The sequence below is a fragment of the Malaclemys terrapin genome, chromosome 5, assembly GCF_027887155.1.
Source record: "Malaclemys terrapin pileata isolate rMalTer1 chromosome 5, rMalTer1.hap1, whole genome shotgun sequence".
NCBI lineage: Eukaryota > Metazoa > Chordata > Testudines > Emydidae > Malaclemys > Malaclemys terrapin.
The window spans coordinates 66,821,405-66,965,583 of record NC_071509.1 but is presented as its reverse complement, the minus strand read 5'-3'; positions in this window follow the sequence as shown (position 1 = coordinate 66,965,583).

Here is a 144,179-nt window from a genome sequence, read left to right as displayed (position 1 = left end):
ACTGGAGTGCTTAAAGTTGCGCATGTGCTTAAGTGTTTCTTTTTCTATCAGGCCCTTTGCCCAATCCTGCAGTCCTTGGAGACGTAGGGCCCAATCCAAAGCCCACTGAAGTAATTCACAATCTTTCCCTTAATTTTGGATCAGGCACTCAGAACTCCTATAAAAGCCACTGAGTTTTGGATGTATAGATAATATAATTTTCCATTTCAGTATATGGGGAAAAAAATCAAACATGCCTAAGTCACTTCAAAGTCTCATTTATTTTTGGTGGGACTTAGACTTCCAAGTCACTTAAATGGTTTTGATTATTTTTTCTTATATGCTGAAGCTGAAACAAATATTTATTTAACATATAATGCCCACCACAAGAGGTATAAAGCATTAAGTTTACTTTCTGACTGTCCACAATACTGTAGTAGTATCCACAAGAGTTAGGAATATATCAGGGATTATCATGACAGCTGGTCAAGAAACAGTTTTCCTGTCCTATACATTTTTTTTTGTAATATTGAAAAAATGTTCTGCCCCACATCAAAATGAGAAGCTGAAATCTTGAAAATGATCACAAACAGAAAGTCCCTTCCTCCTTCTCCCAAGATAGTGTTTGTAATGTTAATATTTGCAATGTTAATTACCTAGACAAGAATTTCTCATAATTTGCACATGGATAAAACTTGTTTCTCCCTTCCAACCTAGCTAAAAAGAACTCTAAGTTACCAAGTAAGGTTGTCACCTGAATTCTAATGGAATGTGATCCATTGCACACTGTGAGTGGATCAACTGTTGGGTGGGGAAGATGCAAGTTAAGCAAACCAGAAATGTGGCTTATAGATTGAAGAGACAAAATATTACCTCAAGAAATCCAAGTCACATGGTTTCATCCCGCAGGATAAGTTATACAGTATTTTCCACGTAAATCACATATACCATGGATAGTCTGTCTTTCACCCCAAATTAGAAGCTAAACATTTGCTTACCTTGTGAGTCAGATCTACATCTTTCAATATGTGTAAAATATCTCTTGTTCTATTGTAAGTACTAAATAATATGAAATGATTATGTACAGTCAAAGAATGTATGGAGAATGTCCTCCAAATTTAGAAGATTATAAAGGACTTTGTTGGTTTTCATTGTAAATAATTGCTGCACTCTAGAAGTAATAGGAATTGTGTGGCACAGGGAAAGCTATATAAACCAGTGCGTAAATTTGAAATATTAAGAAAAATTGCTTAAAAGGGGAGATCAAAATTAATAGTGGGGGCTAATAATGAAATGCAATCCTTGAAATTTATCAAACTTAAAAAGCCTCCGATAAAAAAAGAATCAAAGGAATTTCTATCCAACACCATCTACTGGATTCTAGTGGAAGCAGTAGAGAAACAAAGTGCTGAAATTTGAGCACCTACATGGCATGTGTCCAGTAGGAAACAGGGGGTGTCCCCCTCCACTGAGTCCTGAAATGAGAGTATATAAACTGAAGTCATCACGTGCTCAAAACCATTGACTGAACCCAACAAGAAGCTGCAGAAACCTAGGTGTGACCCATGCCCAGACCAGCCAAATGGAAAGGACTCGTCCCCATCCCAGGATTATCAGGATAAGAAGTGGTGAGAACTAATTTCAGAGATTGTATTTCTCCTTCCCTTCTGTAATATAAATAATTAAAGTTTATCTTGCTGAGTCTACACTCTCTAGAGAGACCTCAAGTAACCATATTTTAGATTTTAACTCCTTTATAAATCCAAGCAAATTGGCTAAGAGATTGAAAACAAAAAGTGTAAGCAATTGTTTTAAATCTAAACTTGTCCCTTTTGGATCAATCTAGTCATACAGAAGTAACCACACTTCAAAGTGCCTTAAAGGCAAGTGCACTCTTGAAAGTGTGATAAATGTTAGGTACTAAAGAATTGAGAGCTGATGATCATAAGTAAAAGTAATAAGAAATCTTGGCAATTTGCATTGTTCTTTGATATAATTGAGTCTCAACTCCAAACTGTGAGAATTGCTTGCAAGATAGTATTGTGTGTATAGTACACACTATTGGTTGTGTCTACATTTGAGTGGTAAACTGTTGATGGTATGTTAATGTTGTTCTGGGTGAAATAATAAATTGTTGGTCTGTTAAGAATAAGTAAGTGTCCTGACTTGAGAATACCTGACTTGAGAAATATTGTTCAAGTTAAACATTGACCTGAATAGAGCCCAGCTTTAAAACTAGTAAGCTAATGCTCCCTGGAATCAGTAAAAAGGCTATCCTATTAGATTCTATTGTATATTGGAAAACCTAGCTTGTTAGATTTAAGCTTTAAAATTTAAATGGCACCCTGACAAATTCCTAAATGGACCACCCTTTCACATTTAAACCTTGAGTGCTAGAGACAAACCAGGTCTACACTATAGTTTTGCCAGAATAGCTATTAGTTATCAGTATGAAAAAAAAATTAAACCTCTAACTGACATAGCTATTTTGTATGCGGTTGTACCTCAGTGCTTGGCTGTAGACGATGGATCGTGTGGTGTGTCCGGGGTGGAAGCTGGAGGCATGAAGGTAGGCGTAGCGGTCGGTGGGTTTTCGGTATAGGGTGGTGTTAATGTGGCCATTGCTTATTTGTACTGTGGTGTTTAGGAAGTGGACCTCCCATGTAGATTGGTCCAGGCTGAGGTTGATGGTGGGGTGGAAGCTGTTGAAATCATGGTGGAATTCTTCCAGGGTCTCCTTCCCATGGGTCCAGATGATGAAGATGTCATCAATGTAGCGTAGGTAGAGAAGGGGCGTGAGTGGACGAGAGCTGAGGAAGCGTTGTTCCAGGTCAGCCATAAAAATGTTGGCATATTGTGGGGCCATGCGGGTGCCCATGGCGGTGCCACTGGTCTAGCGGTATATATTGTCACCAAATTTGAAATAATTGTGCGTGATGATAAACTCCTCTGCACCAACCCCTCAGAGACCAACACCTACAAGATCTTCACCAAGCATTCTCAAAACTACGATACCCACACAAGGAAATAAAGAAACAAATCAACAGAGCCAGAAGTGTACCCAGAAGCCTTCTGCTACAAGACAGGCCCAAAAAAGAAACCAACAGAACTCCACTGGCCATCATCTACAGTCCTCAGCTTAAACCTCTCCAACACATCATCAGTGATCTACAACCCATCCTGGACAATGATCCCTCACTTTCACAGACCTTGGGAGGCAGGCCAGTCCTCGTCCACAGACAACCCGCCAACCTTAAGCATATTTTCACTAGCAACCACGCACCGTGCCATAACAACTCTAACTCAGGAACCAACCCATGCAACAAACCTCGATGCCAACTCTGCCCACATATCTACACCAGCAACACCATCACAGGACCTAACCAGATCAGCTACAACATCACCGGCTCATTCACCTGCACGTCCACCAATGTTATATATGCCATCATGTGCCAGCAATGCCCCTCTGCTATGTACATTGGCCAAACTGGACAGTCACTACGCAAGAGGATAAATGGACACAAGTCAGATATCAGGAATGGCAATATACAAAAACCTGTAGGAGAACACCTCAACCTCCCTGGCCACACAATAGCAGATGTAAAGGTAGCCATCTTAGAGCAAAAAAACTTCAGGACCAGACTCCAAAGAGAAAGTGCTGGGCTCCAGTTCATTTGCAAATTTGACACCATTAGATCAGGATTAAACAAAGTCTGTGAATGGCTATCCAACTACAGAAGCAGTTTCTCCTCCCTTGGTGTTCAGACCTCAACTGCTGGCAGAGCACCTCACCCTCCCTGATTGAACTAACCTCGTTATCTCCATACTGATTTATACCTGCCTCTGGAAATTTCCATTACTTGCGTCTGATGAAGTGGGCATTCACCCACGAAAGCTTATGCTCCAATACTTCTGTTAGTCTTAAAGGTGCCACAGGACCCTCTGTTGCTTTTTACAGATTCAGACTAACATGGCTACCCTTCTGATACTAGGTACATTTTGTTTTTCTTAATCACACATGGCAGGACTAAATTGAGAATTTCTATATAATTATTTTATATTTATAGAACAGAGCGCTACCTACCTGAAAAAAAAAAAAAAACACCAAACTGAGGACAAGATCTTTGACCCAAGAATCTTACAATTTAATTCAGGACATGACCACATGGTTCATGTATGTTCTGTTCAAATGAAAAGGGCTGCAAATAGTGAAAAGAGGTCCACATTGAATGGCTTATTGATGGAAGAGTGGTTTGAATGTGAGGCTGTACTCTACCAAAAAAACAAACAGATTCAAGTAATGGAAGAAGGCATGAAGCTGGGAGCAGAAGAAAGATGACTTTGAAGCTTCTTATTGCAATGGATATTTTTAAAGCAATGCCTCTGATTGTTGGTATGGACTCATGCCTTGGTTCACAAAGGGACTTAGATGTTGCAATGTTCACCATTGTAACGAGTAACTTAAGCACTTAAAAAAGCACAGGGATAACACTGTGGTTCACAAAGCTTGAGTTAGACACCTACGCTCTCTATACAATGACTGAGAACAGATAGGCACCTTAGAATGTGATCCACAGAAGCCACCATGCTAAGCAGGGAGATGCCAAAACTAGTGTGGCAAAGCGCCTCCTTCACCTCACCGATATTAGTGTTCCCCTTCTTGTAAACTATCCTAATTTTCCCCATCTTTACTTACTACTTTCTGTATGTGCACTTCAACATTCTGTTAAAGCATTCGTCAAGGTCATCAGTCTGAGGTTGGCAGACCAAAGTTTGCAGGGCCTGTATTCGGAGCATCACACACAGGTCCTTCATTAATTATGACACAAATCAGGGGAGGCGTCCTTGATCTGTCATTCTCCTTGGGTATTCCTACCCTAGAGAAGATTTGGATTAACTCCTTTGCTATCACCTTGCACATCATGTTTCTCAAGGGTATGGCCTCTGGGTACTGGATTGCATAGTTCACAACCACAACTACACATTGAACTCATGCTGACTTCTCAAGTGAGCCTATCAAGTCTATTGCTATCCTCTTGACCAGGACTTCAATAATCAATAGGGGTACTAGGGGGCCCTTAAGTGAGGTCATGGGCCATGAACTTGACATTCTGGGCAGGAGCCGGAGCAGCACTGGTGCTCCATACACACACCTGGCCAAAAAAACACAAAACTTTGTAGGATTCTATTTAGGGTTTTATCCACCCCTAAGTGTCCCCTGAACAAATGGCTGTGGGCTAGGTCTAATACTGTTCTTTGATGTCTTCAAGGAATACTATAATACATTACAGTTGGTATTTTATAGAAATGGATTGATTATCTTCAAAGAAAAGTCTCAAAATATTCATTTGCAAAGTAGGGCTTATCTATCTGGGAACACTGAGAAAAATAATCTGAATGAACTAAAGGTGTGAATTTACAGTGATTTATTTAGATTGAAGAAAACCCTTGTGTGGACATGCTTGTAGAGACCTAAAGTAGCCTTAATTCAGTTTAGTTTAGTTTACTGTAGCCACATTTAACCTGAATGAGAGTGTGCACATAGGGTTTTAATGTAGTTTAATTAACACTTTAAATTCACACTTTTACTTAATTTGGATTAATGTTCCTGAATGTCCCGCTGTAGACAAGCCATTAGTAACATAGGATTTAGGTGGGGACACAACCAATGATTGCCTCCAACACTATCATAACCCATGTGCTTTCCAGTGCTGTAATTTGCACCAGCCACAAAGCTGTTTACTGTGTCATTACAACATGAAATTCTTATATAACCCTATTAAACAACTATACCGAATCAGTGAAAATTATCTCAAGTATAGCTTCTTCAGCTATTGATAAAATTACAGGCCTTTGAATACTATTTAATACCAAATTGGCCTTCTTTAAACAACCACCAATAAATAAATAAATAAAAAGAGTTTTAATAGTTGGAATCATTGCTAATCCATTTTTGTTGGAAGTCTTTATAACATCTTTTTGTTTCACAAAATGTCAGATGCATTGTATCTTGTAAAATGGTTTTAGCTAAAATTGGTGATGAAAGTTTGTTTAAGCGTCTAGTTTACAGTTTTGAGTTTAAGCTTCTACTTTATGGATTTGAGTCCAATAAGAGGGAAAATAAAAATAGCTTACTTATAATAATGGTTAGCACATCTTATCAAATAATAAAAAGCTAATTGGCTAAGTTCAATTCACTCTGATTCATGGGATCATATTCTTTATTCAGAAATGTTCTGACAGTTGCTGGTTATTGATGGAATTGTTTGTGAATCCCAAATGTTTCATACATTTTATCATGAATAATTATTCATTCAAATTTTTTTAACACTTCAGTTCAACTCAGTACTTCAGTACAACCCAGAGCTATACAGATAGTGCCAGGGATAAAAAAGAGACAGCTCCCCACAATTGTCTGTAATAGATTCATAGATTTCAAGGATAGAAGGGACCATTGTGATAAGCTAGTCTGACTTCCTGTATAACACAGGGGCATAGAACTTCCCCAAAATAATTTCTAGAGCAGATCATTTAGAAAAAAAAAATACAATCTAGATTTAAAAATGGTCAGTGATGGAGAATGCACCACAACAAAAGTAAGTAAGATTCACCTGGATAGTATTTACCACTTCATTTGGTGTTTGATTCCCTGCCTCCTTTAGGCATTAGAGCCCATTTTTGATCCAGTTGCACATGGTGATGTAGTGTGATGTTCTGGGGCAGTTGGCCATTAGGAGCCAAAGGGGCTAAGCCCCATTAAAAACATCACAAATACACTTATGATGTTTGACTGACATCCTCCTCAAACACTTGCAGGCTACAGTATTCCTAACTGCACCACATGACTTCTGACACTACAGAACATAGAATACATAAGGAAGAAGCATGCAGCGGAAAATATTGGTTTAATTGAGATTAATCCTGTCATAACTATAAAGGGAAGGGTAATAGCTGTCCTGTGTACAGTACTATAAAAATCCCTCCTGGCCAGAGACTCCAAAATCCTTTTCCCTGTAAAGGGTTAAGAAGCTCAGGTAACCTGGCTGGCATCTGACCTAAAGGACCAATAAGGGGACAAGATACTTTCAAATCTTGGGGGGGGGGGAAGACTGTTGTTTGTGTTCTTTGTTTGGGAGTGTGTTCCTTCTCGGGGACTGAGAGGGACCAGACATCAATCCAGGTTCTCCACATCTTTCTAAACAAGTCTCTCCTATTTCAAACTTGTAAGTAAATAGCCAGGCAAGGCGTGTTAGTTTTCCTTTGTTTTTCTCAACTTGTAAATGTACCTTTTACTAGAGTGTTTATCTTTGTTTGCTGTACTTTGAACCTGAGACTAGAGGGGAGTCCTCTGAGCTCTTTAAGTTTGATTACCCTGTAAGGTTAATTTCCATACTGATTTTACAGAGATGATTTTTACCTTTTTTCTTTAATTAAAAGCCTTCTTTTTAAGAACCTGATTGATTTTTTCCTTGTTTTAAGATCCAAGGGTTTTGGATCTTGATTTACCAGGAGTTGGTGGGAGGAAGGAGGGGGGATGGTTAATTTCTCCCTGTTGTAGATCCCAGGGGGGTTGGAACTGATTCACCAGGAGTTGGTGGAAGGAAGGAGGGGAATGGTTAATTTCTCCTTGTTTTAAGATCCAAGGGGTTTTGGATTTGTTTTCACCAGGGATTTGGTGAAGGTTTTTCAAGGCTTCCCAGGAAGGGAATCCATTGAAATGGTGGCAGCCGAACCAGAGCTAAGCTGGTAGTTAAGCTTAGAAGTTTTCATGCAGGCCCCTACATTTGTACCCTAAAGTTCAAAGTGGGGATCCAGCCTTGACATGGTGGATAGCGGTGGGATCATTTTAAACCCAAAAGCCAGTGAGATTTTTTTTTCCTTCTAGCTGCTTGGAAAGCCGAGCTGGAAGTAGATAGATGCATATCTTATCTCTCCTTGCCTGAAGGCAGAGGTGTTAAGTTTTTTTAACAGGTCCTTTGTTAAGAGAAGGGTTCAATTAGCAAACTTGACTGGTAAAAGGACTTTACAAGCTGAATTGTTTTTTTTTTCTTTTTACATCCTCGGGATGAGCTAGTTAGAAAGTCTCTGTTAACTTAGCAGCAGCCAGAGCTGAGAGCTTCCCAGTTTCAGCCAACTGAAAAGGGGGTGACCCAGCCCAAGAAAACAGGAAAATGACTACCAAAGAAGTAGCTAAAAATATGGAACTGGCCAAACTAGAAGCAGAAGAAAATGAAAGAAAACATCAGAGACTGCTTCAATTAACAAAACTCGAGATGGAGCTGAAAGAAAAAGAGATGGAGGAGAGAGAAAAAGAAAGGAAGCATGAACTGGAAGTAGCAAAGGCTAAGCAGGATGCACCAGCCAATGCTAACAACCCCCCTCCAGGTACCACTTCCCATCCCAGAAAATTCCCCACCTACAAGGCAGGCGATGATACTGAGGCCTTCTTAGAAAATTTTGAAAGGGCCTGCCTTGGATACAGCATCGCTGCAGACCAGTACATGGTAGAGCTGAGGCCGCAGCTCAGTGGACCCTTAGCAGAGGTGGCGGCTGAAATGCCTAAGGAACACATGAACAGTTATGAACTTTTTAAAAACAAGGCCAGACTCAGAATGGGGCTAACACCCGAGCATGCCCGTCGGCGGTTCAGAGCCCTAAAGTGGAAACCCGATGTGTCATTTACCCGTCATGCCTACCACATTGACAAAAATTGTGATGCCTGGGTATCAGGAGCAAATGTTCAATCTCTGGAAGATCTACTTTCCCTAGTAAAAATGGAGCAGTTTTTAGAGGGTGTTCCTGAGGAAATAGAAAGGTACATCCTAGATAGGAAGCCCAAAACTGTAACTGAGGCGGGGGAGATTGGAGCCCAATGGGTGGCAGAAAAGAAAAAAACTAGTAGCAGTTGGAGCGAATATCAGAAGGGGCAAGCTGAAACAAAACCTTACCACCGGGGACAACCCAAGGCCCCACCCACATCCCAAGGGAAACCCCAGATGCCTTCTCACCCCACCACACCAGTCTCCACCAACCAACATCGTCCCGGTGATACCTTAGCAGGGCGATGTTTTAAATGTAATGAACTGGGACATATAAAGGCTCACTGCCCCAAGAACCCCAACCGATTACAGTTCATTACACCCCAATCACACCAAAGATCCCCAAACCCAGATGCCTCTCTCATACCCTCGGAGCGAAGGGAAACCTTGAGAGTGGGCGGAAAGAAGGTTACCGCTTGGAGGGACACTGGGGCTCAAGTGTCAACTATCCACCAATCCCTAGTGGACCCCAAACTCATCAACCCGGAGGCTACAGTGACAATTCAACCCTTCGTGTCACAGTCTGTAACCTTGCCTACAGCCACGTTGCATGTCCAGTACAAGGGCTGGTCAGGAATGTGGACTTTTGCAGTCTATGACAATTATCCCATTCCCATGCTGCTGGGGGAAGATTTGGCCAACCATGTGAAGGTAGCCAAGAGGGTGGGAATAGTCACCCGCAGCCAGGCTAAGCAAGCTTTCACCCCTATCCCTGTTCCTGAGCCGTCCACCAGGGCCCCGTCTGTGTTACCGGAGATCCAGACAAAGGTGGTGGAACTGGATCCCCTGCCAACGACTGCAACAGCCGTAGTGGATCCAATCCCAGAGACCCAGCCAAAGCCAGTCCCAGAACCGGAACTGGCAACGCAACCAGCACCAGAACCATTGCCAGCCCTGAGTCCAGCGCTTGCAAACCCGTCTACAACTCCAACGCCAGAGGTCACCAGCGAGCCTGAACTGGCAGAAGCAGCAGATAACCCTACCCAAGAGGCTCAGCCAGAGCCTGAAATACCACATAGTGCACCAGCGGACAGCGGTTCACAGTCAATGGAAACAGCCCCAGCACCTGCATCGCTTCCAGAGGGACCAAGCCCCAGTCCACAGTCCAAGGAGGAACTGATGTCTCCAGCATTAAGGGAACAGTTCCAGGCCGAGCAGGAAGCAGATGACAGCCTTCAGAAAGCTTGGGCGGCGGCGCGGAGCACCCCACCGCCTCTCAGCTCTTCAAACCGATCCCGGTTTGTTGTAGAACAAGGACTTTTATACAAGGAGACTCTTTCTGGTGGGCACCAGGAAGACTGGCATCCTCAAAGACAGTTGGTAGTTCCCACTAAGTATCGGGTAAAGCTCTTGAGCTTAGCCCATGATCATCCCAGTGGCCATTCTGGGGTGAACAGAACCAAAGACCGGTTGGGGAAGTCCTTCCACTGGGAGGGAATGGGCAAGGACGTTGCTAAATATGTCCGGTCTTGTGAGGTGTGCCAACGAGTGGGAAAGCACCAAGACCAGGTTAAAGCCCCTCTCCAGCCACTACCCATAATTGAGGTCCCATTTCAGTGCGTAGCTGTGGATATTCTGGGTCCTTTCCCAAAGAAGACACCCAGAGGAAAGCAGTACGTACTGACTTTCATGGATTTTGCTACCCGATGGCCGGAAGCAGTACCCTTAAGCAACACCAGGGCTAAAAGTGTGTGCCAGGCATTAACAGACATTTTTGCCAGGGTAGGTTGGCCCTCCGACATCCTTACAGATTCGGGAACTAACTTCCTGGCAGGAACCATGGAAAACCTGTGGGAAGCTCATGGGGTGAATCACTTGGTTGCCACCCCTTACCACCATGAAACCAATGGCCTGGTAGAGAGGTTTAATGGAACTTTGGGGGCCATGATACGTAAATTTGTAAATGAACACTCCAATGATTGGGACCTCGTGTTGCAGCAGTTGCTTTTTGCCTACAGGGCTGTACCACATCCCAGTTTAGGGTTTTCACCATTTGAACTTGTGTATGGCCGTGAGGTTAAGGGGCCATTACAGTTGGTGAAGCAGCAATGGGAGGGGTTTACGCCTTCTCCAGGAACAAACATTCTAGACTTTGTAAGCAACCTACAAAACACCCTCCGACATTCTTTGGCCCTTGCTAAAGAAAACCTAAAGGATGCTCAGGAAGAGCAAAAGGCCTGGTATGATAAACATTCCAGAGAACGGTCCTTCAAAGTAGGAGACCAAGTCATGGTCTTAAAGGCGCTCCAGGCCCATAAAATGGAAGCGTCGTGGGAAGGACCATTCACGGTCCAGGAGCGCCTAGGAGCTGTTAACTATCTCATAGCCTCCCCCACCTCCAACATAAAGCCTAAGGTATACCATGTTAATTCTCTTAAGCCCTTTTATTCCAGAGAATTAAACGTTTGCCAGTTTACAGCCCAGGAAACAGATGACGCGGAGTGGCCTGAAGGTGTCTACTACGAAGGAAAAAAGGATGGTGGCGTGGAAGAGGTGAACCTCTCCACGACCCTTGGACGTCTGCAGCAACAGCAGATCAAGGAGCTGTGCACAAGCTTTGCACCAATTTTCTCAGCCACTCCAGGATGGACCGAACGGGCATACCACTCCATTGACACAGGTAATGCTCACCCTATTAGAACCCCACCCTACCGGGAGTCACCTCATGCCAAAACTGCTATACAAAGGGAGATCCAGGACATGCTACAGATGGGTATAATCCGCCCCTCTAAGAGTGCATGGGCATCTCCAGTGGTTCTAGTTCCCAAACCAGATGGGGAAATACGCTTTTGCGTGGACTACCGTAAGCTAAATGCTGTAACTCGTCCTGACAACTATCCAATGCCACGCACAGATGAGCTATTGGAGAAACTGGGACATGCCCAATTCATCTCTACTTTAGACTTAACCAAGGGGTACTGGCAAGTACCACTAGATGAACCCGCTAAGGAAAGGTCAGCCTTCGTCACCCAGGCAGGGGTGTATGAATTCAATGTACTCCCTTTCGGGTTGCGAAATGCACCCGCCACCTTCCAAAGACTTGTAGATGGTCTCCTAGCGGGATTGGGAGAATCTGCAGTTGCCTACCTCGATGATGTGGCCATTTTTTCTGATTCATGGGCAGAGCACCTGGAAAAAGTTTTCGAGCGCATCCAGCAGGCAGGACTAACTGTTAAGGCTAAAAAGTGTCAAATAGGCCAAAACAGAGTGACTTACCTGGGGCACCAGGTGGGTCAAGGAACTATAAATCCCCTACAGGCCAAAGTGGATGCTATACAAAAGTGGCCTGTTCCCAAGTCTAAGAAACAGGTCCAATCCTTCTTAGGCTTGGCTGGATATTATAGGCGATTTGTACTCCACTACAGCCAAATCGCCACCCCGCTGACAGACCTAACCAGAAAGAAACAGCCAAATGCAGTTCAGTGGACTGATGAGTGTCAAAAGGCCTTTAACCAGCTTAAGGCAACACTCATGTCTGACCCTGTGCTAAGGGCCCCAGACTTTGACAAACCGTTCCTAGTAACCACAGATGCGTCCGAGCGAGGCGTGGGAGCAGTTTTAATGCAGGAAGGACCGGATCAAGAATTCCATCCTGTCGTATTTCTCAGTAAGAAACTGTCTGAGAGGGAAAGCCATTGGTCAATCAGCGAAAAGGAATGCTATGCCATTGTGTACGCGCTGGAAAAGCTACGCTCATATGTTTGGGGACGGCGTTTCCAACTACAAACAGACCATGCTGCGCTACAGTGGCTTCATACCGCCAAAGGAAATAACAAAAAACTTCTTTTGTGGAGTTTAGCTCTCCAAGATTTTGATTTTGAAATACAACACATTTCGGGAGCTTCTAACAAAGTGTCTGATGCACTCTCCCGGGAAAGTTTCCCAGAGTTAACTGGTTAACAATTGTTCTTGGAATGAAACATATTGTTAGTTTTTATATAATCAGTAGTATGTCTAAAGGTACATATGTCTTATTAACTCTGTTTCTCCTAGAACTCCAGGAAGAAATCACAGCCAGTGTGGAACCGAACATCCAACACTATCTGTGATTTGGGGGGCGTGTCATAACTATAAAGGGAAGGGTAATAGCTGTCCTGTGTACAGTACTATAAAAATCCCTCCTGGCCAGAGACTCCAAAATCCTTTTCCCTGTAAAGGGTTAAGAAGCTCAGGTAACCTGGCTGGCATCTGACCTAAAGGACCAATAAGGGGACAAGATACTTTCAAATCTTGGGGGGGGAAGGTTTTTCTTTGTGTTCTTTGTTTTGGGAGTGTTTGTTCTCGGGACTGAGAGGGACCAGACATCAATCCAGGTTCTCCACATCTTTCTAAACAAGTCTCTCCTATTTCAAACTTGTAAGTAAATAGCCAGGCAAGGCGTGTTAGTTTTCCTTTGTTTTTCTCAACTTGTAAATGTACCTTTTACTAGAGTGTTTATCTTTGTTTGCTGTACTTTGAACCTGAGACTAGAGGGGAGTCCTCTGAGCTCTTTAAGTTTGATTACCCTGTAAGGTTAATTTCCATACTGATTTTACAGAGATGATTTTTACCTTTTTTCTTTAATTAAAAGCCTTCTTTTTAAGAACCTGATTGATTTTTTCCTTGTTTTAAGATCCAAGGGTTTTGGATCTTGATTTACCAGGAGTTGGTGGGAGGAAGGAGGGGGGATGGTTAATTTCTCCCTGTTGTAGATCCCAGGGGGGTTGGAACTGATTCACCAGGAGTTGGTGGGAGGAAGGAGGGGAATGGTTAATTTCTCCTTGTTTTAAGATCCAAGGGGTTTTGGATTTGTTTTCACCAGGGATTTGGTGAAGGTTTTTCAAGGCTTCCCAGGAAGGGAATCCATTGAAATGGTGGCAGCCGAACCAGAGCTAAGCTGGTAGTTAAGCTTAGAAGTTTTCATGCAGGCCCCTACATTTGTACCCTAAAGTTCAAAGTGGGGATCCAGCCTTGACAAACCCTACATAGGTAGATTACAGGGTTGTAGCCACATGCTTCCCATGGCCTCCAGCAGTAGGAAGAAACACAGAGCAGGGAATAGAGGCTTCTGTGCAGCCATTTCAGATCACATGTACATTCTGTTTGCCGTCTCTGGTGTGCCTGCTGTTGCGACACAGTATCTGTCCATCTCAGTCTCTCCTTTGTCACAATGGCTACACAATTACTCCATTGTGGATTTAGATATAACGTGCCATTTCTACCTCTAGTTTATGGTGAGTGACAATCCAGACATGCTTTATTAACTGTTTACCTTTGCTATTTCTCCTGCTTAAAATATTCTAATTCTGCATTCAGGGAGGAGAAACAGTGCCTTAGGTGACAAAGCACATCATACAAATAATGAATAGTGATGGTGAATAACAAAGAGACATAGGCCTTTATTTTCACTTAAATTTAGGCCCCCCCTTTAGACCACTCTGGCAATGTAAAAAAGCCTTAAAATAAATATAATTTGTGCCCATTTTGAGGCTCCTTTATATTGCCAGAGTGATGTAACGGGACCTTACTGTAAGTGAGAATCTAGGCCCAAATGAATAGTTTACCAACAAATAATCTGAAAAATTATTCATTCACACTATTGCTCCTTCCTCAGATAGTAGCCAATAGCCACTGTCACACCAGCCTATTTAGAGCTGGGACTGTCTCTGTGTGTTATACCAATAGAATAAAAACCAGCAGGATCTTATTAAGAGGGATAAGGCAAAGATGCCACATTTATTGTAAATATATTGATTAAGCAAAAAGATAAAAGTAAACAACGTTGTTTGACTACTTATTCCTATCACTACTTATTCCTTATATACACGCACACACATATATATATATATATATAGAGAGAGAGAGAGAGAGAGATTCATTCACACAATCATTCATTCAAGTTCTGTATAGGTGTTATAGTTACCAGCCTAGAAGTTGCTCATGCCAAGTTACTGGCCAGGTATCTTGGTCATGAGGATGGAGCCGAGTCTGTGTCAGGTGCACCTGATGCTCCTGGAGGCTGGCAGCAGAACCAGAGACTCAAAGTCATCAGTCTTTAGAGTCCCTTCTTATAGGAATTAATTCCTATGTTAGTCTATGGGAGCTGTTTCATCCTGCTGTTGCTGACTCAATCAGCAGATGGCACATTCCTGTCCAAAGTGGCACATTCCTGGTGGCTCCACACTGTCCAAAGTTTGTGTTTCTCATCCTTCCAGGTGATGGGGTGGGTCCCAGTTTACCCTCCGGGGGTTTCTGGTCATCCACTTGACACATTCTTCGGCCGATGGATACTCCTTTTCTAGGCTGGCACCTCCCTAACCATCCATGTATATCAAGCATTCATCAGCATACATTCCATCCCTTAACCATATTTTAATTTACTGTCTCCACCACTTTCAGAGTGTGTGCTAATTCATTTGAGACTCCCGGCCCTTTAATCACAGAGGGTGGGGGTCTGTCCTAGGAGCAGTTGAATGAAGTGAAAGACACTTAACAGCTTATAGTGTTTGTTTACATTGTATAACAAAGTCAGTTAACTTGTTTGTAAGTTTTACATAGTAGTCACAGGATAGATATAATCAATGGTTTCTACAGACAGTAGCTTACAAGTTTTAACAGAAGACCCAAGAGATTTTTGTACTTGGTGAAACTGTTGGATTTTAAAGTATGGGGGCCAAATTATGAGGGGGTCACTGTCACTTGGGGGAATCACTGTTAGTACCTTCTTTAATATCCCTACATAATCCCCCTTTTGACACTACGATATTTATATAATCGTTAGTGTCACTTTCTTTTTAACCTGTTTGAGAGAAGGTACTGTGAGGCAACATGTGTTTGTGATTCCAATTTAGCATACATTCTGTTTATCTGAAAACACATGCCATACATACCAATTATACAAATACAATTTAATATCAAGACTACTATCAAGGGGTGTAGCATTACTGATAGGATGCCAGTGGTAGTCGGGGACCATCCAGAGAATATATCATACCAGTGGTAGGTTGTAATTTGTTTTTCTGCAGTGGCAATTCGTAATATGTCCCCATTGGCATGTATAATATGAATAGTCCGATTTCCTACTTGGTCATTTGTCTGTTCTAAAAATTTGGTCACTTCTTTGCTTTTAATGAGGCTATCAGTAAGGTCTTGCCATCTAATTCCAAGGTCAATTGAGAAGTCGGCCAGCTCAGCAGGTAGTGTTAGCTGGGACCTTTTTGGCCGCGGTAAATAGTAAGTGTGATTTCTAGTGAAAACAGTACTGACATTGCATTTACACTCATCTACTGGGGGGTTGCTAACACTTCCATCTTCCCAAAATACTTCCTCCCACGAGTGGATACATACACATTATCCATTGTACAATACTTTGGTGTCATTGTCCAATTCATCCCACATACATGATCCCAATGAAACATCTTTACTACAAGGCTCTGGGGCAACCGGTAAGGTGAGGCATACCCACTTTTGAGGAGTCCATTTGGTACAACCTCTAGTGTCCAATAGTTTTCCTCCCTCCCCAGCCCACTGGCTCGAGGTCCGAGGCAGCCAGAATGATCCCATGTGTAATATGGGGAGTGGGCTAACCTTCCATACCTTTGCCTCCAGAGACTGTTGATGTGCTATTTTTACAATTATTTCCCCAATTAACAAGTCTGGTTTCACAGTGCTGGAAACATACTGCATCCAGTCATATTGGTAGGTATCAAACAGAGATCATTTCCTTTGTTTTAACAAATGCATTAAAACCTTAATATTACCCAAAGTTACCCAAAACATTTTGTGTTCCAAAGTAGATAGGGCAAGTATCTGCATTTCAGTGCATCCCATAGCTATAGCCGTTTGCATACAGATCAGTGCTGCTCCTACAACACTCCGCCCCTTGATCTATGATCATTACAGTACAGTAGTTGTCATTGTAGGGCACAGGTGATCTGTTGTAAACAAACCAAACAATTATAAGCAGGTGAGTATAACTAAAATCATTACAATTGACCAAACACCAGATATAATATAAACAGAAATGTAAACAATTAATTATAATAATTGGGAATACAATAAAACCTAAAACCATTACAATAATTAGGTACATTGACAAATAAAATGAGGTCCAAGTTTGATGCTGCAGTAGTCATCAAACAATAAAAGTTACTGAGGTTAGGACCTTTTTAATGCAGAATCCCCTATTTCTAACAGTTGTTCTTAAGAGGTTTCTGGGGACCTGAAAGATGGGGCCCTGCAATCATGGGCTAAGGTTTTACAGGTTATGGGGGCCCAAGAACTACCCTTCAGGGCTTGGGGAAGTAGAATACAGAGTGCATAGAGGAAAGTGTGGAATTAACAGTACAAGCAAATGTAACTAACAATACAAGTGTATCAATAACAAAAATTAACAACAAAATGACTATTAGAGAACCTAACAAAAAATAAACCTGATGCATTGGGGACCAAAGTCTTTTGGACACAAGTGATAAGTTGGATGGATATGGGGGAAGTAGAAGAAAAGACATTTGTCTTGTCTAGTGTAGTATCCCCTTTTTCTCTGGACCCAATGCTAGCACAGGACACCACTAGAGACAGACACAGAACATGCAACACTGAACACAGAATTTGTCGTGACACTAGAACCATGGTCTTTTATAACTCTTCAGCTGGTACCAGCTCTCCTGATGTTCTGGTTCAGAGCCTGAAAGATAGAAGCTTGGAAACAAATTAGCACAGTGCTTTCACCCTGGCAGAACCTGCTTGGTCTCTGCCACAGTGTGTTTGATACTTGGGGCTGCACAAATGCTAATTAAGTGGTGCATTTCTTGTGAGTTAAAATTTTTTTTTTTCATTTTAAAATCCCCAGCCACTTTGCCATGGCCTGGAGGTCTGAGGCAGAAGCAGGCACTGTTATTACTGTTGCAAGGGCATTCTGGCCCTGGAAGGAGGAATTTACCCAAATATCTCCCTTCCCAATTTCCAGAGGGGTCCCCAAAATCTGCCCCTTCTGGGGTCTTAAATGTTCCTTCTTCTGATGTTACTGCTGCTGTAAGATTTGAGAGTGCTGTTTTAACTCTCTGTACCCAACCTTAAGGACATCTAACTGGATTTGGGTACTAATGGACATACATTTTATTTCTCTGCTTTTGCAGCAGAGGCTTGTAAATCTTGGTGCAGTTTTTAATTTTTGCCTTTAGCCAATTGAAGGAATACCTTGTTACAGGTCTTCCATAGAAGCCAAACTGCAGCTGCTTCCTTTTGTTTTTACAGAGTTTTCATATACCCTTGTTAAAGTGACAGTCTGATTACACAGAGCCATCTTAAGGCTCAGTGTTTCTAGCAGTGCTTCTTTTTGTTTTGTGCACCTCACCCCTGCTGTTGCTTCAGAGGGGCACTGTTAATTTCTTATTCTTTTACTACAGCTCTCATTTGCTATTTTGTTACACACACAAAAACAACTAAACAAACAAACAAGAAGAATCCAGAATCTTTTCCTATTCTCCTGATTTTGACTGCCCTGCTGCAGTCACAACTTTGTTTTTTATTAAAAACATTTTAAATTTTGTAAAGCACCGAGTTACCCCTTAAGGGTTAAATGCCAAATCCCAAAAGCCAGCCAGCACTGATTAGCTGTGTCTGGCAAAAAGGTCTGTCAGTTTTGCAAGTTTGAATCAAATAGTTAAATGGATTTTTAGTGGCATTATTTAAAACAAAACAAAAGTAATTTATCTTAAACTTACAAAACAGGAGTTTTACAAACCAGATGTGTTGGTTTAGGTTCTTAGAACTTTACATATTTCCACAGACAAATAGATACATACACATTTTCTTTCCCTTAACATCTTTTCTACATTGTTGTTTTTACATAGCTGTACATAGATTATATTCCCTTCATACATTTGGGTCAGTTAAGTTCCAATAGAATCCCCTCATGTTTTTAACAAATTTGACTAAATTGTTCATAGTCAAATTATTTCAAATACCTGGATTATTTACAGACATTCCTTTGGAAAAGGGCCCATTTTTCCTTCAGAATGGCTGCAAAGGAACCAAGAATTCCTTTTCTCTTTAACATGGTACTTTTTAGCATTTTCACAAAGTTTAACTGCTTAATTCTGTTCAGCCTCTGTAGAGTTAACTTTTCAGGGTCTTTCCTTAAATTACTGTTTATCTCCCAAAATGACACCTTTATCAATTAGATTTTACCATTTTAAGTATTGTTCCAGGGATACATGCTTGCACTTATTGCTTTCTTACTCCTGCCACTATGCCCTTAAGGCTTCCAACCAATTTCTTGCCTGCTTGTCTGGGCCTGATCCTGCTTTTTCCAAAGAACCTTTCCTTTCCATGGGCACAAGCTTTGTTCCACTACCAATTTAGCAAGGAGGGTGGGCTTCTCAACCAGCCCCCACCCTTCCTGGTCCATTTCCTTAAACATTTCTTTCAATATTGTGAAATGACCACAATATCACTCACAAGAAAAACAAAACAAAGCAAAAACAAACAAACAAACAAACATAAACCACACTACACTGCCCAAACTCCTATATTCTTCAGAGTTTGGTTTAACAGAACAAGATTCGTATCTTATGATTTTAACCCACTTTGGGCCAGAGGGAGAGACGCTAAGCTTCCCTCTGTATTGCTCGGGCTTTTACCACCGAGGGTTCATCCACCAAATATAAAAATCCTTCCCAGGATCAGAGCGAGAAACAGTAAGTTTTCCTCTGTACAGGCTGTTAGGCGGAGGTAGCTGTGATTACAAGCCTCCCACAGCAGCCAGATCCCTGCAGCGTCTCTTTTTGCTGCATTTGGGGGTTTACATATGAGGATATAGTGGGCCAATCTATCCTCCAGGTCTGAAATAGAGCAAGAATCTGCAAGGGCTTGTTCAGTCCAAGGACTGTGCCCATATCTCTGAAGGATTTGTTTAAAGGATGTTATTTCTTTTACAAAAGGTGAGGTTGGAGCTCCTTCAAACTCCATTCCTGTTCTCCCTTGTCTTTTCTTAAACATTTTTAACACGTGTATAGTTTCCTTTGTCACCCCTGAACCCTTGCAGCGAGTGACACAGCCTAAATTATCTTATCCTGCTACCCCTGATCTCGTTCAGCGAGCAGCTTTACCTTGCCCTATAGGCTCTTGTTACCCCTGATTTCTCAGTGAACACTTTGGATAAGATTAATTGTAGCTTAAAGTTTCTATGAGCTCTTTTATGAAGCCTCTACCCACCGGAGGTCAGTAGGCTTTGGTTAACCAAAAATAGAACCGCTCTCTATAGAGCCGGCTGTGTGCACACCAATGTTCACAATAACTGAGGCATTTTACCAATATTCCCCCTTTCGCAATTCTCCACCAAAATGTTATACCAATAGAATAAAAACCAGCAGGATCTTATTAAGAGGGATAAGGCAAAGATGCCACATTTATTGTAAATATATTGATTAAGCAAAAAGATAAAAGTAAACAACGTTGTTTGACTACTTATTCCTATCACTACTTATTCCTTATATACACGCACACACATATATATATATATATAGAGAGAGAGAGAGAGAGAGATTCATTCACACAATCATTCATTCAAGTTCTGTATAGGTGTTATAGTTACCAGCCTAGAAGTTGCTCATGCCAAGTTACTGGCCAGGTATCTTGGTCATGAGGATGGAGCCGAGTCTGTGTCAGGTGCACCTGATGCTCCTGGAGGCTGGCAGCAGAACCAGAGACTCAAAGTCATCAGTCTTTAGAGTCCCTTCTTATAGGAATTAATTCCTATGTTAGTCTATGGGAGCTGTTTCATCCTGCTGTTGCTGACTCAATCAGCAGATGGCACATTCCTGTCCAAAGTGGCACATTCCTGGTGGCTCCACACTGTCCAAAGTTTGTGTTTCTCATCCTTCCAGGTGATGGGGTGGGTCCCAGTTTACCCTCCGGGGGTTTCTGGTCATCCACTTGACACATTCTTCGGCCGATGGATACTCCTTTTCTAGGCTGGCACCTCCCTAACCATCCATGTATATCAAGCATTCATCAGCATACATTCCATCCCTTAACCATATTTTAATTTACTGTCTCCACCACTTTCAGAGTGTGTGCTAATTCATTTGAGACTCCCGGCCCTTTAATCACAGAGGGTGGGGGTCTGTCCTAGGAGCAGTTGAATGAAGTGAAAGACACTTAACAGCTTATAGTGTTTGTTTACATTGTATAACAAAGTCAGTTAACTTGTTTGTAAGTTTTACATAGTAGTCACAGGATAGATATAATCAATGGTTTCTACAGACAGTAGCTTACAAGTTTTAACAGAAGACCCAAGAGATTTTTGTACTTGGTGAAACTGTTGGATTTTAAAGTATGGGGGCCAAATTATGAGGGGGTCACTGTCACTTGGGGGAATCACTGTTAGTACCTTCTTTAATATCCCTACATGTGTAGTGTGTAGGGTTACACAAACACCTTGAGCACTTGCTCTACCTTCCCTCTGTCCCAGGCCCTTTTCCAGTGGTGTGAAGGACCCCAGTAAATCTGGTAAATTTCATGTAAAGAGGATTAAGCACATGAGTGTGATTAGCTTTAGCACAACCTTGTAGGGGAGTAAAGACTGGGTAATAATTTCCCCATCCCTGCACAGCCTTACTAGGGCTACCCAGATTTCAGCAACAGGTTCTGGAGAAGTTCAGGGACTGCACAGTAGACATTGTCCCCAGGATAGGAGGGGAGTAGGCAGAACTCATATGCTGCTGGGTACATGATGAGGAATCCTGAAGAGGCCTGCAGCAAATTACTCCTTTCCCTGAGTGCAACCAGGGCATCTGTGATGTGTAGGGGACTGGAAGGAAGGAGACTTGATAACAAGGGTTGGTGATGGAAACAGGAGATGCTGTTTTCCTATGAGTCTACTACAAATGGAAAAGGAAATGACAATTCTAATATTCCTTAACACAGAATAACAAAGCCTGAAACTGTTTAAATATTTAAAATGAGAGCACTCAAAACACTATCAGATCATCACTGCTATTCTATCTCAGTGCTCATGTTAGCAGATAGTTCTTGGGGGTAATAAGGTGATAGAAATGTTTCTGAACAAACACTTACCACTATAGAGGTAGAAACTACATTTTGGAAATTGAATCTTTTCATTAATAACCCAGATCAGATTTTCTTCATCAAATCAATGGATTCTATTAAAGTATTTTAGTGGGCCATGCATTTTTATTTAAAAAAACTTGCCATCAGAATTTATGTCTCTAACAATTAAATGCCAGATAATGAACTCCTTATACACCAAGTTCCATTGACTTTAGTGAGTAAGGTGTTCAGTCTGGCACTACACCATCCAAGTATGGAACACATTCTCTGGATCCCTCTAGGAATCAGACCTGCCAATGATGTAGGGCATTGATAGTGGGCCATAGCTGAGACTCAATTGCACATGCTTATGCCATCAGTGAATTTGGCCCTGAACTGTGAACAGTTACAAAAGGATATCACAAAACTGGGTGAGTGGGCAACAAAATGGCATATGAAATTCAATGTTGATAAATGCAAAGTAACGCACATTGGGAAAAAAAATTCCCAACTATATATATAAAATGATGGGGTCTAAATTAGCTGTTACGGCTCAAGAAAGAGATCTTGGAGTCATTGTGGATAGTTCTCTGAAAACATCCAATCTATGTGCACTGGCAGTCAAGAAAAGTAAACAGAATGTTGGGAATCAATAAGAAAGGGATAGATAAAAAATAAAAGATAATAGATATAACTCCATGGTGCTTGAATACTGCATGCAGATGTTGTCGCCCCATCTCAAAAAAGATACATTGGAATTGGAAAAGATTCAGAAAATGGCAACAAAAATTATTAGGGGTATGAAACGGCGTCCATATGAGGGGAGATTAATAAGCCTGGGACTTTTCAGACTTTTCCATATGAGGAGAGATTAATAAGACTGGAAAAGAGACAACTAAGTGGGGATATGATAGAGATCTATAAAATCATGACTGGAGTGGAGAAAGTAAATAAGGAAGTGTTATTTCCTCCTTGTCATAACACAAGAACTATGGGTCACCAAATGAAATTGATAGGCAGCAGGTTTAAAACAAACAAAAGGAAGTATTTTTTTCACACTATGCACAGTCCACCTGTGGAACTCTTTGCCAGAGGATGTTGTGAAGGCCAAGACTATAACAGGGTTCCAAAAAGAACTAGATAAATTCATGGAGGATAGCTCCATCAATGGCTATTAGCCCAGATGGGCAGGGATGGTGTCCCTAGCCTCTGTTTGCCAGAAGCTGGGAATGAGTGACAGGGAATGGATCACTTGATGATTACTTGTTCTGTTCATTCTCTCTGGGGCACCTGGCATTGGCCACTGTCGGAAGACAGGGTACTGGGCTAGACGGATCTTTGGTCTGACCCAGTATGGCCGTTCTTATGTTCTTAATTGATAGGAAAGGTACTAGGATATTATAACAAATTAGTATGTCCTTGTGATTCCAGTAGCAATGACCCTATATCCTCACTCATCCCACAGGAGAAGTATCTAGCATAAAATCTAGCATAAAAATGGCAAGTAATAATATTTTGGGATGTTTCTGAATAGATTTTAAATTTAACTAAACTGTTCCAGATGAAGTAGCTCAATAGCTAATCCAGACTCTCGCACCTTTTTGTCCCCTGATTAATTTAGTTTTTATTTATTATAGGTTTGTTTTGCTCCCTCCCCATCTTTCACTTGTTTGACTTCTGTGTTTTTCACTACATTTTAATAGTCTTTTTGTTGTGTTTAGAAGAGTGGTGAAGAAGAGCATTGAAATTCTAGCTTAAAAAACAAGAGAGACCTACCACAGAGACAAGGACAAAATATTTTAATAGACAAGGGATTGTTTGAGTTTACAGTTTTGTTTGAAATCTCTCTACTTTCCCTTTAGCTCTTGATATTCAGCAATAGTATTTTCTAAAGGACATGAACATTCAAACACATACATACGCAAAACCCCAATGTGCACACACCTTAGCACCCCTCCCCCCTGTGATTTGCAGGTCTTTTTTGTTTTTATTCTTTGTACTCTCTTTTCTTTTTGAGTGTAAATTAACATAATTTTTATTTTTGCTTTTTTCCCCGAAAAGCTTCGTTATACCTTTCCGGGGGGGTTGTCTGCTCCTTTTATCATTCAAGCAAAGGGACATAAAATTAAAGAAAGAAAGAAAGAAAGTTGAAAAATAAGACCTAGGAGGAAAATAAAATGTTAATATGAGAAACGGGCATGTTCAATCTAAAGAAAAGAAGGCTCAAAGGAAGCATGATGACTGTCTACAAATATGTAAAGGGACAAGGGAAATTATTCTCATTAGTCAACCAGGACAGAAGAAGGAATAACATATTTAAACTGCTGCAAGGAAAACGTAGGTTAAATATTATGGAAAACTTTATAACGATGAGAAGTGCTAGGCAATTAAGCAAGCTGCAAAGGGGTTTTCTGGAATCATTATCACTAGAGATATTCAAGGTGAACTGGAAACTCAGCTGTGAGGGATGATTTGGGACAAAACAAATGAAAAGAAGAAACATGACGTGGGGATAGATTGAATGACCTACTAGAGGTCCCTTCAGACTAACAGGATTCAATGATTTTAGGGATGAAAGACAAGGGCTCAGGGACCATAAAACACTAAGTCATGAAGAATAGTTCATATAAGATGGCAACAGAGCGAAACTCTGAAAGAGAGGGGTTATAAAAAAGTAATAATACTTGAGACGAAAAGAAAGGGAATGTTTCAGACTTGAATAATTAAACAAGTAAGAAAAAAGGAATTGATGGTGCTCTATGTTACCACATTTAGGCCCTGATCCTGCAGACATGTATGCACAAGTAACTTTACATGAACAAGTCCTTTTGATCTCCATCAGACTACTCGTGTATGTAAAGATACGTGTGTGTATACGTGTTTAAAGGCCTCAATCTTACATATATACTTAACAAAACAAGAAATATAATTATTCACCTTTAGCCCTAGTGTATGCCAAAAATTGGGATTTCTGGTTCATGAGAAATTTTGGCATTTTGAAATTTGATTGAAAATGGAACAATTTTCCCCCCAAAATTTCTCTCAAACCAGAAATCCTGAAAAAATGACGTTTTGCAACACTGACCCATGGTGTTTCTGAAAAAAATATGCTCCTTGGACTGGCAGCTGTGGAGTGAAACAAGAATGTCAATTTCAAACAGCTGGAGCGTCCAGGGTGCTGGGCTTGCCATGCAGACTTCCCCTAGGACAGAGACCCCAGGGCTTCCAGGCTCCCAGACCAGCTTGCTCCGCAGAGCCCTGCCTGTGATTCAGCAAAAGTTAATTGTACCCAACTCCTTTTTGTGACAAGTTTTGGGTTCAATGGACTGGCCGTTTCTAAAGAAATGTTTGTTTTGTTGGAAAATTTCTTACCTGCTTTACTCAGCCCTTTATTTTCTATTGTAATTGTCTAAACAGATGACAAACGATGAATGGGGCTTTATACACTGATGTGTGAAGAAAAAAAAAACCTTCATGGCCTGGATTTCAGAAAGATGTTTTCCTTAGGCCTCATTTTTCCATTGCCTTGCATCTTATGTAGTCATTTACACCCGTGAAAACTGAGTACAATTTGAGAGTGAAATTGTGAACCAACAGAATGTTTCACTGTGCACAAGTATAACTCACTACATGAGGTTCAGTCCTATGGAGAAGCAGGCCCATTGTCTTTACAATGTGCTGTTGGGTTTTTCTTTTTATCACCCACAACAAATCAAGTGATGTAGGATCAGGATCACTTCTCAAATAGAAACTATGAAGACTATATCATAAAATGCCGTTGTGAAGAATCCCTTGTGGGTGAATCTGCTAGAATACTGAACATGAGAATCAGGAAACATATATATTTAGATTGTCAGGCTCAATGGGTAGTGATCAACGGCTCGATGTCTAGCTGGCAGCCAGTATCAAGCGGAGTACCCCAGGGGTAGATCCTGGGGCTGGTTTTGTTCAACATCTTTATTAATGATCTGGATGATGGGATAGATTGCACCCTCAGCAAGTTCGCAGACACTAAGCTGGGGGGAGAGGTAGATATGCTGGATGGTAGGGATAGGGTCCAGAGTGACCTAGACAAATTGGAGGATTGGGCCAAAAGAAATCTGATGGGGTTCAACAAGGACAAGTGCAGAGTCCTGCTCTTAGGAAGGAAGAATCCCATCCACCACTACAGGCTCGGGACCGACTGGCTAAGCAGCAGTTCTGCAGAAAGAGACCTGGAGATTACAGTAGATGAGAAGCTGGATATGAGTCAGCAGTGTGCCCTTGTTGCCAAGAAGGCAAACGGCATATTGAGCTGCACTAGTAGGAGCATTGCCAGCAGACTGAGGGAAGTGCTTATTCCCCTCTATTTGACTCTGGTGAGGCCACATCTGGAGTATTGCGTCCAGTTTTGGGCCCCCCACTACAGAAGGGATGTGGACAAATTGGAGAAAGTCCAACGCAGGGCAATGAAAATGATCAGGTGGCTGGGGCACATGACTTATGAGGAGAGGCTGAGAGAACTGGGCTTATTTAGTCTGCAAAAGAGAAGAGTGAGGGGGGATTTGATAGCAGCCTTCAGTTACCTGAAGGGGGGTTCCAAAGAGAATGGAGCTTGGCTGTTCTCAGTGTTGGCAGATGACAGAACAAGAAGCAATGGTCTCAAGTTTCAGTGCGGGAGGTCTAGGTTGGATACTATTTCACTAGGAGGGTGGTGAAGCACTGGAATGGATTACCTAGGGAGGCGGTAGAATCTCTATCCTTAGAGGTTTTTAAGGCCCGGCTTGACAAAGCCTTGGCTGGGATGATTTACCATAGTTAGTGTTGGGCCTGCTTTGAGCAGAGGATTGGACTAGATGACCTTCTGAGGTATCTTCCAACACTAATCTTCTATGATTCTATGATTCTAAAGTTTTACCAGAGGAGGAAATTTATATCCACTTAGCCAGATATATGGGGCAGAATTCCTATCAAATATTAGCTCTGTGGGAATGGAATAAAAGCAGAAAATCTGACAAGGTGGTAAAAGAAATCTGTTAATATGAATTTTAATAGATTCTATTAATATGGATCCTTTTCTAATACCTGAGGAAACTGATGTTGTCTTCTGCTACCTTCTAAATGAGTATTGTACTTGATTTAGCTCAACGATGAGTAATATCAGATATTGCTAGCTAAGCTGAAGAGTGGATAGGACGGGAACTCTGATTTGTTTGGATTTATTATATGAGTTATCCATATTGTCACTAATTTGTTCTGTATTTCTTTTGGTATTTTTGAGACCTGAGACACAATTGTTTGTCAGAGTTCATTATTTGACAATGAGGGGTAAGTGACAGTTTAACTGTATTAGAATTATACGCATCATTTGAAATTGATCAAGGGATAGGAATCCTGAACTTGGGAGCTGGGGCACTGATGGCCTTTTTGCTGTAGCTGTCCATATGAAAAAAGCATATCTCTTTGCCTCCATAGGAGGAGGACAGGGGATGTTAGGATGGAGCAGATGACTCCTTCTTGTGTGCTTGCCACACTCCACAGGCTTGTGTAATGGTGGCTAGGGAGCATGACTTCTTCTCCAGCCTTTTTTAGCTTCTTGCCCCATGGAAGGAGCAAAAGCAAACAGTCTCTTTGCACTCCAGAGCCCTTGTGCAGCCAGGCAATGCCCACTCACAATCTGGCCCTGAACAATGTGAGTGATGGACAGAAGTCTCAGTCATAGGCAATATGGCACTACCTACTACTACCGTTATTCTGAAATGTAACACTATTTATGGGACTAGTTGTCCAAAATGAAAATGAAAGACTCTCTAATAAGAGTTTTGTATTCTAGGACGGGTAATGTTGGGAGATGCTTCCTCAAATTGAGTGGTACCTTGCCTCTCATATAGTCATATTAACTTTGATGGAGCTGCTCAAAAAGCAAGGTGCTATTCATTGGCAGGAAGAGTTCCCTTTCTTATTTGTAACAGTTACAACTATTTATGGCTTCACATATCCTTTAATATTGATAAAAATGATTACTATAGATATTGACTAGATTATACATATGAGTGCAACCCTAGGGCCTGAGTTAATCGTAAATGGTGAAATTAACCCAGTGAGATGTGCCATACAATGCCACTCTACTTAACCCCAATGTTACAGCTGAATTTGGATGGGGGGCATGGGTGGTGTCACCAGGAAGGGGGGCTTCTTAGAACTCTTGCATCATAGAGGGAGACTACATGCTCACTGTGATTTGGCTGAGCAGAGCGGAAAGGCCACTGATTCTGTGTTTATATGGAACCAATGGATTGGAATCTTTGAATACCTGGGACTAGGAAAGCAACTATAGAGAATTTCACTCAAGCACCAGAGAGTGACTGTGGGTTAGAGAGTGAATTCCATAACCAGCCCAGTTTAGTAGAAAGAGATTATTTTCTTCAGAGTAAGATTGCAGAGTTACACCAAGGTATGAGCAGCCGCAATGCAAAACATATTCAGCTGTGCCCACTGTGTTGCACCATGTGAGGTGCTAGGACTTTTGGGAGCGCATTCCATGGTTCTTGATGCTGCAGTAAGTAAGTGTAAGTAGCACTTGGGCTTTAGCCTATAGTCCCTAATGGGCCAGCTAGCTTAGGTGTAAAGCAACACCGTGCTTAGGTGAGCAGATTGGAGCTGGGTTAGGGCCAACATACGAGTATGAACTCACATTAACTCTGCAGTGAAGAAATCCATCCTTCCGTAAGGGTTCACCATATTGAAGAAGTCTGCTCCTCCACATTTACCCAACCTCAGTCACTGCTTATCACTGTCAGAACATAAACAGTACACTCAATGTATAATGTAATCCACATTCTTTTTATTTCTAACATTCACCACTTCTTTCCCTGCCTCTTTCCACTGCCTTCTACACACTCTGAATGTCTAATTTTGACTAAAAGCTCTCTGAGTCAAGGATCATGCTAATTTATTAATTTCTGTAAAGCACCATGCTCTATAAATATCTGTTAATAAATCTAGCAACAGAATATAATAATAATTATCAAATAAATGGTGAATGCATGGTTGTTATTGAAATATTATTGAGCAAAGCCCGCCCTAGGTTGATGCAATCACATGAGGGGGTCTCAGTAATGCCAATGGGGGATGAGGTGCTGGAGCCAAATTGTTCTGCCAAAGCACTAATTAAGGACTCTATTCAGTAGCTACTCCCATTGAGTTAAATGGGAGTTCTTTCCACAAAGTAACATCTGTATAATTCATTTGTCTTTAAGGAAATGCTTAAATGGAAGCCTTTAAATAAAGATGCTTTGAATTATGAACATTTTTCCTCACTAAGCGAGGCAGGAGTGGAGCAGAAACTAAGTAGAACCTGTCAATGTGTTTGTTTGTCAAAAACTACTGACCACATTTGCTATCACAGAAAAATTAAAGGAAAGGGAGGGAACTGGAAACTCTAGTGATTGGATTTATTTGTGGGGGAAAGTTCATGACTTCTGGGGTCTGTTAAAGTTCATTAAATGCCTGATATCAGGGGGGTAGCTGTGTTAGTCTGTATCTACAAAAACAACAAGGAGTCTGGTGGCACCTTAAAGATTAACAGATTTATTTGGGCATAAACTTTCGTGGGTACAAACCTCACTTCTTTGGATGCATAGAGTGAAAGTTACAGATGCAGGCATTATATACTGACACATGGAGAGCAGGGAGTTACTTTGCAAGTGGAGAACCAGTGTTGACTGGGCCAATTCAATCAGGGTGGATGTAGTCCACTCCCAATAATAGATGAGGAGGCATCAATTCCAGGAGAGGAAAAGCTGCTTCTGTAATGAGCCAGCCACTCCCAGTCCCTATTCAAGCCCAGATTAATGGTGTTAAATTTGCAAATGAATTTTAGTTCTGCTGTTTCTCTTTGAAGTCTGTTTCTGAAGTTTTTTTGTTCAATGATAGTGACTTTTAAATCTGTAATAGAATGACCAGGGAGATTGAAGTGTTCACTTACTGGCTTATGTATGTTGCCATTCCTGATGTTCAATTTGTGTCCATTTATTCTTTTGTGGAGGGTCTGTCTGGTTTGGCCAATGTACATGGCAGAGGGGCATTGCTGGCACATGATGGCATATATAACATTAGTGCATGTGCAGGTGAATGAGCCCTTGATGGTGTGGCTGATGTGGTTGGGTCCTCTGATGGTGTCACCAGAGTAGATATGGGGACAGAGTAGGCAACGAGGTTTGCTACAGGGATTGGGTCCTGGGTTGGTGTTTCTGTGGTGTGGTGTGTAGTTGCTGGTGAGTATTTGCTTCAGGTTGGGGGGTTGTCTGTAAGCGAGGACTGGCCTGCCTCCCAAGGTCTGTGAGAGTGAAGGATCATTTTCCAGGATAGGTTGTAGATCGTGGATAATGCACTGGAGAGGTTTTAGCTGGTGGCTGTATGTGATGGCTAGTGGTGTTCTGTTATTGTCTTTGTTGGGCCTGTTCTGTAGTAGGTGATTTCCGGGTACCCATCTTGCTCTGTCAATCTGTTTCCTCACTTCCCCAGGTGGGTATTGTAGTTTTACGAATGCTTGATAAAGATTTGGCTTGGCTGTAGACAATGGATTGTGTGATGTGTCTTGGATGGAAGCTGGAGGCATGTAGGTATGTATAGCGGTCAGTAGGTTTCCGGTATAGGGTGGTATTTATGTGACCATCACTTATTTGGACTGTAGTGTCCAGGAAGAAACAGCAGAACTAAAATTCATTTGCAAATTTAACACCATTAATCTGGGCTTGAATAGGGACTGGGAGTGGCTGGCTCATTACAGAAGCAGCTTTTCCTCTCCTGGAATTGACACCTCCTCATCTATTATTGGGAGTGGACTACATCCACCCTGATTGAATTGGCCCTGTCAACACTGGTTCTCCACTTGCGAAGTAACTCCCTGCTCTCCATGTGTCAGTATATAATGTCTGCATCTGTAACTTTCACTCTATGCATCTGAAGTGAGATTTTTACCCACAAAAGCTTATGCCCAAATAAATCTGTTAGTCTTTAAGGTGCCACCAGACTCCTTGTTGTTTTTATTAAATGCCTGATGTCGCCTTTGGAGTAGTAGGCTTGAGACACATTTCAGACTTTGAGGACTGGGGACATAGCAGTGGAACAGTGATTTCATGGACAGGTTTGTGATCTGGATATCTTTTGAGACCCCTTAATAAAGAGTCTGTAGTCCCATAACAGAACAAATATCCAAGAATAATCACTAGTTACACCCACTCTATGCTCTTTCTTTTTCACTTTTTAAAGAGAATCTCAAAGATAAGATTATCAGTGCTATTATCCTCTCTGAGTTCTCTCCAGCCCAAATTTCTTTCCAGCTGCTTCCCACAGCAGTCTGTAGGGAGACTGCACACCCTTCCAGAGAGGTAATTTCCACTTATTTGCAGCCATGGAATGCTAGTTTTAGCATTATGTGTCCATTCAGGCTTATCTCTTGGGAAGATCAGGGAAGGCACAGAGTACATTCTCTACGACACTTGGGCTTTAGAGAATTATAATCAATGTGTTTAGTTAGCCGAGGAAAAAGCGTTAAAGGAGCCATGTGGCCCAAGGAAAATGTCTCCTTGACAAAGTTCCATTACAGAGTTCACTCATGGAGAAAAGATGAATGTGTGATGACTTGGAGAATCTGTCTGAACAATTTATGAATTATGTGTGAAATTATGAACTCTCTGTATGTGTCTTTACCAAGCTTCAAAATCCATTTCCATTGTAAGGCTGGTCTTTACTTTCCTATTGTCTTTTGACTTCCATATAGAGGTCTTTACTTTCCTATTGTCTTTTGACCTGTCTGCCTTCATGAACACAGAGGGATGAGTGAGCTAATGAGAGGCATTATGGTTATGATGGTGATTGTTTTCTAAATTATATGTACTATCTTGTGCTTTATCTATTATATAAAATAGCAATAATGTGTTAGACTTCTGGGCAAAGTGTCTAAGTGAGCTATATGCTCTAGACTTATCACGTGACTCTTGACAGTTAAACTGTAAGCCATAAGACTCACACTTTGGAATGAAGTTCCGGAAGAGAGTGTGTTTAAGCTATAGGGGAGTCATCATAAGCCCAAGGGCTAGGTAACTGGACAGCATGTTCCAGCTCTCAGGAGGGGATGTTAGACCGAAAGTATGTTTGTCAAGAGTGTGTCTTGGAACCCCCAAGACTGGGGCAGTGGCTCGGCTCCCTTAAGGTTTCAGCAGCTTAAAACACCTGGGGCCCAATGGTGGGGCTCCCTCACAGCAGTCTAGTGGATGCATATTTAATATGAGCAGGGGATTTGTCACATCATGGCATGGGAATTTCTCTATGTATACAGTACCCCATCTCAACCAAGTGCTGAAAGGATCTGAGTCCCCACCCCAATTCACTTCACCCCAGTACCTGCCCACCTGTACTTTCCCTCCTGGCCCCACATGAGCAGGGCTTGCACCACAAAGGGAGCATTGAGCTCAGAAGTTCCTGAATGTTTACCTCAGTCTCTCAGTTACCCTTCTAATACAATATTATTGCAGTTCACTTAAATATATATACAATTTATTTACACCCAAACCATGTCTTTAGGAATTAAAGAATACATCCCGGTGTAAGTACTGTGAGGAAATGACTTGGGTTCAATGCAGCAGTCCCTAAAGTGCAATAAACTTTACAGCTACAACAAATGTACAAGTCTGTAGTCATTATCATCGTCTTGGACCTGGATGTGCCGCTGTGATGCTGTTGGTGTAACATTCCCTGAGGATAGTTTTTGCACTCTATGCAGTGGCACCTGGTCTTCACTTTTCATTCTGGCCCTCCTGTTAGGCAACATCTGCCTCTGGGTCAAACCCTTAATGCCCTCTTGACTGGCTCCAGCTGTTGTACCAGGTGCCTCAAACCCTAGCTGCCATTCCACTGTTCAATGCCCCAGCAGCCCCAATTTTCACATGGTTTCCAATGAGGCCTCTCTCTGCTTCCATCTCTGGAAGCTATCCAGATTCCTCAAATCAAACCAACCAACCAAACCCTGGTGACCACACCTTTCTTTTTGCAGAGGCTCCTTGCTCAGAACACTGCCAATCATAAGCTGGGTTGGGGAAGGAACCAGCGATTCATCATCCTCCCCAGGTAGCCTGAAGCTCTTCTGCAGTCCCTCCAGCAGAGGAACCTGGCACCCTGGCCCAGGGTATGTCTCTAAGGTGGCATTTCCTCCCCTTACATGAAGGATTTACCTGCAGATTTACTCACACTTTAAAGTACTTAAAACATTAATTCCAGATCTGGAGCTTCCCCTGCTATTAATTTCAGTTCCCTTTCTCATATTTGTAGTTTTCCCACTCCATATCAATGCAAATTCGTGAACCTCTTTGGAAGTATTAAAACTATATGTACAGCTGTGAATGTAAAATTGTGACCTTTCTTTAAAAGAGATGAGGTTTGTGTTTACAGCCAAGATACTCAAATATTGAAAAGTGCTCTTATGGAGCCTTGTACATGCCAGGAAGAAACACCCTGCTTTATTGGCAAACATCTGCTTATTATGGTAATTTTAAATACTGATCAGGTGCTTGGTGCCAATGTTGTGAAAACTGTGGGATCCATACTTCCAAGAAGCAAAGCCAGGTCAAAAAAAGTCTACAATATGCAGGGAAAATTAATATTGCAGATCATAGGCATTTTTAAAAAGAGAATTGCCATGAAGCAGTACTATCTCTCTGCACCATCACCGTAGCTTCTCACAACCTTGAAGATGGGCCAGATCTTAAGCTGAAGTTCCTTGGCATGGCTACATGAGCACTACTCTGATTTACATCAAGTGACAATATGCCCCTTTATCTTGCCAACACTCTTATGAGGAAGGGAAACATTATTTCCATATTGCAGATGTGAGGAACTGAGAGATCAGGTGACCTGCCCAAGGTCACAAAGAATCCGTGCCAAAACCAAGAAATGAACCTCTATCTTCTGAGTCACAGACTGCACCTTAACCATAAAACTATCCATCCTCTTGCTTTGAGTAGTATCAAATTACTTGAATAGTCCCAATTAAGCAAATGGGACTGCTAGCGGAGTAAGCTGCTAATTAACATAAGTCAGAATGTCATTATCTGGCCCATAGTTAAGATATGAGAGTCACAATTCCTTCTCTGATTTGTTGCCAAGGCAGGGCAGTTACATGTTGCCCCTTGTTAGGGGCTGTCAGGCTGAGGGCCTGCAGCTGTGCCTACCCAATTGCCAGGCAGCCAAAGAGTTCAGATAGCAGAACCACCTGATTGACCAAGGCAGTCAAGTGGCTAGCCCCTAAACTCAGCAATGGCAGAGGAGTGATGGCTGTCCAATACACATACCTGTGGATCCTCTATCTTTCTGTGTGTGCCCCATTCCAAGCACTTGACCCTGCCCTGCACCTGGCTTTGTTCCAGCTGTGTCCTATTCTTGCTCCTGCCTTCCCTGACTCCAGGTAATCTAGTTCTGACCCAATTTCTAGCTCTCTGTGTTAACCCTGGGTTCTGGCATTTTGATTCTGACTCCGGTGCTGATTCCTCTTCTGGCCACTAGGCATGACTCCTGACAGGGGGTCCTGTCTTATTGATTTCAAAGAACTACTGAGGTAGTTAGGTAATACTCAGTGTGCATAACAGAGGGAAAATGTGGCTCACGGTGCATTAAGGGCTGGTTTAGCCTGACTAATATGCCAGTCTCTATACTTGGGGCATGCTGATGTGTGTATTTACCTATATCTCCTGCATGCCAGTTACTTTCCTTGATTTTGAATTTTTGCATTAAATATGGCCTTCTTTCTCTGTTAGGCTGATCAAACTCTGTCATGTGTGCTGACCAACAGTTCCAAAAATGTCCATGAATTATGGATGCCTTAACTTTTGTATATCCACCATGAGATATTCAACTGGATTTTCAGATGTTTGGAACAACTATAAATATAACTGAACTCCATGAGAATGGTGGATTCAGAGTACCTATAGAAAATCAAGGTTTAGGGGGTGTCAAGTTCCTTTTCCAACAGTTAAAGAGAAAATCAGTAGTTATTTCTGAAAATTGTACTTGCCTGGATTTCTATCAAAGTTTATCTACATCACTTCTGAACACCAACCTTCTCACTGATACCTTTCTATGCTGTGGTTTTACTGGCTGCTACCAAGGGAAACAGTTCACTAATTTCTGACTTTCACATTCTAATCAATACCTAGACTAATTCTGGTCTCATCTCCTCTTGTGAATTTTACCAGCTGTTGCTCTCATAATCATTTGGGGGAATTTATGGGATCAGAAGGAAACAATGTTAATTAATACTAACAACTCTGCTGTGATTAAAATTATTAATAAAGGCAATTAACATACTCCATCCAGTTTTAGATTTCTAAAATATTTGATGTAGGTTTTTGAATTTAATCTTCTAAATATAAACAAAACTGTCGAAATGGACCTCATCAGAGGCCAAGTTGGTATTCTTTTGAGCCAAGAAAATTTAAGAGTAAATATATGTTTATATTTGTGTTTATTCTTTTATATGTTAATCTAGTTTTTAATCCTTTTGCTCTGGTGCTTCTTGGCATGTCCATTATCAGCAGAGGAGTTCGCATCAGGAAAATCCAATTATTCATGCCAAGGGGTTAACTAAATCCATTTTAAATCCTTTCTTTTTCTATTTATGTAATTTGCTAGCCTAAACTCCCCAAACATACGTTTATTTTTTTTATTTAATTGTAAAACTAATTACTTCAATAAATCTGTAAGGGTTAGGCAGGATTACAGAGCAGATCAGAGAATACTCTTATGTATAGCATTTTCAAAGAATGAAGGTGCTACAAAACCCAAAATACATTTTGTAATGACCCCAAGACATCTAGATGTCAATTTACATAACCAAATCCTTTTCTCTGAACCTTAAATCCTTAAACCACAATTTATGTAATTCCTGTTATATGCAAACACACTGATTGTGTGTAACAATACATTACAATTGTTGGTACAACCCCCCAAACAATATATTGAATTAGTATAAACTAGCCAAATCCCCAGAGACTTCACCACACCTAGCTTCTGAGAAGAAAACTTAAAATTATATTACTAGCTTGGGTGTCCAAATCGTATAATATAGGCTACATATACACGACACACCACTGGCGATGGTGTGTAGTGTAAGTATAGCTATATGACATAGTGCAGTGCGGAGCTAGCAGAGCCTTTTCCTGGCTACTGGAGTGTGCAGTGAGGACGGGCTCCACTGGTAGGGAGCTGCTAATCTTTTCCTGCTGGGGGAATCTTTTCCCAAGGAAGGGTAACAGGATACTAATAATAGCAGGGAAACCCTAGTCTCCATTTTCTAAAGAGACATAACCACATAAATGCCTAAATCTCCTTGAAAACCAAAAATTACTTTAGAAAATGGAACTTTGGCTCCCAAATCACTAAGGTGCTTTTAAGAATTTTAGCCCTTGTCCATTCGCTCACCTGGGCAGAATCTAATGAGTAGTGTCTACTGACACCCTTGATTTTGTCTTCTCTCTACCTTCTTCCTTTGTGTCTTTCTTTGTGAGAAAGTCCATGCTTTTTTGATCAGTCTCTAGGTTTTTCTCCTTGCTAATGTCCTATGATTATTCTGTTTGTCTGTGTTTAGCATTTGTCTGTCTGCATTATTAAAAAACAATCCAGCTACCCTTACTTACACAAGGAGTCCTGTTTTCTAACTCACCAAAGAAGCTTCATTCATTGATTTCAATAGGAACATACACGTCCGGCAGAGTTGCAGTGTTGGGCCCTTAGATGGTAAATGTCTGTAAATGGGGACTATGCATTTTATGTTTGTAAAGCACCATTTACATTTTGGCGTTTCATAAACAGGACAAATGTTATCTGTGATCTTCAAAACACTTCCTATTTTAGTTGTTTCTTGTCGCATGATCCATAGACATGTTGCCAGCTTTCATAATTAGATTGAGAGTCTCCGATAGTTCATGAAATTTTTTTAAGCTCCAGCTCCCGAAATCATTGGATTACATGAGAATCTGTTTTTAATTTTTAATATAAAGTGTTTTGCCCTAATGGCTGTGTGGAAAAACTTGGACATATGACGTGGGTGCAGCCTAAAGACTTGAAAAATCAAAAGGCAAATAAAACAAACACTGAATATACATTTCTTTTAAAATGCCATGGTTTGGGAGAGGGGCTTGACTCATGATTTTTGAACTCTTGGGGGTAGCATTAGCAATACTGCTTATGTAACCACCAGGTACTGAATATTTTTAAAATATCACTATTTAAATGTCTCTATTTATTGGGCTTTGGTTAGTATTGGTTTTTGACAAAGTTGGTCATGTGTTACAATGAAATACAAAAAAAAAAAATGACCTAGCTTAACGAGTTGGATAACTTTAGCTGACCTACATTAACAATTAACAGGTTAAGGATGTACTGGGCAGCAAGTAACCAGACACCTAAGCAAAGCAATAACTATAAACCTGAATTTGGATCACATTTGTTGTGTAAATAATTTAAACAAAGCTTTAGAGGCTTTTTAAAAAAAATACTGAAAAAAGATGACCACTTTAGTTTTTGAAAACTGGGTCTGCTTAAAACTAAGGGCCTGATTTATAACTGCATTACTCCAGTTTTATGCCAGTGTATCTGTTTGTATCCATAGAATTGCACTGGCATAAAACTGGAGTAATGCAGTGTTGAATCAGGCCCTGAATCTTTAAACTAGTTCAGCTGAAAAGACCTGTGCTCATGTATCTTTGCAATGATGCATCATACTTACTAATCACAGTCAAGGTGACCCATGTCAGCATGCACTAAGCTTCATATAAGTCATCATATTGAAAGAAAGAGCAGGGGGAAACCATTTAATATTTCATAGTAATTGTATGATTTTTTTATATTAATACTCATAATCAATTTATGAATGAATATATTTGCAGTGAGTGTTCATTGCCTGAAAATATTACGCAAGTAATTGCCAAAAGGGGAGAACTAACATACACTGAACAGTAAAAGTAACTAGCCCAAATTTTACAAATGCCTGAATACTTAGTAGCAGATTTCTAGCATGCTAATAAATAAGTTAAACAGAAATCAGGGGGAAAAATCACTAGCCTATATCTTAGCCATGATCTGTTTATTTTACAATATTTGTCTTAATATTATCAAAATGTAATTCATAATTTAAGATTTATTTAAATTGTTGCATGAAATTAAGCTTTGGTCCCGCAATATGCACTTAGTCAAAAATACCACATGATTGGGTCTTAATTTTATATTTTGTAGTTACTGCTTCAGAACTGTTTTCTTTCATATGTGCTTGGTGTTTTGTTAACTATTTAACAACACAGGAAGTTACTCAAACACTGGCATCTCCTTTACGATAACAATTATGATTTATGAATAACTTATTCATTTTATAGCAGTTGGCAAACTTTCTGCAAATGTATAGTTTCCCTGAATTTGATCATTATTTGTCATTATAAGGGGCCAGATACTTCTGTCCTTAAGGTGAGATGTAATTTATACTGCACAATTAATCCCACAGAATCAGGCAAGTTGGGTGAGGGTTACCCTGGTCCAGATTTCTCTGGTACAATTTCTATGGGATTTGGTATGCAGTTACTGAAGGGAGAAAGTGGTATTGGGGAACCATCTGGCAAGCCCATGCTGCTGGCCCTGTGTGCAGGGCTCAAGGTCACAATTCCACGAAGAGGGTGGGCTTGGTTCTTCCAAGGTGGTCTCTCTTCGGAGAACCATGAAAACAGTGTTCTTTGCGGTGGCCATGTTGTAGCCATGGCTGGAGGCAGGGCTTCTTGGAAGATCAGGGAATATGTGCCCTTTCCATACTTGGGGGTGGGGAGGAATATCTAGAAGGAAGCAGAGGTGCTGATGTCTCTTCTGAAAATTATGTGCAAACAAACCCATATTTCTGTATTTGCTCTGTATTCTTTAGTTTGAGAAGACTTTGAGGTGGACACTTCTGATGAGCGCATGAGACACTGGAAATATTTTTCTGGTTTTGGACAAACTGAAAAAAAATTGTCTGAAGAAATCATCAGGGCAGAAAAGTGAATGAACGAGGCTGTGAACATGGTCAGACTGACTTTAGAGTTGGAGTTAGGAAACATGTTTGCCAATGATTTTTCCTAGTTTTCTCATTTCTAAAAATTGCAAAAATGTTGTTTTCTAGGTACGATAGAGGCAGGACTAACATAAGTTGTTTCTCCTCACTGAAAAGTTACAATTCTTTGCATCCTGGATGGTCTGCACTAATTAGAGAGTAATATTTGTCAAGTAACATTTCAGAATGAATGACATTGCCCCCTGCTTATATGTGAAGGCAAGTAAATCATGCTTTTAAGATAACAGTGTTTTCCTAGTTTCATGTGGCAGCCACTTGACTTATTTTATTTCGTTGCAAAATAGGAACTTCAATATTTCATTTCTCACCTTTTATCATTAGAAACCTACAGCTTTAAAATGATTTCCCCCCTAAAAATGCAAATAAATTTCTTTGTAGTGAAAACCATATTATACATGCAGTATGTAACTTTCAAAACTTTAGTTAGAAGCAGCAAAGCAAGCTGTCAGACATTTCAGTAATTGAATTTCCTTGAGAACTGCCTTGGTTTGTCAGCTCTGACTTTGCTGTCAAAAGAAAAGGAACTAGCCAGGGAATTCATCTGAGATAAGAGGATATTTTGATAATGCCAAGGCACAAATATTAAGTGTTTTCTCAGGAGATGTCTTGTGGTGGGGTTCCCTACTACATTCTCAGCAAATTCACTTTAGCCTTGAGTCATTATTATCAGGTGCTGAGTTCTGAGAATTTACTAATGACCTATCAAACTGCAGTACAAAGGATCCTTTCTTCCTGTTAAAATGCAGAATATCATTGCTTAAAAAGCCCAATATACCCTCTGTCAATTACTTCATAAGTGCAATTCATCTTTTACTGCTTCCGTACTTGGATTGCTTGTAAAATGTTTAGTGGTTAATTAGCCTGGAAGGAAGTCCAACTTATGAGAAACCAAGCCAGAGGAAAAAACATAGCCATAAAATTAATGGCTTACTCTCTAGTCCTTCTTTTATAGGAGAATGTTAATCAGACCCTGTCAGAACTGTACCTTTGACTAGCACTCAGCCTTCTCTATAATCCACTTCAGAAGTATTCCATTCTGAGTTTTCTCCTCTGGCCTGTGCTTTCCTCCAAAGAACTCGAATGTATTTAGAGATTGACAGCTCTCCTAACAATTGCAGATGGTCCTATAGCTAAAAAGAAACTGGGGCTACATACTTTTACTCTGCTGGAACCATCCTGAAGTAATATTTAAGGTATAAAACTGTTACCTAAAAAATGAAACTAATAAAATGTATACTACTGTAGATAAAAGAAAATAGGCAATATCTGAGCTGTGAGACCTTCATTAGGTAGTGGTAAAAGAGAAAAAGGAAAAAATTGTATGGAGAGTAAATTATTGTATTTACAGCTAGCACTTTATCCCTGCAGAGAAGATAACAAAATAATCAGCTCCTAGGGACAACTTGGCCTACTAAATATACATTATATTTTAGGTTGTATCATAAGGATGCACAAAGAGAAAAATTTTGCTAGTGGTAAAACTGACAAATCATATTTATGTAAAATCTCCAAACATTCTGGGCTAGACTCTACAACATAGGGATAGTTGTAGGCACCCTGCTGCCTAATTGAATTCACAGCCTGGAATTCGGAGCCTAGGCTCCCTGTAGAATATATGGGGAGTTAGGAACGTAAAAAAGGATTCATAAAAGCCAGTGTGCTGAAAAGCAAGCTACCTAAGCTAGCCAACAGGAAATACTGATGACAGGGTTTTGGCTTTCTTTTAAAAGGGCACCCAAGTCTGCGCCAGAAGAGGGCATCTCTCTCTGCTCGGTATTCACGGTGCCTGTGAGTCAGGTGCCTAAGCCCTTTCTCTCAAAAAATGAAGAGCCCCTTGTGACGTTGCACCCCATAAGGCTTTATAGAAATATGCTTATACATGTATATATGACATAACTGGAATATGTTTTATGCTACATATGTCATATAACATATCTCTGTAAAGGTTATGATCTGCTGAATCTATTCCTCCTATTTGTATGCATGTATCATTTTTGTGTTCAAAGTTATGAATATTGGCTGTGTACTTGTGGATTTCTAAGTAGCCTTAGTAAAGCATTTGGTGAGCTTCTTGAGAAAGGAATGTGCAAGTTAAGTGCTGAATCAAGAAGCACTTAATGGACAATGGATCTTGGAAGGTTCCAATCCACATAAGAAGTGTACTTGAGGATGTTCAAGGCAGTATGTGAACCATGGCTGCTACCTGTAAGTTCAGAGTCATGCATGGACATGTGACTCCAAAACTCCATCTTGGAGCTGGACATTGCATAGGAGAGAGGAGAGGGTCTCTCACTCACAAGAGAAGGTCTATTTAAACCCCTGGGAGACCCCTCCATTTGGTCTTCAGCTGGCTCAAGTGATTAGCCTCTCCACCCCCAGGGATACCTGAACGAAACTGGAACAAAGGCCAGTCACCACAGGAGGTGTGAGTGATTGCTGGACCCAGACTAGAAGGAGACTAGTCTGTAAAAGGAAGCTTACTGGAACACCTCTGAGGGTGAGGTTTTATCTGTATTCAGTTTTCTTACTGTATTAGGCATAGACTTGCGTTTTTTGTTTTATTTTGCTTGGTGATTCACTTTGTTCTGTCTGCTATTACTTTCTGTATTTCATAAAATCACTTTTTACTTCTTAATTAACCCAGAGTATGTATTAATACCTGGGGAGGGGGGAGAGCAAACAGCTGTGCATACCTCTCTATCAGTGTTATAGAGGGCAAACAATTTATGTGTTTAAAGCTTATACAGGGTAAAACAGATTTATTTGGGGTTTGGACCCCATTGGGAGTTGGGCATCTGAGTGTTAAAGACAGGAACACTTCTTAAGCCACTTTCAGTTAAGCCTGCAGCTGTTAGGGGATGTGGTTCAGACCTGGGTCTGGGTTTGCAGCAGGTTGGCGTGTCTTGCTCAAAGAAAGCAGGGGCCGAGGTAGTCTCAACACATCAGTTGGCCGTTCCCAAGGGGTTTTCTGTGATCCAACCCATCTCACCCCCAATCCCTCTTACAACCTTTAGCCCAGTGGGTAGAGCACTCACCCAGGTTTAATTCCCCTCTCTGCCTGATCGGGAGAACAAATTTGAATTTGGCTGGCCCTCCCTCCCTCTTAAAAGTCCCCTACGTATTGGGCTATGGGTTATTCTGGGTCAGGCATCTCTCATTATATCCTGTTCCTCTCCTTTCCTCTTTGGGAAACAGGTGGACCCCTGGTCAAGTCTCTGTTCTACATCAGGCAGAGCGAGGAACTGAACCTAGGTCTTCCACATCCTGGACGAGTGCTCTAACTATTGGTCTAAAAGTACCTAGTTTGAGTATCCTGCCAGAGCTCAGACATGAGCTAGGCACCTCAATGCTTAGACTTAGGTGGCTATGGCATGCTCACCAACAGATTTTAGGCATCTAGTGGACTTTAGCAGTGAAAATGTAGGTGTATAAGTGCTTTGGATGCCTACAAAGTTAGTTGGCACCTTAGTGGCGGTTTTGAACTTTTACATTTTGCATTTATGCCAAAGGTGATAGTTAAGTGGCAGTTAAATCCCTTTGTGGTTCTAGCCATTTGTGGGTTGGCCTGAAATTTTTGGAGAGACAAAAATAGCAGATTTCTTACCAGGCAAACTGCTCTTCAATACAAGGTGGTCACAGGTAAAAGGTCTGCATCACCGTTTTCATACTGAATATTGTGACATTTTTAACATGTTGCAAATAATGCATTTAATTTCTGTATCTATTAGCTTGATCTGGCAGGCCTTACTCAGATAAAAAAATAGTACCCAACCAATAGTAGTTTTAATGTTTTATATTAATGTAGCCAAAAAAGCCCTAAAGGATTTAACTGGAAAATATATTGACAGCAGTTATTAAACTTACCTAAAATACATTTTGTGCACCCCTTCCAAAATCCCCCCCCTGGAAATGGCACTGTTTTGCCTCGGGGTGGGAGAGAGATCATATCTAGTGTCACACACAAACACCCGCATCACTCATGCTACTTGAGCATTCAATACAAAAGGTTTGATCCTGAGAAGTGCTAAGCATCTGCCTGTCCCACTGAAAAAAGTTATAGGTTCTCAGCTCCTCTCAGAATTCAGCCCTACAGGCTGGATTGTGGCTATATAACCTGCCCTGTAAAATGAGTGTGTGTAGCTCAGTTGTTCCAGGAGCAATGCGGGGAAGGAATTGTACTACAAGCTCTTTCTGTATGCAATAACTCCATTACCATACTAGCCCCATATATGTTACAGGAAAGCACTAGAAGTGGATCTAAGCAATAATTCACCCCATAGTCTAGAAATGTAATGTTCGCACATTTCCGGAGCTTATAGCTGATGAGATACCCATACAGCAAAAAAGCTCAGTTTTAACACTTGATCCTCCACTATGAAAACCGTTCCATATTTTTTTTTTTGGGGGGGGGGGGGGGGAGGGGTTGGATATAAACATTCCTCTTAGCATGCCTTCCTAACCTGCTGTAGAGTGCTCCTGGTTGAATGACTGTGGTTCAAAGTAGCTGCAGGTCAGCAAAATGGTTTTCTTGTTCCAGGATAAGGATAACTGATTTGTATTTAGGTCTCATAAGTATCAGATCAGTTAATGTCTGAAAATGGCAACTGACAGCTGTTGAGAGAACTAGCTGACATTCAAATGCTGTTGAAATTACATAATCTCCTCAGAAACTGGGAAATTCTCTCTTGCAGGGACATTGTACATAAATAAACCTTCACCACATAAACACTAGGACTATGTGTGATAGAAAGCATCATCTCATTGAATCAATGCCTGTGTGATGTGAAAGGTTTTGTGCAGAGTTCCTTGTTAGGTCACTCCTGTGGTGGGTTTGGGAGACCAATACTGGCTGACATATCTATTCCTGTAAGTGCAGATCAATCTTAATAGGCTTCACCGTGCTCTTTTGTACCACAGTGAATCACAGCAAAACTTACTTGTTTTGTAGTGCTGATACCCCATTATTATCCCTTCTGGACTTTGCTTCCTCTCTCAAATTTCAAATTATGAAAGAAATGTAGCCCTTTGTTTATAATGTTTCCTTTTGTGAATGGACTTTGAAAATCAAAATAAATTAATGCTCTTCAATTCTTTTATCCAACATTTTTTGTAAGCAATTCTAACAGATTACAGAACCTTAAAAAAAACCCTTTTCCCAGTGTCTCTGGAAACTCAAGTTGCCAGATAGCACACTTATAGACTTACAAGTTCTGTTTAATTGTATGTCTAGGCAGTTAGATTTTGTAGGGAAAAATGTGGTTGTACTTAAGGAAGCTGTTGCGTATACAAGCAAAAGCTTGTTCACTACCTTTGACAGTCTGATAAATAATTGCCTTGGTGCATAGTTGCACTACACAATATGCCTTCTCAATCAAACAAGAAAACATGATCCAGTATCAAAAATATTAGATGGCTCTTACATCATCTTACGTTACTCAGACTACAATAACTTTTTCAGCTACAGTAGAAGCTCAGTGAGTGTCATTTTACTAATGCACAACACTGATCTCTGTAAAGATTCCACCAACCTCATCTCTTCTCCTCAGAAAAGTTTTAATAGTAGAGAGGTATAAGTGAAGTGTCTTATTACAAAGATATCCTTAGTTTTACAAAACATTGAACAGATGTAGGAGTGCCTCTATAAGGTTGGTTTCAGTTTTCACACATACTCTAGAATTCTATGAATCAGTACAGTATAATCAAACAAAACGTATTGTGTGATGCAGTACCGGTATCTGTTTAACCATGTCTTTTCACTTACTCACTAATAGAGATGGTCAAAAACTTTGGAATTTCTACACTTTTGACTAAGAAAGGGGACAATGTCTTCATAAAATATTTTGCAAAATTGTTCCCCATTTTCCTGCTAGCTTTATTTGCTGATTTAGAACATTTGGCAATCTGTAATATGACTTCCAACCAATAATACAAATTACTGCGCCTCTAATATAATTACCCAGAAATGACACATGGCTTGCTCTATAGTGCTTGGGATCATTAGCATTTTTGTTAAAAATGCTCATTGTTGGCCATTCTTCAATAGTGTAGTTCTTTGGAAGGATAATTAAAGGCACATTTATTTTTACTGTGTTAGCTACTTCATTCTGTACCTCCGACTAGCTACTCAAATGACACCATCTGAACATTATGATTGGTTTGCAATTATATTTCTCAAGTTGTTCCATCACCTCTTTTTGATCCCTTTATCTATGTAGAAGTTTACTTCCATTACTTGTGAAGAGTAGTCTGAGGATGGTATCCTCTGGTGAAGACCAATGCCAATAAATCATTTAGCTTCTCAGCAGATTTCTCATTCTCTTCTTGGGGTACTAGAAGACCCACTATCTTGTCATGGGCTTCATCTCATTGATACATTTGCCTATTTGTTCTTTAATTTGCCTCTTAGTTTCCTTAAATTTACATATGTTTCATATGAGACACTGTGAAACAGAAGGCAATAGTTGGATAACCTTATAATAATCGTTTTTTGTATTTTCTTTCCATCCCTTACTTTACCTACTTCCATGCCTCCATCCCCACTGTCTTGTATTTCTGCACCACTAGCAATAGATGTACATGAGATTAAAATGTATATTTAAAATGACAGGAAAAAATCTTGCTGTCTTTTGTATAGACAAAAAGTAGTAGAATATAGAAGTAAACAGTGTAGTCTTCGGCTAGTTCTTAAGTAGAACATCCTCTGAAATCAATATGAGTTTTGTGTTAGGATAATTGCATCTTGACCTGAAGTTGCAGTAGAATCTGGACTTGTTCAGACCTGTTTTCATGGGGAAGGTACAACATTGTCTTCCAAATAAAGTGATAATCTAAGCAAACACAGGCTTATAGGACATTAAAACTAGTGACTTGTTTTTGGTGTATAAAACTCAGGTTATTAACTCATATTAGATATGAGTAAGCCAGTTCAAATAAAATCAGATACACCAAGAATCTCTGCCAAAAATTCAACCAAATATTTGAGATTTGAAAAGAACAAACTTTTGGTTTGTTATAACTTTCTCTCACCTCTGTCCTTCTTGGTTTTGACTGGGATTAATGACAAGTATTGTGGAAATGGGATGATCCATAGAACCTTTGTTTAAAAATATGATGTGTTCTTAGAACCTTAAAATGTGACCCATCTGAAAACAAGAAGTAATGGAAATCTGGTAAAAATAGCTATATTTTATTCTGTAGCCTGATTTCTTAACCAAAGAAGTTGGACAACTGGTTGCTTCTCAACTGAATCCATACATTTTTTTTCTGAACACTAATGTTCTCGCTAAACTTTTTAAAGTTTTCCTGTTACTAGTTACAATGATAACCATTAAAAAGCAATGTTTATCAAAAGTTTCCATACAGTTGCATCGGATATCTTAAGACACCCTAATTGTTTATGATTGATGATCAATTTACCATTCAAAACTTTTTTTGGCATTTTCCTTTCATGGGAAATACTGACACCTTAAAATTACTTTCCATTCTAAAATGGAACAAAAAGCAAACTTTATAGAAAATTTTCACAAACTGAGAAAAATTCAAGCTTTGAATCTGAAATATTTAAATGAAAAGCTTTGAAATGTTGATCAAAAACAATATTTGGCACTTCAAAATGGTATTTTACTTTGAATTTTCAGTTTGAAATAAAAAAATGTTGTTGAAAAATGTTTCAAGTCACTATTTTAAATTTTGATTCTTTCATCAGAAAACTGACAAATTCTCCGTCAGCACTTTCCATTTTTCAATAGAAAAAGATTTAAAGGCAAGCTGTAAACAGAATTTATTTTTTAGTGTAGTGCTTTTACTTTGAAATCTATTTTTTTCTCCTTGTTCATGGCAAAGAGAGCCATGATGACAAAACTGGGGCAACTACTGCTCATCTTAGTGACAAGACTGTCACTTGAACTTATAAAGCCACACAGGAGTAAGGAGATACAAGTCGCTTCAACCCTGTATATGGCCTACTGGGATTTTGCGTCTGGCATGGGGGGAAGGGGAGAAGAACAGGTTCCCTGGAGCTGCTACTCTCTGCTCAGGAACAGAGATTGAGGTGGGAAGTGAAAGGATCCTTAGCAATGCCTCCTTGCTTCAAGGCATCAGCCAACAGAATTTAGCTGGAGAGAGGTAGGAATTAAGATGCCCTCTTGCTTCCAAGGAAAGTAATTTACTACAAAGTGTATCAGGGAAGGAATTGCAACTGTCTGAGACTTGATTCCTTTCATGGAGCTACATGCTACCCCATAGGCAGAGCTTGAAGCAAAGACTCCATTTAGTCCCATGTGATCAGCCCCATTGACTACAATGAGTGAGAAGAGAAGAATTTGACCATTGTCTCAAATCCCCTTTTTAAAATAACTAACTTGTCTCTTCTTTTTGAAAAGAATTCAGAGAATAGACTGAGACTGGTTTAGTATAAACACTGGAACATAATAGTCTGGGAGCATGTGTGATTCCATGGACAAGTTAATGATAGTAAAATAAGGGAGGTATCATGGAGTTGTAAAACTCCACAGAATCAGGATTTCAATTTTCACCATCTGCAGCATGGCAGGGAGACCAGATCTAGGTCCTCTGGTTGGTGGAAATTTTGATAATCCAAGGCCATCAGAAATGGGTTAAGTTGAGTATCGTTTGAAAGCCCTTTGTCCCACAAACACAATGGTACCAAACATGGTACCTAAGTCCACAGGAGAGCAATAAAAATGATGAAAGGTCTAGAAAACATGACATATGGGGAAAGATTCACAACAATTGGGTTTGTTTAGTTTAGAGAAGAGAAGACTGGGGGGGGGGGGCACAAGTTTTCAAGTACATAAAAGGTTGTTATATAGGAGGGTGATAAATTGTTCTCCTTATCCGCTGAGGACAGGACAAGAAGTAAAGGGCTTAAATTTTAGCAAGGTAGACATAGGTTAGACATTAGGAAAAACTTCTCAACTGTAAGGATAGTTGAGCCAACAGAGGACAGCACAAAGGGGAGTATGAGACTGGGAAAGGAAGATCCCCTGCTGAAGGGCTGAGCACTAATTCTTGAGGTGAGCGAGCTTGTGTTTGTCTGTTTGGTTTTTCTTTTGGCCTGCTTAATGTTTACAGTGTGGGCATTTAGGGATTGTGTTTGGGGCCTGTGTGGGAGTTGGGGCCAGAGGCCTTCTAGCTGAGTGTGCACTAGCAAGGTTCTAACCTCCTGTCTTTTCATCCTTGAAGCACTGGAACAAATTATCTTGGGAGGTTATGGAATCTCCTTCAGTGGAAGCTTTTAAAAATACCTGTCAGGGATGGTTTAGATAGTAGTTAATCCTAACCCAGTGCAGGGGTCTCGATGAGATAACCTATATTTCTACGATTCTGTGACAAACCTAGAACAATTATATAGATACATATTTGAGAAAACTGTTAAAAATAGCATTATTTAAATTATAGTTTAACACAGTGATGCATTGCTTCTATAAAAAAGACATTGATCTTTGGTAATCCTAAGGAAGTTGTCCTGGACATGTAGGACTGAAACCATTTTTCAGCAAAGTCATCAACATTGTCTCCATCAAGGGGACACTGCTATGCAGGTTGTCACACTGGTCCTCATCTGTACTGCAATCACACATCTCTGTACAAGGCAGGCTGTTGGCCAACCACTTGTAAAGTTGTGAGGTTCTGGTCTCTGCACATAAGTATTTGACTAGCTGAAGAATTGATTCGGGACCAGATGGTATTACTCACACTACTGGTGTGAACAATCCATCCTCCAAGAGAGGGTAGCTTTGGGTGTACTCAATCATTTCAGAGCTATTCCATTGCTTAATAATTTGCCTTCTTGATAACAGGTATAAATGCATCCCTTGGTGGTGGCAATTTTAATCTATTTGTCTGCGTCTTGAAAAATATCCATCAATGACCAACACTTGCAGAGTGACTTCAAGTGAAAGTCTGCATATCAATGCCTCTAGTGCATTTATGACTTCATCAGTTACTGTCTCAGCCTTTCCGAACACCTTCAAAGGGAGAAGGGAGTCTACAGAAGCTGAATCAAATGTCTTCCAATAAGATACTTGGTCATTCCAATAGCCACTAGTAGTGGTAGATTATGTATATGCCTCACAATTGGTGTGTGTGCATGTTGGAAACCTGCCTTTCACTCAAGCACTCATACATGAGGCTTTACAATAAAAATGGCAGCCTTGTGCACCTTTTGTTTACTGTAATACTTGCTGGTGCTGAAGTCACTGAGACCATCAATGCACTGCTTCAAGAAGTACCAGTCACATGTTTTTGGCTTTGTATCCCTAAAACTCCCGCATACTATATGACAAAATGCTTTTCCATAAAAACTTAGCAGCTGCAAACAGTCTTCATGTTACTATTGACATCAGCACTTTCTTCTGCATTTGATAGCATCATGTCTTTTGCAGTTTAAAGATATGCATTATGATTCATTTCTGCAGATCAAATTGCTAAAAACTGCATCCATATCCCACAGTTCATCTTCAATCAGATGCTAAGCATTTCTGCTAAACATTTGTTTTTCAATTCCATTCAAAGCACATATTTCCCTGTACATAGCCTCTGCATTGGCCATCACCATTTCTTTCATGTCTATCAGAGCCTCTGCAAGGTAATTTTTGAACTCCAGCTGAGTCACACAGTTTGCAGTAGTAAAATCAGTATTTGTTTCTGTTGCTTTTACTTTTCACCAGAACACATTAGTCACATTCCTGGTGTAGCCCTCTGTGATGCATAGTGTAATGTGTGGGCATCTTCTGGGTCAATGCACTCACTCAACTTACTTTTGGCGAGAACATTGCAGGGAAACAGCTTTATACAAGTTGATCACCTGTCTCTCATTTTAAAACTGTGCTTAATTGATGCCTTTGGGCTTCCGGCTTACTGAAGAAGCAGCAGGTATTCTCTAAATGCGCGCCAGGAGATCTAGTATAAGAGGAGACTCCCCCTCAGCTGGCGATTATCCTGACATCTTTAACTTTTTCCTGTTGCATTTGTACTTCCTTTCCAACCTTGCCAAATTCAGTTGATGGGTATGTGCCTTAGTGTTAAGGACTGACCCATGGGCAGTCTTGCCAACAGTCAGGATGGGAGGCTGGAGAAGAGGTGATTAGGGCCTAGTGGCTAGAGCCCATATCAGGAGCAGAGTTTACAAGTCCAGAGAATCAGTTGGAGCTGAGGCTTGGAGCCATGGTCAGAAGCAGAATTCCAAGTCCAGGGAATGAAACGGAGCCAAGGGTAAGAGCCTGTGTATTGCCAGGAGCTGGAACTGAGAGCCAGGAACATAGCAGGGATCAGGAGTGAGGGCCCAGAGCAAAGAAGTTGCTTCAAGCAGGAAGCAGGATCAGAAACAAAGCTGCAGCTGTGGAATGTTATTGGGTAGCCATATAGGCCTGCTGCAGAGATTTAGGAGTGCTTGCTGGAGTTTTCAGCCAATTAGGAGGCCAGGTTCATTAGCTGAATCAAATAAGGGCAATGTGTCTGGGTTCAGCTGTGGGTCCCTGACATAGCATGTAGGTGCCACCAGGCATTGTATTTAACCAGGCCATCTGCGATGATATTCTCCCAAGATTCAGCTTTTATTTGGTACTCTTCATCTCCCCACTGATGCCTAAGAATGATCAAGATCAAAGTAAAAACAAGGTTTTTGTAATAAATTACTTTGTGATTATGCCTAATTGTGTACATGTCATTTGAGGATGGATTCCAGTAACTTCTGGATGCTGATATCTTAACCAGTTGCCTCATTACACCCCTTTTCACATAATAAACAAAGTTGATCAATACCACTAAACCACTTCTTTTTTTTACTGATGATGGCAAACCAGTTGGAAGCACTCCTTCAATTTATAGTAATCTGTAACATTAAAAAAATTAGTTGGGTATCATGTACTGACTATAACACCATATGAAGAGTCAAGGGCCACAATTTAACTTTGAGAGATGCATGTTTGACATGCCTGTATCTTTTTAAAACATCTTATCAAATGTCTATCTAAATGACACCTCCCTTACTCTTCTGTTACTAACTTGCCCACAGAATGAGACGTCACTACATTATGCTCCTAGACTATAATCCAGGTCTGCCTGTAGAAATTCCTTTTAGTATTATGAGAGTGTTACTTGTCATCTACTAGAAACAAACCATCCACGCTTAATGTACAATATATGTAATTGTATGTGATAAATGAGGCTGTGCAATTACAGCCAACCCCCCTAGGGAATAATTATCTATTAGTGACACCTGCAAAGGAATTGTAAGCAGCTGCAGAGTTTGATGATTTTCAAGAAAAACAAAAACCCCTATCTTCAAGGTGGAGCTTTGGATCAGGCCCTAAATTAGGAAGTGAGACATCAGAGAAGTTATGTGCCATGTGCGTAAAGGAGGGTTTTGAAGAGGTTTCAAAGGTGGGGCAAAACTAGAAATGTTATGTTGTTCTGCAGAGATGTATCCATAGTGCAGAATAAAGAAGGGCAGAGTCTCAGCTGGTGTAAACTGTCCTAGCTCTATTGGCTTTAATGGATCTATTACATCTCACACCAGCTAAAGATCTGTCTCAAAGGGTTACAAGAATCTTTGGAATGAAAGGCTAAAGGATTCTTGTATTAAAATATTTTATTTCTGGCATATTAACCATGCTCTGAGATTGCATTTTAATTTCAAAAAGTAATTCATAGCTCTAGAGGGTAAAATAAAGCCAATTTAGTTCTTGTAGGAAACTTTTGAAAAGGTTTTTTTTTTTTTTTTTTTTTTTTTAATTTCTCAAATCAGTTTTTCATGAGAATTAAACATGCTTGTCTTTTTGAAAAAAATGTTTTTATAAAAATCAGTTTTTGGTAACATGGCTTCAAAAACTGATGGTGGTTTTTTTTCACTAAAAGTTTGCAAATATTTGTTTTTTTTTAGTTATTTATATTTAATAAATTCTGACAATTTTTTGCAAACATTTTCACTCTGGTCAAAAAGCCATTTTTCATCAGCCTTTTTGATTAGTTATTCTCAGCTGTTGTAATTGGCATAGCTCCATTAACATCAACAGAATTATCATTTATTTATACCACCTGAGGATCTGGTCCGAAGCTTCTCTAAATGACTTGGACTAAAAATCAGTGAATATTCAAAAATCCTAACTTTAAGTATCTGCTGGCACAACTATAAATGTGCAGGATTTAAAACTTAAAGTACCTTGTTACAGTTGAGTGTTTCATAAACACAGCTAAATAAATAGTGTTTGTGGTAACAGCAGCAGGGATTGGTTCTGTTCTGTGCCCTGCTGTAGTGTTTGTTGGGTTACATCCACTCTCACCAATGACATTCCAGGATTTTAGGAGATAGTGGCCAGGCCTTGTGGCCCCAGAAAGATACCAGAAAAAAGCAATCACTCTACTAAAGCTGCCAAAAAGGGTGGGGTTGTTCCCTTGTATCATGTTGTGTAGACTAGAAGGACCAGAAATGCTTTCTGTACACTGTGGTGGCCTAGTGGAAAACAGTCTTATCTGCTATCACTCCCTCTAACCATTATGCAATCATACTCTAACTCATCTCTCACTCTCAGGCTGCTCACACTTCTATTTTAAAGTCCATATCTCCTTGATTGGCAAATGCTGGCCAGTACTTGTTAGAGAACTAAAAGGTAAATACAGTATAATGCAAAACTTCCGTTTTGACCTAATGATTCCTCCCTACCCCAACTAGAAACCTGACTCACTGCACACATACGTTAACACTCTGTTGCTGAGGTCATGAATAAGATTTTGCATTACACTGTGAGGGAGATTAATATGCCGTGTGTGAACTGCTTCCTTTTTCAGCTGATGGCAGAAGGAAGTTCTCTGTGACACTGTAGAGTGTCACTGTCGGTTGTGTGGACATTAAGGTCTGGTTAAGGGGTGTCTAGCAGCCTTGATTTTTATTTTCTGCATTGGAGAAATAATTTGACTAACAAACCTTTATCCTTTTTGAACCAAAATTTTTGCTTCCAGAATAATATGTTCTTTTAAACAAATTCTCTGCTAATACAAATGGACACAGCATCATTAGCATGGAGTTTTGCTAGTACTAGCGAATCACACATCTGCCCTAATTTAGGCTGAATCTGACTCATTAGATCTTTTTATCTGCCCCTCAGAATAGATTCTGATCCTGCAGAATGAAAACTTTACTTTTTTTAAAAAAAGGGGGGGAGGGTCAGATCCTGTGGCCATTGAATTCAACAGTTTCCCATGGACTTCTGTGGGCTTTGGATCAGGCCCTAAATTTTTAGCCTTTAAAGCCACAAAGATAGCTGTCTAAGACAACCTAGAACAAGAATTATGGGCAAAATTATGCCACCCTTAGTCATGTGGTTAGTGAACACTTCTTTGAAATAGTCCCAGAGCGTCTAAAAAAATACAGAAAATGGGATATATTGGTTAATCCAAAGGTGAAGATGTACAGTATATGTTCCAAAGGTGAGGATGATTTAATGTAGTAAAATGTAAACTTACAATTTGTGTCTCATGGAGGGGAGAGATTGACATTTAACAAGAACTTTAAGTAGGAGAGTGTGGGGTGGAAATGGGGTGGTCCACACAGGTAGCAGCATGATAAAATTCATGGTTAAGGGAGTGTGTGAAGGAGAAGAATGGGGCATCAAGACTGGCTACCTTTCTAAAGAATGTTATAGCTCAGATAGAAGTTATGTACTTGATGCAGAAATCACTGGGTGAAATTGTATGGCCTGTGTTATGCAGATGTCAGCTGGGATGAACATATTGGTCCCTTCTGGGTTTTAAAATGTATGAATCTATAAAGACTAAGAACATAAGAACATGCAAATCACCACTAGGTTTCAATAATACCTACTTAGGTTACATAAGAATAGCCATACTGGGTCAGACCAAAGATCCATCTAGCCCAGTATCCTGTCTTCTGCAAATGCCAGGTGCCCCAGAAGGCATGAACAGAACAGGTAATCATCAAGTGATCCATTTCCTGTCATCTATCCCCAGTTTCTGGCAAACAGAGGCTAGGGACAACTTCTCTGCCCATCCTGGCTAATAGTCATTAATGGACCTATCCTCCATGAATGTATCTAGTTCTCTTTTGAACCCTGTTATAGTCTTGACCTTCACAACATCCTTTGGCAAAGAGTTTCACAGGTTGACTGTGCATTGTGTGAAGAAATACTTCCTTTTGTTTGTTTTAAATCTGTTGCCTATTATTTTCATTTGGTTACTCCTAGTTCTTATGTTATTAGAAGGAGTAAATAACACTTCCTTATTTACTTTCTCCACATCAGTCATGATTTTATTGACTTCAATCATATCCCCCCGTAGTCGTCTCTTTTGCAAGCTGAAAATACCTTATTAATCTCTCCTCATATGGATGCCATTCCATACCCCTAATAATTTTTGTTGCCCTTTTCTGAACCTTTTCCCGATTCCAATATATCTTTTTTTGAAATGGGACAATCACATCTGCATGCAGTATTCACGATGTGGGCATGCCATGGATTTATATAGAGGCAATATGATATTTTTTGTCTTATTATCTATCCCTTTCTTAATGATTCCCCCACACCAGCTCTCATGCACCAGGCATTTAGTTGGTTCCAGTGCAGGTGACAGAGCCACAAGTGTGGTTGAGGGGAACTTCAGTCCTTAGTTACTTCAGCTCATCTCCCATTATGAGTGCAAGGTCCAACTGTACAATGCTAGGTGCCATTTTACCTCTGTGAGCTAGCCTTTTTTGCCTTTCTCCAAACTAGCCACAAGTTGCAACAAGTCACTAATCATAACATTTGCTGAACCTCAAATCCTATTATATGTAAGGATTCCCATAATTCTGTTTGACTGCACATTGAGTGAATGTTTTCAGAGAACTATCCACAATGACTCCAAGATCTCTCTTGAATGGTAACAGCTAATATAGACCCAGGGCCAGCTCCAGGCACTAGCCGAGCAAGCGGATGCTTGGGGCGGCAGCTTGTAGGAGGGGGCATTCCACCCAATCCTAGGGCGGCACGGCCACTCTTTTTTTGTGGTGTTCCGTTCCGGAGGACGGGAGCACCTTGCAGCAAGCCTGGCAGGGCAGCCCGCGTCCTTCCCTCCCAGCCGACCGGAGCAGTGCAGAGCCTTCCCGGCAGGTGGCACAGTGGTTGGGGCCGCGTGGTAGCGCCCTGCTGAAGCCCTGGCCACCCCCTTCTTTCTCTCTCTCTCTCACCCCCTGCTCCCTCCCTCTCCCCGTGCAGGGAGTATCGTGGGGGTTTTTTTGCTTTGCCGTTCTGGCCGCCCCTGTATAGACCCCATCATTTTATATGTATAGTTGGGATTATGTTTTCAAATGTGCATTACTTTGCATTTATCAATATTAATTTTCTCTGCCATTTTGTTGCCTAGTCATCCAGTTTTGAGAGATCCTTTTGTAGCTCTTCGCAGTCTGCCTGGGACTTAACTACTTACTCCTTTTTCCAGATCATTTATGAATATGTTGAATGGGTCTGATCCCAGTACAGACCCCTGGGGGACTAGTATTATTGTCAGAGTGAAGTGTTCAGCGGGACACAATATAGGCAATAGGAAGTTGGGGTTTATTTATTTATTTATTGGTTATTGATTTGTAGATATAACTTTATCATAATTTATATGCAATGTCTGCAATTCCTTTTTATTCCTATTTCTCGGAGGTGGGCCTTGGTTTTGTCAGTCATTAGTGCTGGGGTGGGGGTGAGGAATGATTGTGGATCCTTGGAGTGGACTGGTATGTTTTCTTTTCTGAAACTCATAGCCAGATCTTGCACTACGATGTTCAAGAGACTTTTCTGTTTATGAATAGCACCCTGGTGACACTTGATATAGGAGCTGCAGCAGCAGAGGTAGTCGTAATGTACCCGTATAAGTGAGTCATGGCTGAGAAACCAGAGGAACCTGTTACAGAACAGTGATTCTAGCCAATTTTCCATTTATGACTTTTATCTCTTAAATTATATTTGAGAGCCAAGTTTGGTATTGTAGAAAACTAGGGACTGTAGAGCTCACTGGAATATTTGTCTCTCTCTCTCTGTCTCACACACACACACACACACACACACACACACACACACACACACACACCCCTTCTCCCCACCCCCCCCAAAGCCGGTGATCAGTGTGAAAAACCAAAATGACATACTTGGACTGGTAGTCTTTCTGTTTAATTGGTTGGATTTTGTATAAAACTTCAGCAGAAATATATGTGTGTGTGTATACACACACACACACACACACACACACACACATATAAATTGTGAGAAACACTTTATTCACTTACAAACACAGGCCTGTTGACCAGGACAAGCAGGCAAATGATTGATAGACACATGGAAAGGTTTAAAGGTCAAGCTGCAACTTTATTAATTATACCTTGGGGAAAGTGTACTCCTGTTCCCCACTTCCCCCACACCAGCTCTCATGCACCAGGCATTTAGTTAGTTCCAGTGCAGGTGACAGAGCCACAAGTATGGTTGAGGGGAACTTCAGTCCTTAGTTAGTTCAGCTCATCTCCCATTATGAGTGCAAGGTCCAACTGTACAATGCTAGGTGCCATTTTACCTCTGTGAGCTAGCCTTTTTTGCCTTTCTCCAAACTAGCCACAAGTTGCAACAAGTCACTAATCATAACATTTGCTGAACCTCAAATCCTATTATTTGTAACCCAACTGTACCTCTAGGAGGGTGTGAAGAAGGCAAAAAAAAACCCCTCTACTGGACTACAAGTCAGTCCGGCCCAGTGGGAAAAACTTCCTTCCTGGCCCCTAAAACTCATGATTGGTCAGACACACAGCATCCTAAATGGCATGGTTTCCAACCTACCATTAAGGAGAAGGAGGATGGGAAACCCAACGGGAGAGTAAGAGGCTATTGAAAAATCCGGATTAATTTAAATAGCCAAGTGGGGGTGGGCACAGCAGCCAATCAGTGTGCCCCATCCCTCTTTGCCCAGTTTGTGGCCAAGCAGAGAACCAAAGGTGGGAGAGAACCCCCCTCCCCTGCATGCAATCATTTTGGACTTCTCTCATTTCCTGCTGTTCAAAGAACCACCACCAATAAAAGTGGTAAGAGGGTATTTTTGACATTCCTATAATTCACATAGCTAAATTAGGGGCTGATCCTGCAGTAACTGAAATCAAGTTGAGTTTTTCCACTGATTAAAATAGGAGTAGGAGCAGCCATTTAGTTCTTGCAGTTCAGGCCCATTCTGTGCAAACAGAATTCCTACTGGAATCCAGATAGAGTAGGAAACTAAACCTAAATTGTCTTCAGGAAAAAAGACCATTAACATTCACAAAACTCATATTAGTATTGTTTCCCTCTACCTTAACACAACCTATTCTCACGTTGGGCAGCCAGCTGGTTGGACTTCAGGAGAAAGCAGACCTCCTTCAAAAGTCATTCAAAGTTTTCATTAAAAGAAAAAAAGTTCCTGAAGTTTTTAACAAGTTGCCCAGGTTAATAAAGGTTTTTTTTATTATTATTATTTTTTATTTTGTTCCTTTTCCATCGTGTACCATTCTGGTGATGTTTCCTGCCTCACAGTGAGAGACAAACTGTAATAGATTCCATGCAGGGTAAAGAAGTCACTAACATCACAGCAGAAAGGAAAAGACTTCTGAGGTTAAATGAAACTTTTATTAACACTTTTTTTTTGTCAGAATAGGTTCAGCAAGTGGTCCAAGCTCCCCTGTACAATGATGCACATTGGAACAATTTTTATATATAATACCCACCTCACAGATGGAATGTACTAACATCCTTATTTTCAGAGGTAGCTAAACAGCTTGTGCATCACTGGTTTTTTGAACTCTGGTACATTGATAGATGAAGTGGTTTTAATCTTTTAAAGCCAATATTCAGTCCAAGGCCTAGTCTAACTATCTAGATTGGTATTTAGTTTGTAAATTTATACTCATAACTCAGTGGAGTTTCAATGAGTTTAGCTAGTAAATCCTAGTTAATTGGATGGCTTAATAATAGTTCTTTCAGTTATGCCAAAGAATACTTCTAGGCTTCTGCACAAACTACTGTATAATTAAGGATGCAGGTGAGCTCTCCTTTCTGGGCTGCTTTACCACAATTGAAGCTCTATGTCATTAGTAAACAGAGGTGTCTGGCTCTACACTATTTGTTTTAAGAATGTTAGGATCTTCAGGTTTATTTTTCAGGCCTTAAAGGGTGGTATGAATTGGCACATGGAAGTATTTGTAAATAAAATTGTAAAAAGTGATACTTAAAGCTTTATTGGTACACCACCTGTGCAGCACGGGGAACGTTGAACAGTACATCTTGGTATGCTTAGAACCTTATTTCCTCTTCCATGCCACCTTTCATTTTATGTACATACAATTTTTGGTATCTTTATCTGTTTCCATGATTTACACAACAGCAAAGAGATAATAATCAGATTATTCACATTGGCTTTATTCCTACTGTTATCTCAGCCAGATAGCAAATGGAATATTTAAATCCAAGACACCCTTAGCAACCTTGAGAGTCCCCCCAAATAATGCTTTAGTCAACCCACTGCATTGGTATTCTATTTCTTAATGAAATATTTCAACTCCATAGATGTAATTCATGTACTTCCTTATAATCCATGAAAGTCAGTCTTGCAATTTTAAAGTCCAGATCCGATAGGGGTTGGTCCTGGGGCCGGTTTTGTTCAACATCTTTATTAATCATCTGGAAGATGGGATAGATTGCACCCTCATCAAGTTCGCGGATGACACTAAGCTGTGGGGAGAGGTAGATATGCTGGATGGTAGGGATAGGGTCCAGAGTGACCTAGACAAATAGGAGGATTGGGCCAAAAGAAATCTGATGAGGTTCAACAAGGACAAGTGCAGAGCCCTGCACTTAGGATGGAAGAATCCCATGCACCACTACAGGCTGGGGACTGACTGGCTAAGCAGCAGTTCTGCAGAAAAGGACCTGGGGATTACAGTGGGTGAAAAGCTGGATATGAGTCAGCAGTGCGCCCTTGTTGCCAAGAAAGCTAATGGCATATTGCGCTGCATCAGTAGGAGCATTGCCAGCAGATCGAGGGAAGTGATTATTCCCCTCTGTTTGGCACTAGTGAAGCCACACCTGGAGTATTGAGTCCAGTTTTGGGCCCTCCACTACAGAAAGGATGTGAACAAATTGGAGAGAGTCCATTGGAGGGCAATGAAAATGATCAGGGAGCTAAGGCACGTGACTTACGAGGAGAGGCTGAGGGAATCAGGCTTGTTTAGTCTGTAGAAGAGAAGAGTGAGGGGGGATTTGATAGCAGCCTTCAACTACCTGAAGGGGGAGGGGGTTCCAGAGAGGATGGAGCTTGGCTGTTCTCAGTGTTGGCAGATGACAGAGCAGGGAGCAATGGTCTCAAGTTGCAGTGGGGGATGTCTAGGTTGGATATTAGGAAACACTATTTCACTAGGAGGGTGGTGAAGCACAAGAATGGGTTACCTAGGGCGGTGTGGAATCTCCATCTTTAGAAGTTTTTAAGGCCCAGCTTGACAAAGCCCTGGCTGGGATGATTTAGTTGGTGTTGGTCCTGCGTAGAGCAGGAGATTGGACTAAATGACCTCCTGAGGTCTCTTCCAACCCTAATCTTCTATGATTCTATGGTCCTGCTCTGTGATGCCCACGCTTACTTCCCACTGATGTTAAAGGGAGTATATGGGCTTGTCTTCACTACCCGCCTGGATCGGCGGGTAGAAATCGATCTCTCGGGGATCGAATTATCGCGTCTTGTCGGGATGTGACAATCGATCCCCGAATCCATGTGCGTACTCCACCAGACCAGGTAGGAGTAAGTGTCATCAACGGGGGAGCGACAGCGGTCGATTTGCCACTGTCCTCACAGCAGGGTAAGTCGGATTGGATACGTTGAATTCAGCTACGCTATTCACGTAGTTTAATTTGCATATCTTAAATCAATCCCTCCCCAGTGTAGACCTAGCCTATGTGAGCATCTCCAGGCCTACAAGTTAAATTTTTGTGCCCCAGATACTGTGTGTAACGTGCCAGTAAAATGGCAAGGGACAAGCCTTTATCCAGTCCATTGGAGCACTAAAATATGCATTTGAATCTCATTCTATTATCATATCATGCCAATATCACTCTTGTTATATAGACAGACAGAGTCCACTTAAAGGTCATTTTAGTTTTAGAGATATTAAGTTGTCAGAAATATTCCATATATAAAATATGTGCTGCCACTGTAACTTATAGTATATCTAACACTAAAATGAACTATAAATGCACCAACTTCTGTGTGCGATTTAAAGTTTTTCATGTTTATTGCCATTTCCATGGCTGGAAGTGAGTTAAAATTGTTACAGTCCAATAGCTTTTTGGTTGCCTATGTGAAATGGGTTGATGTATCTGTGCCACTCATACTGGAAAATAATTCATAGACCTAACAAGAACATCTGGAACTAATTGGCAAGTTGGTAGTTTCAACAAAGAGGCCAAGAACTGAATGGTCATGAGGATTGACCTATCCTGGTGCATTAGTGTACAGAAATCAGCATTGACATTAACACTTTTCTGTGTGTGAATGTGGGGTAGGGGGTAGTCTCTCCAGGGCTGTCAAGCCAGCCCTTTTAGTCAGTACTTAAACTCACTCTTCAATCCAGAAATTAAGAAACATGCACTGAAAAGCTTTGAATGGACACATTCCCAAAACACAGACTGGATCATATTGTATTTGGTTACACCTGAAACTTGTAGTAGCACAATATTGATATGGGAGGAATGCAGGTGTACCATATAACATCAGTTAGTTGTTTATCCATACTCTTTGTTATGTATTGTATTTCAAGGGGAAAATCCATATCTGATATTCTTTGCCATTCTGTGTAAAAGCACCAGAGGACAGCATGATGGGTACAAAATAACAAATCCATGCCATTTTTTTTAAATTACTACTAGGAATTTTAATGCCCCTCCCCCCCGACACACACGCACCCCAGAAGCAAACACAAAGCATTAATACCTAAGCACACCACCCAATAAAGACAAAAAGCTTCTGCCTAATGACAGCAAATATTGCCTCAGCCCTTTCCTTGCCCCTTTCTCTCCATACCACACATGCAAACTTCTGGGGGGAGGGATAGCTCAGTGGTTTGAGCATTGGCCTACTAAACCCAGGGTTGTGAGTTCAATCCTTGAGGGGGCTACTTAGGGATCTGGGGTAAAATCAGTACTTGGTCCTGCTACTGAAGGCAGGGGGCTGGACTTAATGACCTTTCAAGGTCCCTTCCATTTCTAGGAGATAGGATATCTCTATTAATTTATTTAAATTTAAACCATGGTCATTATATTTGCTTTTCATTTACTAGGTTTGGTGCTGGCATGTGCAGTTACAAACTTCGACTTGAGTTCTTCATATACAGAATAAAGACCAAAGCCATGGTCTCAGAACATTATATTGATTTTATTCTAGTGTTTAGGAGTACTTGGACTCAAGATGGGGACAATATAGTTGTATTTGTAAATATTGTAATATGTTGTCTGGCCTGCTTTACCTTCCACAGAAGTTAGTTATTAGCCCTGCAGTAGCTGTGTTTTTGATCACTGGAGAGACAAACACAGCAGATGAGTGGCAGGCCCTTATTACTTTCCCCTCCTTCTCACCAGCTAGCTAGCTGCCTAAGGTGCTTTAGAATTTCTGCTTGATTGGATGACAAATACCTTTTGCAGCCTTTCTCCCAACTGCTGCTTACAAGAGAAACACAGATGAAATGTGAAATGGTAGGATATCATGTATTTAGTATATTAATAATATATTGTGTTGTCAACCTTGAGTGAAAACTAGAAGAAAATCTAATTCTGAATGTCCTCACTTCTGAGAGACACAATTTTTGAATCTAATAAAATCCCATATGTAAGTGGGAGAAAATCAGAACAATTCCTTCTTGGGTCTGAATAGGCAGACAAAGAGTCACTAGATCAGAACACTGTACATGGTTTATCAGGCAGCATGCCAGCAGCTGCTTGTTGCTTTTGGATCAAACATAAAAGGCAGCAATTTCTTGAGCTGATCAATTATTAATTGCACTTTTATCCAGGAAAGGATTTTGTTCTAGAAATGCAAGAGGGCAAATATTAGCTCCTTTTTAAAATTACTTTTATTTTTATTTTCACATTCTCACTAAACATTCCTGTATATATTTGCTTTAGACAATATGTAACTTTGTATTTTAAATGCTTTCATTTCTATCGAGTTTGTAGCCAGTGACTTGTGGAGTAGAAAGAGCCAATTCTCATCTGGTATAAATTGGAGTGCCACCAAATAGGTGAGGATCTGGCCTGAGAGTTGAATGTTAAACGGTGCACTGCAGATGCTGTCTTTGATCAAAGTGCCATTTTTAGACGAATGAGAAGGATCTTCTGAACTAATGTCCCCTATTAATAGTGAGACTGAGGTGACCACATCTAAATTTATTCCATCAGCTTCATTGAGTACTACAGTCACAGTGGGCTTTGGGTCACTGTCTGCAAAAATACATTGAAACATTTCTCTAATAGCACTTGATATCACAAACATTTTATGGCACGATTTATTCACTGTCCTGTATGAAATATAATACCACTGCATCCCTGATTACATTAACTTTACAGTAATCCAATTCATGATAGCTGAAATATCATATAGAAAGGGCTACATGCATGAAGTGTTGTAGTATCTTAGTTGGGCTACAGGAGGTTACAAGCATAATCTAAACCATAGTGGCAACTTCAGAAATAACAGAACCTTTTCCCCCCTCTTCAAACTCTCCTCTTACACATGGAGTTTTAGGGGCTATGGGTCACATTTCCAATTACCTATATCCTGTGCACAGGAAGAACCTGCTATTGGAACTGTTATCTTGGCTGTGAAGATGCACCCCTCCCGCACATCTGGGCAACCTCAAAGACCTTTCTCTGGATTGCGGCAGAGGGAGGGGTAGTAGCTCCTTAAAAATCTTCCCCCGTGGGACAGTGGAGAATAACTGGGGAGGGGAGAACATCACCTGCTAGCTGGCCAGTTGGGCTCAGGTCAGATGGGGGGTATAGATGATTTTAAAATAAGCAATCTGCTCAAGAATCCTACTGAACGGAGGCCTTTATGATCACCTGGAGCTATTTGAACAATTTGCTTTGAACAATTTAGTAAACAGAATTAGCCCTTTCTTTCCAGTTATTAGTTGCTCACTCACTGACTTTGAGAAACATTTTTGCCATCTCTACAGTAGGGAAATGTTTAAAATATTTCTCCCTTTTACTAACACTGATTCAGTTGCATCCATATTAGTAATATTAGAATATCTCTTGCAGGCAGGGTTTCCACCCAGTCACCATTTTAAGCACCATAATACTGCTCAGAATAGGATTAATTTGGCCAGCAGCCTATTTACATGAGGTATCACAACACTGCTAATACCTATAGTAGATCTGGAGGAAAACTTGTGAAACTTTCCTAGTGTATACAAAGCCTTTAGTAGTGGTGATGGGGTAGTGCCTAAAGTCCCCAGCTGACATTGCAGCCTCATTGTACTTGGTAATGTACAAATGTGAACAAACTTCAACCTATGAGCAGCTCATGAATGTGAGTATTCATTCAGTATTCACTAGCTGAGCTGTGGAGTTGGTCACTGAAGTCACATGGTATTATTTCTGCTCCCTGACTTGGTAAACAAACTCTTTTCCTAGTACCTGACTATGATGTGTCGTTCCATATTCTTTATGAAAATATGTTTATGATATAAACATGACATAACTGAGGTGTACTTTATGCAAGATGGCTAATGTGAGATATCATTGGAAAGGTTATAATTTACTGAATGTAATTATCCTATTTGTATGCATGTATCATTTCTGTATCTGAAATGAGGAATATTGACTATGTATCTGTATTTCAACTATGCTACTTTGGGTGACGCCCACTGCTGACAATTCAGGTACAACAATAGAAAAGCCAGACAGGGCTGATGACCCATCAACGAGGACAATGGACTGTGAAAAGGTTTGGCCTTCCTGTGGGCACTCCATACTGCTGCCACTGACTCATGGTCACTGTAACCTACAGAGTCAAGTGGTCTTGTCACCTGATACTAAAACATTACCTGGGACTTCATTGTAACTTTCATTTGTAATTACAGATAACTTCCCACTGTAAGGGAAGGAGAGTTAAACTAGGGAAACAAGGACTCCCGCCTTATGCAAATCCTATTTAAGTGTGGGGAGTGAGGTAATCCTGGTCATCAGTTCTCCCCTGCTACCCCACCCAAGATGACTGCTGGAAGCAACTAAGACTGAACTGGGGGAAAGAACTGGACCCAAAATGGAAGGGTGTCTGGCCTGTGAAGAAGATTATTAAAACCACATCTAGGGTGAGAATTTACATGTAACCAGTTTCTTTAGTGTATTAAGTTTAATTTGTGAACTCTGTTTTATTTTCTTACGAATCTGCTTTGTTCTGTCTACTACCACCTTAACTACTTAAAATTCACCTGTTATAGTAAAAAAAAAATATTTCTGATTTATAATATAACCCAGTTTATGTGATTTCTAACTGGGGGGTGGGGGGGGGGAGGGTGAGAAATTGTGCATACCCTCTTCCACATTGAGGGAAGAGGTGAATATAATATATCTTTGGGCCTGTACTCCAAGGGAGGTGCACATCTTAAGGGAGCAAGTCCCTTAGGCTGAGTCTTCCCAGAGTTGATCAGCTGGATGTGGCCCTGCCTGTGTGTGTGTTAGAGAAGGTTTCAAGAGCTTGGCTCAGCAAGACAGGTAAAACGAGGCCCAAGCTGGCAGAACAGGTAGACTCAGTGGTATCTCAGCACATCAGGTGACTTCCCAAGGGGTCCAAACCATCACACTGACATGAATATATGTCTTTTGACAAACACCACTATTCATGCAAATATGAGCTTTCCCAGAACATTAATGGGAACAAAACCTCACTTACCGAAATGTTTGCAAATAGCAAATAAAAGGAGGCTATGACTACTGTTGAATGGAATATAAAATATGAATGTTTGCAAATATCCTTTTGCAATGTTTTGCCAACTACAGTTATACTAAACTAAAACTGGAAAACAATGACCAAACTGGAGCAATCAGCATGACCTTGATCGGCATGACCTGGTTGTATATCTCATCAAAGTAGCATAAAGACAGCATGTGTACACAACTGTTTTGCAAGTAGATGCATGTTAGAAACATTTCGCATTGTGTATGAGTGTGACTGTTGGAGCCAGTGTACGATATAACTCTCTGGAAACATTCTGGTTAGAATTGAAAAAAAAAAGTCTGATATCTAAAGTTGTCCTTTTGAAAGCCAACTAAACTTAACTTGTAGACAGATGGTGCAGTATTTGAAGTTTTTGTAAACAAGTTCTCTTTTCTATAGCTTACACAAAATAGAGAATATTTTTCTAATTAACAACTTGCTAAACCAAACAAAAAAATAAATACAAAGTTTTAGTGGTCTCATTATACTTGAAATCCAACCTCATTTGCTTTGCAATCATTTATATACTTCCTTTGACAGGTCAGTCTGTTTTAAGTACATTGATAGGACTCAGAAATGTTGGTCATAAAATGTAATGATCAAAGCTGATTGACATGTAAACCCACACCAAATGATCTGTGAAAAAGATTTAATGATAATTAGGCTTGCAGAATTCATGGGTTTTATCATTTTAATTTATAATAGCAATGTTTAGTGCAAAGCTTTTTTACTTTTATTGATTTTTAACATTTCAGTTGTGGGAAATTATGGAGGGTCAGACAACTATTTAATGACAAGATTCAAAAAGTTAAAAGATGTATAACTGTTAAAATACAAATTATCAACATCACATGTCAAAATATACAAAGTAAATATTCTTAAACTCAAATATATTCTCAACCAGCATTTTTCTTACGTTGCCTATCTTTATTATAGATGGAAATATTTGTGCATTGGTTTGTGTGTATCTGGTGATGAAAATGACAATTTCCAATGAAAATCTAATTTTTCCAAGCCAAATGATGATATGGTGAAAGCTGACTTTAGTCTACCAAAGATAGCACCACTTACAAAATAAATAGCTCTGGAAACACAAGATGCCCTTCCCCTTTGAATTGAAATCATTATGATTATCTGGTTTCAGAGTAACAGCCGTGTTAGTCTGTATCCGCAAAAAGAAGAACAGGAGTACTTGTGGCACCTTAGAGACTAACAAATTTATTAGAGCATAAGCTTTCGTGGACTACAGCCCACTTCTTCGGATGCATATAGAATAACTCCATTCTATATGCATCCGAAGAAGTGGGCTGTAGTCCACGAAAGCTTATGCTCTAATAAATTTGTTAGTCTCTAAGGTGCCACAAGTACTCCTGTTCTTCTTTTTATGATTATCTGTATAATCATGGTTAATACAATTTATGCATCTATATTTAACCAACAATTTACATCTTTCTCTGCTGTATGTTTTCATAGATTAGCTTGAGGGTTTCTTTGAGAATTAATAAAAATTAGCAACTTCTAAAATGACTGCATTTTTATATATTTTTCTTGTTGCTCACAAATGAAAAATATTCTAGCTGCTACATGTTACATCCACTGTACCTTGTTATTATGGAATCAAAGAACTTGGAGGTTTTTTTTTATCATAAGCAATAAAAACTGGTAAGCACTCAAACTGTATACTGAACAAAACCAGTTCTTTATATAGGTGTGGGCAAGCTATAAAGCCACTTCCAATTTGGTGGATTCTGAAATGCTAATGGACATTTATAAAGCAATTAATCAAGGCAGGCCAGGAACCGTTTCTAAGATCAAACTCTCAAAAGGTGAAATTCACTTCAGGGCAGAGGCTCATTGTGTAGTAGCAAGAGGGGTTGTGTGGGGGAAGCGATATGCGGAGGAGCCTGCACTGACAAGGGAAGGGAGCTCTAGATCAGTTTTGAATATTCCAGGAAAGGTAAGGTTAGGTAGGAGATGTGGGCCTCAGAACTAATGAAAGCACTGATCTAGTTGATCAAAATACCCCTCTGAGAGGCAGCAGTCACTATCCCAGTCCATAGGTTAGTATAGTCATTGAGGAACAGACCATTGTAGCTTTGCAAGCCATCCATGGGTTGCTGGAGTGAATTCCATCCCCTCCCCTCCACTCCTGAGGAGTTTCCTGCAGCAAGTCAGATTACTTGTCCTTCATGTAGAGAGAGGTGAAGTTCCCAAAAAACAGAGATATTGCTTCTCAAGATAGATATATACTTGATGCAACTGTGTTGCTTGTTAGCAACCAATGACTTTCATACTAAGATCTATAACCTTTCAACATTAAACTATAGTGAGCACTCTGATTATAATCCTGCATATCAAATAACTAACATTTTTTTTAAAATGTTTTCTTTGGGTATCTGAATGGTATATATTGCAGAACAAGGAGTAGCAAACAAATGCACGTATTACATAGCATACGTAAGCAGATCAGTCACATTTATTTCTAAGTTTCAACTTTCCAATGTGTTCTAAGATCAGAGTTAGTAAGATTTTGGCAGAATCTTCAGCAAGGTTATGCTATTGTTCTTCCACTTTGCCCATATATCTAGTTTATTCATCTATTTAACTGTATGATAAAATACCCCCAAATCAGACTTCGCATCTTACCCTTTCTATTTTGATTGAAATTTCTTACTGAATGTGATCTTTTGCATTTCTTATGGAATTGTGATGGTCACTAATAACTTTAGCATTTCTCAAATCTGTCACCACACTCAGGTTAATTATTTCTGGTGGAAATGAAAAGATAGGAAAAGAAAAAGCTTGGCAACAAAGCTGAATCTAAAAACACTGACAAAACTGGCTTTTTTAGAAGCAAAACCACAATGTATGTTCCTATAACACTTTAATATTAATACACTACATTAATTTGGTACTTCCACTTGTGATGCTGGCAGGATTCAGGAAATGGACATGTGTAAAAAAGGAAAAACAGTAAGTGAAAATAAATTATTATATATATATATATATATATATATATAGGGTTTGAGTTTGGATTGACTCATTTGTTCCAAACTGATACAACCCTCCCTACTGGTAACATGTCAGATATACTGTACTGTGGAACAACTTAATATCCTACCACTGACATTGCTCTGAGCAGAGTTCCAGCAGGTACATGGCTTCCATAGTTATTTGTGCATTAGCATGTGTTGAATTGGTTTATATGTTCTTTGTTTGATCCATTATTTATACAGATTAAATCTCTTTACTGGCTCAAGAGACTGTTTAATATTAAAGCATATTAGCTGTCAGAATCAGGTATTATTCCTGAAAAGAAATAATTTCTACTGCTCTTTATAAATAAAATGTACAGTAATGGTCCAAAAATAGTTTCGAACAGTGCTATAGAAGAATTGGAAGTCGTCATGACAGCATATTGGAAAAAAGTTTAGGGTGGGTCAGACTTCAAGACTCTGTAATAAACAAATTTACACCCTGAAAAATTATGGAGGGAATAGTGTTATAAGAATTTCAGGAATCTGTGGCATATTTTATCTCCACTGGAAAAGAGATGGGAAGTGGAATTAAACTTGTTACACTAGTGTTTTAACTTGATTTTGGCAGACATCCAGTTAAGCATTGCTCTAAGGAAGCAAAATGCCCAAAGACAATAAATGCTCCTCTGATCTTCATGGGGAGAAAAGACTTTGATGTAGCATAGAAAGGCATAACAAGAACCAATGGCTGGAATCTGAAGCCAAGCGCATTCAGATTAAAAATATGGCAAATATTATAAGTGAGGGTGATAAAACCATTGGAATAAACTACCAAGAGAAATAGTGGATTCTTTTTGTTGTCTTCAAATGATCATTGGATGCCTATCTGAAAAATATGGTTTAGCCAAACACAGTACATACTTTAGTCAAACACGTTATTGGGCTCAATATGGGGGTAACTGGGTGAGATTAAGTGACCTATGATCAAAGGAAGGACAGATTAGATTATTTAATGATCTTTTCTGACTGTAAACTGTGAATCTGTGAAATTAGAGTTTCAATACTTGGAGTTTTATCGCACGTCATACATATGGTGTTTTTCTTAAAGCCCCAGCTCCCAGCCAAAAGTGATGACATGAGAATCTCAGATTTCATTTAAGAGAAAAAGTGTAAGGGTGAAATCCTTCTCCGACTGAAGTCAATGGGAGCTTTGCCATTGATTTCACTAAGAGGAGGATTTCACTCCAACTTTCTAGACTGAATGGTTGAAGAAAATATAAACCCCTGCTATCCCCAATTACACAGATTACCTCCCTTCCCTTTTGTGAGCCCATAACTTCCTTGTGATAACTACAATAATTGCTTACATGGAAAAGTCATATTGGAAAAATGTCTCCATGTGACTGGCCAGCCCTCTGAACCAGCACCAAGTGTTCCATGTGTTTCAATAGTGATAAGTAATATAAGGTAGAGTTGTACGGAAAAGATCTTTATTGCACGTGCTGAGAGTCCAGTGTTATGTGCTGAGGTGCTCTAATTTGTGTGATGACACCCGGTCCCCAGCTTGCATTCCTTGCCCCAAATTACATCCCTCCTGAAACCTGACTCTCTTTTCCATCCACTCAGCCCACTACACCCTGGACTATTTCATCATTATTAGGCCCCTGCCAAATTCACAGCCATGAAAAATGCATCAACGACTGTGAAATCTGCTCTCCCCCTCCACCCCCCTGTGAAATTTGGTGTTTAGTGTGCTTTTACCCTATGCTATACAGCTTTTATAGGAGAGACCAAATTAGGGGTCCTAACCAAAAGGGAGTTGCAGGAGGGCCACAAGGTTATTTTAGGGGAGTCATAGCATTGCCACCCTTACTTCTGTGCTGCCTTCAGAGCTTGGGGGCTGGAGAGCAGCAGCTGTTGACTGAACACCAAGCTCTGAAGGCAGCACCCCTGCTAGCAGAAGTAAGGGTGGCAATACCATACCATATCATCCTTTCTTCTGTGCTGCTCCCTTCAGAGCTGGGCAGCCGGAGAGTGGCAGCTTCTGACTGAGGGCCCAGCTCTGCAGGCAGCAGCGCAGGAGGGTGACAATACTATACCATACCATCCTTAATTCTGTGCTGCTACTGGCGGTAATTCTGTGCTGCTCCCAGCCAGCAGCCACCGCTCTCCAGCTGCTCAGCTCTGAAGGCAGAGCCACCACCAGTAGCAGCACAGAAATAAGGGCAGCAGTATCACAACCCTGCCTACAATAAGTTTTCGACCCCCCCGCACAACTCCTTTTTGGGTCAGGACCCTTGCAATTTGAACACTGTGAAATTTCAGATTTAAATAGCTGAAATCATGAAATGTATCGTTTGACTGTGAATTTGACCAAAATGGACTGTGCATTTGATAATGTCCTAATCATTATCAGTGCTGTATTTGCCCCTCTAACTGAATGATTATGGCTCTGGGTGAAGATAACCTCATCTTGTCTGCATACTTTACAGGAGTTCTGATATTATACCTCTAGTTTTAACACTTGAATAAAAACAAATATTACAGCCTCATTCCCAGTGGGAATGGCTGCTTCAGAAGGAATTGGGGAATTTAAACATTCAGAACTCAGACTGCACATTCTACCACAAAATGATGACAAACAGTACTTAATCTACCCATCAAATATGTACTAGAATGCCTCATTGACACAATGTAGGGCTTATTGACCTCAGAGTACTTTTCAAACCCAAGAACGATTGGTAATGGGAAGGACCATGCCTGGAATCTGATGAATAACATATAGTACTGATAATATAAATGTAGAATAATTACAGCATCCTTTTGGGAACTATGCTGAATTAAGAACCCCTCACAGAAATGGCTAAATGAGTTGGGAGTGCAAAAGAACACTAGAATCACTAAATATTTGTTGCTAGTAAACTATTACCAATGAATCCCCATCAAAGGCACTCATTCATTGTACTGTAGTGCAGTGTTCTATAAAAAGAATGACGATCAATAAACTCAAATATCATAGGACAGTTGCTTCTGCTCATTCTAAAAAACATCCATTTTTTTCTTCTAATTCAGTAGTCAAGCAAAGTCATACATCAGATAGCTATCTTAATACCCAAGATTTTTCTTTGATATTCGACTGCAGAATACACAATGCTGATACTTTTTATTCAAAACTGTTTGCAATTCAGCGTTGTTTGCTGTCATAGTCCCTGTGTCTCACTTTTAGAACCTTTATTACTCTTGAACTTCCTTTGCTGTTTTCATTTCCCAAATGATATTTCAGCTTGTCTATCACTTATTTTCAATAAAATATTCCAGCTCAACTAAAAGTAACATAAGTCTTACATCCAAAGGTTGTAATGAAATTGTTATCACTCAGAAACAAAAAAGCAATCTTCCTTTTTAACTTCAGGAAACTAAATCTGTCTCAGCAATTGCTGACTAGGAACTGCTAAAACAAGTTGTAAAGGACAAGAAATGTTATTTCACAATTCATATCACAGAAATCTTCTCATAAAAATAATCACACTTCCATGCCACTGATGGTGTCACAAATTTATTTACCACATTTGTTTCTGATTATTTGAAAGCAGATCAGTCTTTTGTCCCCTACAAACACATATTAAGTCACAATATTAAATTAACAGTCTACATATTTTTCAGTAACACAATTACCCTTTAAAATAATTATCATATTATTTTAATGTCATCAGGAATTTTAGCATAGTTATGCTAGTCCACTACTATGAGACTTGCCCATAGCAAACACAATTCAAATCTAAGTGTGTACTCGTCACAGCTAGACTCTAAAAAATGCTTGAAGTCCTGGAAGTTTTATGAGATGATGTTTGCAATGAAATTAGAGATCAAAAGAGAACAGGCTGGTTTGATATTTTATAATCATTATCCAACCATACTAACTTTTACTTATGCTGAAATTGCAACTGCCTTATTTCTGGTTAACTTGATTCAGAATAAACAATAAGGCACTTTAAAAGTGACTTTATATTTTCAGTAGGTTTTGCCATACCTGAATTACATCCAAGTTTGTCACTAAAGTATTTTTACTAGGGAGTGTGAGTTAGAAGAGTTTAAAGCTGATTCCGTTAATCTTTATCTCTATTCACATGATATGATATGCTTATGGTCAGAAAAGAAAATTGAAGGGCTAGATGGACATGGAGAATTAGGTGCTATTTACAAAACAACTGCTGGTAGTGGTGTCCCCTGCCTTATCTGCAAAAGTCTAGTGGTTAGAGCACTCACCTGGGATGATGGGGAAGACCCCAGTTTGAAGCCCTCCTCTGAGCAAGGGGACCTGAACCCAGGTCACTCTTCTGCCAAGTGAGTACCATAACCATCAGGCTATTGGGTATTCTTAGCTGAGAGATTTCTCCTCTTCCCCATTTCACTTTGTGAGAAAATGATTCTATAGCATAGTGATTAGGACACTTGTGTAAGATGGTGGAGTCCCCCGTTCAAACCTGTCTCTCCCAGATGAGTGTCCTAATGAGACAGTTTTTGGACATAAGTGGGGATGGTGCTCCTGCTCACACTTCTCTGGTTCTGTGAATGTAGCCATTCATTTCCTTTGCTTTCACTTTAAAAATGTTAAAGCCTGGGAGAAAAAAAGATATATCTAAGTAGATGAGAAACAATTTTTTGTTGACTTTTCAATTTGCAAAAAATACCAACAAATTTCAATCCAGGTCAGATGTATTTTATTTTTGTCCTATTTTGGGCAGTGGATGGGGTGGAAGGAGAAGGGAGGAAATCCTAGAGATCCAAAAAATCTGTTGTTCACTCAATAGATTTTGGAACACTTAAACCGTGTTATGCAAGTTAACATCCAGTAGAGTTACATTAAGGATAAGTTAGCTTTATCTCTGGATTTCTGGTTCATTTTCAGTCTGAACAACCTTTTAATAGTGAATTAGTACATATTTCTTACTTTAAGGTAGAGGAAATATGTGTGATCAACTCCTGTTGAGTCCTGTGTGAGAACTCAAGGGAAAGAGACAAAAATGGAGGAAATCTCAGTGAGGTTCTCCTAATACTTTTCCTGCCCTCATTTCTCTCTTCTGACCATGCCGTGAAACTGGCATCCACATCCTGTGGATTCCCTGGGATCTGAATAGATCCCAGCAGATCTGAAGGAAATCCAGGTCATCCATGCAGAAACTCTGCCTCTGCGGCAGCTTCAGCTCTTCTAAGCATTGGTCCCACTTGTTTGCAATGAAGCTCCAGTGAAGCCACTACCATGACCTTGAAGGGCACTGCCACAGGAGTACTATATTCTTGTATTCCTTTTCTGCCCTGATTGCCACAAGGCTGGGGGTGAAACAATGTGAGTAGTGGACTTCAAGGAGGCGGGTTTAAAGAGAGTAATGTGAACACCACCCTATATCTGACTGCTATACTTACCTACATGCCTCCAGCTTTCATCCAGACCACATCACACTATCCATTGTCCACAGCCAAGCTCTAAGATACAACCGCATTTGCTACAGAGACAAAAACCTACAAGATCTCTATCAAGTGTTCTTAAAACTATAATACCCACCTGCTGAAGTGAAGAAACAGATTGACAGAACCAGAAGAATACCCAGAAGTCACCTACTACAGGACAGGCCCAACAAAGAAAGTAAGAGAACGCCACTAGCCGTTACCTTCAGCCCCCAACTAAAACCTCTCCAGCGCATCATCAAGGATCTACATCCTATCCTAAAGGACGATCCCTCACTCTCACAGATCTTGGGAGACAGGCTAGTCCTCGCTTACAGACAGCCCCCCAACCTGAAATAAATACTCACCAGCAACCACACACTACGTAACAAAAACACTAACCCAGGAACCTATCCTTGCAACAAAGCCTGTTGCCAACTCTTTCCACATATCTATTCAAGGGACACCATCATAGGACCTAATCACGTCAGCCACACCATCAGAGGCTCGTTCACCTGCACATCTACCATTGTGATATATGCCATCATGTGCCAGCAATGCCCCTCTGCCATGTATATTGGCCACACCAGACAGTCTCTATGCAAAAGAATAAATGGACACACATCAGACATCAAGAATTATAACATTCAAAAACCAGTAGGAGAACACTTCTACCTCCCTGGTCATTCAATTACAGACCTAAAAGTCGCAATTCTTCAACAACAAAACTTCAAAAACAGACTCCAACAAGAAACTGCAGAACTGGAATTAATTTGCAAACTGGACACCATTAAATTATGCTTGAATAAGGACTGGGAGTGGATGGGTCATTACACAAAGTAAAAACTATTTCCCCAGGCTAATTTTCCCCCTACGGTTACTCAGACCTTCTTGTCAACTGTATGAAATGGGCCATCCTGATTATCACTACAAAAGTTTTTTTTTTTCTCCTGCTGATAATGGCCCACCTTAATTGATTAGTCTCATTAGAGTTGGTATGGCAACACCCATTTTTTCATGTTCTCTGTGTATATATATCTTCCTACTGTATTTTCCACTGCATGTATCTGATGAAGTGGGCTTTAGCCCACAAAAGCATATGACCAAATATATTTGTTAGTCTCTAAGGTGCCACAAGGACTCCTCATTCTTTTTGTTATTCCTACTGTGATGCCTGCAGGAAATTATCCACTGAAAATCGCAAGGTAGTGGGCCAGTGAGCATTGCTGATATTTATGTACATAGTTGAATTGGGCAAACAATTTGGAATCAGGTTGGGCACATAGCTAGCAAGCCTGTGTAAGTACACCTTATTACTGTAGTCCTCATAGCTCCTCCTGCCTTCTTTCCTACAATTTGTTACACTCCCTTGTTGCCTCTTGATTTAAATTAGATTGTAAACTCTCTCTGTGCAGTTAGATTACATGCATGACAAGTGAATGTATTTGACAAATACAAAAGGAGTGTTTGTGCTCAAGCATATTTTAAAATATGGTCAAACAAGGGCAGAGATTGTCTTCCAGTGTGTACATGAGGCTCCAGTCCTGACTAGGACCTCTGAGTACTTTTGCAATATAAATAATGCTAATATTAATCATATAATCGGTACCTTTTAAAATATCAATTTAAAAGATTATGATTAAATGCCGATATTAAGGTTAAAAGGTTCAAATTAAAGAAAGATACTGACTAGATCCCCAAATTGGTCCAACCCCCCTGTGCTCACTGCGTCAGTGTCTCTCACACGATCTGGAGTCCTTTCTGTCTGAGAATTTGCCTCCTATGAATGAATGCAGCATGGACAGGGGGTGAGATATTTGCGTGAATAGAATTTGCCTGACAGCTCTTCTGAAGCTTTAACAGCTTATGTAAATATGTATTTAGGGTATTCTTAACATTCATATATTTTACCTCATAGGCTTTCTGTAAGGTTAATTTCTAAGCTGTTGAAGTATGCAAGAAGAATGGGAAAATGTATTTGTGAACATGTTCAAAAGGCATTAGAGAGTATGAAACATAGCATGCTTTCATTTCGTTTTTAATATAATTTATTTCATGCCACAATGAATTCATAAAATGGTTCAAAATAATTCTAAATCTGGCACCAGATTTTAATCTGACACAAGCACTAATGGTCTTGGAATGTGAGAAATGTTAAGCTTTTGATAGGATGTCATTTTGGTGCCAGCATAGCACAAATGAGAGGCAAAGGCAGGAAAATGATTTATGGATTTAAAAACAAGGAGCCATAGCTTTGCTAATCACACATAAGATAATGGCTTAGGCAGGTAGTCCATGCTCTTAAAAGGCCGGTGTACTTTCAAGGAAACTAAGGATAGGTGAGAAGGCTGAACCCCAGTGACTTCAGTTGGCATATTACCTATATGAGGAATAATGGATTGGGCCCCAATTAACAGAAGGCAGTGAAATGATGCTCAGTAAATATTTTACTGAGTTTCTCATATAAAGTTCTAGTGTATGTAGTCTAACATGATGATTTGTTTTCTCTTTAAATCTAAATTCACATCCTCTCTGCTTTGTCAAGAACAAATCAACTATAGTTTCTGCAAAATGAATGGGTTTTTTTGTTCCACTATGTCTTGAGGAATCTCTCTCCCCTTTGACTGTACTTCAGAGATTTGCTTTATAAGCAGGTGTTCAAGGAGGGAAAGTAAAACGTTGCTGGATAGAACTCCTGCACAAGAGAGGTTAGTCTCATACAACTGAAATACTGTTTTACTAAAGTCAAATCCATGGAAAGTTGCTTTTCACAGTAAGTGACAGCACCAATCTGTTCTGTACTTTGTAGAAACATAAACTTTCAGTTCATTTTGTCAACATTTTCTCATTAAATTGGGGGTTTTGAATAACCACTAAATTGTTTGACCATATTTTAAAATGTGCTTGTGTACAAATACTTCTCTTGTATTTGTCAAACATTTTAATTGCCATACATTTAATCTAACTGTCCTGGCTCTGCGCTGAAAGAATAGCTCAATGTTTAATTCTGAAGTTGTCTGTACATTCACAGTTATTAAATAAAAGGGTTAAGAGAAGTACAAGCTGACATTTTTGTGCTAATCCGCTGGATAGCCTAACCCAATTAAAATGCAAACATGGAGACATGAAGAAAATTCTAAATTGGAAATGCCAAAATTATAATATGAATAAAAATTCCTGTTGACATATTGTAAGAGAAGACAGTCTTCATTACTTAAAAAAATCTAGAGCAGGTTGAAATTAGAAACTAATCTTGAATTGCTGCTTCTCAGACTCTGTAACATTTCTGATAAATGTTTATTAAAAATGAAAATATATAAATAAAATCTGCATACATAAATCAACTGGACAAAAACCAATGAGGAGGAAGAATTTCATTTACCTGAAATACTTTATTTTTTATCTAATGAAGGATGCCTTTTCTTATATCAATGGGAATTGTGGGTACAGATTTGGGGGTTCAAATGATAGAGTTTGGATACCTAGCTATAAGCCAGATCTTTCATGGCCCTTACATGATGTTCTGAAGGGTGGGTATAAGAAGCTTTCCCTTCTGCCTCCACCTTGCTTGATCTTTATAAGGGCCAAACAGAAATGCAATCCCTGCTATGTAAGGAGTACAGTGGCTGCTCCCTTCCTTCTTCCCTTGCAGCATGTGGTCCCAGATCCACAAAGGTAATTAGGTGCTTAAAACTTGGATTTAGGCTCAGCATTGCAACATCTAAATCTGATCCATGGTACCCCAAGTATGTTGTGGAGTGACTGGCAGTGTACACAGTCAAAACTTCTCCTTATTTCAATATATTGGCCAGCTACACAGGGGGCAATAAGCGGCATCCCCAAAGTGGTATATTACTTGGTATACAATCTCTAAGTGCATGGCAGCTTCTGAGAGACAGAGTGGCTTCCGATGCATCCGATGAAGTGGACTGTAGCCCACAAAAGCTTATGCTCAAATAAATTTGTTAGTCTCTAAGGTGCCACAAGTACTCCTGTTCTTTTTGCGGCTACAGACTAACACGGCTACTACTCTGAAAAGAGTGGCTTCTGGTGCTCCCCTTTGGGTTGTGCACAGTGATTTCCCTACACCCCTCCTGAATTTTCCCAACACCCCCCCAGTTTTGTGAACTAGTTACATGCTAATTTAGTGACTGTTTGGAAATTTGAATTGAAATTGAAACATTAATACACACTTTAAAAGCATATACAGTATATGATAAAATACATGTATCTGAAAAAGTATCATAGATTTGAAAAGTATGAACATAGACTAGCTTCCTTATACAGCTCTTGTTTTTTATGACAATGTCAGTGCATTCATTTTGGTGATGTTGGCCAACCTAATAATTTCACATGGTGATTTGTAAGCAAAGTCTAAATGAGCTCTCCCTGACAGCTAGTGATGACCTGGGGCTGGAGGGAAAGGCTTCAGGACCAGATTGTATTTATATTCACACCTAATCTACCTAGGTAGCCAGCAAACAGAGCTGTGTTGCCCAGGTGATAGATTTTGGTTGGGGTTGGGTTACAAATCACTTGAATGAGGGGGCGGAGGGGGAGAGGGGGATGAAATGTTGTTGTTCTTATTGTATGAGTAAAGGGCAGTAGAACTGAATTTAGCCTGTGATGATTGAGGGCATCAAGAGAGAGGGTGGGGACCTGTCCACCTCCACTGTTTAAAGAAAGAGCTGATTAGGCTCCATAGATAGTCTTTTGTTCTGTTAAGTGACCACTGCAGCTGAAATCACTGATAATCAGGTCTAAGTGCTTAGTCCTGCTGTGGGTACAATGTTTCTGAGGAAGAGACGGCCCAGACTGCACTAGCAGCGAGGTCCCCCTCCCCCCCCCAAGAGCTCAGCTGAAATCACTGAGAGCTGGTGGAACCTCAAGAGACCAACTCGCAGAGGCCACAGTGGCAGGTGGCAGCAGAAGGCGACTGCGCAGGGCCATTGGCAACAGAGTGGAGGAGTGAACGGTGGCACAACAAACAGCAGTGGCCAGAGCGAACAGTGAGCAGCTGGAGGAATGAGCAAGGTGCCTTCTTGCCCCCCACCTGGGAGGTGTTCTTACGTAAAAGCACCTCTGAACTCTGAGTCTCCACTGACCAAGGAAAACACCAGTGAGTGGGGTGCGGTGGAGGGAAAAGTGAGGGGCACGTTAAATAAACATTTGTTTGTTGGACTATATTTTAGTGACTTTGCTCCAGAATGCTCAATTTGTGACTGGGAATGGAAACTTATATAAATATATTTCCTAGTAGGCCAAGATTTTTAAAATGCATTATTTGCCAAGGTTGTTATCTCACATTGTTGCTATCTTGAGTGGTCATTATGTTGGGGAGTTTCTGTACTAAACATTTTTATTATTATAATTAATTTTTACATAATACTGGTCATACTGGGTCAGACCAATGGTCCACATAGCCCAGTATCCTGTCTTTTGACAGTGGTCAAGGCCAGGTGCTTCAGAGGGAATGAACAGAACAGGGAATCAAGTGATCCATCTCCTGTTGCCCATTCCCAGCTTCTGGCAAACAGGCTAGGGACACTCAGAGCATGGTGTTGCATCCCTCCCCATCCTGGCTAATAGTCACTGATGGCCCTATTCTCCAGGAATTTATCTAGTTCTTTTTTTTAATCCTGTTATAGTTTTGGTCTTCACAGCATCCCCTGGCAAAGAGTTCCATGGGTTGACTTATGTTGTGTGAAGAAGTACTTCCTTTTGTTTTTTTTTTAAAACCTGCTGCCTATTAATTTCATTGGGTGACTGCTAGTTCTTGTTTTATGTGAAGGATTAAATAACATTTCCTTATTCACTTTCTTCACACCAGTCAAGATTTTATAGACTTCTATCATATTCCCCCTTAGTCATCTCTTTTCTAAGCTGAAAATTCCCAGTCATTTTAATCTCTCCTCTTGTTTCATACCCCTAATTATTTTAGTTGCCCATCTCTGTACCTTTTCCAATTCCAATATATCTTTTTTGGATGGGGTGACCAGATCTGCACACAGTATTCAAGGTGTGCCCGTACCATGGATTTACATAGAGGCAATATGATATTTTCTGTCTTATTATCTATCCCTTTCTTAATGATTCCCAACATTTTGTTTGCTTTTTTTGACTGCCGCTGCACATTAAGCGGATGTTTTCAGAGAACTATCTACAATGATTCCAAGATCTCTTTCTTGAGTGTTAACAGCTAATTCAGACTCCATCATTCTGTATGTATAGTTAAGATTGTTTTCCAATGTACATTACTTTGCATTTATCAACATTGAATTTCATCTGCCATTTTGTTGCCCAGTCACCCAGTTTTGTGAGATCCGTTTGTAACTCTTCGCAGTCTGCCTGGTACTTAACTAGCTTGAATAGTTTTGTATCATCTGCAAATTTTGCCACCTCACTGTTTACCCATTTTTCCAGATCATTTATGAATATGTTGAACAGTAATGATCCCAGTACTGACCCCTCAGAGATACCACTATTTATCTCTCCATTCTGAAAACTGATAATTTATTCCTACCCTTTGTTTCCTATCTTTTAACCAGTTACTGATCCATAAGAGGACTTCCCTCTTATCCCATGAGGGCTTACTTTTCAAAAGTCAATTTAAATTAAATACATTTTTTTTAATTATATTTTTTTAGAAATCTAGACCTGTTATGTGTTTTGGTGTAACTTGCATTATCCTTATGTTAAATTTGCATTATCCTAACAAAACATTTACTTCCTTCATAACTCTTTTATATGTTGCAGGTCAAAGTGAAAATGAAAAGACAAAAAACAATACAATAATTTTTCCACTCAAAGGCCTCAAAAACTAACCAAGGTGAAGAACACGTCAAGAACCAAGAATATATCAATATGTCATCTGAAGGTTCAAGAAGTATATCTACATCCGACCAGCCCGAAGCACAAATAAAGCTACCTACTGAAGAAACAGTGTCTCCAAAACCTCAAGGCAGTTCCTGATGTTTGTCGGTCAAAGTGTTCCTATTTATTGAAGTTACAAAAGATGGCTACTGGTGCACCTCTTGCAAAAAAGCTTACGAAGAAGGAAAGATTCTCAATGCTATAATTGGTAAAAGTGTAGGAGCTTGGTTTGTCAAACCGATCAGCAAAGCCAATGCTGACAAACTACATAACAAGGCTGCAAAACACCAGGCCTCTGGAGTGTATCAACATGCAGAAAGCCTTATAAGCCCATGTTCAAAGCCAATTTTAGAAGTACTTAATGAGGGCATTAAGAATGCTGGAGACACAACATAGTTCATGCGAACAAACATGGCTGTGGCATCCTACTTTCTATTTAAGCAAGAGATACCACACACTACAAACTGGAGGCCAATGTTAAGTGCATTGTCACTTGTTCATCCTGAAGTTGAACACTGGTTCTGAACAAGACCAGCAAATGCTCACTATCTTTCTGCAAGAAACTCAACTGACTGGCTAGACACATGTGGTGCAACAGTGAAAGACTCAACAGTTGAAAAAGTGAAGAACTCTCTCACCACATTCGAAAAATTTGCATACATGGCTGATGAATGCACCGATGCAAATGGGCATCAAGTATTAAGTTATTGTGTACGTTATCTTGATGTCAGGGGTAGGCCAGTAGATGCATTTCTAGATGTTCAAGTTATAGAAGACACATCGGCTCCATCTGTGACAACCCACATCTTAGAAGAGTTAAATGCTTGTCAGTTGGACCCCAAACAGATGGCTGCTTGTGCATTTGATGGATCTTGCAAACTTCTCTGGAAGACATGGTGGAGTACAAGCTTTTCTCAGAGAAAAGTGTAACCTTAATCTCTCCTATACACACTGCAGAGGCCATCTACTCCAACTAGAACTAGTACGAGCTGCAGAATCTTCAAAAGACATTTAAAAAGCTATAAATTTAATGTCTTCATTATATTATTTTTTCAGCAAGAGTCCAAAAAGACTGAATATCTTGGAAAATATAGAAGACACACTGGGACTGAAGTTCAAATTAGTCCAACCTGGGAAAACCGCTGGCTTTCTCATGAGCGATCCTTGACTGTTATCTTAAAATTACTCCAGCCGTTTTTACTGGCTTTGGAAAGTATCTACCAAGATGGGATGGATCTAAATAGTGAGGCTGGTGGATTACTTTTGCTACTACATTCAGAGAAGACTATTGCCATTCTCTGTCTTGTAAGTCTACTGTTGAAACCACTTGGGTAATTAAACAATGAAATCCAGGCATCTGCTACAACAGTAGGAGATCTTTGTCCAGCAATAGTAGCTACATTTGGATCAATCAGAGATCTAGCCATTGAAAAAGTACTGGAAGAAGCAAAGACTTCAGTCCGGAAGTTGACTAATGAAGGCATTTATATTGAATCCTTAAGTGAAGAAGACAAGAAGTGTTTGTTAAGACAACTGAAAAAGTACACAGTCTTGATTCTTTAAAATCGACAACTGCGACTTCTAGATTCTACTCAACCTCTACGTAATTTTTCAGAAGCCTGGCCTATAAAACACCAACAGTTGAGTGAAGTGAGGCACTGCCAGCAATGGGGCTGCCATGTGATTAGGATAGAATAGAGAATTTGAACACAGAGTGGAATATCATATGACGAATGAATGAAGATTTGACTTCAACTTCTTTTTTATCATCACTAGTGGCTCGACCCGGTCTTTGTGTTCTGTTTCCTGGGATGAAAGAAGTAGGAATTCATCATGGGGTTTGGCTTTCTTTCTCTATAGGAAGAAGAAGATAGTCCCGTCTTTGTAAGATTTTTCTATTGACCATAGCATCAGTTTGAATTTATCTGTTGCCATGTTTGTCTATAAATATAAAATTGGGGCTAATCTACAGTTAAAAATTTTACTAGCATAACTATGTTGGTTTCAGAGGTGTTGTTTTAAATTATATAGTTATGCTAGTAAGAATCCTAGGGCTGGTCTACACTACGTCATTAGATTGACATTCCCTGCATTGGGTAGAATTTATAATGTGCTTTTCTACATTACAGAACCCTTCCCGACGACCTAAAGGGCTTTTAAAATAGATGCCTGTGCTCCATCTCAATGAGAGGAGTAGTGCTAGATCAACCTTCCCAGGTGTAATTAGGGGTAGTGTAGACACAGCACAGAGTATTTTGTCTTGTTGGCCTCCGGGAGATGTTCCAGAGTGCTCCAATGTGTCCGCTCTGGACAGCATTTTCAACTCTACTTCACTTCAGCCAGGTAAACAGGAAAAGCACTGGAAACTTTTGAATTTCTTTTCCTGTTTGATCAGCGTGGAGAGCTGACCACCACAGCTGACCAGGTACGCAAATGTGCTCCAGCGTGGAGCATGTAGGAGACACAGGATCTGATTTCTGTGTGGGGAGAAGGGTCTGTGAAGGCAGAGCACCGAACCAGCAGAAGAAATGCTGACATCTGCCAAAATCGCACAGAGCATGGGAGAAAAAGGCTACACCAGAGACGCACAGCAGTGCCGTGTGAAAATAAAGGAGCTCAGGCAAGTGTACCAGAAGACAAGGGAGGTGAATAGTCGCTCTGGTGCTGAGCCATAGACATGCCGCTTCTATGAGCATCTGCATGTGATTCCACCTGTACCCCAACACTCTCTGTGGATACCTCCCGGGGGATCCAGGCGGCCAAAGGCAACAACGAGGAGGACATTGTTGATGAGGAAAAGGAGGAGGAGGAGAATGTGCAGCAGACAAGTGGAGGATCCATTCTCCCTGACAGCCAGGGCCTTTTCCTAACTCTGGAGCCAATCCCCTCCCAGGATCCACTGGTGCAGGACTGTGATGGTGGGAAAAGCACCTCTGGTGAGTGCACACTTGTAATAACACTACAGGAGTTAAATGCAATTGTGTTTAATGTTTAATTTGAGGTAAACAATTGGGATACAGTGGCAGGCAGTGCAGCCGTGCAAAGGGTGCTCCCCGGAAAAGCCTATTTATGTGCCAAAATAGTTTAAGTGGAAAAGCTTTTAGACAAGGCCCATATGATATTTTATAATAATATGTTGAGCCTGACTTCAGTTACAAGAGAGCTTGATCAAGATCCCACAGTTTTTTGGGGGCCAAATTGACAATACAGTCTAGGCCTCATTCTCTCTTTCACCTTAAAGCTCCTTTATGCCACTCTGGGGCAGGGGAAGGGGCAAAAAGGCCTTAAAGAGTATGCAAATGGTCCCTTCCTCCAAAGGAACTCCTTCATTGATGCACAGGAGGCATAAAGGCTCTGAGCCAGACCTGCTTCTAGTCTTCAGCGTAGGGGTCACACTGGGAGCAAGGAGGATTAGGGATCAGGCAGACCAAGGATGAGAAGGTGGTATGACTGGGACACACTGCACACTGGGTATTCTCTGCATCCCAAGATGCACAAAGAAACACACGAAGCAGAGTATAAGTTAAAGTAACCCTAAGGCTGCTCTAACTTTCACCTGAGGTAGGCAGGTCCCTGGCTGCCCCAGAAATATGGAAACTGTGCAGGTGGCTTAACGCCAACCTCATCCTCTTTCATACCCTCATGTTCCCTCCACTGCTGTCCCAGGAACAGGAATAACAGAAAACCGGGCCTTTTATATTTACATAGAACTTTAACAGAAATACAGTATTCAACATATTCTATTAAAGGAAAATGGTATTTCCTACAGTATGAACTTAAGAAAATGACCATTGCCTGTTGCTACTTTATAGTAGTAGCTCTCTCAAATACCAAATCTTAATTACAAGGAGGGGAAAACAGAAAATTAATCTCAGGTTATATTTCCAACTTCATTATTTACTTGGCATTTTTAATTTCATTTTGCAATTATTGGAGATACCCAATCTTCATGTCATCCCCATAATACATATTCAAATTGGAATTGGGGACTAGTTCAAATTCAAGTTTTGACTTTAATAACCCATTATAATGGTTTATTAATGTGTTTTATGTACTGTATTTTTATAAAAGCGTTACTGCATTATCTTTTTAATGTCACTCATATTTTTCCAAATGCAGAATTAAGGGGTTTGATATGGCTTCTGATCTGCACACACAGTTCCTTAAACACAGTAATAGAACATGCATAACCTAAACCAGATTTTTTGATGAAAAGACAGAATATATTCAATCTATACCAATAAACAATTTTAATCGACAAAACAATCTGGAAAAATTCCACTTTCATCTCACTGAGCATATCAGCCACAGATCTATAATGAATTTTTCCTGTCTTTTATCCTGAGAAGTAGTGTATAAACTTCATGAAGAGTGTGTTTGGCAGGGAGCGACTTAGACTCAAAATACAACTTCTATATGGCCTTAATATAGAGGAATGTTGAGGGGGAGTGGAGGGAGGGGAAGTGTGGTTAGAACAGCTATTCTGAATTAACCCAGCACAACAAAAAAAGTAGCATGCTCCAAAAATCTTGAGCTAGCTGTTACTAACAACATCTTTTTTAGTGAAAGGACAATAATAGTTGTAAAAACCCAGATCTCTCTGATCTTACACTAAAAGACACAGATTCAACTTTTGTTTGCACAGAAAGCATCCTTTTAATTAAGTCCACATGAAAGCCAGGCTGAAACTTTTGGAATCTTCATTTGAAGTCCTGGCTCTAGAAACTTCAGCTTGCTTGTTTGCCTTATGACAGAACTCTGAAAGGCCTGATTATATCACTCACTTGGACTGCAAGACCCTAATTATGGGTTTTGGGCTTGCTTGAGGCTTTCCTAAAGGTTCATCTATCTTTAAACTTTTTGTAATAGTGTTACACATAAGTGTTGTGGGTCAAACAGCCTTATACCTGCACGTGTTCATTTTTGTCTGCCATGATACATACTTAATTGGAAAATGAATGACAGACTAAGTGCCTGGGTTTAGTGCAATCTTACCTCTTCAGTTTTATTAATATGCCATTCTAAGTTCTCCTACATACTAGGATATTCTCTATGGCTTTTGGTGATTTGGAAAAAATATGCATTTTTGCTTCAAAATTGGTGGTAGTGATATTTAGCGCTGTGTGTGTTGCTGAAGAAGATTCTCCCTGTAGTCCCAAAGCCCAAGATCTAGTACTCTCACCACTCAGATTGTCAGAATGCAAGCTGTTGTTACTACAATAGAAAATCTGGTAGTCCCATTAAGAGCACTGCTATTTGCAGTCAATTATTTTAGAAGAATCACTAGATTTAGTTTGATGGGAAATCTTCCTGGAGGTCAATATATAGTATGTATATATGTAAATAAATTTGCCATTAACTAAACTAGAAACTGAAGTGATTCATTGACAGGCAGACCCATCTTACTTTTGTTTTCTACCCTACAGACACAGAGGTATTAATTACTTGAAAGATCACTGAAACATATTTTCATATTATATATAGATATAGCTAAAGAGATCAAAATGGAGAGACGTCAAGTACTAGAAAAACAGCTATATCAACAGAGAAATTGGACACAGTGTGATGACACTACCCAGGAGAGATGCTCATGTAAATATAAAAGGATTGAAAACATATGGCCATATGACTCTAAAAATACTTTACATTAATTTACCTAATAGGAAGTGTGTGTAGTGGAGTGAAATTTGGCAATCACTATGTATAACTATTTTGCTAAGTTCATAGATGAAGCAAAACAACAGTTTTTGCCACTTGGCTGGATGCTTGTGTTGATATGCACTCTAACGTCAGCCTGGTTGACTTTCCAAGTTGTTTTTTAAACCAGGCGGGAGCTATTTACGTTTGACTGACATGCATTTTTCTTATATATGCACTGCTGGTTTAGTGACTGTGACAGCACTGGATGTACAAGAGGTCCTTGCATCCACTGGTGGTAGCAATGAAGGAGCCCTAGATGAGTTGGCAGCAGCTACCAGTGTTTTAACCATGTTAAAGACATGCTCTGAGCAAGACTAGATGATATGTTAGTTAAAATGTCAGTGATGTCCTGGGACTCTGATCAGTCCTGGCTGTAGTATGATGACTGGGCAAGGAGGAAGAGGATCTGCTTTCAGGATTGCAAGCTGGTGGCTAGGGTGCTGCCATGTAAAAGGCATCTGAGCATGTAACACTGCCATCTTTGTATACTCAATAAAGATCTTTCTTAATCTCTAACTGCCTTTTGTATCCCTTATTGCTAATGAAGCTGGGATCTCCCTATGTAAAATAATGTGGGAGAACTAGAGGGGGTTCAGAGACTGATCTCAAATTATTAGAGGCATAGCAAAACTTCCATGTGAAAGGAGATCATAATGATTCAGATTTTCTTTAGACAGGATACAAATAAGAATGATGAAGAGAAGTAGAGAAAGTGGTCCTATTTACCCTTTCACATAATAGTTCAAGGGAACATCCATTGAAACAGGACACACTTTAAATTGCCAAAAATAAATACTTTATTCCATAACACATTATTAACCAGTGGAACTCAATGTCACAAGATATCACTGAGGCCAAGAGCTTAATATAATGTTTAAAAAATAAGAATTACATGGAGCATAAAAACATGCAATTGATATTACATAGGAAAAATAGGTGAAATATAAACTTTCAGGGCATTTGTTAACTATTAGTTGACAGGGTAAGGAAGAAACTTCCCCTATAGCCTGGGTATTGCATAATTGTATATGATGGAGTTTCCTGCATCGCCGCTGAAGCATCTGATATAGTCTACTGTCAGACAATGGATAGTAGATTAGATGGAACACTGGTCTAATTCACAACATAAAGTCCAATATATCAGCATAGAATTAGAATAAAGTTCTAAACATGAGCTTTGTACTTTATCTGTTATTCCAATAAAATTAAGATTTCCTTCTGTACAGTTAGTTCATGCAAGTATGATGTCACATAAGAGAACTCAAACTCGCTATTAAAAAAGATCTGGAAAAGAACCAACCCTTAATCTTCTTGTCAAGTTAGGGACATTATTCTTCTTGGTACATTCAGGAGAGGAGAGAATTTAACATCATTAGAAGTAACCATTGGGGGAAAGCCATAAAAAAGTGGTGTGTTCTACATGGACATCTGTCCTGATACTATTTCATATTTTAATCAATGACTTAAATAATGACGTGGAGCTTATGCTTATAAATTTGAAGATGATACCAAACTGGTAGGGATTTCATGCACTCTGGAAGAACAAGATTAGAATTCAAAATGATCTTGACATATTGGCGAATAGGTCTGAAAGCAACAAAATGAAATTCAATTAAATGAAGACAAATGAAAAATACTGCAGTTAGTAAGAAAAAAATCAAAGCCCAAACACAAAATGGGGAATAACTAGCTATGCAGTAGTACCATTGAAAAGGATATGGGAGTTGCAGTGGATCATAAATTGAATATGAGCCAACAGTGTGAAGCAGCTGTGAAAACAGCTAAAATCATTCCGGGTGCATTAACAGGAGTGCTATGGTAAATAATTGTCCCTCCCTACTAAGCACCAGTGAGGCCTCAGTTGGAGTATTGTGTCCAGTTTTGGTTGCCACTCTACAAGAAAGAAGTGGACAAGTTGGAGAGAGTCCAGAGAAGAACAACACAGATGATAAAAGGTTTAGAAAACCTGACCTATGAGGAAAGAGTAAAAAACTTGTGTATGTTTAGTCTTAAGAAATGAAGACTGAGGGGGGAACTAGTAACAGTTTTCAAATATTTTATAAAAAGAACATTGTTATAAAGATGAGAGTGAGCAATTATTTTCCATGTCCATGTTCTCAGACGTTAGGACAAGAAGTAATGGGCTAATCTTGAGCAAAGGAATTTTAGGTTAGATATTAAGATACTAAGGTAGTGGAATAAGCCTCTAAGGTAGGTTGATGAATCCCCATGACTGGAAGTTTTTAAGAACAGGTTGGACAAACACCTGTCAGCAATGGTCTAGGTTTACTTGGTCCTGCCTCAGCATGGAGGCTGCACTAGCTGACCTCTCTAGGTCCCTTCCAGTCCTGCGTTTCTATGATTGTGTCTGTGCACACACACATCACACCAAAAAAAAAAAAAAAAAAAAAGAATAATTCACTACCTTGTCGAAAACAATAATGTTATCTATCTCAAATTCAAATACATAACAAAAATTGAACAGGATCACAGGTTCAATCACAATGTTGTATTCTTTGTGTGTAGGACAGCATTAACAAGCAACTTAAAGAAAGATGACTTCAACATAGTTAGAAAAACTCTTTTTTTAAAAATCAGGTTAATATATCCTCTCCCATGACACACTGAAACACATGAAACAGGTGGTCCATGCCCACTCAGTTCTGTCATCTCAGTTTATGCTCACATTTCCACAGACAGCTATCAACATTTCTGTTATTGTCAAAGTACTTCTCTTGTTAATTAGCACCTACGGTAGGCTACTGTCTTGCTATTGCTAGCAGGTGATTTAAAAAAAACAAATCTGAGCGAGGACAACCATTATCCCGTTTTTCCTTTTATCTTCCTAGCCTAAAAAACTGTGTAGTTTTTTTTCTCCCTTCACCATCTACTTGCAATTTATTCTGGACCAAATTATCCATCAGAACACAGTGTGAACACATCATAAAAGAGATCAGTTGGATTCATACAAGATGGACAAAAATAGCCATGTTAATGGAGCCAATGGAATATGGAATATATGACAATATACAACATTAATCTTTACATGTATTTGTTGTGTGAAACATGCTAAATATTTATTTGTGAATCAATGTATAGCAAATGGCCAGAGTTTAATTTGGACTAACTATCTGGGATTTCTATTCTTTTTTTCCCATTGCCAATTATGTGGAGACATTTTCTGATGTAGGACAGGGGAGGAAATCTGGAGCTACTTTTTGCTGACTGTTCCCCTCTAGGGCATATGCCCCTCTATCGCATAACACATTTAGTTGTGCTTTGGGATACTGGCTTCTCTGAATATTAAACCTAAAGAATTTAGTCATCTCTGGTATCTTCAGGGCTTTCAGTGAACACCCCCTGTCATAACTATAAAGGGAAGGGTAACAGCTGTCCTGTGTACAGTACTATAAAACCCCTCCTGGCCAGAGACTCCAAAATCCTTTTCCCTATAAAGGGTTAAGAAGCTCAGGTAACCTGGCTGGCATCTGACCTAAAGGACCAATAAGGGGACAAGATACTTTCAAATCTTGGGGGGGGGGGAAGACTTTTGTTTGTGTTCTTTGTTTGGGAGTGTGTTCGTTCTCGGGACTGAGAGGGACCAGACATCAATCCAGGTTCTTCACATCTTTCTAAACAAGTCTCTCCTATTTCAAACTTGTAAGTAAATAGCCAGGCAAGGCGTGTTAGTTTTCCTTTGTTTTTCTCAACTTGTAAATGTACCTTTTACTAGAGTGTTTATCTTTGTTTGCTGTACTTTGAACCTGAGACTAGAGGGGAGTCCTCTGAGCTCTTTAAGTTTGATTACCCTGTAAGGTTAATTTCCATACTGATTTTACAGAGATAATTTTTACCTTTTTCTTTAATTAAAAGCCTTCTTTTTAAGAACCTAATTAATTTTTCCTTGTTTTAAGATCCAAGGGGTTTGGATCTTGATTCACCAGGAGTTGGTGGGAGGAAGGAGGGGGGATGGTTAATTTCTCCCTGTTGTAGATCCCAGGGGGGTTGGAACTGATTCACCAGGAGTTGGTGGGAGGAAGGAGGGGAATGATTAATTTCCCCTTGTTTTAAGATCCAAGGGGTTTGGATCTGTTTTCACCAGGGATTTGGTGAAGGTTTTTTCAAGGTTTCCCAGGAATGGAATCCATTGAAATGGTGGCAGCAAAACCAGAGCTAAGCTGGTAGTTAAGCTTAGAAGTTTTCATGCAGGCCCTTACATTTGTATCCTAAAGTTCAAAGTGGGGATCCAGCCTTGACATGGTGGATTAGCGGTGGGATCATTTTAAACCCAAAAGCCAGTGAGATATTTTTTTTCTTTCTAGCTGCTTGGAAAGCAGAGCTGGAAGTAGATAGATGCATATCTTGTCTCTCCTTGCCTGAAGGCAGAGGTGTTACGTTTTTTTAACAGGTCCTTTGTTAAGAGAAGGGTTCAATTAGCAAACTTAACTGGTAAAAGGACTTTACAAGCTGAATTGTTTTTTTTTTTCTTTTTACATCCTCGGGAGTAGCTAGTTAGAAAGTCTCTGTTAACTCAGCAGCAGCCAGACCTGAGAGCTTCCCAGTTTCAGTCAACTGCAGAGGGGGTGACCCAGCACAAGAAAACAGGAAAATGACTACCAAAGAAGTAGCTAAAAAAATAGAACTGGCCAAACTAGAAGCAGAAGAAAATAAAAGAAAACATCAAAGACTGCTTCAATTAACAAAACTCAAGACACAGCAGAGAGAAAAAAAAAAAGCCAAAGAAAAGGCCCACAAAAGGGAGATGGAGCTGAAAAAAAAAGAGATGGAGAAGAGAAAAAAAGAAAGAAAACATGAACTGAAACTAGCAAAGGCTAAGCAAGCTTTCACCCCCATCCCTGTTCCTAAGCCGTCCACCAGGGCCCCGTCTGGGTTACCAGAGACCCAGACAAAGGTGGTGGAACCGGATCCCCTGCCAACGACTGCAACAGCCGTTGTGGACCCAATCCCAAAGACCCAGCCAAAGCCAGTCCCAGAACCGGAACTGGCAACGCAACCAGCACCAGAACCATTGCCAGCAGTGAGTCCAGCGCTTGCAAACCCGTCTACAACTCCAATGCCAGATGGCACCAGTGAGCCTGACCTGGCGGAAGCAGCAGATAACCCTACCCAAGAGGCTCAGCCAGAGCCTGAGATACCACATAGTGCACCAGCGGACAGCGGTTCACAGTCAATGGAAACAGCCCCAGCACCTGCATCGCTTCCAGAGGGACCAAACCCCAGTCCACAGTCCAAGGAGAAACTGATGTCTCCAGCATCAAGGGAACAGTTCCAGGCCAAGCAGGAAGCAGATGACAGCCTTCAGAAAGCTTGGGCGGCGGCGCGGAGCACCCCACCGCTTCTCAGCTCTTCTAACCGATCCCAGTTTGTTGTAGAACAAGGACTTTTATACAAGGAGACTCTTTCTGGTGGGCACCAGGAAGACTGGCATCCTCAAAGACAGTTGGTAGTTCCCACTAAGTATCGGGTAAAGCTCTTGAGCTTAGCCCATTATCATCCCAGTGGCCATTCTGGGGTGAACAGAACCAAGGACCGGTTGGGGAAGTCCTTCCACTGGGAGGGAATGGGCAAGGACGTTGCTAAATATGTCCGGTCTTGTGAGGTGTGCCAACGAGTGGGAAAGCCACAAGACCAGGTTAAAGCCCCTCTCCAGCCACTACCCATAATTGAGGTCCCATTTCAGCGCGTAGCTGTGGATATTCTGGGTCCTTTCCCAAAGAAGACACCCAGAGGAAAGCAGTACGTACTGACTTTCATGAATTTTGCTACCCGATGGCCGGAAGCAGAACCCTTAAGCAACACCAGGGCTAAAAGTGTGTGTCAGGCATTAACAGACATTTTTGCCAGGGTAGGTTGGCCCTCCGACATCCTTACAGATTTGGGAACTAACTTCCTGGCAGGAACCATGGAAAACCTGTGGGAAGCTCATGGGGTGAATCACTTGGTTGCCACCCCTTACCACCATGAAACCAATGGCCTGGTGGAGAGGTTTAATGGAACTTTGGGGGCCATGATACGTAAATTTGTAAATGAACACTCCAATAATTGGGACCTCGTGTTGCAGCAGTTGCTTTTTGCCTACAGTGCTGTACCACATCCCAGTTTAGGGTTTTCACCATTTAAACTTGTGTATGGCCGTGAGGTTAAGGGGCCATTACAGTTGGTGAAGCAGCAATGGGAGGGGTTTACGCCTTCTCCAGGAACTAACATTCTAGACTTTGTAAGCAACCTACAAAGCACCCTCCGACACTCTTTAGCCCTTGCTAAAGAAAACCTAAAGAATGCTCAGGAAGAGCAAAAGGCCTGGTATGATAAACATTCCAAAGAACGGTCCTTCAAAGTAGAAGACCAAGTCATGGTCTTAAAGGCGCTCCAGGCCCATAAAATGGAAGCGTCGTGGGAAGGACCATTCACGGTCCAGGAGCGCCTAGGAGCTGTTAACTATCTCATAGCCACCCCCACCTCCAACATAAAGCCTAAGGTATACCATGTTAATTCTCTTAAGCCCTTTTATTCCAGAGAATTAAACGTTTGCCAGTTTACAGCCCAGGAAACAAATAACGCGGAGTGGCCTGAAGGTGTCTACTACGAAGAAAAAAAGGATGGTGGCGTGGAAGAGGTGAACCTCTCCACGACCCTTGAACGTCTGCAGCGACAGCAGATCAAGGAGCTGTGCACAAGCTTTGCACCAATTTTCTCAGCCACTCCAGGATGAACCGAACGGGCATACCACTCCATTGACACAGGTAATGCTCACCCTATTAGAACCCCACCCTACCGGGAGTCACCTCATGCCAAAACTGCTATACAAAGGGAGATCCAGGACATGCTACAGATGGGTATAATCCGCCCCTCTAAGAGTGCATGGGCATCTCCAGTGGTTCTAGTTCCCAAACCAGATGGGGAAATACGCTTTTGCGTTAACTACCGTAAGCTAAATGCTGTAACTCGTCCTGACAACTATCCAATGCCACGCACAAATGAGCTATTCGAGAAATTGGGACATGCCCAATTCATCTCTACTTTAAACTTAACCAAGGGGTACTGGCAAGTACCACTAAATGAACCCGCTAAAAAAAGGTCAGCCTTCGTCACCCAGGCAGGGGTGTATGAATTCAATGTACTCCCTTTTGGGTTGCAAAATGCACCCGCCACCTTCCAAAAACTTGTAAATGGTCTCCTAGCGGGATTGGGAGAATCTGCAGTTGCCTACCTCGATAATGTGGCCATTTTTTCTAATTCATGGGCAAAGCACATAAAGCACCTGAAAAAAGTTTTCAAGCGCATCCAGCAGGCAGAACTAACTGTTAAGGCTAAAAAGTGTCAAATAGGCCAAAACAAAGTAACTTACCTGGGGCACCAGGTGGGTCAAAAAACTATAAATCCCCTACAGGCCAAAGTGGATGCTATCCAAAAGTGGCCGGTTCCAAAGTCTAAAAAACAGGTCCAATCCTTCTTAGGCTTGGCTAAATATTATAGGCAATTTGTACCCCACTACAGCCAAATCGCCGCCCCGCTGACAAACCTAACCAAAAAAAACCAGCCAAATGCAGTTCAGTGAACTGATAAGTGTCAAAAGGCCTTTAACCAGCTTAAGGCAACACTCATGTCTGACCCTGTGCTAAGGGCCCCAAACTTTAACAAACCGTTCCTAGTAACCACAAATGCGTCCGAGCAAGGCGTAAAAGCAGTTTTAATGCAGAAAGAACCGAATCAAAAATTCCATCCTGTCGTATTTCTCAGTAAAAAACTGTCTAAGAGGGAAAGCCATTGGTCAATCAGCAAAAAGAAATGCTATGCCATTGTGTACGCGCTAAAAAAGCTACGCCCATATGTTTGGGGACGGCGTTTCCAACTACAAACAAACCATGCTGCGCTACAGTGGCTTCATACCGCCAAAAAAAATAACAAAAAACTTCTTTGGTGAAGTTTAGCTCTCCAAAATTTTAATTTTAAAATACAACACATTTCGAAAGCTTCTAACAAAGTGGCTAATGCACTCTCCCAAAAAAGTTTCCCAAAGTTAACTAATTAACAATTGTTCTTAAAATAAAACATATTGTTAGTTTTTATATAATCAGTAGTATGTCTAAAGGTACATGTGTCTTATTAACTCTGTTTTCTCCTAAAACTCCAGGAAGAAATCACAGCCAGTGTGAAACCGAATGTCCAACACTATCTGTGATTTGGGGGGCGTGTCATAACTATAAAGGGAAGGGTAACAGCTGTCCTGTGTACAGTACTATAAAACCCCTCCTGGCCAGAGACTCCAAAATCCTTTTCCCTGTAAAGGGTTAAGAAGCTCAGGTAACCTGGCTGGCATCTGACCTAAAGGACCAATAAGGGGACAAGATACTTTCAAATCTTGGGGGGGGAAGGCTTTTGTTTGTGTTCTTTGTTTGGGAGTGTGTTCGTTCTTGGGACTGAGAGGGACCAGACATCAATCCAGGTTCTCCACATCTTTCTAAACAAGTCTCTCCTATTTCAAACTTGTAAGTAAATAGCCAGGCAAGGCGTGTTAGTTTTCCTTTGTTTTTCTCAACTTGTAAATGTACCTTTTACTAGAGTGTTTATCTTTGTTTGCTGTACTTTGAACCTAAGACTAGAGGGGAGTCCTCTGAGCTCTTTAAGTTTAATTACCCTGTAAGGTTAATTTCCATACTGATTTTACAGAGATAATTTTTACCTTTTTCTTTAATTAAAAGCCTTCTTTTTAAGAACCTAATTAATTTTTCCTTGTTTTAAGATCCAAGGGGTTTGAATCTTGATTCACCAGGAGTTGGTGGGAGGAAGGAGGGGGGATGGTTAATTTCTCCCTGTTGTAGATCCCAGGGGGGTTGGAACTAATTCACCAGGAGTTGGTGGGAGGAAGGAGTGGAATGGTTAATTTCCCCTTGTTTTAAGATCCAAGGGGTTTGGATCTGTTTTCACCAGGGATTTGGTAAAGGTTTTTTCAAGGTTTCCCAGGAATGGAATCCATTAAAATGGTGGCAGCAAAACCAGAGCTAAGCTGGTAGTTAAGCTTAGAAGTTTTCATGCAGGCCCCTACATTTGTACCCTAAAGTTCAAAGTGGGGATCCAGCCTTAACACCCCCTATTAGAAAAGTCATGCAATTAGTGCATAACTCTTTAGTAAATAGAACTCAAGGGGCTACAACTGTGTAACATATCCCACATATATTGTAAATTTAACTTAGTACACTTCATGTGTAATATCTTCAAAAGACATAAAGCTCATTAATAGCATTTTTTAAAATCAAGTATAGCCCAAGATGTATATATTATTTTTTTTAATTAGAGAAATACAAATAAAGCAGGGGCCTCAGGTCTGCTTCTAGTACATCCAAGTGGAAGTAATAAGAGGCTCTGGTTTGGCATTACAGTGCATGATATATTATTTGACAATCCATAATGATTGCATCTTTAGGTCCTAAAGCAAACATCTAATATGATGTTAAACTTCATCAGTAGGCTATGTTTCCCATCACTGACTGATCCACCACTCCAGGCTTTGAGAATTCTTGTCCTTTAACATGTTAAACAAGTATTACTTGAATCTGTGACAATCTGACTCAATGACCTCCAGCTGTTTTTAGCTATACTGACAAAGAACTGAGATTTTTTTTTTTTTAAAAAAGCATATATTCCTCCTTGTCCATTGTAGATAACATTTAATATTTCAAACATGACTAATGTACTTAAATAAATACAAGTATTATTAAAGTTGACTGATTTTTAAAGGATGATAATGCATCATATATTAAAACTCCACTTTTTTCTCATGAAAGGTTAACAATGTATGGAGTTAAGTGTGCTACTTGAACACATGTCAATTTCAGATTAAGAGATACAATTTGTGTGATAAAAACAATTTTAATGTGGGAAAATGATAAAGGATGAGAGGTATAACTAGCAGCTTTTTCAATAAATATACAATTCAATTATTTTCCACTCTGTTTCAAAGTAATCATACTTTCTTGAGCAAAAATATAATTGAATCTAGCCACTCTTTTTAAAATCAGGATGAGACTAGGCTTCCAGTTTCATTTTGTAACACATTATTATAGCTTAATATCTGACACCTTTACTCAAGTCGAATAGTTCTTTACTCCACAATTAATTCCATTGATTTCAGTTAGCTAGATTGTGTCCTTGACTTAGTCAGCTGACACCCATTCTTTTACTTGTTCTGTGCATATCTTGGCTTAGGATCTGTTGCAGAGTATAGTCTCTGATCTCTGAAAATTTCCTCCTGGTGGGACGGGAGGAGGTAGAGAGTGCTTAGACCTTTGGCTTCACTCATGCCTACTCATTGACTTGAGAAGCTGTCCAGGTGTGAAGGGAGAAGTAAGCTTCTAAGGGCTGCTGCAACTTACTGTCCCCTAGAGCAAGGGGTGAACGGGGAAGGAAATTGACTGAGAGTCACAGTTCCCATACAGAGCTGCTGCTAGTGCAGAACAGTTTTGTACTGCCCCTTAATCAGGCTAAAGCTACAGATTCAGTCTAGCCTAGTATGTCTACATGTGGAGTAAAATGGTATTCAACATGAGTAGGATGGCAAAATGAGGCTGGCAGAGATAGAATCAGAACCCATATTGGAAGTTTCAGTGAAACACACATACACACACAAAAAATCCCACATGTTCAAATCACATGTAGGTGCACAATTATACAATTTATGTCAGATTTACAAACTTAAGAATAAGCAATTGTGCGTGCCTAATTTATATGCATAAATACCACGATTGCATGCACCCGTGCACATACTCAATGGGACTATATGTGGGCACAGTGGCCTTTCTATACAGAGCTCATTGCTGAATGACGGCCATATGTGTTGCCATGTATACTACAGATCCCTGAAGCAGGAAATCATCATATGTCCCAATATAGGATACATTTAGGAAGAAACAAATACTACTTGTAGTCAAATGTCTGTAACAGTACACAGGCTTAGTTGTTACTAAGTTCTCTTCAATTATCTAAAGTATATTTGTTGTAGATTTTTTTTATATATATATAATTTTCCTTTAGAGGTTAAACAAGGGACATTAAAGTCAGTAGATGAATGTGAAACAAACACCTGCAAGGTATTTGTGCTATGACTTTAAGAAAAGACTTTTTGTAATTACAAAGTGATTAACAACTGTATTTGTATTTTCTTATCTTGGTGTCATAAACATCCTCTTTTTGAAATTGAATTAATATGAGCTTTGAAAAGGAATACTGATTGCTCTTTTGAATATAGAACAATATTTTGCTTGAGGATTATGTAAATTAGTTCTTAAAGTCTCATTAAATGATAATATTTAAGCCCAACACTAAAAATTCCCAGTTAAAATTCAGATCAGTGGAGCATGAAGTGAGTAGGTAACACCTTACCAGATATATTGAAAACACAGCTACACTCTATAAATATTTTATTTGTACTTAATATTTTTGATATACTAAGTATCCAATGCATTCTTCATTCATTTTTCATGCTATATTTGCATATACAGCAGCATATTCTCAGTACTACATTTAAGTTTGATTTCTTCTTCCAACTAAATTAAAAATGCACATTGTGTGTAATATCAGGAACTTTAGTCTATAAGAGAGAGGTGCCGCAAGAAATATAAGAAATTGTTCTTTTATGACACAGAGAATAATTTTAACATTTTTAAAGATATAATTCAATAGCTGCTGATCTGTTTAACCTTTATTTACTATTCTATCTTCCCCCAGAAAGGGTTGACACTGTAGTTTTCACAAAATCAGCAGTTTTGCCAGTTAGTAGGCTTCCTTTCTTATGATAAGGTGTATTAAACACACATAATGATTGACTTTGTCAAAATATATGTCAAATTAGATAGTCACTAAACATATTTATTGTAAAACCATTTAAAACACCCCAAAGGGAGGCACAGGGCAACTGTGGAAGTCATTGATAAATCATTGTCATATTAAAAAATGTCAGAAATAAGCTTGTGGGGATATGAGGTTGGGTGTCTGTTCACTTATTATCAAAACAGGAAATTTCTTACTGCATGTGAGAAGGAGAAAAATTGCACTAGTCAATGCATATATTAAAGAAAATAAGTAAGCAGCAACCCCCCAAAGACAAATAAAGATGAGAACAAAGTTGGGAGATGAAGATAACACACAATTCCCAGTTGAATCTTGAAGTATTTGTTTTCAATTCATTTTTATTTACTGAGAATTGGGCTGCTTCATAAATATAGAAACAAAATTACAAATAAATGAAGAAAATAAGATAAATAACCTTGGACACTTTGTTTACCACAAGCTGTTTCTATTGAGTAGCATATGAAAACCTGCTTTTTGTTACAGATTTCAGAACCTGAACTCTTACTTCAACCTAATATCAACTGTGTACATGTCACTAATTGTAAATGTATTATTAAATAGAAATACTAGATAAAGCTTCTTATGTTCACATCTCATGGTTCTTTGAAGGTCTATCTGTTGTTAGGAATTATTTTGAACATTCTTTGATGAGTTACTCCTTCTAAAAGTACACCAGTACTTTGATTTATTTTGAAGGGATTCTCATTAAACAGTACACGGCTATATTGAAATACACGATTAGACTAAAAGTGCTGACAAATATTTTTTCATATTACTCTTTAAGTTGGTTGGTTTTCTGTGAATATTAAATCAAGGACAAGAGCTTGCACTTCATCTGCATAGAGATGAAGATGCTGCATATATTCATTATTTCTTCCTGCACTGTCAGTTTTATGTATTTAGATTTTTTTGAAAGAAAACGTACTAGGGAAGTGTTTAATGAAACTACCCATTTTATACCTCATGTGGCAGTATATTTTTTTATAAAGATCAATTATAGGAATAAGCATATCTATTAATATAGCTATACTAATAAACACATCGGTAAATATTTCAACACAATTGAATAAACTAATACTAACATACATTTATTTGGCTTTTTTATAGCTTTTCTGTGGGCAAATTATAGTTATGCTTTAGAAGCCACTTTCATTGGATGTCTGTTTTAAGGTGCTTATATTTTTCAGAAAGTTATAATTCTTTGGAGTGAAATTTCACTGGCTTTTTCACAGTCCAAAGTTGAATGTTGTGGAAAGTTTGGTAATATATGGCTCTTTTTTAGTAATTTGAATAGGACAAAAATGTGTGTTTCAGTTTGGAAAATGTCTTTACATACCTCAAACAATCAAATAAAACCAACCAACCAAACCATAATTTTAAACATCAATGTTTCAGTATACATAGGCCTTGTTTATATTGAAAGTTTAAAAACTGATTTAGTTAAATCAGTGCAAAACCCTGTAGGGACACTTCATTTGGATAAAATTTTCAAAAATGACTAAGTGATTTAGGAGATTAAATCTCATTTTCAAAAGTGATTTAGGCAGTCAGGGCCAGATTTTTAAAGTTTTCAGTGGGTATTAGATGTTTTTGAAAATCCCACTGTGACAGAGTAGGAAGTATTAATCTGGTAATGTTGCAAAGGAGTCTCCCTAGTTTACTGCCTGCATTAATGCTGATGGTGGTGGGATATCAGGGTGTGACTTCACTACTTCACTTGAGGGATGATAATTGAGCACATAACCTGAGCCCAGGACGGAGTTGGGGCCGGGTGACACCATCTTCCCGGGAAACTGGACAAAGGCTGGAGGAGGAGCCGGGGGAGACTGCTGGAGGGGGTTTCAGTTTGGAGCTGGCTGGAGAAACAGAGGGAGGTGCAGCACCGGGGTCTGGGCTCCCTACTTTCCAAGATGGACCTGACTGAGGGGTCCTCTTTTCTGTATCTACAAGCTCTGTTTTGGACTGTATTCCTGTTGTCTAATAAACCTTCTGTTTTACTGGCTGGCTGAGAGTCATGGTGAATCACAAGAAGTGGGGGAGGTGGGGCAGAGCCCTGACTCCCCCACACTCCATGACACCCACAATGCACTTACCTGCAACTTTAGATGCCTAAATAGCTTTAAAAACTTGGCCCTCAGGAGTACGATTCCCACTGATATTGAATACGTGCATTTTTGTTGAATTTTGAATATACACAATGCCTTTGGTCCCAATCTTGCAAACAATTAATTTCAATGGGATGACTATGTGCCTAAAGTTACTGATATGTATATGTATAGAGGAACAGGACCTCCTTAGTCCTCAATGGAATAAATATATATGTGTTCGTTTTGAAGAAATTTGGTTTAGAAATCCATTTATAGGTGTTTAAAATAATCACACTCTTATGCATCATACATAGTTTTGACACACATTTCTGGAGATCTCCCACTCAGTCTGTAAAGCTCTGATGCACACTGAAATACATTCAAGCTGTATGTTTTATATATCCATAGACAAAAATACATTTGAAGCTACCAGAATATATTGAAATAAATGTCAATAAACACAGGGATAAAGCTCCAGATGAATACACATGACATCATGAATGTAACTGGATGCCTGCATGTGTGACTCTCCAATGACACACACACAAAGAAATATAGTATTATTATTACTTAGGGGTACTTGATTATTTGTGTAATCTTTTTCTTTCAATTTAAAAGCTAAAAAATATATTAAATCAAAACAAAACAAAAACCCATCATTCTTGTGTGGATGTGATTAAAAAGTTAAACAAAAAGTTATGTTCATCATTATGATTTCCACAACCATGTTCCTAGCATTTCTTCACATGCTGTTGAGCATATCAGCATGAACAATTTCCATTCACTGTTCTCTTGATCACTGCTATCTGAAATAGTGGTGCAGTAGCATTATCAAGCAGCTGCAAACACTCTTCAAGGTTCCTGTATGCAGCTGATGTACCTCCCTGTGGTTAAAAGAACAGCCACAGTGCTGAGTAGCTGCCCTTACCTGGTATTACTGGTAGCTGGGAGCTACTCCGTTACCACATCTGCTTACTTTTCTCTCCTGCCCCATCTTTTAATTTATTGCTACTATATGGGAGCTCATGTTTGTAGAGATGCCGAGACGTTTGTAGAGATGCCTCAGGATGCAAGCTGGCATACACCTCTGAAAGTATCATTCCAGGTGGTGGCAGAGGGCTTGGGCCATAAGGCACTGAACTTCCTGCCTTATTAACTAGCAAAACTCCATGCACTCAACCATGTTTCCAGGGCCATGTAACTATCTTCTCCTCATGGCGGCAGTGGTGGTTCAACATCTGAACACAAACTAGCATAGCCTTTTTGTTGCTGCTGCTTTCTATAAAAATATCCTCATCTTTTCTGCTTATCTTCCAGAGACAGCGTCCTTTCCTTCCAACCCACACTCCACAAAGAGATTTCACAATGTCAGTGTGAATGCTTCCAGCACACTTTTGTGGTAGTCTTCATGAGCTTTCTTACTAACTTTCTGTGACAGCAAAATTTCTCTTGACTACATATTTGGAGGGAAATGAATTAAAATGGTCACATACACCATTAATAGATTCCAAGGCCAGAAAAGAGCATTGTGATCATCTAATCTAACCTGTATAGCACAGTCCATGGAACTTCCCCAAAAGAATTGCCCAAATTATTTGACAGATTTGTTCATTAGTTTCTTAGCATTAGCTCAGACCTTTATATATTATATAATATAGTCCTAGAGAAATAAGTAATTTTTCTTTTAAGCAGAAGATATCGTAAATTCTGCAGCTACAAGCAGCAGTAATTTCTGTACTAACAATTTGCATATAATCTCTGGGTCTGTTCACATGAACCTCTCTTATTCTGCAGGAAGAGATAAGAATTTCAAAGGGCAGTAAAATAGAGATTTGGGGATTGCAAAAAAACAAACAAAAAACATAGGGAACTAGTAGCTAGAAAGAGGTAAAGAGACATCAGGGCTGTAAAAATGCAGAAGAAGAGAGTAAGAGAAAAAAATGGTGGAAACATTAAGGGGAAGGTGGTGAGAAAGTAGAGAGTGGAGAACAAACAATTAAAGAGGGAAGGAACAGGGAGACACAGACAAGAAAGAAGAAGATAAATGAAGGGGAAGGTGAAATCTTCTTGAAAACTGAAGCTAATGTAACAGCAGCCAACTTGTTAAGTGTGGCATCTTGCCATAAGCAAAGAATACTGATGCCCTATGACTACCTGTTCATTTCTGGATAGAGTTTAAGGAGTTTGTTTTAACCTATAAAGCCCTAAGGGGTTTCGGACCAAGCAGCATGAGAGACCTCCTTTTTTTGTACAACAGTATGGCAGCTGTGATCTGTGGAGATGCTTGAGTTGAGCCCTCCTCAGTGGAGCTGGCCATTGGATAACAATTCTGTTTTGTGAGAACTTTCAACTTTTCAAAAGTTGTTTTTGATCTACATTGGAATAAAAGCAATACCTTTGGAAAGTCTTCCCAAAATTGAATTGTTTCAAAATGGCTGTTTCTGAAACAAAGAGCTCTAACTTTTGATTTGGTTCTCTCTCTCTCTTTCTCACTCTCTCTCTCTCTCTGAGCCCTGGACCTCATAAACCTCCCCACTGAAAACTTTGTCTAAACAAATAAGTCTCTGTAAAATGTTTCAGCTTTGATGAAACACCATATATTGATGAGCTCCCCTCCATTTGACAGCACTTGTGAAGGCCTCTGACTTTGGAATTTGCTCTTTCTATAGTAGCCCAGACCTGTTGGCCTTTGTTTCAGGCCATGCTGCAATGCTTTTTGTGCGGGGCTTTAAGCCAGGGAATGGGTGATGTCACAGGTTTGGCTTCTGGGTAAGGTGGGGGGATGTGCTGTCACCTTTTCTGTTTGGATTTATTTGACTGGTTTATTCTGATATATAGTATACTGGCTGCTGGATTTTTCTTTGATCTATGACTGGTGCTTTTAAAATGTGTTAAAGGCACTTTTGTGAGTAAAGCCGGACACCATTTGTTTTTTTTTTAAATAAATAAACATAGTTAAATAGATAAAAATAAAGATGGGGTCAGAAATAAAAAGTAAAAGCAATGGCTTGAGAAGGAAAAGTGAACTGATGGGAGGGGAAAAGAGTTCAATGAAGAGATGGGAACAACTATTTTTTTTTTAAATGGAGATATCCCATCTCCTAGAACTGGAAGGGACCTTAAAAGGTCATCAAGTCCAGCCCCCTGCCTTCATTAGCAGGACCAAGAACCGATTTTGCCCCAGATCCCTAAGTGGCCCCCTCAAGGATTGAATTTATAACCCTGGGTTTAGCAGGCTAATGCTCAAACCACTGAGCTATCCCTCCCCAATGAAAGGAAGTGAATAACTATGCAAAACCACTGTCTTTAATTAAACCCCTGCCCTGCTAGATTCAGAGGTTTCTCCTCAAGTGTATTTTCTAGCTCACATGGCTCTAATGTATAGGAACAAAATGTAGAGCACAGATGTTTTCAACTCTAATACACTTACATGCTGCTGTGGGAATACTGACTTTTTGTCATGGCTCATATCAATTAATAGCAAAAAGACTAAACTCATAGACTTGTGCTTTATACAATTTTGGGTGAATTTTGTGCTCATTAAGCTGTGGAACTAATAGCACTGGCTTGATCCTCGCACAGTACATGCAGACATGACACAGGCTTCCCCAAACAGCTCTACCAATCTTCTTTCTTTCGTTGTCAGATAATGAAACAAACATCTAATAAAAGGGGCTATAATGAGCAGAATAGTCCCTCTATTTGTTACATTTATAAACCTTAAATTCAGAGGCTCAGAACATGTATTTTATGTGACTGATGACAGACTGCGGTGTAATCTACAGAATGTACTTTTCATGTGAGCTTTGCTGTACAATGCACATATCTGATATTTAAGTATTTCAGAAAATGTCGTAATACATGGAATGTACATGATTTGCTATATGATTTATGAATGACACTTTATAGCATAGGTGGTTCAAAATATTAGATAGTATGTTATAATTATTTGACAGGGAACTGATTAGACCCCCTTGTGATTCTACTGAATCCCCAAAACAGGCTAATCAATGTACAAAACATTTTCTTGCCGTAAGGAGCTTACAAGTTAAAGAGTGTGTTTAATTTTATACATGTTATGTAATGTGTGAATTCTTTTTAACAGTATTCAGACAATAATTTAAGTATGATATATGTATCCCAAGACAAAAGTCTGCTTTTGCATAATAATTTTTTCCCATCATCTCTCTCTATTGGTTTTAGAGACATTTTCCTGATTCATTTTCCAGACAGCTAGATGAATCTTCATAGCTGGTTACATAAAAGATTACAGAAGATTAGAAACCCACCAGTACTGCTTACATATACTTAATAAAAGATGTCAATTAATTCTGTGGGACCTCACGATCAGCTACTATCCAATGGAATGCAATAAACTCACTGAAGTCATTTTATAATTGAACTGGAGTTGTTATGACTGTTAAACAAATATAGAAGTACATATGAGCCATGTCCATTGTGTTAGAACAAGTAGTAACATCTGCCTTGCTGCTTATATACAGAAGGGCTTTACTCTTCTCTTATTTACACCCATGCAAATAAGGAATTACTCCACTGAAGTCAATGAGGTTATGCCGGTGTAAAACCAACTTGAGGCCAGAATCAGGCATGAAAGGATTTTGTACCACACAATAATTACAGGTAAGACATTTCAGCAATCCTGTGTCCTTTTGAAAGTTCTGCTTTTTAGAGGTCATATTTCAGGTAAAGCCATTTCACCATTCTATTTGGATGGACTGGTCAGAGTCCATGTCTGCTGTGTACTGGAGGCACCCTATATTTGTCATGAATGCCTCAGGCACAAAGAAAATTGTAATAGAAAATTGGCTGATGTTTTCATAAATGAATTAAAATTTTCAATTGGTCTGTAGAGCAAAACAAAATGCTAAGCATGCTACCAATGCAGTATTTCTAATATTTACTGGTCTGGGGTAAAGAAGCACAAATCTTTAACCCAAATCACAACAAACTAGTACACTGGGGAAACAACTTCTGTTTGCCAAGAGACTCTCAGATTCAATGAGCATTATGTATTCCTTCGTAAAGTTTCCATGACATGTTTCCTACTCTTGATGAACCAGGGTACAGCAATACAACTCACCATACCTTATACCCCCTAAACTCCCAAAGGTCAGACTTTAGATGATGTCTTCTATCTTCAAAGCTATGATGGATAAGAATAAAAGGAATGGTTATTATTTTAAAAAATAATCTAGAGATAAAGGGAACAGTGAGCAATAACTGTTATCTTTTAAAAATGTAAAATGAACACTTCAGTTTTAGAAGTTATATCTATAGCTCATCTAAATATACAAAAGCTCTTTTTCTTACTTTATGTCATAAATGTCTAGCACATAATATACTTACATGTCTTTGGGGCATCATTATACAAGATATATGGTTCCAAGAGCATCCAGTATTAAAGAATTTCTCTTGCTATCATTCAAGGTCCATGTATAAGTCTGTGGTTTTGAGAGCATTAATTTGTCCAACAGAAAAATAGCTTTTATTTATTTTTTCTGCAGCCATTTTAGCCTTAGGAAGCCCCAAGGCCATGCAACTCTAATCATGTCTGAGAACATCACTTTAATTCCTTAAGGTTAGCCAACAAGGTGCCCTTGGTGCAATATGCTCAGGGCATCAGACTAACATGCAATTTTAGAAAACTGTCTTTAAGACTGAGTGCTGCTTCTTTAGAAGAACTCCAATGCCATCAAGCTTGAACCCCAGTATTAAGTCAGGTAATTATATCAGGCCCCTCAGCTATACCCACACAGATCTGTTTACTTAAATTTGTTCAGGACATTAAAGAAAACTAAGCAAAAATAAATACACCCAGGAAGGGTCCTTAGAACATCAGCTTGACTTAGGTCTGATGTGTTTTTCTTGCTAGGATGCCCCAATGGCATTAGAGAATAAAGAAATGTTGTAGAGACCCAGAATGGACCATAGAAGCATGAAGTAATAGATAAGGGCTAAGTAATAGAAAAAGAACTCTGTTATACAGGGAAACTGTGAACTGAAGGGGAAGAGCAAAAGAAGATTAGTAAATAAGGTTAACATGAATAAAATAAAGAAGGAAGTAGTCAAGAGGCTGATGAATACAAAAAGGAGGAAGAAACTGAAGAAAGGAGACTAGTATATGAGGAAGAGTTTAGAAAATGGAAGGAATGGCAGGGGACCACATGAATTTCTTCATGACTTTATATCTATTTATTCTGATAGACCTAGAGGCCTCCCACAGAGTCAGAACCCATTGTACTAGGTACTATACAAATGGAAAATAAAAGATGGTGTATTCTCCAAAGAACTTAATCTAGTTTAAACAAATAGATGTGATAAACAACAGAAGGAACTGGGGAGGAGGAGGGAAGAGGGAAACAGTAATAGAACTTGCATTTATCTAGGCCAAATATATAGGATAAATATCAGAAGTCCATGCTGGCCACCTACCTACCTGTTATATTTGTTGATGGTTTCTTGTAGGCATCATGGTACAAGTGGGCCTTAAGGAAGGATTTGAAGGAGATGAAGGAAGTTGAAAGAAGGCAGGAAAGAAAGAGAATTAAGGCAGATGGGCAGATCAGGTAGTCATTCTCTGCCTCCATTCTCCATCTGTAAAAGAGGGATAATAATTACAGCTGGTTGGGAATTCTCCACCAAAATGATTTTTCGAACAGAAAATGCCCTTTTGGTAAAAACAAAATTTGTCACAGGAAAATTTCAAATCTGAAAAATTTCAATTTCCCATTTGGAAAACCAAAATCATCTCTCCCCTGCTCCCAGCCTGAAAGTCTCCTGTCAGTTTCACTTTAGCTTCCCTCACCTCCGGGATGTCAGAGAAGCAGAGAGCAGGAGCTCTCCTTCTCTTTGCTTACCCCAGCACCCGAGGAGCCAGTGATCCCAGCTCTCAGCCTTTCCAGTAGCCTTGTAAAGTAAAATTGACCCGAGCCCTCCCAGCAGGCTGCCAGCAAGCCAAAAAAGCTCTGTTCTGGTTCTCCCCAAATGGATTGCTTATTTTTTTTTAAATCCCTTCCCAGGAAAAAAATCACTATTTGACTTTGATTTAAGACACAACAATGCCATTTATTTTATTTATTCATTTATTTGCTAGAAGGGATTTCCATTTTCTGGCTAGCTCTAATAATAATACTTTCTCCTATCCTTTGTCATTTCAATAATTTAATTTAATCAATTTAAATCCCAATCAGCTAGTGCCAAGCTTGTGGATGGTCCCATTGATTGGGAAGAATGCTTTAGACTGCATGTTCTTCAGGGCAGGGACATCCTCTCAGTCTGTGTGTATATTTTCTGGATGCAACAGAGTGCACCATGTGACTTTTTTCTTTTTTAATCCAAAGAGGGGGAGAGAAGCAGCGGGAAGGAAAAACAGATTTTAGTTTGGAGTAGAGCTGAGCAAAATGTCACCAAAAAAAATGCACTTTCACTTGACCCAAAGCTGTGCACAAATTCATGTCAAGTTCACTGAATCATTTTGACTGAACTGAAAAAATCAAATGTTTCATTTATGTTGGATTCAAATGAGTCATTTTGATGTTTCTGAACCATTTTGATTTTTCAGCCTGGAACCACAATATGGCCAGAAAAGGAAGTGCTCCTTATAACTTTAGCCCAGTGATTAGGGCTCTTACATAGGATGTGGGAGGCAAGTTAATGTCTCTTCCTGTATTATAAGACAGCACCCTAGTTGCTGGGCTAAAGGATACTCTGGTGCAGGCAAACCTCAATCTCTCCTGTTGAAGGTGTTACACTTTTTGTGATAATTACCTAGTCACTGTATTAGGGAATTGAAATTGGGGCACTTGTCATTCATAGTGGCAATTCATAATCCCTAATGACAATGAATAGTCATTGGGCTAAGGAAAGAGAGCAAGAATTACTCTAAAGCAGTGGTGGGAAACCTGTGATGCATGGGTACACAGCCTGTCAGGGTAATCTGATGGGCTGCAAGATCGTTTGTTTATGTTGACCGTCTGCAGGCACTTCCAGTAGCATGTTCTTAGGCCACAGACCTAGGGACCTCAATATTAGGGCAGGTTGTGGAGATATAAAACTTCAGGGATCCAGTAGCTGGAGCAGTCTAGTGAGTGGCTGAGGGGGGGTGCTTGACTGGGTGCTGCAACAGAGCTAAAAGAGTGTGTTGCAGAAACAAACTCAAATGAAAGGCTGAGACACAAGAAGAAGTAGATGGGGAAAAAAATGAATAGTAAAGCCAAAGCTGTTCTTTTTTTAAAAAAGCATATAGAGTTGGGGGCCGGCTCCAGGCACCAGCAAAACAAGCAGGTGCTTGGGGCGGCACATTTCTAGGGCGGCATTCTGGCACCGGCCGTCATAGGTGCCGACTCCGGGGCATGGGGAAAAAGTGCCCCTGCCACCCCAGCTCGTCTCCACTCCACCTCTGCCTGCTCCCCTGAACGCGCCGCCGCTCCGCTTCTCCCCCCACCCTCCCAGGCTTGCTGCGTGCGAAACAGCTGTTTTGCGCAGCAAGGCTGGGAAGGAGGGAAAGAGGAGAAGCCGAATGGGGGGGGGCGCTTGGGGGAGGCGGGGGTGGTGGAGCAGAGGTGAGCTGGAGCGGGGAGCCGTTCCTCTACCCCCCCTTACTTCCTGCGCCGCTCACCTCCGCTCCGCCTACTCCCCTAAATGCGCCACTGCGCCGCTTCTCCCCCCCCTCCCCCTGAGAGGGAGGGGGGAGAAGCCGAGCGGTGGTGCACCCGGGGGAGCAGGCGGAGTGGAGGTGAGCTAGGGTGGGAAATCGCGGGGGGCCCGCAGGAAGCAATGGGGGGGGGGAATGCGGCACTGGGGATTTGGGGAAGGGGTTCGGAAGGGGTGGAGTTGGGGTGGGGCCAGGGCAGGGAGGCTCGAAAAAAAGGGGAGGGGGCCAACATTTTTTTTGCTTGGGGTGGCAAAAATCCTAGAGCCAGCCCTGGTCATAAGGAACATTACTGAGGCCCTCCTACCCTGGTTTCTATGTAATAGTCATCATTATATTTTCTAAAACAAGAACGGACCTAATGCTGATTTCTTCTTCCATACCATAAATTCATTTGAGCCATGCCACACTGCATTTGGAGTCATGTGACAGGAACATCTCAGTCATCAAGTTTTACTGGCATGAATGTTGGCAGAGTCAAGTGCTTAAGTGCTGGGAGGAAAATTAGTATTTGCTTGTACAATCATCCAATTGGGAAAGTGAAATGACACCATATGAATTATTTGCCCAATCACAACTGACCAACACCTCTCAAAGAGAAATGATTACATATATCTAAAATTGCAGAGAACTCTTTGCAATCTATTCATAGAGTTAAAAATTGAGAGAGAATTAATCAAATGATTGATTAATGCAAGGAATTCATTATCTGTCTGTGGCTATTCCATGGGCAGAAAAAGGATAAATTCTTTATTTTGAATTTTAATCTCATCTCTTAAAACCATTCTAATGATGCCTTCTTGCCATATGCATAATTAGTAAATGTGTAGTCCTATTATTTAATCTGTCCACCTAGTGCCTGACAAGCACACTGAGCTGAAGAAAGTATGGAGGAAAAGGGAACTGATATGATTGAGACAACTAGAAAATGAGTGAAGAACCAAACAGTGAAGAGAATATTAATCTTGGTACCATCTGCATGAAAGTGATATTTAAGGTGGAATGCAGAAATGAAGTGTTGAAAGGAGATGAGATATATGAGGAAGAGGGCCAAGGACTAAACTCTGGAAGACAGATGGTATGCAAATATAAGGATACAGTTTAGGTTACAATATATCATAACGATGTCATTCATAGTGGAAAGGATTAGTGGTAGAGGAGTATCAGTTACCAGTCACAAAGTGGAACAGTTGAATAGACAAGAACTGAAAACAGGAGATCAAAGTGCATCGACACTTTGGTGTAATCTGTGGTAATATAATTTTATAAAGAGTTTTTTGTTTTAATGTACAAATAAGATATGGAAACCTACGCTTTCTTTGTTGAATGTATCCACACCACCACAACACCTCTTCCTCCCCTGCTTTCTGAAACTCTCACTGGGAATGTTGCCATTGACTTCAGATGGAGCACGATCAAGCTTCACACGTGCTTTCTTTAGGGTTTCTTTACAAACTCAAACCTCCAACTATATCTGTTTAAAGATTTTCAAGGATCACAGCCCTTTGAGGGAACCTAGGCTCAGTTCTGAGTGAACACAGCATGGTTTATGGTTTCATGTCAAAGATGGGGCCATATAAAATAAAGGGGAAAATATTCTTTGTCTTTCTCAAAATAAAACCAGAAGAGACTTGAAATTTTCAACAGTGTTTCATCTGATATTTTGCATTCATTTGGGTTTCACTTGAAACTGAAGTGAAATATAGGATTTGGCACACAAAACATAATAGACAAAGACAAAGAAAAATGTCTACATGAAAACCTGTAAAGCAAAAGTGACTAATTTCACATGGTTATAGACCCTCCATCATTTAAATGTGGGCTTCTAATTATTTTTGTTGACCCTGATCATAGTGTGTAGAAAAAGATATTCACTTCATCTAATTATCATATCTTCTCCATTGGGCTGCCATTTATCCCTGTTAACTTCCATTATCTCTGCACACCCCACATTTGTAGCACAATAATCTATCTCATTCCTAAAAAGGCTATTCTCCTCCAAAGCAATGATGGTGCTTGATATCCACATCCTCTTTAATGCTTCTAAGCCCTGCAGATTCACTGTGTGAACCTCAAACCTATGTATCCCGCTCAGCAGAATATTACATTACCCACTGAATTACTGGGCCAGTATTGAATGAATCTGTACTTTCCTGCTTATTTCTTGCTTTTGTTCTGTAGTTCTAAGCAAAGATACTGTCCTACTTTTCCAATGAAAAAGGTATTGTCTGCAAACTTTTTCATAGTCACACCCTAAACATTGAATTGTTGTTTGATAATTTTTTTTTGTTTCTGTATTAGTGCCTTGATTACATATTTCCTTAGCTTTCCTTCCTTTGTCCTTTAAAGTACCCCATTAATTGTAGTTTGAGCAGTAGACAGTGGCATATAAATATATACTGTACTGTAACTGGTATTAGGATAACACATTCATGTCTGTTTGAACATGAATTACTGCTATTATATACTTACAGTGTTTCCTGAAACCATAAAATTTTTTAGCAGTCAGTAACTCTAGCTGTCACCAAGTATTCATTAGGACCATCACTTATTTATTTGAAGGCTACAGCTTTCTATCTGTGACTGAAGCATCTGGATGAGCATATTTAACGTAACTTGAGTATTTATCAGCCAGCTATCCAATGTTATGAACAATTGTTCTCATACATGAAAGACTGTTTTCCTCCTAGAGCACTGCTGCTTTTTTGCTTTGTAATATACAAAATGGTACTTTAATAAAACAATAATTTAAAAAATCAGCAATGATTCATGAAAAAAGTTGAATTTTTATGTTGTTTGTGGGTTCCATTCAGTAAAGTTTGCAAAGTGATGGGTTAAGAAAAGCCTTCTGGAAAATATGAATATTTTAAATGCACTGTGCACTCAAAGGCCACAGTGTAATTTATTTAAATCTATTATAATTTATTCATTATTTAAAGAGTGGTTAAAAGATATGTGATAATTTATAGACAATGCTACACAACAGCTCTGCCCTGAAGAGACTAGAATTCGAGGCCCTGATCATGCACACATTTGTGCATGTGTTTAACTGAAATCAGTGCACCTACTATATATATATCAGTAAGTTAGGAATAAGCATTTGCAGGTTTGGGGCCTGTAGGCCTATTTCGCAAGCACTTACTGTCAAGCATTGTGCTAGCGGAATTACTGATGGTACTAAATACATTGCTTGCTAATAAATGTTTGTAGGATGGATCCTTAGATAGGCTGTAGGACTCATGTGGGTCAGATACTAGTTTAGAATGAAGTTAGAGTTATATGAAAGAGTCAATGTCTGTAGATATAGGCTATTCAACTATTTTTGGAGCCATCATTAATATAGATTTATTTGAATTTTTCACATCACAATAGTCTCTATGAAAGTCTAAACCTCATTTTCAAGGAACTCATAAGGCACATCAAAACTACCGATTTGGCTGTTCAAGTAGCATCAACAGAAGTAGAGCTGAGCAAAATTGCAAAAAGAACCTATGAATATTCAATTTTTAAACAAATTCACTTTGTGTTGGTGTCCTTTTTGGTTTTGTGTATATTATAATGAACAAGTCTACTAGCACAATCACTCCCAGAAACAGTAAAGACTGCGGAATATTTATGGTAAATGAATTTCACTCACCAGAATGCCTTGATTGTCTCTCAACAATCCAGTGCCATTCAGTAGTCCTAGATTGGCTTAACTGGTAAATTAAACTGGGTTTACAACAGCTTTGCATCACTAGTATAGTGCAAAGAAGTCAGAGTCTACTGGTGAATTTGACCACAAATTCAATCTGATCACAAACTCAATCACAAGTATGCACACTGGAAACTTGATTCTAAGAGGAGTCCTTGTGGCATCTTAGAGACTAACAAATTTATTTGGGCATAAGCTTTTGTGGGCTATAACCCACTAATGAAGTGGGTTATAGCCCACGAAAGCTTATGCCCAAATAAATTTGTTAGTCTCTAAGGTGCCACAAGGACTCCCTGTTGTTTTTGCTGATACAGACCAACATGGCTACCCCTCTGAAACTTGATTCTAAGAGTTATGCTTATCCAATCATGGAACTGAAACATACAATATGACCTTTGTGTCTGCTCAAGTAACTGTAATTTCAAATTTAGAATTCTAAATACTCACAAAAAACTGCTCATGAACAAGCTACAGACAAAAAAATATTTGCAGAAATTATTCCATGAATAATTTGGCATAACAAATGCAAGAAAATCTCATCTGTTCATAGATGATTTCTGAAAAGAAAGACACAAAATTAATTTAATAATTGACTCATTCAAAATTATTCATCTATCTCTAATCAAGTAATTTTTACATCTGCAAAAAGCAGCTGTTGTCAACAAAATTGTTAGTGGAAAGGAAATCAGTGCATCACAGGATGTGGGGGAGTGAAGGTCAGATACATTCTCTGGCAAAATGAATATTCAGATGAGAACCTTCATTGAAATCTAGTGGCCAGCTGAATGTATCTGACAATCAGTTTCTCTTGTGTAACTCACTAAATTGTCTCCTGCAGGTGCAGGCTCCCCTTCTCAGGAAGACATGGAGGGAAGCATAGGCCTTAGAATACAAATTGCTCTGGGAAGGGACTGTGGATAAAAATCTTCAAAAGCAACAAAGTGACTTGGGAACCTAAGTCCCAAGGTTTAGTCACATTGACTTTGCCTACAGCATTTAGGCCTGGGTCTTCAAAGGGACTTAGGTACTGCAACACAGAGAGTCATACTGCCTAACTTTCAGGTGTCTAGAAAATCACAGTAGCAACACTGTTATCCACAAAGCCTGAGTTGGGTGCATAGGCTCTCAATATGATGAATGGGGAGAGATAGGTGCTTAGACTGTTATTCACAAAAGCAAGGAGGCTAGATGGCTTTCAGCCTAAACTAGCCAGTGGGAGATGCAAATGAGAAGGGTGTGTCCTAAGCCCCCATCCACAAACTATGGGTAGGATAGATGTTTGCCTGCCTATCTTGCCTGTGGAGCCCAATCTAGTAGGCATGCTCAGAGGCCACCTAGTTCTACACAAAACAGCCAGGGAGTGAAGACGCACTCCCTTACAACCTTTATCCTAGTGGTTAGGATTCTCAATAGGAATGTAGTAGACCTCTTATTTAAGTCCTGCCTCATGAGAAGAAGGGATTTGAACAGTAATCAGCCACCTCTCAAATGAGTGTTCTAACCACTCAGCTATAGGATATTCTGCTATGGGCCTTCCTCAATCTCTCCTGGTGAAGCTTTTCAATTTTAAATGCCTAATTGAATAATTAAGATTAATTGGGCCAGAGAAAGAGTTAGAATGACTATACTTCAGTGAATACCCTAAACACTAGACTAAAGTTTATAAGGAGGTTTTTCTCTACACCCCAGCCCCTCTTTGGTTGTTTTCTGCTGAACTAGGCAGTGCACCTAATAGATTAGGCCGCATAGGCACGATGCTTTGGGTGCTTATCTTCCCTGGGTTAATGGATTGCAGTTAGTTTGGGGGCATGGGATGGTTTTCTGGATGTCTAGAGAGTGAGGCAACAGTGCACATGCTTGGATGCAGAAATATACGTTAAGCAGCAGCTGAGCAGGGATTCTGTGAATTGCAATGAGGCCTAAAACTGGGATTTATGTGCTAAATCTGGGGTTAGGTGCTTGAGTGCCTTTTGTGGAGCTATACACACTCGAAAGTTTTACCCTGTATTTTTCTGTGTTATAGGGCTTAGTATATAATTGGTGATTAAATAATAATCAGCAGAATCATAACGATGAAGCTAATATTATAATAGATGTGCAGGAGAGGAAAGAGAATAAGAAGGGACAGGGAACCATCATAAGGATGAATCTGTTAAAGGATAACTCAAGTAAGAGGATAAGAAAACTAATACCAACCAAGCCCTACATCACAGATTTCACTCTAACCAAAGAGCTTCCGGGTGCAGCTCAGGCAATCAGAAAGACTCAGCCTAAAGGCACTGGGACTGTTGGTGACACATAATCAAAGGCATGAGCAGGTGCAGCTTTAGAAGCTCCTTCAGGCTCTAAGGTTCCTATGAGGCCTGTTAGAATCTTTGCAGCAGCAGTGTACATATAACCGATGGGGAGCCATTACAAATGTATGTTTTAGGTAAGAAATAGATGTTAACTTTCTCCTATAGTTCCCTTTTTAGTCCTCTTGTACGTGTATGTGTAAACAAATGTTTTTATGCTACCTGTGTCAAGGAATGGAGTTGAGTCAGTGAGAGTCAGACTGAGGTAACATTGCAGAATTTTGAGAATTTATTCATCTTGCTTCTAATTAGGGATAATTGAAGCATTCCTTTTTAGTGCAATTCTGGATTTTGTTAATATATTTTGTTCTGGATTTGTTGATCAAGCTCTTGTGAAGGGTCATCATTTCAATCTAATCCAAACACATTTTCACAAGTTCTTATAGACAATAGAAATATATAACAATAGGATAAAGCTGATACGTATCTCCCAGCATTGATGTGTGACCCCCACCCCTCCACAGTAGAGAAATACTAGTACATTTGGGGATTTTGTGAAATATCTTCTGTAGTTAGCTGGTGCAAAATGTCTTTTGCATTTCATAAAATATTTTCCTGTCATTTACATCCAAGTATTTCATTGAAAAATAATTGAAAAGAGCAAAAAGGGTTTTGGGACTAAGTGGAAGACAGTTCTATGTGAACCAAAGGAACATAACTTAATAAGTGCAAAAGCTAGGAGGAGCATTATAAAAATACATATCCCACAAAACCAGCTTTGCACAAAGTCAGCATGAACATTACAGAAACACATATCAGAGTATGCTCAGTCATATCCTGATCATTAACTGTTGTCCTTTTACCCTCTAACTACCCTTTGTACTCTCCTACGATAAGATAGATATTAAATTCCTACAAACCAGGAACTGGTCTCCATAACTGGTGTGTAAAACCACATGGTGCAAAATAAAGAACATATATACATATAACACCTTGCACAAAAAGTAATACCAATATGTCAAGTATATATGAAAACTTTGATTTACCATATTTGTATCTAGCCTCTAATAAAATCAACCGCAAAAATGTAAATGACAAGCAGAACTTTATTACAGCACCCAGCATTCTGGTGTATATTTTCCAATTAGTATTTGAAGGACCAGGACTAATATGCCAGTGTTGATGGGATGGCATGGGCATGTATGGTTAACTAGGCTGACCACAAATTTGATCATGTTTAACTGTTTTTAAAGATAAGTGTATATGCTATATTTTGGTGTCATTTCTACAACTACAAAAAGATGTATATTACACTTAGTCTGCAGCTAGTTTAATGCCATCTAATGTTTAAGCAGGAGTCTAAGTTAACTTTAGTTTGTTATAATAGGAACAAAACAGTTATGAATCACATAGTTCACAGATTTTGATTAGAAGGAGGTCTGGATTTGTTATGCTGGCAAATGAGCTTATAACAGGGTGGCTGGTGGGAACAGTTGGGACACTGGTGTTGCTACTGGTAGCATGTAGGTGCCTACTGATTTTGGCAGCAAGTTGACAACACTGAAGAGTAAAAATCTATACAACAGAGCAGTAGCAAGAGAAAAGTGTGATAGGTTCCCCCCAGGGTGCCACCTGGAACTAGGGTAACACTTATACCCCCGATCCACCAGCCTGGGCGCTCTTTACATTGTACTGCTGTGACCAGCCTGCCAAGCCCTTTGCCAGGCTCCAGCTTGCACTTTTACCAGCACGCATATGGGTAGAGACACACCCAGCGGCAGTTATTTATAGACACTGTGATCAGCTCTGCATGGGGAGGCTTCAGCTATGGAACTTCCCAGCTACTCAGGCATGCACCCCCCTCTGGAGTGTAAACCCAAAATTATACCATCTTGCACTGCACAGGGAACTGTACAGTGTAAGCTCATGAAATTTGCCTCCTCCCTCAATGTGGAGAGGAAATATACAACAGCTTTCTGCCCCGAGTTATGATTTCCACACACACTGGTTTTAGACAAAGTAAAAACAAGATTTTAAGTGATTATAAGGCATAGTAAAGAAACCAAAGCAGATAACCTAGCAAATTAACAAAACACATAAACTAAGCTTAATATACTAAAGAGATTGGATATGAATAGCAGATTCCTCATCCTAAGTGATGATACCAGCAAGCTGCAGATTCTTAAGGGTCAAGCTGCCACTAACTTACAGCTTAAAATCTCCAGGTGTTTCATTCACAGGCTAAAAATCCTTTTAGCCTGGGTCCAGCACTTCCCCCAGTTCTGTCTCTCTGTTCCTTTGGGCGGGGAATCAGTGAAGAAACATGATGATGTCACTCCCCTGCCTTATATATTTTTTGCATATGGTGGGAACCCTTTGGTTCAAAGCTTGGTTCCCACACCAGCCAGTGGGAAAACACTGGTATCCCAAGATGGAGTCCAGTGGCCTGGTCACATGTCCCAAAAGTGTTCCAGCGGCCATAATTAAGAGACTGTCTGTAGTGTCCTCAGGAAGGTTTCCTGGTGGGAGATAAGTTTTTTTCTAAGGCCAGTTGTTTTTTTCTAATGGCTCATTAACCTGAATAGGCCCTTCCCAGCCAGTCATCTAGACTGAGAGTGGGCGTTCCTAGTGGGCGTTCCCCAGGTGTAAACACATTTGTAATAGAGATATATAGTAGGCCTATCAATTAACTGCTAAGTGGTGTGATTTAACGCACAGCACAATTTTTTTAACCTGCATTAATCGCAGACAGTCTGGGCGGGACGGCAGCATGAGCTGCTCCAAAGAACCTGTCTGGTCATGCACAGTAACACAAGCTGCCACCAGACGGCAGGAAGAGATGCAGCTACAGAAAGTCACATAGGCCTTATCCCCACGTTTTTAAAGTAAAAACAGGATGGCCTGGGGCTCCCTGGAGCCGACCCCCTCCCCGCCTTGCAGGAATCACCTGAGTCACACTCCCCATGCATCCTGGGGCTGGGGCTAACCAGGGCCAGCTCCAGGCACCAGCTAAGGAAGCAGGTGCTGGGGCGGCCAATACAAAGGGGAGGCACTCCATCCGCTATTGGGGTGGCCCGTCCAGGTCTTCGGCGGGAATTCGGCGGTGGGTCCCTCAGTCTCTCTCTTTCTCTTTGGGATGCCACTGAAGTGCCGCTGAAGAGGAAGAGAGGGAATGAAGGACTCGCCGCCGAACTGCCGCTGAAGAATGGAGCGGCACAACTGAGCTGCTGCCGAAGTGCTGCCGATCTGCTTTTTTTTTTTCTTCCCCCTTGGGGCAGCAGAAAACCTGGAGCCAGTCCTGGGGTTAACCCCCCCCCACCGCCCCGTTTCCCTCTTTCTCCTCCAAGCTCTGCACTGCCCATGGTGGGCCCTATTATACCCGGCCGGCCCCTCACTCCCAGAACCAACCCCGCTGCATCATGCCCCATTGCCCCAAGCCAGCCGCTTGCGCCAGGGGTACCCCCATAGAGAACATGGCCTAGTGAGCTCCGCCTCCCTGCACTAGCCTCTCCTTCCCTGCAGGATGACGAGTCTCTGAGGTAAAATCCACCCTCCTTTGCAAACAAGAGCTCACTCAGCTGAAGGGAGCCCACCTACCCCAGTAAAAGGAGGCAAGCCTCACGAGGCCAGTACCTGAAACCACCCTTCCAGAAGCAGCAGCAAGACTCCTTCCTCACCCTCCTCCTGCACAAGTTATTGCTTACTTCCCTCCCTCCCCTATCCTCCCCCAACACTGAATGCTTGTTTGTCTGAGCAATTGGCTGAACAAGAAGTAGGACTGGGTGGACTTGTAGGCTCTAAAGTTTTACATTGTTTTATTGTTAAATGCAGTTATTCTTTTTTACATAAGCCTACATTTGTGGCTTAACAGTGAAATCCTTGCTGATCTTAAAAACACAAAAAAGAAGCTTATAAGAAGTGGAGGATTGGACAAATGACCAGGGAAGAGTATACAAATATTGCTCAGGCATGCAGGAGTGAAATCAGGAAGGCCAAATCACAACTGGAGTTGCAGCTAGCAAGAGATGTTAAGAGTAACAAGAAGGGTTTCTTCAGGTATGTTAGCAACAAGAAGAAAGTCAAGGAAAGTGTCGGGCTCAACGGGAAAAACTTTTTCAGTAGGAGGGTGGTGAAGCACTGGAATGGGCTACCTAGGGAGGTGGTGGAATCTCCTTAGAGATTTTTAAGGTCAGGCTTGACATAGCCCTGGCTGGGATGATTTAGTTGGGGATTGGTCCTGCTTTGAGCAGGGGGTTGGGCTAGATGACCACCTGAGGTCCTGTCAAACCCTGATATTCTATGATAAGTTCAACTTTCATGATAAAGAGATTGCACTACAGTGCTCCAATGAGGTGAATTGAAGTTGCTTTTTTACAGTGTAAATGTTTGTAATAAAAAATAAATATAAAGTGAGCACTGTACACATTGTATTCTGTGTTGTAACTGAAATCAATATATTCAAAAATGTAGAAAACATCCAAAAATATTTAAATAAATGGCATTCTATTATTGTTTAACAGTGTGATTAATCGCAATTAATTTTTTTAATCACTTGACAGCCCTAAAATATAGTCAATATTCCTAACTTCAGATACAAAAATGATACATGCATACAAATAGAATAATGATATTCAGTAAATCATAACCTTTTCAATGATATCTCATATGACCTATTTTTTATAAAATGCATCAGAATTATGCCATAATAATATCATAATAATATCTCTATGAAGAATATGGGGTGCAGTGTCACAGAGAGATCACCAAACAGGGGCAGATTCTCTCCTGTAACCAGAGTAGGCTGGGTGCTGCAGAGCAGAGGGACTGTCACGGAACTGGTTACATTTCCTTGATTCTCTGTTTTGGTCCTAGCACAAGCTAGAACATTCTGGGGGTGTTATAAATTGTTCCATCTGTGGATGGTCTTGTAGGGGATCTCATGGCAGTTGAGAACATTGCACTCTGACTACGCACCTCATGCAGTTCTCCCCTTCATCAGGAGCTATGGAAGAAGGTGGTGTAAGAGCTGGTCTCTTTGATGTCTGCTTGTAACTTCACCCTGTCAGAGTCATCCCCTATAGAGGGCTTACAGGAGGTTTCCACTCCTTTTGTGCTGCCTGAGTGGTGCAAAGGGAGCAGATCATCAGATCAGATCTGCCCTAGAGAATCTACATTGCCGGTGTTTGGTCTATACCTGGATATGTACAAATAAATTTCCAACCCAAGCCTTTTGTTTGAATTTACCTAACTAAATGCTAATATCACTACAAGGTCAGCTGTTAGAGGAATTGCAAATGGTACCCAACTCCAGTGGCTGTCCTCTCTTTCAGTGGGTGTAGAAAAATATCTAGAAATTTGGAACACTGCTTGGAACATCTTCCCGGTACAGCAGGCTGTTTATGCTGAGAGAGACGGCTCTAGAATGTTTTATCCTCTTTTTTTCTTCTTTCCCTGGTAAGAGGTTGCCATCTGAACTGTTGTGCTAGGACAAGGAGTTTTAGCTGAGCCCCATTGGTTCAGGAAAAGTGACGGGAAGGGATTCTGAGAGCTTGGTTTGCGCTCTCACCTGCTCTTTCTTGGCCAGATCTCTCATTTGTCTTTCGAATTTTCTGTCCTTGGTCTGGTCTAGATGAGTGGAACCCAAGCTGAGGTAGAAGAACATTGTATTTAAAAAAAAAAAAAATCCAGTCCCAACCCATTCCCTACATTGTTCACAGAGCTCATTCTTCTCTTCTGCAGATTAAATAATCCCAGTTCCCTCAGCCTCTCCTCGTAAGTCATGTGCTCCAGCCCTCTAATCATTTTTGTTGCCCTCTACTGGACTCTTTCCAATTTTTCCACATCATTCTTGGAGTGTGGGGCCCAAAACTGGACACAGTACTCCAGATGAGGCCTCACCAATGCCGAATAGAGGGGAATGATCACGTCCCTCAATCTGCTAGCAATGCTCCTACTCATACAGCCCACAGTGCCGTTAGCCTTCTTGGCAACAAGGGTACACTGTTGGCTCATATTAGTATTGGTTAATCAAAGCACATTTAGGCTTTCCCTGCTCAATAGCAAGGTATCCTTAGAAATGCCAAAGTAGTTTAGAGGCTATTCTAGAAACATCAGTAGGAGGAGATAAGTCTCTTATTCCATTTCAGCCAAGTAACAGCACCAGCACAGTTCAGGGTGTTAGTTGGCATCGTTTCATTGACCCTAGTTTGGGAAAGTAAAAAGTCTCACCAACTGGCATGATTTCTTATCAAATCTAAAAAAAAGTCATGTAATACTTTTTTCAAAATATTTGGTATTCAGCTAAGTAGCAGCAGCAGCTTTATATGCCTGCTAGCGCATTTTCATTCAGACTTGTTTGCAGAAATAAACAGTAGCACCAACTCATGAGGCTTGTTATAAAACCTGAAACTCAGATATTGCTTTTTTTCCTATTTGCTTTTCAAGCAAGTAGCAATAGAAGCACATTTTGCTTCTGCTAATGCTTTCCAGTCAGACATGGCTGTAGAAGGAAAAATACTGGGATGACTTGTTATAAATCTCCAGATGTGAAAACACCAAAGACTAGAAAAGCTGTTCTAGAGATAACATGATCTAAAGAGCTTGCTGCAGATGCTCTTGGGCCCACCAAATTGTTGCCTAAATAATCTACACCCTGGCAGAAAAGAAGGATAAAAAAGCAACATATAGTGGCAAGTTGGAGATAAAAAAGGGGAGAAGTAAGATAAGGGACTTACTAGTCCCTGTGTTCAACAGCACCTACAAATCAGAAAATGTCCAACTGCTTGTGCCACATTGTAATATTTTGTATAGCTTGAAGAGAACCTGCATTTTTTATCACTTCTATGGCTGGTCACTCAACTTGACAGGCATATCCCAAAGCAGACTTTTTCAATAGGAAAAAATGGGGATTGGTATAAAAATCTATTTACCAGGAGAATGATTAATTTTGAATGAAAAAAGAAACAAACCCAAAAAACCCTCTGCCCTTAGTGCTATCTGATAAATCATAGATCAAAATCTTTCCTATAAAATATTGAAGAAAGCCTTAGGTTTCTCAGGCACTGACTGGCACTTCAATGATTTGCACATACTAACGACCATTTGAATCCAGAATAAATTCAAAATGCTGTGCTGGGGTCTGATTTCATCTGCTCAGGATAATTCCAGTCTTGAGGTTTCTAAAATAAATTTCCTCGAAAGAGCTGGTGTTTCATTAAGAATTAATTTAAATATGTAAGCCATGGGAATGTTTAGTTTAATAGGATGCCTTTTCCCCCCTCCTCATTTTCATTGACTGTAATACCATAAATAGTCTAATAACTAATGTGCAAGGTCAGTATGTCATACTGCTAACCTCTTCAGTATGCAAATCCTCTTTAACCTTCTATTGTGCTTTTAGCTACCTTGTCTTCTGGAATGAGACATTTGGCTACTTCTTTCCAATATCAAAATTATTTCCCCTACGAAGACAACTGGAGGCCAATTCAAAGCTGACATGCCTCATCTTTCCTAATAAAAAAAAAGTGCAAACGTATGCACGTAGAACATATCAAGCAGATAATGAATTGCTGTCAGGATTTGCTTACCAGTGATGAGAGCTGTAACTAATGTTGTGACAAATTTGCTTGGAGATTCAAGAGGTCTTAATATTCCCTCAAAGAGGAAGTCAATACCTGTTTGTTTCATATAGGTGAAGTTTGCAAAACTTGTTTTTGTCCTTTATTCTCACAGTGACATTTCTCATTGGCATCATGATGGTGTATAACATCTCTTTGTTAGTTCACAAGACACAAATGACTGTAAAGGCAAAACCACTTTAAAATATTATGTTAAAAGCAGGCATTTAAGTAATCTTAAACATTGTTAACTTTGTTTCTCAAAAGATATTGTAGGCAATTTGGAACCGAACATTTCTCCACAGTAGTGTTTTACATTGCTAAATTAATCTCTTAGAAGATAAATCAGTTTGGACTAGTGGGAATTGCATATGGAAATCCCACAAAATACAACTACAAACACTAAAATGCCTCATTAATAATTATTGTTTTGTGTCACTACAGGAAAAAAGTTAAGATAGTTTGGGGGTCTTAACTGCAGTTCTTACCTTAGGATTTCTTTTAAGTTTAACCTTGATTCTGAATTTCCTGAATTTGGGGAAAATTGTAACATCCCTGTAATGTATTTTAACCTAACTACTAATACATACTTTCAACCTTAACTCCATGTGAACATAGTTTTTGTCCAAGAATATATTTGGAGCTATGTTTTCTCCTGGTAAAAATTGGTGCAGCTCCAGCCTCATTTGTACGTTTGTAATTAAACCATGGCAAAAAGTGACTGAGTTGTTTTTTGTATCTTGGCCTGTAAATGTTCATGAGAATTTTTCGAGGCTGAGCTATATGAAACAGGACTGGCTATAGATCCATCTCAAACAGTCAAGACATTAAAGGGTCTGAACTAGCAAACAACAATAGTATCCTGGAAATATCTGTGCAGTCCTAGCTTCATCTGAAACCTCCTGAAACATGGGAGTGATGCTAACTAGTTCAATGTGTTGCAGGCTGCCCCACAGAGACCTCTCGCCTTCTGAATGGCTGTTTTCCTCCTACTGCTGTTGTGCTCTGTGAAAAACAATGTTATTTGGATCATGGCCATTCCAAATGCATCCAAACACCCTGTTAATTAGTCTTTCCATCTACTGGTTTACTTGTCTCTCTATAAGGAAAGAACCTGTTCTGGTTTTGAATCTGTGTTCCACCTGCATAGCCAGAATGTAATACTGTTTTTTTCTCTGATGTGGCCATTACTCTTCAGTGCATCAAAGCACTTTTATGTGAGTCTAAGACCTTTCTTGTCAGTTTCCTTGTTTTTTTCATCAGGCAGATCAATGGAATTGCCTGGCTAATATCAACATACACCTTGTGGAATTAGCAAATGACCTCCGGATGTCACAGAGAGTCCTTATTAGTATTCCATTTGTCGGTGTCAGGTACAAGTTGGCTGATATCTTCTGGAGTATAGGAGGACAGCACAGACAGAATCTGAATGGCTGCACACTGCTCAGATTTAAGACTTCTTTCTCTTGTCTAATTCTGAAAATGTCCATAACTATTGCTTGCACATAGCTGTGCCAAATATGTTTGTGGGTGGAGTATTTCTAGAGTATTTCAGAATGAAATGCACAATTTTTTGCATGAAAACAGCATAAGGCTTTTCTACTATAAAAATGCTTGTGAATATCTAACTTTGTTTTATTGCTATTTTGTATGTGCAATATTTTTTTCATTGTACTCACCACTGGCAATTGTGTGCAGTATGCAACAAACAAGGGGGAAAGACCTTGTCATAGTTCCACTGCTTGCAATTCCCAGCACTGTACTAACGCTTTTTTTTTTCTTCATATTTCTGGAAAGGTTATTTATTACTAAAGCTGACATGAACAGTACAGCCAGACTTTATATCTCAGATGAGAATAGGTATCCTGATTCTTCATGCAGAACCTGGTTCCAGATTATCTCTCTTTGCAGCACCATTTGTCGATCCTTACACATGCAAAAATGAATATGGTCAGACATGAAAGAAATAATCACATTATTTATTAATGATCATGTTTATTAAAGTAGTGTCTAAGGATCAACCAAGAATGGGGCCCAAATGTGCTAGCTACGATATAAACACAGCATACGGTACAGTCACCCTCCTTCCCTGCCCACCATCCTCAAAGTGCTTGTAATCTAAACAGACAAAACCAATACAGTAGAGAGAAAAAGGGATAACACATAAGCAGAGTCAGCCATTTAATGGCAACAAATGTCATGATTGTGCCACAATTTATTTTTGTAAGTTTAGTTAGGAGGGAATAAACTAAACGGAAAGGGAAGGGTAGGAGGGTTGAAGCAGACAGAAGAGGAGAAGAGGGTAAGAGCGGCAGGCATGGAGGGTTGAAGCTGTGGTGAAGCGACCTGGGGGAAAGGGAGGGAGGGAGGAAGGGAGAGGGTTGGAGCAAACAGCCAATCAGTATAGGTCAGAGAAAGTCCGGTCCAAGCATTGTAAGAAGTTCTGTGAATGTCCAGAAGCCCCTGCTTTGGCTGTTTGTGCCCCTACTAGTCTCTGGCTGATTACACTCTGCAGTTTTTTTCCCAAAGGCGAGATGGTGGGGATTGGGCAGAGGAGGCACCGCTTGGATCCTGGTTTCCCCACAGAGTGTGGAGTCTCCCCTGCACAGTCCAGGTCTGTGGGAGGAGTGGGGGGAAGGTATTGGAGCCCCAATTGGATTCCATCTTACCCCCTCCCACCAATTCAGTAGTCCCTGCTTTGGCTGCTTCTGCAACTGCTCCTATGTAGTTCATACACTGGATTTTTTACTCCTAGTTATTTTCTAACAATGCAAAAATCTGTCACAATCTGGGCCATTCTATGGCAGCGACAGTGATGTATGTGGGTTTACCACTTTCCCCACTAATGTCCCTGTGCATGTTTCAAGAAGCTAAGTTAATATTAATTAGTAGAGCTATTGTGTTCAATTTCTTAAACGTGACATGAATTCAAAGTGCTCCTTAGTATGAAAAATAGTGGATAAATATTGCAAAGCCTCAAGAAATTTAAGAGCATTTAAGGTCAGATTCTACTATTATATTCTCTCTCTCTCTCTCTCTCTCTCTCTGTTAGGTATTTAGATGGCCCCCATTACTGTAATAAGTGAGCACCTCCAAATCTTTAATGTATTTATCCTCACAAAAACCTTGTGAGGTAGGGCAGTGCTATTATCCCCATTTTACAGAAGGAACTGAGGCACAAAAACACTAAGTGTTTCCCTTTTCCCAAGGCAATGGTGACAGACTCTGTCTCTAAGTGATCACCAAACACACCAGGCATCCTTGTATACTTGCAAAAAAACCCAAACTCCAAATAGATGCCCATATTTCTTGAAATAAATGCTCATCATCAACTGCAGTGTGATATTTTGAACCTACCCTGAAAAGTCATAGTAAACGGTAGTCATTTATTTAATTGACTTATTCCATAAAAAAAACCCTTACATTAAGAAAATGTTTTGATTGCATGGTTAAACATTCAAAAGTCATAAAATTCTCATGTAATCTTAATTCTGCATGCTTGAGTGTATCTTCTATGAAAGAGGACCAGATACATCTCCCTCACCTTAAGAAATCATTTACACCAGTGCAAGATGTATGTAAAATGCCACCATAATAACATAGTAGAATTTTACGCATCCCTTTCAGTCACTCTGTACTGGAGTAAATGACTAAATAAGGCTCAGGGCATCAGAGAATCAGACCTAGTGATTATTACATGAACGCATGCTCCTGCTCAAATAATAGAATACAGTCGTACACATTTTTGACCCTCATAGATATATATTTATAGCATCCCATTCTGTGTATACCAGAGTCCATGAAAGTCATTTTTATAGAAGATGAACAAAGAATGAGCAAGGGTAGTTGTCTGATATACAACAAATTTCTCAAGGTTATAAAAAATTGTCTGCTATTACACAAAAAAAAAACTACTTTAGAAATCGTTTAGAAATCTTAAGCATTGTTATTATTAACATTTGTGTCCCTCTGCCTCTACAACCAGGTTACGATTAGTCCAACAATACAGGCCTCAGGGAAAGATAAACATTATCACAAATACTGTTGTAGATAAATCTGAAACTGGGCTAAAATATCTGTTTGTAGACACCAAGATTAAAAAATTATAACTTTATAGCCATTAAAACACAAATTGTCAACATCACATGTCAAAACATAAAAAAGTAAATATCCTTAAATCAAGCAGTATTTTTCTTTCTTTGCCTATCTGTACATTTAGATTATTATTGCTGGAAATACTTTTTCATGAGTTTGTGTGTATAAGGTAAAATCAACATTTACAAATGAAAAGCCTAACTATTATTTGTGCCTCTAGAAAGCCCATTTCCAGCAATATGAAAATTACCTTTCTATTCCTGAAGGGTTGCAAGATATAGGGCCTTAGATCTGTTAATGGTGCAGGACTCAGCACAGCCAGTTTAGACTTCAAGCTGTGTGGTTTTGGGAGGAAATTCCACATTGGAGGGGAACGAATGAAATATATTTGTGTCAGATTGTTTTAAAAAGAATGAAAGCTGGTTGAAGATTCAGAGATGGATTGATGAACAGAGTATAGAAGTGAAAGCTGGCATCCTCCTGGTTTCTAGTGTGTAGCGGGGGAAAGGGACCAAATTCTCTGACTTCAATGGAGCTATCCCACTTTAAACCAGCAGATAATTTTCCCCAATGCTTTGTGGAAAGGTTCACACATTACTGAGCAATGGGAAGCTGAATGTACTGAATCCACAATGATTAACACAAATTTTAAGAGGTCATCAATTCCTAGGCTTCTTAAATACTGTGGGTAAATGAAAAATGATACTGAATGCTTATCAGCATGCAATCTGCTGAGCTCTAAACTTTGTCCTACAATAATACATTTGTAGCTTCTAACCAGGATTGTTTCTGAGACACAGACATACTTACTGTGCATCTTCTATTTGATCTCTACACTGGCTCTTTCATATTTGACTGTTCAGCATTTTATCTGTAGTTGTGCCCACTGATAGAACTGTACCTGCTGGACTGCAATGAAATTGTAAGATGCTCCAGTTCAGAGCCATGCTAATGCTGATGATAGATTTAGCATTGTAAGCTGTCTCAACAGTACTGGGCTGTCTTTTTGTTCAGAGTCTTCAGTTGGGAATTATTTTAAGATAAAGATTTCTTTTGGATGGGGTAAAAAGCACAGTTTGTCTTAATTATCCCTGATATTTCAAACCTCATACCAGGCACTTCCTCCAGGGACCGAAACAAACAACCAGTCTCCTCCGGAAACCAAGTGTGAAATGAATAAATAGAACTCTGGTTGCTATAATGGCATAGTGCGGTTTCTGTTTTTACTTTGGGGGAAAAAACACTGTCTGGATTGTTTCTTTTTATCCTCTAAAGAAATGCAAGATATTGATAGGTGAAATATTGTGGACAATCAAGAAAAAAAAGCTGGTCTACAAAGCAATATTTGGTAGGTGTTTGGTTGCTCTGTGTTTTTATTCTGTGAGCTAAGTTTTTCTCAGAGGAAAGGGAAGGAACAGAGTAGCTATGCATCATGAACCAGCTCTGCTTTGTTCTATCTGAAGTCTCTTGAATGCGCCAATAAAAGCTGCAGTGCAACAGTAATACCATTTTCTGTGCCTTGGTTTTAAATACTCTTTTTCCTTTTGACTAAGTACTTTTTTAAACAAAAGCTCTATACAGTTAATGTCATGTCAATCCCAAGATTTTATGCAACATCTCATGAGAGTTTGCCATAAATCTTAATGCTGGGAATGGCTGTGGCAACGTGCAGTTCTTCTACTGCAAGAGTTTATGATGGGAATAAAATTAGGCTGGACCATTATTGCACATATATGGTGTTTATATATTAATAAATGAAACCTAGAATATTTTGGTTTGTTTGAAGAGCAGCTAAAACTAATTCTTCTTGGATTTTGATTTCTAAATATTGTATTCTGATTTCTCCTAGTAGAATTTACTCTCTCCATCATTATTTTCCACATCTCATGACGGGTAATATACTTCAGTAAAATCTAATGATCACTGAAGCTGGCCCATGGAGGTGTCAGTCTGTGGTTCTGTGCCCTTGAAGGATTCATGCTGATGTAGGGAAGGCAGTATTGCTGCTGCCATTCTCTGGGATTTCTGCCATGGGGAACAGCTTAAAGCTACAGCCAAAACATAAGAGCACAAGTGATGGGGCCTGTTGAGTGGATCCTATCCTCCCTAAATAGCACTACTCATTTAGTTCAGCACTAACCCTATGACATAAAGGGAAGTGTAGCACCTTTTGGCCCAGTGTGTAATTTCACCCCTAAAGTTGGTCTCCAGGAATCAGGTTGAGGAACCTTTGTGGGGCATGTTATGCACGTCTGGTGAATAAATAGAGAATTGGGGCCAGACATTGACCTCTGGTAAATCTGTGTTTTGCCACTCCAGTGCCACAGAGCAAACTATAAACTAACCTAACTGCCCAATTGAGGATTCCTATTGCAAAGAGAGAATCATCCAGTGCATAGAACTGGTGTAGTCAGTGCTACATCATTACCCTGCTCCCCCTGCAATCTCTGGCAAGGGGTGTAGCATGGACCAGTAAAGGGAGTGGATGTGGTCACAGCACCGATGTGCTCCAGTGATGTCTGGTTATCAGAAAGGCTTCTTGAGGTTCTTGGGGTATTGTTACACTGCAGTTTGGAGTGTGCCTCCCAGGCTATATAGACACGCTCGTGCTAGCTCTGCTCACACAAGCACACTGAAGAAGTGTGCATGTTACTGTATGGGTGGCAGTTTGAGCTAGCCACATGGGCTCAAGTGGTGGGGTGGACTTGGAATTGTTTTTAGCAAGATAACTGGAGCAAAGCTAGTGCAAGTCTGTCTACCCTGACTGAGAGGCATGCTTCCAACTGCAGTGTAGATATACCCTTTGGAGATGTTTCAGCCTCCCTTAATTTAGAGCAGACTCAGGGCTGCTCTAACTTGCTCTTGGGGACTGTGCTATGCACAGCTAAGACAAGGTTATGGGACTCTTTAATTCCCAAGACTTTCAATATGTCATCTTCCATGAGTATCGTATTTAATTTATACAATACCTACAGTGTATCACTGATAGTATTTAATGACAATATCAAAATTATGTGAAAGTGTGCTAGAGAAAGCAGGAAAGTATAATGGAGAAAATCTTCATCTTGTTCTGAATCTACCTAGCAGACTGAAATTCAGATAAGTTCCCAGATAGTACTATATGCAAACTTTCAGCCCAAACTCATGCATGCACATCTGAAGTCTAACCTCCTGGGAGTGTTCAAGCACTCCTAACCCCAAATAATGGAAGAGATTATCAGATGCAGTTGGTGTGAAATGAATAAAATGCAAAACAGGATGCCTAGCTTTGAAAGTCCTTGCCTGAAGACAGAATCTCAAGAACAGGTATACATTTCCCCCTGGGTAGATATAAGCTTTAGTTCTCTAAATATTGAAATATTTTCAGGGTCACTCAAAATCATATCTGACCAGTAAATGTGATTAACATCAGAAACACTAAGACTAATAAAGGGTGAGATGCTTTGTAAGGGCTATAGGGCCACTACAGCTTAGTGCTTGAGATGTAATATCTTATAAAACTTAATTTACAAAAGCTTCTACTATAATACTGTCATACCATTTTGTTACCAAGACTATTGCTGTCCTGCTGATAAAGAAATCATAAGTTTACAACCTTTCATTCCTTTATAGAATAGCTATTCAGAGACTGACTGCAATAAGACCATAGTCAAATGTAACAATTTTCTCTTTACTATACTTTCACCTACAAAAAGCTTGATTTTAATGGGGGGGTATTTATAGGTCACAAGTTCAGTGGTCACATCTTAGTCTCTATCACAAAACCACTGTGCAATTCAGCACAATAGGCTCTGGTCTACAGTAGTTAAGGTGCTATGGGTCAGGACTCAGGTGTACTGGCAGAGTTGTGTGATGGATTTGCCAGTTATCTGCCTATGCTACATATAGCTCAACAGTTATAAACATACCACAAGTTGTGTCCCTAATGTGTTTTAGAAGATTATTGAGGAATACTCTAGTGTTTTAATAGGTAAAACTAGTGCTACTAGTACTTTGTTTCCATGGACAGTAAACTTGCTGTAAGATTTTTTTAATGTTATATATTTTTGTTAAAGTTTGAGCAAATACAAGGACACATTGTTTTCTTTCAAATTACAATACAGCACCACGATTATTCTGAGAGCACGAACGCACATAGAAGCAGAAGGTTAACCATCAAATGTTCTAATTCAAAACTATAACAGACTTAATATTTTACAGTAAAGACTGTAAATGGTTTACAGAAAAAAACATTTTTATAAAATATTTCCCTGGTCTTCTTTCTTACTCTTTTATTCTTTTTTGAGAAATAGTTTTTCAGATCTGGCTACTATCATCTCTTTGTCTCTCATAATCCATGTTTTTTCCATTTTAAGAACATCCCACCCCTTAGATATTCTGAAAAAAATATTATTTAAGTATTTTTGAAGTATTAAATAAGTATTATTTAAGTTATTTGTATTTATTAGGGGCTTCTCCCTCTTCCAAAATCCCACAACATGATTTAATGCTTGCCCAAATATTTTTTTAAAGGAACATCTGCCTTTCCCTTCTCCCACCACTGCTGTCAGGTAGGTATCAGGTATTATTGGTAAACTGAGGGACAAAGAGGTAAACTAAAATAATCCAAAAATGTATACAGTCGAGTCAGTGGGAAAGATAGGAATAGAGCTCAGATTATCTGACAATCATCTGCTTTAACCACTAGATCTACTATCTACCTAAGAACCTGATTCAGAGCCTACTGAAGTCAAAGGGAGTCCTTCCATTGCCTGAATTGGGCATTGGAACAGGGCCTTAACCAGAGTGATTCTTTATAGCATCTCAAAAGCAAACTTTGATGATGATGTCTAACAGTAATATTCTATCAAAATAATGTTATCTGAAAGCTGCTTGCAGAATATATATATATTCTACTTGAGTTGTTTTTGACAGTTTGATTGTTGTTACCTACTAGTGAATACAAAGAACTAAAAATATTTTTTCTAAACTGCCTTTTTCCATCTAAATCTCTTCTAAAGATCACATGAAATTACTGTTTGCCATTTCTAAAACAAAACAGAATAAAATAAAAAAACATACCCACAAAACAACACCACCAAAAACATTACATACAAATTGTTCAACATTATTCTGACACGTGAAAGATTTAGAGACACCAGAGTTTGATAGTTTTGGACCAGGCATATTTCCATTGAGTAAAACAACTTGCTCCCGAAAGAGAAAGTGACTATGCATTTGTCTTTAGGCCGACACCATATGGGCACATATTATTGTTACTGCTACTAATGTTACTGTCATGGCTGTTTGGTTTTTCAAAAACATACCATAGCTTGTTGTTGATTTCTTGCTGATCATTATTTACTGAATTACAACACACAAAGTTACAATTGAAAGGCAGATTAATAATTCATACATCTATTATAAAAATCTGTAAATCGTATTCCAAGCAATGAGCTGCATCTGTTAGCTAAAAATAAGAAGACAGGCACAGCATGGTAACAATTTAGAATATGGAGCATTGCACTGCGGGAAAGTTCCCATTGAGATGACTTTGGCTTAGATGCAAGTCCTAGCTATCTGCTCTCTTTGATTGAACAGTTTCATTTTTTAAAGTAAACATTACTGTATATTCTCTGAATATTGCCAATCTCCTACAATGTCAATAACCTGTTCTGACAAAAGAAAGCTGAGAAGGAGAGGTTAGTTTGAGGGTACACACATATCACCTTACATAGATTAAGGCAGATTTCCTTAGGAAACAGGCTGTTTCTGATATATACTTATTTGCCTGGAGATTAGAACTATTAGTATTATATGCCATGCTGGAAAGAAAAGTAATTTGTAGATGTGTATAAAGTCAATTATAGGATCTGGGTGACTTTGACAGTCAGGTTTATTGGTTGTCCTGACTTTAAAGCGCACAAGAAAAATCCACACTGCAGGCTGAGTTCTTTTTTGTAGTGCAAATGGAGAGAGATTGTGGGCCAGATTCCTAACTAGGGAAAGCTAATAAAGTTATACCAACTCACACCAAGTCTGATTTTTGGACATGTGTTTATTCTGGAATGGTAGTAGCCTCAATGTGTAACGCTGAAGCTAACTTTTTGTTATAAAACTGAATTTTTTTCCCTTACTCACTACTAATATCCCTGGAACTAAGCAGCTCCTCTCCACTTCCATGAAAAGTCACATGCTATTACTCATTTTAGGGTAGGCATTTTCTGGGAAAATCAGAAACGGCATTTTAAAGTAACAGAGTAATATTCTGATTCTGTTACAATTCATGGCAAAACTTTCACTGACCTTAGTATGACCAGGTTTTACCCGAAGTGTTTAAAAATTTCCTTGCCACTGACTTCTTTGAAAAAAATTATGTAATCTTAATTCATCCCTCTTGTGCATATGCATTATGGTACAGTCTTTAATTACGTGATCACAGGTAAATGGTTCCCAGGAGAATTGGATTCTATCCCTGCCTCTGCCACAGAGTTCCTGTATGATGCTGGGCAAGTCATTACATCAACCTTTTCAGAGGTGGTCACTAGCTGTGTTACTCATTCTCTGGGTGCCCAATTTGAGTTGCGGGGGTCTGATTTGCAGAAGTGCTGGACAGAGACAGCTGAAATTGAAGTCAATGGAGCTGTGCTTTAAGTATATAAAGAGCCATAGAATACTGAGCACTCTGAAAAATCAGTTACTTAGGCATCTCAAACTAGGCACCCAAAATTAGTGGAGACTTTTGATTGTACTTCAGTTCCCCATGTGTAAAATGGGGATGATAATGCCACCTCTCTGCACAGGGTGTTGTGAAATAAATGTATTAATGTGTGAACCACTCAGATATTATAATAATGAGCACAATATAAAAGCCTATGACAAAAACTAATAATTCTATAGTAAACTAACTATAGGTTTATTAGCTAAGCCCTAGTCTACAGTACGGGGTTAGGTCGAATTTAGCCATGTTAGGTCGATTTAAAAATGACTGCATCCATACAACCAACCCCATTCTGTCGACCTAAAGGGCTCTTAAAATTGACTTCTGTACTCCTCCCCGACGAGGGGAGTAGCGCTAAAATCGACCATGGTGGGTCGAATTTGGGGTGGTGCAGACGCACATCGATAGTATTGGCCTCCGGGACCTATCCCAGAATGCTCAATTGTGACTGTTCTGGATAGCACTTTGAACTCCCATGCACTAGTCAGGTACACAGGAAAAGCCCTAGGAACTTTTGATTTTCATTTCCTGTTTGGTCAGCGTAGCGAACTCAGCAGCACTCAGCAGCACAGGTGACCATGCAGTCCCCCCAGATTTGTAGAATGTTTCTATGCTCCCCCTATCATCTCCATCCCTGAGGTTATCTCAGATTAGAAGGCAAAAAAAACGCACTTGCGATTATATGTTTTCCGAGCTCATGCAGTCCGCCCACACTGATAGGACACAGCTTACTGAATGGAGGCATTCAGTGGTAGAGGCAAGGAAAGAATTAAGTGAGCGTGAAGAGCGGAGGCAGGATGTGATGCTGAGGCTAATGGGGGAGCAAACAGACATGATGAAGCATCTGTTGGAGTTGCAGGAAAGCCAACAAGAGCAGAGACCCCCGCTGCATCCACTGTATAATTGCCTACCCTCCTCCCCATGTTCCATAGCCTCCTCACCCAGACGCCCAAGAATGCGGGGTGGGGGAGGCTCCAGGCACCCAGCCACTCCACTCCAGAGGATGGCCCAAGCAACAGAAGGCTGTCATTCAAACAGTTTGATTTTTAGTGTGGCTACAATAAGCAATGTGGCCTTGTCCTTCCCTCCTCCCCCACCCCACCCAGGCTATCTTGACCGTTATCTCATTTTTTTAATTAATAAAGAAAGAATGCATGGTTTCAAAACAATGGTTACTTTATTTTGAAGTGGGAGGGTGGTTGGCTTACAGGGAATTAAAATCAACAAAGAGGGTGGGGTTGCATAAAGGAGAAACACACACAACTGTCACACCAAAGCCTGGCCAGTCATGAAACTGGTTTTCAAAGCTTCTCTGATGTGCAGCATGCCTTGCTGTACTCTTCTAATCTCCCTGGTGTCTGGCTGCTCAAAATCGGACGCCAGGCTCCCACCCCGCCATAAACGTCTCCCCTTACTCTCACAGATATTATGGAGCACACAGCAAGCAGCAATAACAATGGGAATGTTGGCTGCGCTGAGGTCTGACCTAGGCAGCAAACAGTGCCAGCAAGCTTTTTAACATCCAAAGGAACATTTTACCACCGTTCTGCACTTGCTCAGCCTATAGTTGAACTGCTCCTTACTACAGTCCAGGCTTCATGAGCCACGGGAGCAAGAGATAGGTGTGACCGCGCAGTGCTGCTGGCTGGGAAAGCAGCCTGAGGCAGAAGCCTCCAGCTCGCATGATATTCCAGGCAGGACTGAATCTCCATGAGACAAAACTTAAAGAAGAGAGTGACCTGGAGTCTCTGGTTCCCATTCGGTGCTCTAAGAGGAGGATGGCCATGTCTGTCCAGGTGCCCCTGATCGACCTCACTGAGGAGGATTCCAAGAAGTCCTCCCAGAGCAACAGTACCACGTCTGCCAGCAGCACCCAGGAGGACCAGAGCGGATCCCCCAAGCTCATCGCTGGGGAGCAGGAGAGCAGAGTTGCAGGGTAAAAGGTGGAATACCAGGATATGAAAGATTTTGGAATTGGGGAGCTTGTGTGGGGGAAGATCAAGGGCTTCTCCTGGTGGCCTGCAATCATTGTCTCCTACAGAGTCACGTCCAAACGTCAGGCAGGCTCCCTGCTTGCCGTGGTATGGTGTCTGCACAGGTAACCCAGGAAAAAAGGCATGAAACGATTGTCTGCCGTTGCTTTCATGGAGGGAGGGGTGACTGACAACATGTACCCAAACCACCCACAACAATGTTTTTGCCCTATCAGGCATTGGGAGCTTAACCCAGAATTCCAATCGGCAGCAGGGACTGCGGGAACTGTGGGATAGCTACCCACAGTGCAATGCTCTGTAAGTTGATGCTAGCCACAGTAGTGAGGATGCATTCCACCGACTTAATGCTCAATATGCAATTGACTGTATAAAATCAATTTCTAAAAATTGACTTCTATAAAATCGACCTAATTTTGTAGTGTAGACATAGCCTAAGAAAAAAGAATGAGAGCTATTGAGAGGTTAAAGCAGGTAAAATATATGGATAGGTGAGTCACGGTTTGTAATTCCAAATGGTAGTGGAGATGTAGTTTGCCTGGTTCCCAAAAGTTTATCAGAGCTACCTAGAAAACTCTGTGGATCTCTGTCTTCTCGTTCAGTTATTCTGTCCTGTTAGAATCCAAACAGTTCGAAGACACAGGGTCTTTCTTTGAATCCATATTTATAGTATCTTCACACAAAAAGCAAGCAGACAGTGTCTCTACCCACATGGGCTTTTCCTTTGAGTATGGAATGCACATTGAGTCTCTGACCTGGTCAGCCAGTGTCACAGTTTTGTGTTGGTTTTGTTTTGTTTTGGGAGTAAGATCCACATTACACTTTTGCATTTCTCTTGCCTTTATGGGAGTTGTAATTTATGCTCCCAAGTCTCTTGTAGGTGGGGCTTCCTAGAGGACTACATCTCCCACAATGCAATGTGGATCCAGCTGTCTGAGCAGCTTGGGTCATTGGGGAGTCATATGACTGGGTTCATCATGGGAGAGGTAGTACAGCCAGGTGGTCCACAGGAGATAATGAGGGGTTCAGGTTTACTGACTGGACCCCTATAAGGCAAAGTGCTAAAGAGAATGCACTTGAAAGTGTGTTTGAACTGATGTGAAGCATCTCAGATCAATTCAATAAAACAAAATATTCCAACATAGGTCAAACTGATCCAAAATATATTTCATTTTCTCAATGGAAAATTCAAATTTTCATCAAAATTGAAACGTTTTAGTGAAAAATGTTTATTTTTATTTTATTTATTTGGATGTGAAAACAGCATTTTCTGTCAGAAAATCACTGTGATGTAAATTTTGCAATAGTGGACTTTTAAAAGTGTATTTATTTAACAGCCTTCAAAATCTCTTTTAGAAAGGCCTATTTAAAGCATTGGTTTCTTGTGGCCTACTCATAGAATAGAATAATGACAGGTTTCAGAGTAGCAGCCGTGCGTCTGTATCCGCAAAAAGAACAGGAGTACTTGTGGCACCTTAGAGACTAACAAATTTATTAGAGCATAAGCTTTCGTGGACTACAGCCCACTTCTTTGGATGCATCCGAAGAAGTGGGCTGTAGTCCACAAAAGCTTATGCTCTAATAAATGTGTTAGTCTCTAAGGTGCCACAAGTACTCCTGTTCTTTTTTCATAGAATAGAAATTCACCATGACAGTCCATGTGGTCAGTGTGGATCCTGTATATGCACAATAAGTCAGTACGATGAATAACAATGTGAATGTTTGCAATGAAAAGCTTAGAGTGGGTCAGGAACACACTTTTCAGATTATATTAGGCTGCTTAGTAAAGCAAGCTGGCAATCCAAATCAATTTTATTACTAACTTAATGGCAATAATGAGAGGTCATGTAGCTCTTTCTGCTTCAGTTACAGTACATTTACCTTATATTGCTCTGAGTTTCTTTAAAACGTCTTAGTTATACAGAGAATGTTTTGGTTGCTGAAGTGTTTTATAATGATTATTTTGCAATAATTGTTCTTATTTTCTGCAAACATGCATCAGATTAGTTTTGCTACTGCCAATAACTTTGGTGCAGGCTATGTTTTAATTAAAATAAACAAGATAGATAGAGAAGGCTAAAGTTGGTTGTTGTTTTTTTAATGGAGGAATGGTAAGTGGTGGTGGAGTTCTGTTATGGAATCTACAGATCTGCATCCAGGCTTTTAAGGGTCCTGTTGCCTCACTTCCTCTGTGAGTGGAGAGGATTAGAAACAAGTAGATTCCTCCTGGTGGGCAGCAGGGCTGGCTCTAGGGTTTTTGCTGCCCCAAGCAAAAAAATTTTTGGCTGCCCCCCACCCCAGCCCTGGGCTCTCCCCCTCCCAACTGCACCCTCCTGCTGCCCAAGCCCTCGGTCACTGGTAACTCGCTCCCAGGGCGGGTCATTCAGCAGGAATTTTGGATGTGCATGGAACACAGACAGGATTGGTTCCCATATAGTTACAGAACTGCAGTAAAGTGGAACAATTTTCAGCTTGTGTGATTAGAGGATATCTGGATGCACATTATAAGACTGTCCTACATAAATGAGGAAAAGTTGAGGTGCCTTTATTATTCTTTTGTTCCATTCTTTGTTTCTATGGGGAATGCACTATCACGGTCTTTCTTTTAAACAAATAAAATTAAAACTTAAAAAAAAAAAAGCAATGACTGTTGAAAATAGCAATTCCAGTCCTAATAACCACTGGGAAGCATTTCTTGCTCAATTTATTCTACTTTTTCTACAGCAAGTTACAGGGGATCAGTATATTTGATTTGGGGGAAATGAAGTAACAGCTGCCCAAATTGAGCTTGAGCACTCCTGAATTTTGAAGGTGTTCAAATCAGGAAGGCAAGTGCTAGATTCCCTTTCTGAATATTAGCTATATCTGGAGAGGAAAAGTCAATTTCTGCTTCCATGGCTCAGAAGTGGAAATCCTCCTAAGTGCCCGGTACCGTATCTAAAGCTGCCCAGGTCCAGAGCCTCCGCTCCCTTACTTTTCATTTTAAATTCTAGTGGGATCCACATACCTCCCTTGTTAGGCTTCAGATAGAGAGGTGCACCGTCCATTTAGTCCCCCGAATTCCTTCTTTGGGGAAGAGCCCAGGGCTGGGGGAGCAGGAATTGCGAGTGGGGGGAGAGCCCAGGGCTGGGGCAGCAGGGGAGTGCAGGTGGGGGCCAGAGCTGGGGCGGCAGGGGGTGTGTGGGGGGAGGAAGAGCCCAGGGCTGGGGCAGCAGGGGGTGTGGGCGGCGGGGAGCCCAAGGCAGGGGGGGCAGCAAAAAACCTAGAGCTGGCTCTGTTCCTACCATTCACAGCAAGCTGCAGATTTCAGTTCCATATGCCTTTCCCACACCCCTTCCTATTGCTAGTGGCCAAGGGAATGCTGGGAAATGTAGTTCTTTCCCTGCTTGAGGGCTGGGTCTATAGGCAGGGAGCTAACCAAGGAACTAGAGCTCCCAGTGGCCCCTGTTGGTTCTTAGCTCCCATGCTGGATTCTTGCGCCCCTTGCAAATCTGCCGCCCCAAGCAACTGCTTGCTTTGCTGGTGCCTAGAGCCGGCCCTGGTGGGCAGGGAAGGGCAGTGCCACCTGCCTGCTGTTGTGCATGACAGTATCTATTTGGAGTCACCTCTCCAGAGGGTTCTGGGGCAGGAGATTCTGGCTGTAAAATTACAATTACTTGAAAACAAAGAATTCATCCTGTTGTGTAAAACACATGGAAAGAGACTCAGAGAATCACGTGAAGATCCTCTCAAGGGGGTGATATGGTGTCCTGTCAGAGGGAGGGAGTTTGGTTCCACTTCATTTAAGGCTGGGGAGGACCATTTGTGAATCCACAAGAGGCCAAAGCCATCAGAGAAGAGATTCTGTGTCTCTGCTCCAGTTTGAGTCCTGAGTGTTCCTTCACCTTTTTTGGAACCATGCTACCATATATGCCTCCTGCCTCTGGCTGACCCAAGGACACTTAGTGGAGATTTGCAGAAAAAGTAAATCAGCCCCAGGCTCTATTTCTTCTGCTTATGTTACATGATCTGGTGGGGGGGTGTACATCCCTGACTGCAGCCTACCCAGACTACTCCCTGCCCTTGCACTTTGGACCCTGGATAAACTGAATACTGACACTGAGGAAGATGATGGGAGAGGGAAGGCAATACAGCAGAGATGTTGAGCCCCCCTTTCTCTGCCAGTGGATCCTCTCCATTTCAAAGGTAAGGAAGTCTGGGGAATGATCCAAGCTGGAATATCCTGTATAGTGAGAACTGCAGACATGGATATGAGCATGCAGGAGTCAAATAGTCCCTCAGAAACCCTTCATATGATCTCTCTACAATTAACTCACAAAGCAAGTCCTTATTGGCTTCAGCCAACTCTTTCTTCTAATTTGTTTTCTTCAAAATAGCTGAAGTAATTAATCCTCATGATGGATTAATCACCTGCAGAAGAATGACATTAAAAATTAAGTTGGAACAGAAATACTATCCAAAATCAGTCAACCTAGATAAAGAGATATGAATCCTTTCCGCTAAATTAAAAAAAAAAAACCCACCTCACTCAAACCAATGTCAGTCTCTTAAAAAGACTGTAAAAAAAATATCTGCCAGGCATAGGTCGCATGTTCCTCATCTCTTTTTAAATCACATTTTTTTAAGACAGAGTAAGGGCTTGTCTACCTGGGGAAAGAGGGAGGTTAATACACATTGAGTTGACATGCACTTGTTGGTGCCTAGTAAATAAGTCTCAGTAATGCTCACAAGATACCTGTGCATCATTGTGTACACATGGCCAGGGCTTAGTGCACACTAAGCATGTGGTATTCTGGTCTGGTATTTCGTGGTCCTTTGCTTTGCTGTGTGCATTGTGGGACTTTAACCACTACATATTATTCTGGGATATATATTGAAAGCCAATGGATTCTGAGACTTGGGATCAAACTCCAAAAGTCCAGTGATTCCACTCCCTCTGTCCCATGGTTTCTGTTTCTGGGTAGATTACTCCCATGTTTTGAATTACTGTTAGCTAGCACCACAATGATGGCAACCACATATACACAGAGACAAATGGGGCTTTATTTGAGCTATTGGTATTGGGTGGCTTGGGCTTTGGATTTCAACCTTTACACTACTGAGCAGCTGATGCAACTACCACAGCAGCTCCTCCAACAGTAGGAGGAAGATGACAAGGAATGGGAGGCTAATACTGAGTAACAGCTGCTTGAATGGTTCCTGGAGCAGCTTCACGCAGTGGCTTTTCTGGTCTCAGGAAACCAGCATTGATGGATAGGAAAGGATTGTTCTGAAGACCTGGGATGACCACATGATGACAGAATTTTAGACGGTGAAGGCAACTTTTTTTTTAATATGTGTGCTGAACTTGCCTTGGAGTTGCTGCAGCAGTGTGCCAGTAGGTGGACTTCTATACCCGTTGAGCAACAGGTTGCTGTCACCATATAAAAAACCTGGCCATCCCTGACTGTTACTTACCCATAGCAACCAATTCAGCATGGGAAGATTAAATGCTGGGACAACTGTCATTCAGGTGTGTACTGCTCTGTAGAAGGTACTATTGCACTGGGTTATAAAGCTTGGTAGTGCTCAGAAGAGTACTAATGGGTTTGCACACATGGAATTCTCAAATTGTACTGGGGCAACTGATTGGACCCATGTGCTTCTCATTTGCCATTTGATCTATGACTTGGTTGATTGGTCTGGAAAGGTTCACAATGCTAGGATCTTTCAGAACTCTCACCTGTTTACTTTAATGAACAATGGAGAATTTGCCTTTATGATTCATTATGGTGTAGAGGTTGCTTTGGCAGTCCTGGGAGACACTGGCTAATTCTGTACTTCCCTGGCTAATGAAACCATTTACAGGGAACATGGACAGAAGAAAAGATTGTTTAACTATTGCCTCAGCAGTTGCAGAATGACAATGGAGTGGGAATTTGGTCATCTGAAAGTGAGGTGGTCCAATTTTATGGCTTAGATTAGCGGCTACAGAATGTTACTTACCTAGGGTTATAGCTTCTTGTTGTATTTTGCACAATATTTGTGAGAGTAAGGAAGGATGTCTTAATAATGGGTGTAAGACTGAGTTGCAGAGACATGCTCAGTAGTATGAGCAGCCAGCAAGGAATAAGCTGCAAAGTGTAAACTAGCAGGGAAATTCTGTCAGGGATACCTTTTGTTCTTATTTTGAGGCAGGTCTCTGAAAATGTGCAGCTGTATACCCAGCCATCATCCTGGGGAGGACTGCATTTTGAGCCTTGGCACTGATATTCGTGTTAGAAGTGGCATGTTGTGGATTCTTTATTTTATGCTCTGTGTGTGCTTTTATACCTCTGTAAAAACCTATGACACTGCGATTTTGTTAAAAGTTGATGGGACTTGTGTGTATCATGCATTGCAGATGCTTTCGGATTTTTTAATTGTTTGCACAAATTATGCCCACAAATTATAATAAAACCCCCACAAAACTTTGAAAATATTACAAACTTTGGTTATAGTGGTTAAAAGAACACGAAACACAGTTTTAAAGTGGAAACATTATGACATTCACCCGGTGTGGTGGTGGAGGGGACAGCACACAACAGTAAGGGTGGGCAGGCTCCTATTCATAGATTCATAGATTCTAGGACTGAAAGGGACCTCAAGAGGTCATCGAGTCCAGTCCCCTGCCTGCATGGCAGGACCAAATACTCTCTAGACCATCCCTGATAGACATTTATCTAACCTACTCTTAAATATCTCCAGAGATGGAGATTCCACAACCTCCCTAGGCAATTTATTCCAGTGTTTAACTACCCTGACGGTTAGGAACTTTTTCCTAATGTCCAACCTAAACCTCCCTTGCTGCAGTTTAAGCCCATTGCTTCTTGTTATATCCTTAGAGGCTAAGGTGAACAAGTTTTCTCCCTCCTCCTTATGACACCCTTTTAGATACCTGAAAACTGCTATCATGTCCCCTCTCAGTCTTCTCTTTTCCAAACTAAACAAACCCAATTCTTTCAGCCTTCCTTCATAGGTCATGTTCTCAAGACCTTTAATCATTCTTGTTGCTCTTCTCTGGACCCTTTCCAATTTCTCCACATCTTTCTTGAAATGTGGTGCCCAAAACTGGACACAATACTCCAGCTGAGGCCTAACCAGAGCAGAGTAGAGCAGCAGAATGACTTCTCGTGTCTTGCTCACAACACACCTGTTAATACATCCCAGAATCATGTTTGCTTTTTTTGCAACAGCATCACACTGTTGACTCATATTTAGCTTGTGGTCCACTATAACCCCTAGATCCCTTTCTGCCGTACTCCTTCCTAGACAGTCTCTTCCCATTCTGTACGTGTGAAACTGATTTTTTCTTCCTAAGTGGAGCACTTTGCATTTGTCTTTGTTAAACTTCATCCTGTTTAACTCAGACCATTTCTCCAATTTGTCCAGATCATTTTGAATTATGACCCTGTCCTCCAAAGCAGTTGCAATCCCTCCCAGTTTGGTATCATCCGCAAACGTAATAAGCGTACTTTCTATGCCAATATCTAAGTCGTTAATGGAGATATTGAACAGAGCCGGTCCCAAAACAGACCCCTGCGGAACCCTACTCGTTATGCCTTTCCAGCAGGATTGGGAACCATTAATAACAACTCTCTGAGTACGGTTATCCAGCCAGTTAGCACCCACCTTATAGTAGCCCCATCTAAATTGTATTTGCCTAGTTTATCGATAAGAATATCATGCAAAACCATATCAAATGCCTTACTAAAGTCTAGGTATACCATATCCACAGCTTCTCCCTTATCCACAAGACTCGTTATCCTATCAAAGAAAGCTATCAGATTGGTTTGGCATGAGTTGTTCTTTACAAATCCATGCTGGCTATTCCCTATCACCTTACCACCTTCCAAATGTTTGCAGATGATTTCCTTAATTACTTGCTCCATTATCTTCCCTGGCACAGAAATTAAACTAACTGGTCTGTAGTTTCCTGGGTTGTTTTTATGTCCCTTTTTATAGATGGGCACTATATTTGCCCTTTTCCAGTCTTCTGGAATCTCTCCCGTCTCCCATGATTTTCCAAAGATAATAGCTAGAGGCTCAGATACCTCCTCTATTAGCTCCTTGAGTATTCTAGGATGCATTTCATCAGGCCCTGGTGACTTTCAGGCATCTAACTTTTCTAAGTGATTTCATAGAGGGGTGTAGGTCTTGTCTCTGCTTTTACTCCTTCTTTTGTTTTGTCAGAGTTCAAAGTTGCCAGTTGCTTTGGATGCCTTGAATGAGCTTGGCTTCCATGTACTCTTGCTGCTCTATGCTAGGGCCGTGGAGGGGAGTGGTCTGTGGGAGCAAGGCTGTGGCGCTACATCAGGGAGCATCTGTTGGTGTTCCCATTACCCTGTAATATCCAAAGGCACTGTGTTCTATAATGGCATGCCATCAAAAATTCATAGAATCATAGACTTGTAAGACTGGAAGGGACCTCAGTAGGTCATCTAATCCAGTCCCCTGCACTCAAGGCAGGACAACATAATAACTAGACCATTCCTGACAGATGTTTGTCTAACTTGTTCTTAAAAACCGACAATGACAGAGATTCCACAACCTCCATAGGCAATTTCTTCCAGTGCTTAACTACCTGTCCAACTTCTCATAAAATAGATAGGTCAAATGCCAGATTTGTCTATAGCCCTCCTGGCTTTCTTGTAAATTTTCCTGAGCTCTTTGCTCTTTATACAGCACTCATCATCATCCTGGATGTGATGCTTCTAGGATATCTGCCTAGTCCTGTAAAATTTCTTATTGTGGTGGTTGGTCACAAGAGTTGCCTGCACCGTCACTTCTCCCAGATGGTGAGGAGACTGAGGAGATCAAGGATCTCTGCATGGCTCCAAGTGGTTGCATGAGGCATGGTGTAACACTGCTGGAGTAATATTACTATAATGTACTTAAACTCAGGAACAAATACGCCTATACTGGCCAAACTAGTGCATAGAAGTATTAAGTTCATGTGATGGGGTGTACCTACCCCACACCAGCACCGAAAGGGTTAACTCTGGTTTTCAGGCTGAGGAAGCCCTGCCTCTCCACCCTGCTGGGCATGCTCAACCTGGAGGCAGCATATAAAACAGGCATCGGCAACCTTTGGCCCGCGGCCCGCCAGGGAGCTTACCCTGGCGGGCCGGGACGGTTTGTTTACCTGCCCCATCCGCAGGTTCAGCCAATCGCGGCTCCCACTGGCCATGGTTCG